General features: G+C 35.1%; 1 protein-coding gene and 1 long non-coding RNA gene across 10 annotated transcripts; one reads left to right on the top strand and one right to left on the bottom strand.

Moving 5' to 3' along the window:
* Positions 1–55,399: 55,399 nt before the first annotated feature.
* On the top strand, positions 55,400–57,512 carry LOC107869744. Its single transcript, XR_001673933.2, has 3 exons — positions 55,400–55,529; positions 55,624–55,713; positions 57,211–57,512. It is a non-coding gene; the product is annotated as an uncharacterized LOC107869744 (long non-coding RNA).
* A 4,038-nt stretch (positions 57,513–61,550) lies between these two features.
* LOC107868094 (protease Do-like 7) lies at positions 61,551–115,500 on the bottom strand. 9 transcript variants are annotated; one of them, XM_047411823.1, is made up of 26 exons: positions 115,065–115,216; positions 113,832–113,902; positions 110,557–110,758; positions 99,825–99,959; positions 97,512–97,605; positions 91,991–92,053; positions 91,770–91,806; positions 90,791–90,916; positions 85,884–85,973; positions 84,001–84,066; positions 83,864–83,920; positions 83,713–83,778; positions 83,173–83,280; positions 71,667–71,747; positions 70,046–70,095; positions 69,729–69,894; positions 66,966–67,466; positions 65,600–65,782; positions 65,415–65,520; positions 64,389–64,559; positions 64,193–64,272; positions 63,890–64,117; positions 62,868–63,083; positions 62,556–62,713; positions 62,123–62,234; positions 61,551–61,901 (listed from the first exon to the last, which is right to left on the bottom strand). In XM_047411823.1, the coding sequence occupies exons 5-26, from the start codon at positions 97,523–97,525 to the stop codon at positions 61,725–61,727; spliced, it is 2,856 nt and encodes a 951-aa protein (XP_047267779.1). In that variant the 5' UTR covers positions 97,526–97,605; positions 99,825–99,959; positions 110,557–110,758; positions 113,832–113,902; positions 115,065–115,216; the 3' UTR covers positions 61,551–61,724. The 9 variants fall into 9 exon arrangements, 8 of the variants coding, with proteins under 8 accessions (XP_047267779.1, XP_047267775.1, XP_047267776.1 ...); XM_047411819.1 differs by lacking the exon at positions 110,557–110,758 and having other exon boundaries at positions 97,547–97,605; positions 115,065–115,500; XM_047411820.1 differs by lacking the exons at positions 110,557–110,758; positions 115,065–115,216 and adding an exon at positions 115,026–115,044 and having other exon boundaries at positions 97,547–97,605.
* Between the last annotated feature and the right edge of the window lie 28,679 nt (positions 115,501–144,179).

Raw genomic sequence — 144,179 nt, 5'->3', positions numbered from 1 at the left:
TTCTGGAAGTATAGATGAAAAGAAAAAGGTCTCATCTATTTGAACAGAATATAGATGAAAAAATATTATAATAAGTGACAACAACAGAGGCAATGTCACCAGAGTCGACAATGCCCCCTTCAGAGTCAACTCTTCAAATAGATATAAAGAAAGAGGGTGCTGACTTCCATAAAATCTTTGACAAGGTTAGAATTAAATACGAATTTTCCCTATCTGATGACACTCAAAATATTTTCGTGAAACAATCTCCAAAATTTCAAAATCAATTTTAAAACTTCTTAAAAGGGAGGCAAATTTTTATTTTAAAAAATATTGTTCTATTGTCTTTGCTACATGTTTTTACACTATTCTTGATAGTTCTAACATTTTTTGTGAGAATTTTTGCTATTCTGATGAATGATTCATCTCATGATTAATTCATAACTCATGACTTAGCAAGGAACAAACCTTAGTTGAATCTTCAACAACCGAAGAAGTGTGCACAACTCTTGGAAGCTATTGTACTTAAATTCTTTGAATTCTATGTCAACTATCTGATGTTAATCTATCTCTTAATTTTGTTCCCTGAGCGTGTAATACTACTTTGCTGATAATCTATTTAATTATTCTATGTTAGTATCAAGTGATCTATGTCCATGATCTTTAAGAAAAATTGGATCTTATCAAAATTTTGATTTCTAAGAAAATGATTTAGTGTCAATTATTTATGAGTCATATTTTTCTACGCAAATCATTTTACTTAGTCCAATTTTATTTTATTAGAAGAAAGATCATCAAAAAGATTTTGTATTTAAGACTCATAAGTTATTTTTTACGACAATATTCCCTTTAGTTAATCAAATTTTTACCTTTTTTCAAAAAAAAGGACTCTTCTTAAATGGGCTGCCATCATTGCATCACTATGAAAAAAGGACTCTTCTTAAATGGGCTGCCATCATTGCATCACTGTTTCCCTCGCCACCTCTGCCTCCCTTCACCCTTCCTCTGATTACGTCTTTTCATCTCCATCATTCCTCATTCACCTCACATCTTTTCACTTCTTCATTCCTATCCAGTCCAAACAGTCGCCTCCTCAGTTTCTTTTAATCGTCCTTTATTCTCCCACTCTCTCTCCTCTTTTAAAACTCTTCCTTTCTCTCTATCATGCCAAGAATTTAATAAATAGCCAACATTTCTAAAATTTCCTCTAAAATTTTTATTCCTTTTTAAGAATCCTATGATGAGTCCTTATCTTAGTCCGTTCTTCTTAAGAGATAATGACCCTCTCCCAACCATGTCTATTCAGCAAAAAAAACCCGTCTGAATCCGTCTATCTCTCTTCCTCCAGAAGATATGCACCAATTTTGGACAAACTCTCACAAAGTAAAATTTCTCCCATTCAAAAATTGCTCTATCGTACCCGGTCACGTTATTAATCTTAATTTCCTAAGAGATGCCTTTTGCAAAATCAATCACTTTCTCAAATTTCAAAATCTATCCTTACTGTTTTGCTTTTGTGGACTTCTGGTTTACGAAGACCCTGTGGCATATTTTATGCTAATCTCTGACTTTCCCCAGACAGTGGGGAATTTGAGACTCTTGTACTAGGCACAAGAATTGTCTTGAATAACTTTCTGTTTGAAAATATTTTTGGCACCAAGTTCTTCGATATAGTATCCTTCATGAACAATTACTGGCCTGAGGACTTTGAAGTGGGCTTTGAGGAAAACAAGAAGTTCCTATTTGATTCTGACTCTACGTCAACCAACTTTGATTCCTTGTCTCTCTATTTCAAATATCGCATTATGTCCCATATTGTTGACACCACTCTGATTACTAGAAAAGGATTTTTAAGCAACATCACTCGTCGTAATGTATTTGTTCTATACTATCTGGTCAAGAACATCAAAATAAATTGGGCAACTTGGATTTGGTAATAAATGCTTGAGTGCGCAAGTGAAGCCAATTCTTTGGCCAGTTTACCACATAGATTTCTTATCACCTGGATCCTCTTGCTCTACTGCATCGATCTCTCTACCTACCCCCTATAGAAGTGGCTGCAACATATGATTCTAGAAATTTTAGTAGCCTGGGAAATGTCTTGGTGGAAAATGAGTGGTACAGGAAGAAATTTGCCCGTGCAAAGGCCAATTCTCCAAAGGTAAGTAAGTCTATTTCTAATTCCTCTATTTCTTCAATGAAGGAACTTAAATAATTTAAGCAGCGACTCAAAACTATCGAGAAAGGTATCATACAACTCCAAGAGTCTACTGTCAAGCTCTTAGACCTTGGGAAAACTAAAAGCTCCAACATAGGTGTGGTCCGGCTGGTGCTTGATGGGCTTAAACAAAAAGGAGTCAAGTTGTTCTCTCAAGTGCTCTCTCTCATCGACTCTTGGAAATCCTAAGTCTCTTCCTCGAATAGTGATCTGGCCATCTGTGTTTAAAATTCCTACTCTGCTTTCATAAAAAATCTTGAAAAATCTTATGGAAAGTTCTATCAAAACATATATAACACTTTCACCTACTTTCTAGAGAAATGGTGAATTATGAACTTCTCTTTCAAAAGGGGGTCGTGCCTCTATCTATATAGATTGTGTTATGCATGTATATGATTAGTTATATGCTTTGTCTGTATGTGATGTTTTTGTTGCTTGTTATTCTTTTTTATTATGCCAAAAGGAGGAGAAAGACAGAAAGGAAAGCACTTATCAGTCAGGTGAAAGTCGATTGTCAATTTTCAAAGTCAACTATCATTTCAACAATCTTAATCAACAAAGATGCTCAAAAGTTAGGGGGAGAAAAAGCCGAATGATGCTCATAAAGTTAAGGGGAGCAAGATGACTCACAGGGAAGTCAACTGATGTTTACTTATATTTGACATTATCAAAAAAGGGGAGAGTGTTAGCCTCCAAAATTTATATTTTAGTAATGATAAACTAACAAGTGCAACCCTGTAGGATATTAAAGACCACTGATAAAGGAAGCTGGCTCTAGAAAAGGAAGAACATTCAATCGCAATGAGATTATGGCATTCTAACAAGCATGGTCGATAAATTAAATATGCAGAAAAGGAATAAGAATCATCATCCCAGAATCACAGAAGAATGGGAATCACGATAGAACAAAATCAATGAAAGAATCAATTAACATCTAACCAAAAGAAAGAAGAATGGTATCATCACATATGACATGCAGACTAAAAGGAAAGAAAGATCACAGATATATCTGATATAGACGTGATCCAAAGCCATATTGGACATATCTAATGTGGACATATCAAATGGCTATATTCCTAAATAAAGGAATCAATCTAAGTCCTTGATTGAGAAGAAATCTCTTGGGTTTCCTTATGAATAATAGCAGCTGGAGACTATAAAAGAAGAAGATCGAAGACAGACACTACTTATGCAACTTCAAGGAGAAAATTCAAAGTGTCTCATTCTTAGTCTTACAAATCTCTGTAATGTTAGTTTACAGTTGTTATATAAAGAGTAGGATAGAGTCAGATTTTTATCATCAACTTAAGTTGTGTCACAAGATCTGAAGTGCAAAATAAGTCTTTAGAACTTATTTCCTATCATTATAATCGAACCAAACCTTCAACGATCTAAAGGAAACTTAAAACCCAATGGGACTGGACATAGGCACTGGATAAGTGTACTGAACCAAGATAAATCTTCATGTTGTTTACTTTACAATTTATTATTTATGTGCTTAACTGTTTAAGTTTAATCTATTTGTGAAGTCTTTGATCTGCAGGCGAGTTGACTGTGAGGAGTCAGTAGTCGAATCATAGAAGAAAATTTTAATTCACCCCCCTCCCCCCTCTTTAATTTCACATTAAACCATTACCATACAATATGATTGTCCAAAACCACCATTGATGCATATAAAAGCATAATTAAAACTATAGAAAACCATAACCAAGCATTCAATATCAAAATACCCAATAATAGTTGAAATCCATAATCATGAAATAGTAAAACCATGAAATGAATCATATAAACCATGCCTTTAGTTGAAATTATAATGAGGGAAGAGAATCATGCCTTATACCAAAAAATTAATGGAAGGTAATCACCAAGACAAGACCCAAAGCAATCTATAAGATGAAACCCTAGCCTTCTTTTCCCAAAAGCTCCTGAGAGAATTATGAGATGTTTTGAAATAGTTTCTAAGTGTTAATGAATATAATTATAAAGTAAATAACCTCCTATATGTATTAGAAGTCATAAGTCCTAATTAGGGTAAGTAGGGAAATGTCCCAAATACCCCCACTTAAATCTCTTAAAATCCCATCACAGGGATACGACTAACCCATACAACTCGTACCCTCCTATACGATCGATATTAACCATTCATATCCAAGCCTTAACCATTGTCTCAAATCACTATCCAGTATATGACTTATCCAACCAAGTCGTAACCACAGCATACGATCCGTACCCATAACCCATATCCGGGGTAGAATAAAATACCAAGAGAATCAAGCAGTGCAAACCATACGAGTCCTTGATACGACTCATACCAAACCCTTATGACTCACACCTCAAAGTCGTACCCATTCCAATAACCAAAACCATCCCGCCAAATAACACTAGTCAGCATACAATAAGACCATACCACTCATACCCCAGTATACGACTCGTACTCATGAGTCGTATTGGGTCTAGAGAAAGAATTTCTAGGAAATTCTCTAAGGTTCAAAACCCATGATATTTCACTTAAGGGAAAGGAATATGAAGGATTGAAAGGTGATCTTTGTGTACCCATTACCTACGATTCTTTGTGAGTTCCAATTCTTTAACATACCCTTGATAATGTTCTTAGGCATCATAGTGAGCATGCTCTTGTCGACACCTAAGATGAAATCAATTTACATGATACCTTTCTTTACTCTTAATTTCCTTTTAAAATAATTATGTTAGTATAGAGAGTATGTCCTTTTGTTTTGGTAATACATTTGGTGGGGGGGGAAGAGTAGTCTATACCCCTGTCTATGGCCACTCTATCCATTTAACCCCGGTGAAAAATTTAGATGAGGTGATCATTATTGTCATGACCTGGGGCTACCCCATAGTTATAATATGATGCTTAAGGCCATAAGTAACCCCAAGCTAACCCATGATTTGATACCTACTATGATTACTAAATAAAATAATAATGGGCAAAAATTAATTTGATAAAATATTGGTATGAAGTAATACTGAAATATAATTCAACATGTCTGAAACAACTGAATAGACTAAATAACTAACTGTCTATCTGTATGAAAGCCTCTAAATATCATATGGAGTTGATGGGACAAACCCCCAGCTAATTCCAACTGACTGAACGTAAAGAAATGCTAAAATTATGGTAATAATATGCCATGTCCTCGATGGACTCACCACTACTCCTGCTGGGTAATGTAGAACTGTCTAAGGATGGTCAAGGAACTAGGCATTCGAATATATGTTATAAGACAACATAGTGCAAGAGGAAAGTATGTGATCAGTACTTTAAATATACTAGTACGTGAGGTGAGGACTAACTAAAATACATATGGAAACTGAACATGGATGCACGAATATTTAAAACTAAGAATTCAAGACCAAGTAAGGCTTGAAATAAATTTAATCTATAAAACTAACTGACTGAATAACATAAAAATTTGACTACTTAGTCAAGCAAACCTGAACTGGTGTAGACTTAGTACTAAATGAAACTGTGGGAGCTATCATGTAACCGACATGCCCCAATTTTAACTAATTGGGGTCCAACCTGTAACCCCAGTTGGAAGGGTCAGTACCTTGCCACAGGAAGTAACACTAGTTGTGTGGATCTACTAAACTAGTGCCCCAAAGAACTAGGGAATCACCCTCTACTGGTAGGTGCCCCTAAGAGAATGTCAACCCTTTAATGGAAGGAAGACCTCTCAAAACCTACGCAAGATATATAGTTCTAAAACTCAGGGATTGCTACAAAAGTCACACCCTCTATTAGCAGGTAAGCTCCCATCCCTAGGTTCACTCGGTGCTAAATGCTACTCCCAACTAAACTGATAGTGTTTATGACTAAGTTCAACTAAACATCTCAATTTATAGTTCTCAACATGATAATAACAAATTGAATATGATAATAAAATCATGAATGGATTGACTCATTACTTGTAAAGTCTGAAACATGAATAATCATATAGGTATCAGGTGTTCATAACCCACCAATACTGAATGGTTACTAAAATATGATAACAACTCTTAAAATAGTGATATGAAGTCATAGTTTAGAGACCCAAAAAATAGGACATTTCAATACCAGAATAAGATACATGAATTTAAGCACAGGGATGTGTTCAACTTAGGAGAATAACAATTTCTCATAGTTTGGTTCATAACTTGGTGATTTGACATGGGATCAATTGAATACGTTGTAAGTAATTGAAATTCAAAGCATGAAGTCATCTAATTTACATAAAACACATGGTTACATGACTTGAATTCAAATTACTAAGAAAAACAAGCATTAAGTTCATATTTAACCTGTATAATTTCGTAAAAAGGGAAAACTTCATGCTTTAATCAAAAGGGAATTTTGGGGCTCAATGGGTGGAAGGAAACCATTGATGAATACCCCACATATCTGAATGTTGAATCCATGGATAAATTTCTTGGTATTGAACTTGAACTTGATGAACCCTAGTTAGTTTTGGGGAGAAAGAAATTGACTCTTTTGCTCTGTGATGGATGATTTCTGAGTCATGATATGTTAGGGTAGTATTTACGCTTGATAACAATTTTTATAGGGTGAAACAAAAAAGAGTGGAAAAAAAAACCAAAAAAACCTAATAATCATCTGGAAAACGTCTGGAAGTCGTTTCGACGAGTTTGGCCACAACTCGTAAGTTTTGGATATAAGTTATAGCTTGAGTCATTATCAGGAACCCAGATTTGGACCCCTACTTCTGTGACGATGACTCCTCTTGACAATTCTTAAGGTCTTCTTACGAGTCGTCATCAAGATTCGTAACCACTGGCAGTTTTGAAAATGCTTTAGTAATTTGGCCATAAATTTTCACCCCGATATCGGATTAAGGAAAAATTGGTATCACTGGAAAGCTAATTAAATTATATATCTGTTGGTGGGTCTTGATATCAGAAATTCCTATTATACCCAAAGTTATGATCATTCGAATCTGGCCTTAGTTATATTCTTCACAAAAATTTAATCGCTATGGGATGTTTCGAATTGTCTATAAGTTAAGAGATATTTAGGGTCTTTATATTTGTCCAAGTCACTTGTAAAACTACCAAAACATGAGGATTGCTGCTTGAATCCTTTACTGGTCAGGTCGTGAGTCTTCATAATGACTCGTAATGCCTAGATACGAGTCGTATGGTGGACTCATAACCACTGGGTTGAATTGTTTTTGGATTACATACTGCTGTGACTACGAGTCTTTCCATACGAATTTAACCACTAATTATAGGTCTTTGTAAGGAGTCATAGTTACTTTTCAGTAGAAGAGGGATCCACTAGAGTGATTACGACTCACTCGTCTTAACTCATTGCGAGTGTTTACAGCTCGCCACCTTGATTCGTAGTCATAATAGTGAATCAATCCATTAAGAAATATCTTCCATAACTTCTTACCACTACATTAGATTTAGAAGAGGCTTGAAGCATTGGAAATCTAACTTCATGGACTATCTTGTAAGGGGTCTAAATGATGAAAATTTTAGGGTATTACAATATCTCTCTCTTAGGATCATTCATCCTCGAATGAAACTATTTGAGTTGAGGTACTCAGAAAGTTTAATCGTGATAAAATAGCTAAATCTGAAATATGATGCATGGACTAAACTAAATTCATGAATGCATGTTATTACATGAGGATAGTTATATTGCTGAGACAGAAAACATGAAAATCGATTAAAGGAAACCATTACCTAAAGCCGAATTAGAATTTACAGGAAAAATATAGGGATACTTGGCTTGCATATTTCCTTCTGCTTCCCAAGTAGCTCCCTCAACGGACTGATTTCTCCATAGAACCTTAACTAAGGGAACTTCTTTATTCCTCAACCTACAAATTTGTTGGTTAAGGATATCAACTTGGATTTTTTCGTAGGAGAGACTATCTTTCATATTCATACTCTCTATGGGTCACCAATATAATTCTTTAAAAAAGAGACATAAACCACTAAACGCACTAATGCTAAATCTGCAGGCAACTCTAACTCATAAGCCACCTTCCCAAGATTGCTCAAAATTCTATATGGGCTAACATAGCAAGGACTAAGTTTCCCCATCTTGCCAAATCTTTTCACTCCTTTCATACAAAAAATTTTCAAATAAACTAAGTCACCAATGCCAAACTCAAGATCTCTTCTCCTCACATTTGTATAAGATTTCTGACGACTTTGGGTTGACTTTAGCCTCTCTTGAATTAATGGAAATTTCTCTATTTCCTCAAACACTGAATCTGGCCCTATCAAAGCAGCCTCACCAACTTTAAATTAAATAATAGGAGACAATTTGGAGAAAAGTGGATGGTTGTAGCATTTCCTAGTAAGAACTCATCAAAAAATTCTCTCTCACCCTTTTCTCTTTCAAATCCTCTCACTCTCTCTTGTTTTTCTCTACTGACTTTTTTTGTCTCTCTATCTCTCTTCCTCCCTCGTGATATCTAAGAATTTCTCTCTATTTCTACTATTTTCTCTACTCTGTATGTGTGAGTGTGTTACTCTCAATATATGGGTGTTTTCTATGAAGTGTCTATTATTTTTGGGTATCCATGGAAACAAAAATGAAGGAGGTATATGTGTGTAGTGCGTGTATAGTTGTTAATCCCTGGAAATTCTATAATGTGTGAGGATCAATTGCTATGTGTCGGTGTGTGAATTCCAGTGAGGGTCTCCGTCTATATATGTAGGGGTGTGTAGTATGTATGAGTGTACAGTAAGGAATAATGTAAAGGGGATGGGATAGGAGTACATGGGTATGGGTTCGGGTAGGGGCAGGTTGTTATTTTTGTTATGGAATTGTTGAGAGTTGGTGATTATTTTTTGTTATTTTATGGAATAATTATCAATTAAAATAGGGTGTATGGTAAGGTGGGGTAATGGGTATATTAAGCTTTCAGGAGGGACAAAATTGTCTAAAACATGCCCCTCTTTGGATGTAAACACAAAGTGTTTGCAAATAAAGAAGTAGAAAATGAGACAAGATTTTGACCCGTCCATTATTCAAAAGGTATACAAAAAAAGACAGAGTACCACAGAGTCTTGTTTTAGGACATCCTAACTACCAAAGTTATGAGGGAATCAAGTTATGGGTATCTCAAAGGGTTTGAAGAAGGGGGACTATACCGAGTTGGAGAGTCAAGTGAGGTCTTGTCAAGATTCTGCTCCGCGACTCTGTCATTACATCAAAAATAAAAATTATAAGCTAAAAAGATAAATGAAATTACAAAAGTCCTATCTATGCAGCATCTCTAAAATCTTGTCTTGGGTCTTCAATGCTCTCAAAAGTGACAAATGATTTGATCTTCTTTGGGTTGAACTTGAGAATATATTATTTCTCCATACAAAATTTGGTGTTGGAGATGAACTCAAAAATTGACCATATTTTTTCATGTGGGACTTCTAAACTTTCCACTTGAATTTGAAAATCCTCACCCTTTTCTCCAGACGGGCTCCTGACTTACAATTTTTTCACCTTGTTGCTTAGCTTTCAATTTTTTCACTTTATTGCTTGACTTTTAAATTGCTTCACCCTCTTTTTCAAGCAGGATCCTGACTTTCAATTTCATCACCCAATTCTTCAGGTGGGCTCTTGACTTCCAATTTCATTACCCTATTCTCCAGGCGGCTCCTAACTTGATATTTTATCACCCTGTTCTTCAAGCGGGATCCTAACTTACAATTTCATCACACTATTCTCCAGGCAGTGCCCTGACTTTCTATTTCATCACTCTGTTCTTCAGGAGAGCTCCTGACTTTCAATTTCATCATCCTATTTTCCAAGCAAGCTCCTAACTTGTAATTTTATCACCCTTTTCTTCAGGTAGGCACCTGACTTTTAATTTCATCATCCTGTTCTCCAGGCGAGCTCCTGACTTGCTATTTTATCACCCTGTTTTTTACGCGGGCTCCTAACTAACAATTTCATCGCCCTATTCTTCAGGAGGGCTCCTGACTTTCAATTTCATCACCGTATTCTCCAAGCGGGCTCCTGACTTGTTATTTCATCACTTTTTCTTCAGGTGGGCTCTTGACTTATAATTTCATCACCCTATTCTTTAGGCAAGCTCATGGCTTTTAATTTCATCACCCTATTTTTCAGGCTATCTCCAGACTTATAATTTCATCACCCTGTTCTTCATGCGGGCTCCAGACTTTTAATTTCATCACTCTGTTCTCTAAGCGGGCACCTGACTTGTTATTTTATCACCCTTTTCTTCAAGCGGGCTCTTGACTTACAATTTCATCAACCTATTCTTTAGGCGGACTCCTGAAATTTAATTTTATCACCTTGTTCTCCAGGAGGGATCCTGACTTGCTATTTTATCACTCTATTCTTTAGATAGGCTCCTGACTTATAATTTTATCACCCTATTCTGCAGGCGGGCTTCTAACATTCAATTTTATCACCCTGTTCTATAGGCGGTCTCTTGACTTGCAATTTTATCACCCTGTTATCTAGGTAGGGATCCTGACTTTCAATTTCATCGCCCTATTCTCCAGGAAGACTCCTGACTTGCAATTTCATTACCCTGTTCTTTAGGTGGGCTCCTGACTTTCAATTTCAAAACTAGAACAAAAATTATCCCACACAAAGATTATGATACAGAAAGATTCTATTTTCCAGAAAAATAAAGTCTCATTTTCTAAGAGGGTCCTAAAGTGAAGTTCCAATAATAGGAATTAATTTTTCTTTTTGCCCTAGTTTATCATCAATAGCTTTTGCGGGTGTCAAACTCAATTATAACTACTAGCAACAGTGCATAATGCAAAGATAAATCAAGATTCTGATCAATAAATGCACCTTTTGAGGGTAAAATTGAATGACTGAGACCAACAAGTCCCTTTTCTTAAGAGTGAAAGTGAAAGGTTCTTACTAAAAGTTCATCTTTTAGAATTAACGATTCAAATTAGAAAGTGCACCTCCTAGCTATGAGACATGAAAGACCCAAATTAGAGAATGTGTCTCTTAGGGGTACAAGATGATGATTTTTACCATAATTGTGATTACCAAACCTATACAGCAACACTAATCTTGCTTTTGTAGAAACGAGAAATTGCACCTCTAGATATTTACGCTTTGAAGATTTTGATTTAAAGGTAGCAACTTTTCCTATTTCATACAAAGAAAACTTGTGAGTTTAAAATAGGGTGGTTGGCTTTTGGATTTGGCTTTTTATACAATTTCTCTTGCACTTGTCCCATTAATTTTGTTTTCAACTAATGGCATATGTCATTGACTTGTTGCACCATTGATCCAAACTCAAATTATTAAAAGTGATTTAGAAAAAAACACAGTATCTCCATTTTGCTATGTCTCTCAGATGAATCTTTCAAACCTTGGTATTTCCTTGATTCCTTAAACTTGTTCTCTGACAAAACTTCGTGTTTGTCTTATTTCAACTTACAGTCATGCTTCCTTCATGTACTAGCCTTTTGTCTTGCTTTGTGCAATTGAAAAAGTTGGTAGCAAATTTTGAAATCCTTTCTCACTTGTTTTGACACGAACTTGACTCAAAGACATGAAAAAAATAATTTTTGTTCGAATGACAGACTCAAAAAGACAAAAATAGAAATATAGAGCAGAAAGAAAAACAATGTTTGTCCCATTTTTGAAAATAAAGAAAAGAAAATTTTTTCTGAAAATAACAATCAATTCTAATGATTATGTTATGTATTTTTTGATTAAGCTGTTTGATATTTTCATTCAAACATTCCACCAATTGTTGTTGAGTTAACGACCCTGAAAATGAGTTGCTTCCTTAAGTCAATTTCACTCACATACCTCATGCAGCTAACGACACCTTGAAGGGTTTTTGCCGAGAAACCTCTTTCATTTTCTTTCTCTCATCTCACAATTACCTTAAATAATAAGACTCTCTTATTTTCATTTCTCTCAATCTGAGTGCCTATGAGGATTTACACCCATAAGACTCTCTTATTTTCAATTCTCTCAGCTCACAATCACCTTATGGGGCCTGTGAGGGTTTTAACCAATAAGACTCTCATTTTTATTTCTTTCAATGTACCATCACCTTACGGTGCTTGTGAGAGTTTTCACCACTAATACTCTCTCTTTTTTATTTCTCTCCTTGTACTTATGCTGAGAAAGACAAGTAGTACTCAAATGCATCATCACATCCATTGCATGCTTAGCCCTAACATTCTCAAAGATTGATCTGAAGGTCTTTCTTTAGTTGTAACTTGGCTTTTGGATATAGCTAGAAAGAAAGAATGACATGAGGCTCAAATGGCACTTTCAGTGGGGTGGGACTTACTACTTTTAGAATCGATTCAAATTATGAAAATTAACTCATGTCCCAGTTTTTGTTGGCTGGAGAATTCTAAATTATTTATTTGATTGGACCGAGCCCAGAGTAGGGCAGCCTACGTATCTCACCCTCGAGAGGGGAGAATTAGGTCACACGTAGTTCCTACAACTTGTTCTTTTCTTGATTCTAATTTCTTTTCTCTTTTTTTCTTTTATTGACTCTTTTCTCTATGGAACTTTTCTTGACTCAATTTTTCTTGAGACTTCTTTTTTTCTTCCTTTTTGACACATTTTTCTCTTTTTTTTTACTCTACTCTTTTGCTTGACACTTTTATTTTGAGCTTTGCTAACCGTATCTTGATTCCAAAATAGGGGAATGAAAGGAAATAAAACTAAAGCTCAAATAGGGTAAACAAAGTATGATACAGTGTTTGAATAGCAGAATAAAATGTCTTCATCATATCAATCCTTAAAAATGTAAGTACACATCATGTAATATGCAAGATGAAGATCATTTGTGACACTTTAGCAACACTAACTTTAACTAAGCATGTGTGTCACTTCTTCTTCTATACTTGTCAAATATACAACTCCACCTTTGCTATACATCCCCTACATCGAATGACCCATGCTTTTGTGGAGCTGATTATCTTTCCATTTCTCTTGAGGGATCACACATCTACTATTTGACCTAATTGAGATATGCTTTTCAACTAATGACTAAGTTAATATTGTGATTCTCAAAATAATTATCTTAATTTTGAAAGAATACTTCAACGTGGTCACCAAATATCTCAACACTCTACCAATTTCTTAGATATTTTCTAACTTTAGCCATCTAATTCAATGTTTCATGATTAAACTAGATTTTTTGACCTGGCTAAAAATTCTGCAGGAATTCATAACACTATAATCAACATAAAATATATTGGGTAAAGAAGACAAACAAATAACTTAAAATAAGACAAAACAATAAGGGACACCATGTTTCAATGAAAGAAAAAATAGAAGGGTTTAAACAAAGATGATAGAGAAACAAAACAAGATAAATTTCAAACTACAACCCTTAGTTAATTCAGAAAATAGAAAGAAAAATAAAACAAACTACCAATAACCCTTCCTGGTAAGGATAGGAGTGACCTCCCAGTTTTTGAGCTTGACATCATAGCCACTTTATTTGAATATCACCATGACTAGAGATTTCAATTATATTTTCTATTTCTTTTTCCAAATCATGACATTCTTCAATACTGTGACCCTGAAGGATAGATAGTGAGACCAAGATTATTAAAAGATTAAGAACCAAGTATATTTCAACATTAACCCCTAATGAATGTAATAATCAAAACTACACTCTTACGGTGACCGCCAAGGTAATTGAATCACCTCAAGATCCACCGTTTCCAAGCAAAAAACAATATTGGCTTTTCCAAGCCCTATACTAAGATGACTTTTCCAAGCCCTAACTAAGACTATACTAAGGTGGTATACTCTCAAGACAGAGGATTTCAAGTGTTTCAATCTTTCAACTTTCATAAACTAACTAGCAAATGAACTAATAGAACCTATTTATAGTCTAACTTATTACATAATAAAATGACCATAATACCCTTACTGAAAAGGGGTGATCATGGAGTGTTACTTGGATAAGGCTAAGTAACCAAAATGTCCTTAATGAAGGCCCAAAACCGTGAGTCCTCAATCTTCAATTCTCCAAGAAATCTTTCACACGTGGGATTGCTCTTTGGTGTACTCAAATCGGCCCCTCCATGTAGGATCCCATTTCCTTAATGTGACCAAAGCTTGATGCCCCACGTACTGACTTCGAATGATGTCATTGAAATCTAAGGTGACCATTTGAATCATATCATCCTCCCCTTCTTGAAAAGGATTCGTCCTCGAATCCAAACCTTGCAAAATCAAAGAAAGGACACATAAATAAAAACTCCTCATGGCATGAGGGTTAGGGTAAGCACGACAAATCACCTCAACATGCCAAGGTTGAACATATTTAGAATATAACCAAGGATCCTTTGAACTAAATATTACATAATTAATGAAAAATGCACAAAGGTTTTGGTTATAGAACTCACCAAAAATGATACTTTGCTTGTCATGTAAACCAAGCAACAAGTTGGGTGCACCATCATCACCAATTCTATATTTGGCACTGGGGTCAAACGGGAAGAGTGGCCATAGACACGGGTCTAGACAACACTCCCCTTCCAGTGGTCTTCACCCAAAATAAACGGCATACTCTCTACAATAGCATACATATTATCCAGAACAAATAGAAAGTAGAGAAAGGTATTACTCAAGTCAACTTATACTAATGTGCCCTCATGTGTGTACTCACTACTAGTTTCACAATAATCACCATGAGTACTCTCAACAATAAAGTCATAAAAAGTAGAAGGAGAAGTAGTTTCCAAAACCACACATCCCTTACCCTTAAGAGTACTCTCATCTTCCAAGAAGAGATTTTCATCTTTAGGATAAATGTTGTCATACAATAGTGGGTTAGCATATCGACTATAGCTTTTAAGGCAAGATATACCATCATTTCCACCACTAGGTTCATTAGGAGTGGTTATATCATCTTCAAATAAGACATTATACCTTAAGAGAGCATGATCTATTTCACGGGAAGATTCAGAACAAATACATTCATCACTCTCTAAAAGATCAATATCAAGTTTCAAAGAGATTTCAAGTGCAAGATTATCCCAAGAATAGCTCTCGGGTTTACTCCTATTCCTTTGATCAATATTTTCAACATCATCACACACATCCTCAAGTGGCGGGCAATTTTCACACAAAAATCTATCAACATAAATTTCACAAGACGATGTACTTTCATTCTACACAATGGTTTCAACACTAGGTGAACATAAATTGATCTTACAAGAAGAGTCTATTCGGTTATCAATAGGATCAACTAGTATATATACACTCACAACAAGTACATCATTATCAAGTGGCAATGAAATAATAGACTCACATATAGGCAAGCAATAACTCACACTCAATGGGCTACTAGCCACACAATTATCATTCATATACACAAAAGTGTAAGGGTTAGGTATTTTACCTTGACGTTCATGAGTCTATTTGTCTTTACCTCAGTATAAAAGTCCATCACAAGATTGGTCAGCAACTTCCTTTAGAAAGCTCTTATCGCAAGTTGTTTGGATAATTGGATTTTGAGGGAAGAGTTCGGGTAACAATTGACGTATAATTTCAATGTGTTGCTGCATATCTTCAAGATCGTCATAGATGCGATCACACGTGACCTTGAAATTATATGCAACCATGGTACCTAACAAAAAAAATCAACAAACAAAAGAAAACAAAAAGCTCCTTACGAACACTCGATACACTCACCTTTGTGATTCTCACAATTGGAGCGACGAATATTGAAAGTTGCTTCTACTCCGGTAGTCAATAAGATATCAATCCTACTTGGCGGCCGGAAGGGATTCTTGTTTGGATTGACTCAAGATACAAAATAAAATTCACTTATGAACTTGAAATAAAGAAGTTACTACTAGTTACAAATGAGAAAAGCATACAAATAACGAAGACACAAAAGAAATGTATTCAAAAACTAATTTACAACTTAATAGGTATTTACTAGTTCCTAATTAGTATAAGAATAAAAAAAATGAAACCAAGAATCAATAATAAGAAACTAAGAATCTAAAATTTTTTAGCTTAACCACTTTCGGTGATGACGTGGCAGCCTCTCATTGGTTGTTGAAAATTGTTGAAAGTTTTGAGAAATTTTTTTATTGTTTTGAATTTGTATTGATCAATGTTCAATTGGAAGAGTGTATTTTCGGTCTTGGGAGGGAGAAAACAATACATAGAGGCTTTCAATGTTCAAAAAAAAGGGCTTAACTTTTCTTTCACCCTTTTGGCAAAACACCTTTTGAAGCCTTTGTCCCCCTTTCCTCTTTTGTAGGTCTTAGGAAAACCCTTTTCTCTCTTTTGGTAATAAGACCTTTTGAAAGTCTTTTGGCCCCCTGTCTTATTTTATAATAGTATTGGAATGTGTTTGAAGACTAACAAGATCACACCTTCTTTCTTCTTTGATTTTAGATCAAATAAACCATTTTCTCTTCAACAAGATATGAAGATGTTGAAGAACACCAAGAACACAACTTTGAATCTTGGAGTTCTAAGGTTAACGTTGGACCTCCCAAACATCAACAACACATATTCAAGATCCAATATTCAACAACAAAATCAATAAAACATTTTTCCAGCCACCAATCTTCAACAACAACATCAACAAAATATTTTTTCCAGCCACCAATCTTCAACAACAATATCAACAACTTTCCAACATTCAAGAACCACTTGGATTTTGCTTAAAATTTAGATATAGACTCTATTAGTGTTAGTGAAGAAGGTACTAAAACTAGAAACAATAAAACACACTAAAAATTCAATAAAATCAAGCCTCAAATCTCATCCCAAACACAAAAATGGAACAAATTACTTTTATTTTTGCGTTTTTCAGTTTTCCAACACTATTTTTGTGATTTTTCAAGACAGCAAGCCCAAGATTGATCTCGTGGGAAAGAAATCAATGATGGATTTGATACCAAATGATACAAACCAGTCCACCAAGATGCCAAAACAGTCCACACAATGTGAGAAGAACAAGCAACACAAAGGAATACAAGATGACAAACACAAAAACACACGGATTTGCAAAATAATAAAAGGATAGATAGTGAGACCAAGATTATTACAAGACTAAGAACCAAGTATATTTTAACATTAATCCCTAATAAATGTAATAATCAAAACCACACTCTTACGGTGACCGCTAAGGTAATCGACTCGCCTCAAGATCCACCGTTTCCAACCAAAGAACAATATTGGCTTTTCCAAGCCCTATACTAAGGATGACTTTTCCAAGTCCTAAGACTATACTAAGGTGGTATACTCTCAAGACAGAGGATTTCAAGTATTTTAATCTTTCATCTTTCATAAACTAACTAGCAAATGAACTAATATAACCTATTTATAGTCTAACTTATTACATAACAAAATGACCACAATACCCTTAATGAAAAGGGGTGGTCATAGAGTGTTACTTGGAAAAGGCTAAGTAACCAAAATGTCCTTAATGAAGGACCAAAACCATGAGTCCTCAATCTTCAATTATCCAAAAAATCTTTCACACGTGGGATTGCTCTTTGGTGTACTCAAATCGACCCCTCCATGTAGGATCCCATTTTCTTAATGTGACCAAAGCTTGATGCCCCACGTACTGACTTCGAATGATGTCATTGAAAGCTAAGGTGGCCATTTGAATCATATCAAAAATCCTCAGTAAAGGATTGAGCAATAAAATCAAAGATAATATGTGGTGTTGTGAATGTAGTAGGCTTATGCTGACGAGCTAGAGAAAGAGTGGTGGAACTCTTAGGATACAGTTGACGTGGAATAAATTTTGAGGCATGTTGTGGTGCATCAACAATAGTAGGAAACTGACTTTGCAATTTTGGTGGAAAACCTAAGGCATATGTAGGATCAATAGCAGGAAATGGAGGAGGAGGCAACCCACTGACCCAAGCTTGGTGCATTTCCGTTAGTTGTTGACTTAGTCTCAAAATATCTTGATTTAAACTCTTATTTTCTTAACTCTTTGTTTGATCCATGATGTCACTCTCGATATCCTTGTTGGACATAACCAACCCTTCCTTGAATTTAGTGTGATGTAGAGGACCAGCCAGCATGCCACAAACCAACCATCTTAAACTAACTGAACAACAGATAATAAATGTATTAGAGTTCAACACTTTCTCAAAATCTTTTTCTATTTTCTTTTGAAAAGATCACCGAATCCAAGAAGGGTGCCTACATATCTCACTCCCAAGAGAGAAGAATCAGGTGTGCATAGTTCGTGAAGTTTTGGCACAACATGGCCAATCAAACTCTGATTTTTTTTCTTTTTCTTTTTATTTTTCTTGAAACTTTAAGAAGAAAAGAAAATAAAAAAATATCAAAAGAATTGACAAAAATCTTTTTTGAACTTTTCAGCTTTAAAATCCCTATATAAAACGAAACCTATGACTACCAAAGAAAATTTTTTTTGAGTTTTCGATTTTGAATTTCATACGAAAATGACACTTGAAACTATTAAAGGAAAATCTTTTTTGTAATTTTCTATTAAAGATTTATATGAAACACCTACTCTAAATGAAGAGTGAAGAAAATCTTTTGAATTTTTGAAATAAGATCACCAAACCCTAGAAGGGCTGCCTACGTATTTCACTCCCGAGAGAGGAGAATCAGGTGTGCGTAGTTCATCTAGATCGGACAATTAAAGATTAAAGAACCAACTGAACTCTGACTTAAGAGACACGACAAAAGACAGACAATAAAAAATGCCAATAACATCTATTGGGGGTTTTTAATTTGACACATCACATAAAACTGACACCAACAACTATAAAAGAAAAATCTTTTTGGTATTTTCGTTATATGAAATGTACAAAACTTCTACCATTTTTTTTTAATTTTTATTTATAAAAAGCTTCTAATGAAAAAAATTCTTTTTGAAATTTTTGAATTATGGATGCTTGCTAAAGGAAACAAAGGGAAATCTTTTTTATGTTATTATTTTTTTGTGAAAATGAGTGCAAAAGGTAAAAAAAATCTTTTTGAATTTTTTGGATTGTGAAAAACAAAACCATAGAGATCTCTAAAAACTAAAAAACTCTTTTTTTGACTCGCTTTTCTTTTTCTTTTTTTTTTAATTTTTCCTTGCCTACACACTTTTCTTTAATTCTTGCACATGCTTTTCCTCAAATTAGTTCGTCAAATGACCCTGTTACCCTAAAAAATACAACAACTAGCATGTTAGAATGCTTAGGGGTGAGTTTCCTACAAAGGACAAAGTAGGTCCCGCTAGGTCTCAATATGATGCAGATAAGAATGACCTAAAGGATGACCTTGGTTGGTGTCCACTAACAAGGTTGTTCGGGGGAGCGGATGGTTAATAGTGACTGCAACAGCTTTTTACCTACTCCAAACACCAAATGGCTCCCCCCTCCTAATATAAGGGTGACTCAACCAGAGGCCATGCACACACGTGTACAACGGGACTTGTTCTGAAAGAATGACTCGGGGTAATACACATGATACCAGATATAAAGCGGTAACAAATAAGAGAAAAACTATAAACACGTAGTACGTAGGCACTTAACAACATTTAAACAATAGCACAAGATAACACAAACAAGGCGTCTATACACCTATAGTGTCACACTAAGCCAATACAACCCAAAATATAATCTAAAATTTTGAAAAGTCCCCAGAAGAGTCGCTAAAGCTATCACATCCCTTTTTTACCAAAAAGATATGATTTTAAGTTTGAAAAGGGCTTTATTATTAAGTGAAAAAAGAAAATAATTTATTTCGAAAAGGACTTTTAACAATCAAAACTTAGAGTCGCCACTTGGCATAAATATGGTGTGACAAGTCACATATGAAAATCTTTTTTCAAAATAATTTTTGACTCTTTCAAAAACTGATCCACGAACAGAAATTCTGCTTAAGGAATTCTGTTAACTAAGGGAAAGGTGTTAGGAATCCCTCGATCCCATGGTTTGACCAAGGTCACTCTGTGAACTATATCGGCTAGTATGACACTATAAAATGTATAAATCAACAAAAAAAACAAAAAAAGAAAACAAACAACCAAATAATTCAAACCTCAAAAAATAGTGTCCAGTCCAATTTATTACAGACCTAAAATAAAAAGGTACTAAAATGTAAACCTACGCTAATCCTAAACTACGCTCCACCTGGTGCCTCGGGCCTTGATCATAAACATCCTCTGCGTACATAATACTTTGGGGCAGACATGACCCAAACCCAGGCCTAGTCGTAATGGGCATCCCAAGTCCAACCAGGATCGGGGACCACCTCCTGTTACCCAACCCAACCACCTATATCCAGCCTTAGATGGGCTGAATTTCGAACATATAACAAGATAGTGTTATTGTTTGCATTAAGATCTTGGATAAGGTCACAACCGTGATCCCAATCGAGTCCAACCGTACCGCACCAACCACCCAACCATAATAAACCAAACAATAGACCATAAACCAAAAAGACTACCAAAACATAATACGAAAATCAATCCCAGAATGTAGTAAGATGAAACAGTGAGAACTCATGTTTGATGATGCCAGCCTCAATATCAATACTAATGTTAAGGCTGACACCTCCAGCGATCCCGCCCATACCAACCCCTCGAAGTACCACAAAGCCTCTATCCAAAAGAGTAAACAAATTCAGTTGGGACATACCCCCAACTATAGCCAAAACCAATATATGAAGTAAAAGAAAAGTGTCTAAATATATCCATAACATGAAATGTTGCCTTCCAAAAGGATGGAAGCTCACCACTTCATTCCAAATGCTGATACTAAATCTACGTGCTAAAAAGGATGAGTAGAATGGTCAGTTCCTGCATAGCATGGGTGTAGACACATGATTTTGACCCTCCTCGAGAGTAATATATATTTTTTGATATTAAATATTTATATTTAGTCTGATATTATTTTAACAGTTATTTCATTTTTGATAAATTTTTAGCTGAAAATAAATAAATGAATAAATAAATAAATAAAGTTACATTTTGGAATATTTTATTTTTATTTTTATTTTTATTTTAAAAATAATAATAATTAAAAAATATTTTCTTTTATAAATTTTAAATAAATAAGCTAGTAGTTTTAGTATTATCTTAATTATATTTATTTTTGGCTATTTATAAATTTTTATTATATTTTTTTAAATATAAAATTAATTAATTATTATTATATTTATCATTATTATTATTTTATTTACTTATTTATTATTTTTTATTATTATTACTATCTTTTATATGTCAAAAAAAAAGATTCAAAACTTAAAATTCTTATCCTATCTGCCTATAATCGTTTCCCCCAAAGTCTCAGTTTTTAAGGACTTCCCCACCCCAGAAGAGACATACGTACATTCTATCTACACCTACACTGTACAAAAAAACATCATCAAATAACCATACATTAAATAGAGAGAAAAGATTAGAAGAGAAAAACAACCGAGAAAAGGGTACTTGGAGAAACAAAAATCGAAGAGAAAATCAGATAGAGGAGAACTGAGTTCAGGTTACAATTAGTGTTTTTGCGGTGACTTTCTGACTTCATTACACAGTTCAAGTATTTACAGTTTATTATTTGATCCTATATTTTATGTTATAATTTTGTTGTAAATTAAATCGTAATTAAAGTTGTTTCAATGATATCATAGATTATTTAATGTATGTGGTTGTTGTGATGTTATGTCCATTCGTATAATTATTCGATTCAATGTATGTCATTCTACAAAAGAAAAAAAAACAAATATATGCATCACAGATACAACCAAACAGAGTTGGCTTCTTTTTTACTTTTTAATTTATTAATTTACGCACACTACACACACAGTAAAATCCGCGAGTGTACAAAAATTGAGAGAAAGATTAGAAAAGGAAAAAATCGGTTGAAAAATGGGATGGTCGTCCTTCTTTCTCTGTTTCCCTCATCGGAGCACCGACAACCACCAGTTCTACCCCTTCCTCCGTTATCCGATCTAGAAAAAACAAAACTGGCCACCCATCATCGGAAAACCCATCAAAACCAACCACTATGGTCGATTCCGATGAAAACGGATGGCCACCACCATCAACTGACTCGGATCCGACCCTTTTAGGTCGATTCCGGCAGCAACTCGTAGGCAAAATGCCGCCATAAGTGTCGTCCCTTTTTTTCCTCGAAAAACCTATCGGAAATTCCCCCAAAATTAACAAAACTCGCCGTAACTACCCAAAATTCGTCAATCCCATCCCGTCACCCAGATTTGTCGACGAACTCCATCCCAACGCCATCATTTTTTTAAAGCATACTACAACTCCACTTTTGATGATTTTGCAGTTCTTTTGGATTAAAATATTTTTCAGATCTGGTTTTATTTGAAATTGAATTTTAATTTATGTGTTTTGTTCAAAATTATGTTTTAATTTCTGGATTTTGTTTAAAGTTGAGTTTCAAACTTTGTGTTTTGTTTAGAAAAAAAAAATATAACATCTAGGTTTTGTTCAAAAAATTAAATTGTGAGAAACGGGTTATAGATTTACTTGCATAAATAAGAAGGAAAAGGGCACATGGAGATTTTTTTTTGGTACAAATAAATGGTGGATATTTCAAAGAACCATAAAGTCGCATATGTCTTTTTATCAATTTATTTTTGTGTCCTAAGTTTGCTTTGAGTTCATTTAAAGTATGTTGAGACTTGTGTGTAATGAAATTTGTGTTGCCTGTTCCATATGATATTTAAAAAATGAAATTTTGTATAATCTACTACTATTTTGTACTTTGATTCGAAACAAAATTTGTGACGCGGGATAAATGAAATTTAAAGAGAATAAAATTTGGGAATTATAAAAAAATTAGAAATAATATGGTTAGCTTTGTGTATTTATATTATTATTATTATTATTTATTATTATTATTGTTGATTATTTATTTTATTCTTTTATTATTAACAAAGCTTAATAATTATTTGTTAAATTAATTGACCGTTTTGAATGAATTTTGGTCAAAGGTTATTGTTAAAGTTAAGTAGTATTTTGAATAAGGAAAAACTGTTACAAGTTTATAAAAGAAAAATCAATACCTTTAACGCTAGATAAATTTTAAGCACGTTTAAAATATTCTTCTCAATTAAGAGTTCGCGTACGCATCTTTTTGAGATAGTTAAAAATTTAAAAATGCAATAATGCACCTTGATACACATTTTTCTAAATTTAACTTTCACTGATTTATAGACAGATTTTTTGGCATAGTAAAAATGAGCGAATCTAGGCCTTAACATAATTTATCAAAAAAGTTTAAGTCAAGATAAGCCAATAAAAGTGATCGTGCTAGAACCACGGGATTCGAGGGGTGACTCATAACTTCCCCTCGGTCAACAGAATTCCTTTTTCGATCTTCTGTAACAAACCAACAAAGAATCATTTCTTTTTGCTTAGGGATTCGATGAGGAGACTTGGAACACCATAACTTAATTCCAAGTGCCGACTCTATAAAAATGAATAATCTCTATTCAATATCTTCACTTTAATTAGAAAAACCCTTCGACTTCGATCCATTGGGCTAAAACGAGGTGTGACATCTCCGGCAACTCTGCTGGGGATATATAAGAATTCAATCTTTTGATATTGACTTTTACTTGCTTTAAATATTTTTAGATTATGTTTGTTGGCCTTATGTGCTACTTGTCGCTCATTTACTGTTTTGATATTGTAGAACTATTTTGTAAATTGTCTTCTCTTGTGAACCCCCTCTGAGTCTATGAAATAGGATAGAAGGAATGTAGTGTATGCATCATACTTTGTTTTTGAGATAGTCAGAGTGTCAAGATACCTGGTGAAGGATTATAGTCACACATGTTAGGCGGGGTTCGGATTGGCAACGAAGGTGGAGTAGCACTGCTATCGAACAAGTTGTCCCTCCCCAACTCGAGTGTCCACTCGGGTAAGCCAATCTAGACACCTATCCCTATTAGGCTAAACTTAGAAGAACTGAAAGTCAGAATCTGGTTATCCCTACTAGGTTCTGCTTTATTTACATCATGTGCATTTGACTTAGCGGGATTCAGCGCAGAGGCCGAGTCCGTCTAGGATAGGTGACCAACTATATAATGACCAATATGTGCATCCTACGTGCTCTTTGATATTTGTTTGGAAGGCTACTTGATTGTTGACCGGCTTTTAGGCAACTTTGAAATGCAAGAGACTATATTATTCTCAAATTTAGTGAATCAGTTTTCTAAGAAAAAACTTATTTTTAAAAGTAAGAAAAATTTTTAAATATATAGTAACACAATTTGATGATCTTCATGAACTATGAGGGTCTGATTCTCACATCTTAGTGGGATACATAGGAAGTCCTTCTCAGGATACGACCCTATTTTTTGAAAAATTATTCATAGATTTATTGGAAAATATGATTACTTTCATAATCATTTTTCTAATTCTCAAGTCCAATTTTTTTATATATATCTTAATAGGACTGAATCTTTAGAGATCATGAGGCTATGTTTTTACAAAATAAAAAATATATATAAATCTTAACAACCCTAAAACTTTAGGGGTCTTGAGGCTTAGTTTTGTACGACATATATTTCACGAACTACGCACACCTGATTCTCATCTTAGTTAGATACGTAGGCAATCCTCAATGGATTCGGTGATCTTAAAAAAAATTATTTGTCTTTCCTTCTAAAAAAAGGAAAAAAAATTATTTCAAAAATAAAAAATATTATTTAATAAATTCAATAACAAAAAAAATTGTTTCTCATATTTCAAATAATAAAAAAAAATTATGTTTCTTTGTATCTCTAATTTTCACGTACTACGCACACCTAATTTTCATCTTAATGAGATAGGTAGGCGCCCTTCTATAGTTCGATGATCTTTTCAAAAACAAGATAAAAGAAAAGAGTTTCCAAAAGGTGTTGCATTCTAACGCCTTTGTTATTTATTACAGTTAGTTTAAGGTGGTTGGTTTGTGATATTTTGGCTGGTCCTCCATATTACATCAAGTTCAGTGAAGAGAGTCATGTCCAGCAAGAATATAGAGGGTGACATTATGGATCAGACTAAAAGTTAGGAAAATGAGATTTTTAAGCAAGAGATTGTGAGCTTAAGGCAACAAATGATGGAAACGTATTGAGTTTGGTCCACTGGGTTGCCTCCTCCTCTATTTTCCACTATTGACCCTACAAATAACTTAAATTTTTCACCAAAATTGCAAGGTCAGTTTTCTAGTGTTGGTTAAGCGCCATAACATGCCTCGAAATCTACTCCAAGCCAAAAGTATCCCAATGTTTCCATCACTCATTCTCTTGCTCTTAAGTATAAATCTACCGCATCGATAGCACCACCTATAGTCTTTGTTTCTATTGCTCCACACTCTACTGAGGTTTTCACCTTAGCTTTTGTTCCAGCGATTGTGCTTCCACAATCTTCTAGAGAATCAATGTTCAACACTCTTGATGATCACTATTATACTCCTAAGCCAACATCTATGTTAATTGGACCACCAAATTTCTTACTAAGAAGTCTGACATGGCAGAAGAGCAAGAGAAAATGGTTAGGAAAATAAAGATCACTTAAAAGGCTATGAAAAATTCTCAGGGAATTGTGAATTATGAAGATGTTGTATATAAAGACTGGGGCATGTCTTTGAGTGTTAACCTTCACCCAAGACTTAAGATATCAAAATTTTAGAAACATTATGAGTACGAGGATTCTATAAAACACTTGGGATGATATTGCCTTCAATTGAGAGGGGTTGAAGGGAAGAGAAAGGAAAACATATCTATTGCCGTTACAGGGGCAAAGCAGAGCTCAAGAGGTACAACTCAACAATATTGTCAATTTTAATCTCGAACTTGCACATCAAATCCACATGCTCACCTGCAACAAGGTTCCTCTTTGCAAAATCCAAGATATTTTATTCCACTTTCTTAGTATCCTTTAAACAATGCACAGTTGTATACTCATCCATTTTTTTATCCACAATGGCATGCACCGGTCCCTCAACATCATCCTCGGCCCCAACATATTTATCAAGGAACTTCTAAGTCCAAGTTTCAATTGAGGCTGGAGTTTGCAAAAAGGAGAAAATCAAAGGATAATTTTACACCAATTGAGGAGTCGTATGCCAGTTTATTCCAGAGATCGAGAGATTCGAGCATAATCACTCCTCTCTTTGAGTGTACTCCTAATCTACATTTAAGAAATTTTGATCCTCATGTAAGATGTGCATATTATTCTAATATTCAGGGTCACAGTATTGAGAATTGTCGTGCTTTGACGAGATAAATAGAAAGGATAATTCAAGAAAAATTGAATGCAGTGCAAAATATTGACACTATGAGCGTCACACGAAATCCTTTATCAACACATGGTAATGCAAAATATATGGGAAACAATGAGTTAAACATGGGGATCCAGAATTTATTTGTTAAAGGAAATATGTTGGACAATAGTGGAAGCTCTAGTCATGTTGATATGCAAACCAGTGGCTAAAAGGTCAAGCTCAACAGTTAGGAAGTCATTCATCTCCTTACTTAGAAGGATTGTTAGTAGTTTGTATTGTTTCTTTTTCTATTTTTTGAATTATTTCTGGACTGTAGTTCGAAATCTATCTTGGTTTGTCTATCTGTCATTTTAGTTTAAACCATTCTATCTTTTCTTTTAATGAAATATGGTGTCCTTTTTGTTTTGCGTTGTTTTTAAGTTATTTGTTTGTCTTCTTTATACAATACATTTTATGTTGATTCTAGTGTTATGACATGCCTCTAAAATTTTTAGCCGAATCTTAAAATTCAGTTTAATCATGAAAAATTAAATCAGAGAGCTAACGTTATAAAAAGAGAGAATTTGTGAAAATAGGTAGAGTGTTGAGGAAATTTGTGATCAAGTTGAATCCTACTTTAAAAATCAAGGAATTTATGTTGAGAATCACAAGAATAACTTGGTCATCAATTGAAAGACATATCTCAATTAAGTCAGACAGTGGATGCACAATCCTATATCAAGAGAAACAGAAAGAAAATCATCTCCACGGAAGCATGAATCATTCGATGTGAGAATGTACAACAAAGGTAGAGTTGTATGTTTGACAAGTGTGGAAAAAGAAATAAAACACAGGCTCAGTTCAAGTTAGTGTTGCAAAAAATGTCATGAATGATCTTCATCTTTTACTTTCATATTGCATGATATGTACTTGCATTTTCAAGGATTGATATGAAGAAGGCATTTCATTCTGCTATCCAAACATTGCGATATCCTTTGTTTACCCTGTTTGAGTTTTAGTTCTATTTTCTTTCATACCCCTCTTTTGGAATCAAAGTTCAAGAAAAGGGTTTGACTAAAGAATAAAGTAAAAACAAGTGTCAAAAAAAAAGAAAAGTGATGAGTGCCAAGAAAAATAGAGTCTGCAAAAAAATTCAAAGAGAAAAAGAGTCAATATAAAAAAAGAAAATCAAAATCAAGCAGAAGAACAAGTTGTCTGAACTACGTTTAACCTGATTCTTGCTATGATAAGATATGTAGGTAACCCTACTCTGAGTTTTGGTCCAACCAAAAGAAAATTTAAATTACCCAGAATGAAATGAAACTAGGGCAAAAAGTTTATTTCCTTAAAAGAGTCGATTCCAAAAGTTGTATGCTTCACTCAATGTTATGTAAACGTTTTAGCCTCATGTCGCCCTTTCTTTCTAACTCTTTCCAAAAGCCAAGTTACAACCAAATAAAGACCTTCAGATCAATCTTTGAGAATGTCAAGGTTAAACATGTTATGGGTGCATGATATTTCATATTTTGGGTGTTATTATATATATATAAGAGAATGAAAATGAGAGATTCTAATCGGTGAAAACCCTCACGGGCACCGTAAGATGATGATGAGTTGAGAAAAATAAAATGGGAGAGTCATATTGGTGAAAACCCTCACAGGCATCGGAAGACGATTATGAGTTAAAAAAATGAGAATAAGAGAGTCTCATTAGTGAAAATCCTCACAAACAACATAGGGCAATGGTGAGCTGAGAGAAAGAAAATGAGAAAGGTTTATTGGCAAAAATTCTTCAAGATATCACTAGCTGAATGGGATCTATAAGTGCAACTTACCTAAGGAATAACTTAGTTTTAGGGTCATTAACTCAACAACAATTGGTGGAAAGTTTGGATGAAAAGATCAGACAGCTTAATCCAAAAATGCATGGCATAATTATTAAAGTTGACTGTAATTTTTAAATGAATTTTTTGTTTCTATGTTTCAAATAGGGACATTCATTTTTCTTTATTTATATCTTTGATTTCTCATGATATGGAGCAGTTGCAGCTTACTGAGGACATGACCCTAGATAGGAAGGCGTGGAGGTTGCGGATAAGAGTAGAAGGCTAAGATAAGTGCGTTAGTTGTATCAAGTAGGTAGGAGCCACTAGTCAGGAAGGCCCAGGTGTCCCTGGTCTGTGAATATTTGTTACTACTAGGGGGTGTCGTATTCTAGATGCCCTATCGTTTATCTCTTATTTATTGTGCCTATTTATCTTATTTAGTATTGTTCAGATTTATACTTTATTTTATTTTTATTTTAGTATGTCTTATTCCTTTTTATGTTATGTCATCCATCATGCTTCACTACACTTTGGTCACTATTCAGTACCTGGAGCCAGGAGTCTATCGAAAATAGCCTCTCTACTTCTTTGGAGGTAGCGGTATGGACTGCGTATATTTTACCCTCCCTAGACCCCACTTTGTGGGAATACATTGGGTTTGTTGTTGTTGTTGTTGTTGTTGTTGTTATATCTTTGATTTCATTGGTCAATTATTAAAAAATTCATCATTGTTATTTTTCTCAGGTTTTTGAGTCGAGTCCGTGTCATAACAAGTGAGAAAAGATTTCAAAACTAGCTACCATCTTCTTCAATTGCACAAAACAAGACAAAAAGTCAAACATGAAAGTGACATAATTATGAGCTGAAATAAGGCATGTCGAAATTTTTGTCAACGGATGAGTTTGGGAACTCATGAAAATATCAAGGTTCAAAGGGTTTATTTGAGAAGCATGGAAAAGAAGAGATATTGTGTTTTTTTAGGGAAAGAGTGATTGCCACAGAAGCTAAAGCCACAAACCCGCCACCATGTTTTTGAACTCATAAGTTTTCTTTGATGAAATAGGAAACAGAGCATAAATATCAAGGGTTGCAATGCCTCATTTCTACAAATACAGGAAGCAATGTTGCTGCACAGGTTTGATAGTCAAATTATGGTAAGAATTCATCATCCTATATCCCTCGGAGGTATACTTCTTTGTCCAGGTATTTCAGTTTTCAATTGCTAGGTGATATACTTCTTAAATTGAACCTTGATTCCTAGAAGATGTACCTTTTAGTCGAGTCATGCCCTTTGATTCCTATAAGACGTACCTTTTATTCGATTCATTCCCCTTGATTCCTATAAGAAGTACTTTTTAGTTGAGTCATTGTCCATGATTCCTATAAGACATACCTTTTAGTCGAGTCATTCCCCTTGATTCCTGGAAGATGTACCTTTTAGCCGAGTCATTCCCCTTGATTCCTGTAAGATGTACCTTTTAGTCAAGTCAGTCTCCTTGATTCCTGTAAGATGTACCTTTTAGTCGAGTCAGTCCCCTTGATTCCTATAAGACGTATCTTTTAGTCGAGTCATGCCCTTTGATTCCTATAAGACGTACCATTTATTCGATTCATTCCCCTTGATTCCTATAAGATGTACCTTTTACCAAGTCAGTCCTCTTGATTCCTATAAGACATACCTTTTAGCCGAGTCATTCCCCTTGATTCCTATAAGACAGACCTTTTAGCTGAGTCATTCCCCTTGATTCCTATAAGACGTACCTTTTAGTTGAGTCATTCCCCTTGATTCCTATAAGACGTACCTTTTAGTCTAGTCATTCCCCTTGATTCCTATAAGACGTACCTTTTAGTTGAGTCATTCCCCTTGATTCCTATAAGACGTACCCTTTAGTCGAGTCATTCCCCTTGATTCATATAAGACGTACCTTTTCGTCGAGTCGTCCCCCTTGGTTCCTATAAGATGTACTTTTTAGTCGAGTCATTCCCCTTGATTCCTATAAGACGTACCTTTTAGTCGAGTCATCCCCCTTGATTCTTATAAGATGTACCTTTAGTCGAGTCATTCTCCTTGATTCCTATGACACGTACCCTTTAGTCGAGTCATTTCCCTTGATTTCTAGAAAATGTAGATGTACTTTCTAGTTGAATCATTTCATTTAACCCGTAGGAGATGCACTTTCTAATTTTGGTCATTATTTTACTCTAAAGAGACATATTTCTTTAACAGGGCCTTGATTTACCCTCTTTAGTGTAATCTTCAAAAGTTGTGATCTAATGACACTCACAAAATTTTCTAGTACAAACTAGGGAAAAAATTTTGTTTGTGTTTATTGAATTTTACTTTCTACTCAGGACCTCCTGGATAATGGGACTTTGCTTTTGTCGATCACTTTTTATTTTGAGTTCAGGAGCCCGCTTTAAGAATAGGGTGAAGAAATAACAAGTCAGGAGCCCACCTGAAAAATGGGGTAAAGAAATAATAAGTCAGGAGCCCACTTGAAGAACAGGGTGAAGAAATAACAAGTCAGGAGCACGCCTGAAGAACAGGGCAAAGAAAAAACATGTCAGGATCCTACCTGAAGAATAGGGTGAATATTATCAATAGCAAGTTAGGAGCCCGTCTGAAGAACGGGGTGAAGAAATAACAAGTTAGGAGCTCTCCTGAAGAACAGGGTGAAGAAATAAAAAGTCAGGAGACCGCCTGAAGAATAGGGTAAAGAAATAACAAGGAGCCTGCCTAAAGAACAGGGTGAAGAAATAACAAGTCAGAACCTGTCTGAAGAATAGGGTGAAAAAATAACAAGTCAGGAGTCCACCTGAAGAACAGGGTAAAAAGAAAACAAGTCAGGAGTCCGCCTAAAGAATAGGGTGAACATTATCAGCAGCAAGTCAGGAACCCGCCTGAAGAATAGGGTGAATTTTCAAGCCCAATTAATGAAGATTCAAGTCAAGATTTCAGAAAAGCTGAATAGATAGGATTTTTCATGTGTATCTTCATTTTTATTTTTGTTATTCATGTGGATATGAAAAGAAGAAATAGTGAATTAGAAATTCGATGGAACCTGACTCGATTTCTAACTCACTGTCACACCATTTTAGCCCATTTGAACTACATGTGACCTGATTTCCTTATAACCCGGGATATGTAGGCGGTCCAAAACCAGGGCTCGATCACATCTTTTATTTTATTTTATCTTCATGTTTTGAATAATTGGAGGGTCAAAAGTCATCTCTTTGTCTACTTCTTTGTACGAAAACTTTTTGAGATTTCGAACAAAGAGGGGGAAAATGTAGACACGTGATTTTGACCTTCCCCGAGTTTAATGTATATATTTTTTTATATTGAATATTTATATTTGATCCGATATTATCTTAACTGTTATTTCATTTTTAATAAATTCTTAGTTGAAAATAAATAAATAAAGTTACATTTTGAAATATTTTATTTTTATTTTATAAATAATAATAATTTAAAAATATTTTATTTTTTTAATTTTAAATAAATAAGCTAGTAGTTTTAGTATTATCTTAATTATATTTATTTTCAGCTATTTATAAACTTTTATTGTATTTTCTTAAATATAAAATTATTTAATTATTATTATATTTATTATTATTATTATTATTATTAAAATTTTATTTATTTATTATTTTTATTTGTTATTATTATTATCTTCTATATGTAAAAAAAAAAGATTCAAAATTTAAAATTCTTATCCTATCTACCTATAACTGTTCCCCCCAAAAGTCCAAGTTTTTAAGGACTTCCCCACCCCAGAAGAGACATACGTACATTCTATCTACACCTGCACTGTACAAAAAAACATCATCAGATAACCAGACATTGAACAGAGAGAAAAGATTAGAAGAGAAAAACAACCGAGAAAAGGGTACTTGGGGAAAGAAAACCAGAGAGAAAATCAGAAAGAGGAGAACTGAGTTCAGGTTTCAATTAGTGTTTCCGCGACAACTTTCTCACTTCATTACACAGTTCAAGTATATACAGGTTCTTATTTGATCCGATATTTTATGTTATAATTTTGTTGTAAATTAAATTGTAATTAAAGTTGTTTCAGTGACTTCATAGATTATTTAATGTCTTTGGTTGTTGTAATATTATGTTCATTCGTATAATTATTCGATTAAATGTTTGTCGTTCGTTGAACTTGATTTTAGATATTAAGATATTTTTCTAGAGTATATCTGATGTTTTAGTTTTCATAAAAAAAATTGAAAAAGAAAAATAAACGAACATACGCATCACAGATATAACAAAATAGAGTTGGCTTCTTTGTTTCTTTTTAATTTACTGATTTATGCACACTACATGTAGTAAAATGCGCGAGTGTACAAAAACTAAGAGAGAGATCGAAAAAGGAAAAAATCGGCCAAAAAATGGGACTGTCGTTCTTCTTTTTCTATTTCCCTCATCAGAGCACCGACAATTACCAGTTTCGCCCCTCCCTCCATTCTCCGATCCGAAAAAAAAACAAAATCGGCCACCCATCATTGAAAAACCCATCAAAATCGACCACTGTGGTGAATTTTGGTGAAAATGGCCGGCCAACACCATCAACTGACTCAGATCCGACCCTTTTAGGTCGAATTCGGCAGCAACTCACCGACAAAACACCACCAGAAGCGCCTCCCCTTATTTTCTTCGAAAAACCCATCAAAAATTCCCCCAAAATCGATGAAACTCACCGGTAACAACCCAAAAACCGTCAATCCCGACCCATCGCCCGGATCTGCTGGCGAACTCCATGCCAACGCCATTATTTTTTTCTAAAGCATACTACAACTCCACTTTTGATGATTTTGCAGTTCTTTTGGATTGAAATATTTTCCAGATCTAATCTTATTCGAAATTAAATTTTAATGTATGTGTTTTGTTAAAAATTGTGTTTTAATTTTTGGATTTCATTTAAAGTTGAGTTTCAAACTTTGTGTTTTGTTCAAAATAAAGAAAAAAAAAAGAATTTTAACATCTGGGTTTTGTTCAAAAAATTGAATTGTGAGAAACGGGTTATAGATTTACTTGCATAAATAAGAAGGAAAAGGGTCACACATGGAGGTTTTTTTTTTGTACAAATAAACAATGGACATTTCAAAGAACCATAAAGTTGCATATGTCTTTTTATCAATTTGTTTTTGTGTCCTGAGATTGCTTTGAGTTCATTTAAAGTATGTTGAGATTTATGTGTAATGAAATTTGTGTTGGTTGTTCATTATGATATTTAAAAAATGAAATTTTGTATAATCTACTACTGTTTTGTACTTCGATTCGAAACAAAATTTGTGATGTGTGATAAATGAAATTTAAAGAGAATAAAATTTGGGGATTATAATAAAATTAGAAATAATATGGTTAGCTTTGTGTATTTATATTATTATTATTATTTATTATTATTATTGAATATTTATTTTATTTTATTATCATTAACAAAGCTTAATAATTATTTGTTAAATTAATTGACCGTTTTGAGTGAATTTTGCTCAAAGGTTATTGTTAAAGTTATGTAGTATTTCAAATAAGGAAAATTTGTTTACAAGTTTATAAAAGACAAATCGATGCCTTTAACTCTAGACAAATTTTAAGCACGTTTAAAATATTTGTCTCAATTAAGAATGTGGAGTACGCATCTTTTTGAGACATTTAAAAATTCAATGATGCAATAATGCACCTTGATAAATATTTTTTAAAATTAAATTTCACTGATTTATAGACAGATGTTTCTAGTATAATAAAAATGAGTGAATCTAGGCCTTAACATAATTTATCAAAATAGTTTAAGTCAAGATAAGTCAATAAAAGCGACCGTGCTAGAACCACGGGATTCGAGGGGTGTCTCATACCTTCCCCTCACTCAACAGAATTTCTTACCCGATCTTTTATTTTCACAGACCAACAAAGAGTCATTTTTTTATGATTAGGGATTCAATATGGTGACATGGAACACCATAACTTAATTCCAAGTGCTGATTCTGTCAATAAAAATAATCCTTATTCAATGTCGTCACTTTAATTAGAAAAACCCTTCGACTTCGATCCCATCAGGTGAAAAAAGAAGAGTGACAGTGGGTATACAGTTGCCAGTAGTCAGGGTTAGAGAGTGACCGCTAGCATGAATCTTGGGATAAGGATAAAATAATGTCAGTCATAAAACCAAGTAAAACCATCCATAATGCATACAACCATACATATATTAGTGTCGGGAAAGGAGACTTTGTTTAGAATGTACTTAAAACCTATACCTGGTTTGTCCAACTTTGTCGTCCTAACCAACCACGAGCCATATGGTTTCAGCTCCCCTTGTTGAAAGGTCCCCAGTTCGTGTAGCCGCACGACCAGGGAATATCCCATAGGATGACTAGTACATCTCCCCAGTATAAAATGTGACACACGCACATGGTCATCAAGTTCCCCCATATCGGCAAATATAATTTTTCAATTTTGGTGCCCCTCTGACCGCCACCTTCCATAGCTTAGCTATACACCCCTCCATTAAAGCCCAATTAAAACTATGTCCAGACAATTCATTTACCATTTATTAACCAAGGCTAATATTGGTAGTATCGCTATACCACTCCTTACTTGCAAGTAATATCCATAGCCAAACAATTTAGGTTAAGGGCACCTTAGGTACCCTTCCATATACCATATAAATCCACTCGGGAGACTTTCATGTTCTCCACAAGCATAACCATTTAGCCTTTAGACTTTTCAAACCATTTAAACCATGCATAAATCCTTTATCTAGTTTAAAACATGCAAGAGTTCCATTAAAAGAAGTCAATGCAATGAACATATCTGTATATGCATTTTATCAAACACCTTGGGGGCATAATATAACCAAAACCAATTCCAAAGACCATTAAACCATTACCATGCAATCCAATTGTCCAAAACCACCATTAATGCATACTAGTTTAGATGTACACGCCTTGTGCGTGTACCTCACTTTATTGAGTTCAGGCGTTACACTAAGTAGGATATTTAAATAACAAAGATGATTACAATAATTAAATTCAACATCTTTTGGAGAATTTATTTAGTTAAACCTAACCTTTACTAAAAAGAATTCTCAAAGTCGATCAACATTCATATACCACCTATAAATTGCAACAAAATAATACGATGATAGAGACATCAAAACAATATAATTAAATCTAACCTTTACACAAAAATTTTCTCAAAGTCGTCTGACACTCATCTACTACCTGTAAACTATAACAAAATAATACGACAATAGAAATATCAAACTAATACAACTAAACTTTACCTTTACACAAAAAAAAATTCTCAAAATAGAGACATAAAAAACAACACAATTAAACCTAACCCTTTACCTAAAAAAATTCTTCAAAACCGACCGACATTCATCTACCACCTGTAAATTCATCTACGACTTGTAAACTACATTCAAATAATACAGTAGTAATCACAAAACTTTAGTTTTGATGAAAATAATTTTTCTCTGAGCAAAAATTTTGACACTAAAAGATGACTTGAATGAAAACAAAGGAAAAAAAAAATATATATATATATATATAGACACACACACACACACGTTCAATTCTATTATGTTGACAAAAATAGCGAAGAACTGGAGGTTTAGAAAATTAAGCATCCACCAATGTAGACATGCAACCGAATCAAGTTAGATGAGCATCAACCATATTTTCTCAATAAGTAAATCAGTTTCTTCTCTAGTTTAACGTGCATCTCAATATTTATAGAGATATTTTCTTAATAGAATCCTATTTTAGGAGTATTTTTCTATCCTATTTTAGGAATATTTTCTAATTGATCAATACAAACAAAAATATTAATTGATTCTCCTTCCATATATTTTAGAAATCCCATATATTTTAGAAGTCTAGTTAATATAATAAAATAATTAAATAATAAACTAAAAAATAGTAAAAAGATAATTTTGTCTAAAGGAGAGTCTTTTAATGAAGGACAAAAGTTCAAATCACTCTTCTAGAGGTCTTCACACTTTTAATATATTATAAAAAGCATAATTAAAACCATAGGAAACCATAACCAAGTATTCAATATCAAAACTGCCAATAATAGTTGAAAACCATAATCATGAAATAGTAAAACCATAAAATCAATCATTTAAACCATGCCTTTAGTTTAAATTACAATGAAGGAATAGAATCATGCCTTATACCAAAGAATTGATGGAAAGAAATCACCAAGACAAGACCCAAAGTAATCCGTAATATGAAACCCTAGCCTTCTTGCCCCAAAATCTCTTGAGAGAATTATGGAGTGTTTTGGAATAGTTTCAAAGTGTTAATGAATAGAATAATAGGGTAAATAACCTCCTAAGTGTATTAGAAGTCATGGATCCTAATTAAGGTAAGTAGGAAAATGTCTAGATTACCCTCATTTAAATCCCTTAAAAACCCATCACAAGGATACGACTGACCCATACGAGTCGAACCCTCCTATGCTATCGGTATCCACCACTCATATCCGAACCTCAACCTTTGGATCAAATATTATCTAGTATACAACTCATCTAGCCAAGTCGTAACCACAGCATACGATTCGTACCCATAACTTGTATCCCTAGTAGAATAAAATACCAGAACAATCAAACACTGTCTACCATACGAGTCCCTGCTACGACTCATACCAATCCTTTACGACTCACACCTCCAAAGTCGTACCCATTCTAGTGACCAAAACCATCTCACCAACTAACACTGATCATCATATGACAGGACCATACCATTCATGGCCCAACATATGGCTCGTACCCATGAGTCGTATTGGGCTCGGAGAATGGAATTCTAGGAAAATTTTCTGAGGGTGAAAACCCAGGATTATTCAGTCTCCCCCACCAGGAACATTCTTCCTCGAATGACGAACAAGGTAGGGGTAAGCACAAACTGAGTCATTTACATCATCAAACATCCCTTTAATAAAGTTTAAAAACAAAGAGGCAAAGATGTTAATCTATCCTTTAACAAACTCAAAAAATATAGATGTGTTCAAGACACATGCCTTCCGCACGAATCCCAGAAGAAGAAAACAAATGCAGATACTTGGACTTCATGTTCTCTTCAGCTTCCTAAGTAGCTTCTTCTACCTTATAGTTCCGCCATAGAACCTTAATCGAAGCCACATCCTTGGTCCGCAAGCGACGAACTTGTCTATCTAATATCTCAACCAGGACCTCTTCATAAGACAGAGAATCCAAAATACCCAATCCTTCCAAAGAAACAATCGAAGAAGGATCACCAAGACACTTCCCCAATATGGAAACATGAAAGAATGGATGAACCAAACTTAAGTTAGATGGCAAATCCAACTCATAAACAATATTATCAACTCTCCATAAAATCATATAAGGACCAACATACCGAGGATAGAGTTTTACCTTTTTTCCAAATCTCACCACTCATGACACCTTGAGGAACACCCTACCCTTGACCTCAAAATCCAAATCTCTACACCTAATATCTGCATAGGACTTTTGGCAATTTTGGGCATTTAAGCCTATCCCAAATCATCTTAACCTTATCTGTCACCTGATAAATCAAATCTAGACCAAACATGTTAGCTTCTCTAAGCTCAAACCACCCAATCTTAGATCTACACCTCCTACCATATAATCTCTCGAAAGGAGCCATACCAATACTCGAATGATAGCTATTGTTGTAAGAAAACTCTACCAAAGGTAGATGCTTAACCCAATTGCCACCATAGTCAATCACACAGGCCCGAAGCATATCTTCCAATGTCTGAAAAGTTTTCTCTGCTTGCTCATCTGACTGTGGATGAAAAGCAGTACTCAAACTAACCTTAGTCCCCAACCTTTTCTGAAAAGACCGCCAAAAATGAAATGTAAACTACGTACCATGATCAGAGATAATCAAAACAGGTATCCTATGCCTCTTCACAATCTCCTGAAGATACAACCGCGCATAATCCTCCATAATAAAGGTAGTCTGTACTGGCAAGAAATGTGCAGATTTGGTCATCCTATCCACGATGACCCAAATTGAATCATACCGATTTCGAGACCGACGAAGATCGGTAATGAAGTCCATATTTACTACATCCACTTACATTTGAACAAATCAATTTCTTAATACAACCCTCATGGCCTTATGTGCTCAACCTTAACCTATTTACACACCCTACATTTGGCCACAAAATCAGCCACATCCCTCTTCATGCCATTTCACCAGTAGATCTACTTGAGATCATGATACATCTTAGTTGAGCCGAGATGAACAACATAGATCTACTCATGTGCCTCAGGCAAAACCTTTTGTCGTAGCCCATCGGCATTAGAAACACACAGCCTCCCTTGGTACCGTAACATACCATCACCACTGATCTCACACACTACTACCTTTTGCTCACCAACGTCACTCGTGATTTTCATCAAGATAGGATCCAGCATTTATTTCTCTTTAATCTCTACACCAAGAGATGACCGAACCACTTCTTGCACCATCACACCACTATCCTTAGAGTCCAAGAGATAAACTCCAAGATTAGCCAAGCAGTGAATATCCTTTACTAATTTCTACTTGCCTTCCTCCACGTGAGCCAAACTCCCAACGGATAACCTGCTAAGAGCATTACCAACCATATTAGCCTTACCGGGGTGATAGTGATGACTCATATCATAATTCTTAAGAAGCTAAAGCCACCTCCTCTACCTGAGATTAAGTTCTTTCTGAGTGAACACATACTGAAGACTCTTCTAATTAGAAAAGATATCCACGTGAATACCATACAAATAATGCCGCCATATTTTCAAAGCAAACACAACCGCTAACAACTCCAAATCATGAGTATGATAATTCCGCTCATGTACCTTCAACTGCCTGGAAGCATAGGCAATCACCTTCCCATGTTGTATCAAAACACAACCAAGCCCAACTCGAGATGCATCACAATAAACCATAAACCCATCATTGCCTTCCGTTAAGGTCAAGACTGGAACCAAAGTCAACTTATCCCTCAACTTCTTAAAACTCCCATTACAAGCATCCGACCAATAAAACTTAACCTTCTTTTGAGTCAACTTAGTCAAAGGAGCAGCTATCGAAGAAAAGCTATCCACAAACCGCCTATAATACCCAGCTAAACCCAAGAAGCTCCGAATATCGAATGGATTTGTGGGACTAGGCCACTTCTTCACTACAACAACCTTTTGTGAATCCACCCTGATCCCTTTACTAGAAATAATATAGCCCAAGAAAGTCACAGCATTCACTTAGAGAACTTGGCATATAACTGTTGTTCCTTTAAGTTCTGAAACACCACATGGAGGTAATAAGCATGATCCACCTCACTCTTTGAATAAACCAGAATGTTATCAATAAACACAATGACAAAGAGATCCAAATAATGCCTGAACACCCTATTTATCAAGTTCATAAATGATGCAAGGGCATTAGTCAATCCAAATAACATTACCGAGAACTCAAATTAACTATACCGAGTACAAATAGCCATCTTAGAGACATCCACCACCCTAATATTAAGCTGCTGGTACCCATACCGAAGATTTATCTTAAAGAAGAACTTGGCACCCTGTAACTGGTCAAACAAATCATCTATTCGGGGAAGAGGATACTTGTTCTTGACTATCACCTTGTTCAACTACCTGTAATCAATGCATATCCAAAGGAAACCATCCTTCTTGTGCACAAACAACACTAGAGCACCCCACAGAGAAATACTAGGACGAATAAACCCCTTATCCAGAGGATCCTTAAGTTGATCTTTGAGTTTCCTCAACTCAGTCGGAGCTATTCTATTCGGAGGAATAGAAATTGGACGAGTGTCCAAAAGCAAATCAATACCAAACTCTATTTCCCTATCTGGAGGAACACCAGGAAGATCATCCAAAAAGACCTCTTGGAAATCATTAACCGCAGGGACCGAAGACAAAGAAGGACCTTCCATATTAGAATCTTTAACTCAGACCAAGTGATAAAGACAACCCTTAGCTATTAACCTCTGATATTTAAGATAAGAAATAAACCTCCCCCTAGGAACTAAGGAACTACCTTCCCATTCTATAATCGTTTCACTGGAAAACTTAAAGATAACCCTATGGGTCTGACAATCTACAGACGCATAATAAGAATACAACCAATCCATACACAAAATTACATCAAAATCTACCATATCCAACTCAAATAGATCTGCCAAGGTTTACTTGCTACCAACAGATACCACACACACCCTATAGACTTTGCTTGCTACCAACAGATACCACACACACCCTATAGACTTTCTTAGCAATAATCGAGTCACCCACTAGTGTAGAAATAGAAAAAAGATCTGAGATAACTTCCGAATCAAAACCAAAAGACATAGTTACATATGGAGTCACATAAAAACGAGCAGACCCTGGATCAAGCAAATAATATATGTTATGATAGAAAAGCTGAGACGTAGCAATAATGACATCAGGTGATACCACGAATTCTTGTTGGAACACCAAATCATATAATATATTTTGACAAATACTAGAACTAGGAGTAGTGATAGAAGCAGATGCCACCCCACTAGGTGTAGGAGCAGAAGATGAAGAAATAGAGATCTTATTCATCCTCGTAGCAACCTTATTGATTGGATAATCCCTGAGTTGATGGCCTACCTGGCCATACTTAAAGCACTTGTCCCTTCCTTCCTTACAATAACCCTGATGAAGACGACCAGAGAATTGACAAGGAAGAGATAAAGAAACTGATTCACCTCCGCTTGCCTGAGATTAGGCAAACTATGCCAAAGAATTGTCACCACCTCGATGACACATGTCTCTCGACTGATAAGGAACACTAGCAGAAAAGAATCTAAAACTCTCTACTTCTTTTTCTTTCGCTTGCCACCATCTCTACCACCTTGCGACTGAGCACCTCCCTGATTAAAAAACCAGTTCCTCTTTTCCTACTTATCCCTAAACTCTGCCTGTTTTCTCTTCTCATCCTCAACCTGCTGTATATGAACGATCAACCATGAGATGCCCATATATTTAATCATCAAGGTGGTCTTTCTCTCTAGAATCAAATCTCTATTCATCCTAGAAGTGAACTTCTTCATTCTCAACCTCATATCAGCCACCAAATCAGGAGCATACCTTGATAGCTGATGGAACTTAAAAGCATATTTCTTTAAAGACATACTCCCTTACCTGAGATTTATAAACTCCTCCATCTTTACTTCCCTCAACTCTTGAGAAAAGAACCGATCTAAGAAGGCATTAGACTAAGCCTCCCACAACCCTTCCTCTTCAATATCACCTTTATCCCTATCCCACTTCTCATACCACTGATAAGAAACATTCTTGAGTTGATAAGCTGCAAAGTTAACCCCCTCTACATTAGTCGTCTGCATCACCCGAAAGATCTTTTCCATATTATTTAAGAAGCCATGTGGATCCTCCTCCACCTTTAACCCGATAAAAGTTAGAGAACCCATCTTTATAAATTTACCAACCCTTGTTGCCTCAACAGACAAAGCACCAGTCGAACCCTGCTCAGCCTAAGCAGCAACCAATTGGGCAATGACATGGATAGACTGATGAAATTCTGCATTCATCACATTGCCCTGAGGGACCTAAGGAGAAATATCCAAAATAAGAGTAACTCCAGCACCATGAGGAATAGGACCATCGGATCAAAGATATATTCTAGACGCAGGACGTACCTCTTCAGCATTTTCCCCAGATGGGATGAAAGAGTTTTCTTGTGTTTCAAATCTAGGAGGCATGATCTACAAAATGAATAAACAAGGATTAGAAGAGGTTCCAGGATTGAGAACTCAAGCTTGAAGATAGAATACCAAGAAAGTGAAACATTCCTAAATGTCTTGCAGCCTCTCTCTTATGAGTATGGCGCACTTCACACCTCTAAAGGAGACTCTACTTGACACAGCTTTGTGGACTTTCCACTTGACCATGAACTTGACTCTGATACCAAATTGACACGACCCGACCCCGGCCCTTATCATAATGGGTATCCAAAGTCCAACTAGGACCGGGGATCATCTCCTATTACCCAACCCAACCACCTATATCCAACCTTAGATGGGTTAAATTTTGAACATATAACAAGATAGATTTTGTTCAAATTAAGACTCTTGGATAGGGTCACAACCGCGATAGATCGAGTCCAACTGTACCATACCAACTGCCCAACCATACCAAACCAAACCATAGACCATAAACCAAAGGAAATACCAAAACATAATATGAAAATCAATCCTAAAATATAGTAGGATGGAATAGTAAAAAATTATGTCTGATGATGCCATCCTCAATATCAATACCAATGCTAAAGTTGACACCTCCAGCGATCCAGTCCATACCAACCCCAGAAGTACCTTAAAGTCTCTATTCAAAAGAGTAAACACATTTGATTAGGACATGCCTCTAACCATGGCCAAAACCAGTATCCAAAGTAAAAGAAAAATGTCTAAATAAATCCATATCATGAAATAATATCTTCCAAAAGGATGAAAGCTCACCACTTTAGTCCAAATACTGATACCGAATTCGCATGCTAAACAGAAAGAGTAGAATGGCCGGTTCCTGCATAGCATGGGTATATAGCCGCTAGTACATGGGGTTAGCGAGTGACTGCTAGTAGGAATCTCAGGCTAAAGATAAAATAATGTCAGTCATAAAACCATCCACAATGCATACAACCATATATATATAAGTGTTGGGTAAGGGGATTGAGTTTAGCATGTACTTAAAACCTTTACCTGGGATATATAGCTTTATCGCCCTAACCACTCATGGGCTATATAGGTTCAAATCCCCCTATTAAAAGGGCCCTAGCGCATGTAATGATAATGCTCAACTTAAACATCAATCTAAGTGCAAGAAGGTCATCATCAATATATTTACTCAACTAGGAGTCGGGGTCAAATCTACGAGGAACAATATGGGTGGCGATTGAGTAGGTTTGGAATATGAGTTACTAACTAAGTTCAAACCTATGATACAAGATAGTTTGAGGGTTTTCAATCGTTTTGAATATGAATGCAACTCTTAGGCTTCTAGGGGACTAATTCGAGACGAAGAATAATTAGAGTGTAATCAATTAAAATAGATCTTGGAACTATGCCTTCCTAGGGATAAGATGTGCATAGAAACATGATAATTCGATACAAATTCTAATCATTGATGATGTGGTAGACTAGTTCTAAAGTCCTTGAGGCTAGTTTTTTAACAAAACCACAAAGGTTCCACCCATTGACTCTTTCGAGCACCTACAAATTGTGTCAATCAAAAGCACCCACTACCACAATTAGGCACCGTTATTTATAGGATGATACTCAAGGGATAGTCAACCCCATATTCACTCTTATTTTTAAGATAGTGAAAATTAGTAAACTAAGCAAAAAAATTATCTACTATTGTCTTGGTTCTTATATCCCTCTTTCAAGGATGATGTGGATTCCTAAAGTTCACCTAAAACACTTCTTTCAAAAATGGCTTAGAGATTTCTAGAGTTTGGAGTTTTTACACATGTGTATTAGGGGATTTAACCCACAAATCCAAACCAATTTAATCAAGCAATAGAAGAACCAATCATTAACAAACTAGAATCTACACAAATACATCACAACCCCCACACATTTGCACCCTAATTATGCATAACCCCAAGAGGTAGATCTAGCAAATCTTAATGATAATAAACACAAATAAACCAATATTGCTATCAAAATTATCCATAAGAAAATAAAGAGATGGAAAATCACACTTTAGAATCCAATGAATCTTTAATGGGTGATGTCAAATCTACACTTCAAAGTTACTCTAATGTCTTCTTAGCTCAAGATTAGTAAAAGCTTAGCTCCAAGCTCCAAGAAATTGCAAAAAACCTAAACTAAAAATGGGAAGTAGGGTTGTGGATTGATAGATTTGTTTTAAGGTTTGAGTCTTCTATTTTTGGGTAAACTTAGGACAGCTTCGTTCATTTACAGTTTTGTCCTTGGGCAGAAATCCTGCTAAGCGGTGATTGTAGTGTCTTTAATGCGACTGTGGTACAGCGACTGTGGCAATTCCATACGAACGCGGCACTTTGACCTACTTGACTCGGCGTGATCGTAGGCTGACGCCTGCGATCGTGATAAATGAGGTCATGTTCTGCTCCAGGTCTTCAACTGCACTTCTTTGCTTTCTTTTGTTCCTTTTTGTAGCTCCAATCCACATATTTTAATCTTATCACCTTTGTGCCTGCAAAATATTGATATTAGTTATTCAATCACAATTATGTCTCACTTATTCATTTAAAACAAGGTAAGGTGCATAAATGATGAGTGCGAATGAGTGGTAAAATCACCACTCAGCGTGTAGCCGCACGACCAGGAAATATCCCATAGGATGACTAGTACATCCCCCAATATAAAATATGACACACGCATATGGCCATCAAGACCCCTCATATCGGCAAATATGAGTTTTTGATTTTGGTCCTCCTGGGACCGCCACCTTCCATAACTTAGCTACACATCCTGCCATTAAAGCCCAGTTAAAACCATGTCCAAACAATCCATTTACCATTTATTAACCAAGGCCAATATTGGTAGTATCATCATACCACCTCTTACTTGCAAGTGATATCCATAGCAACACTATTTAGGTTAAGAGGACCTTAGGTGTCCTTCCATATACCATATTAAATCTACTTAGGAGATTTCCATGTTCTCCACAGGCATAACCATTTAGACTTTAGCCTTTTTAAACTATTTAAACCACGTATAAATTCTTTGTCAAGTTTAAAATATGTAAGAGTTCCATTAAAAGAAGTCAATTCAATGAACATATCTTTATAAACATTTTATCAAATACCTTGGGGGCATAACATAACCAAAACCAAATTCAAAGACCATTAAACCATTACCATGCAATCAAATTGTCCAAAACCACCATTAATGCATATAAAAGCATAATTAAAACCATAGAAAATCAAAACCAAGCATTCAATATCAAAACCCCTAATAATAGTTGAAAACCATAATCAGGAAATAGTAAAACCATCAAATCAATCATATAAACCATGCCTTTAGTTGAAATTACAATGAGGGAAGAGAATCATGCCTTATACCGAAGAATTGATGGAAAAAATCACCAAGACAAGCCCCAAAGCAATTGGTAATATGAAATACTATCCTTCTTGCCCCAAAAGTTGTTGAGATAATTATAGAGTGTTTTGGAATAGTTTCTAAGTGTTAATGAATAGAATAATAGGGTAAATAACCTCCTAAGTGTATTAGAAGTGGTGGGTCCTAATTAGGGTAAGTAGAAAATGTCCAGAATACCCCCACTTAAATTCTTTAAAAACCTGTCACAGAGATACAACTGACCCATACGAGTTGTACCCTTCTTTACGATCAATATCCGCCACTCGTATCCAAACCTCAACCTTTGGATCAAATATTGTCTAGTATACGAATCATCTAACCAAGTCATAACCACAACATACGATTCGTACTCATAACCTGTATCCCTAGTAGAATAAAATGCCAGAACAATCAAACACTATCCATCATACGAGTCCCTACTATGACTCATACCAAACCTTCATGACTCACACCTCCAAGTCGTTCCCATTTCAGTGACCAAAACCATCTCACTAACTAACACTGGTCAGCATATGACAAGACCATACCACTCGTACCCCAGCATACGACTCATACCCATAAGTCATATTAGGTCCAAAGAATGGATTTCCTAAAAATTTTCTAAGGGTCAAAACCCAGGATGTTTCAGGGGCATTCCCTAGCAAATGAATACAACCTTCCTCGGGGCATTCCCCGGTCAAATGAGTACAAGAGATTCAGACAGGATGAAATAAAAGTCATTCAACACATTCAAATATTCAACAATCCACAATCCCTAAGTTTTGCCTGCCCAAGTCTAAGATTTGCCTATCAATTCTTGGCCTAACATATGATACTATCGAGTTTGATAAAATTAATATCTATTTCAAATCTAACAACAATCGATGAATCAAATAAATTAATATTTACTCCATTATCCCAATTGAGTTTAAATCATTCAATTATCCCAATTAAGTGATCAAACCATCAATATTAACAATCACTTACGATGATCCAAACACATCAAAATCAATGAAAACAAAATCCACACACCAATAAATTTACCACACAAAGTGTCAAACAATTTAGATGAATTGAGAATGATATGAAGAATGGACCTTAATGCAGCTTTTCTACTCAATTAAATGAGATGGAGTCCGCGCCGAAAACCTTAAATCAGAGTCCACAAATAACCTAACTAAACTCGCAAACCTCGACCTGTAATACTCCAAAATTAGGTCCCGAGACATCACACGGTGCTTAGGGTCACAAGTGACCCCAAGCTAACCCTTCTAATGGCATAACTCATAAGCAACTGAATAAAAATACAAATCCATACAAATTAGTAGAAATTAACTCTTTTCTGAATCTGATCGATACAAAAATGGAATTTTACAGGATTATAATTTTGCCTTTACAACCAAAATTGAAATGAAATACATCAACTTCTACTGACTGTCTATGAAGCCTCTACTAGTACTAACTGTAGGTAGCCGGGTCATGACTCCCGACTACCCCAACTCAATACGATTGAATAAAGAAAATACAACACTATAAACTCTACATAACTAACCCAAGCCCTTGAATCAAAAGGACTCATCACCTGTGGACTGGATACCACGAACTGACTGGATCTGAAGGTTCAACTATACCTTGTACCTACATTCCAAAAAAATGTAGCCCACATACGAATATGTGGGTCAGTACCATGGAAAAGTACCGAGCATATGGGGGTGCAATGCATATATAAAATAATATCTTAATATCATCACAGTTTATAAAATTATGCATGCTGATATAGATGACTCACTTAAAATATATCAGGTGAAACATGTGACTCATCATAATAAATATCAATTCACTTCCATCTCGATTCCAAATCATCAAAGCAATCAAATCTCATAACAATTCTCTTTGGAATATATGTTCATTAAATTTTTTGAAAACAATGACTTTCTTAAACTCAGTCTTTTAAACAAATATGTCTTCATCTCAGATAGAAGAATAAGACCTTTCATATTAGATAGGAGAATACACACGCACACATTGGGAGTCTCTTACAACCGACATAAACCATGTGAGATACATGGAGTCCAACGTCAAACCCACATTGGGGAGAGCTGACCTATTCTTACCATCGGAGTAGGACCTTAATCTTTTATTCACTAGTGATCACTATATAAATCAGCCTCAGGCTCACAACCTACGGGGGCACGTAGTTCTAGGGAAGTACCAATCCTGCTATACCTCCCGCTCGATGATAAAGACTACTCTCAGACTTAGCTCAGATCTTTTCAAAATAAAATCCACAAATAAACAATTCAACAATTCAAAACGGGAGCCATCATGCTACCCCTTTTATAATAATCAATAAAAAGGAATTTCTTTTCTCATCTCGGGTTCAAATCAACCCATTTTTATGACCAAAAGGTCAAAGCTTCATTATCATCTCAATTCATTCAAACACAAAGTGTTTATAAAACATGATTTTCTCAAAACAATAATCTCAAATAGGGTTTCAAAAACTCATACATCAATATCACCATAAAACCTTCCAAAGTTTCATACTTTATGACATAAGCACAAAAATAATCACTTAAAACTTAAAATTTCAGCTTTATAATCATATATCTTGGTAAAGAAAATTAGCTTTGGGATTCAAATCTCATTGTGCTTATAGCACATAATTTCTCAAAGTACAATCCCAATTAGGACTCAAGGTCTCATACATCAAAATCATGTTAAAGTTTCTCAAGATTCATGCTTTTCATCATAAATATATATAACTTACTTTAAAATCTGGAAAATTCAGCTTTATGTACAAAAATGTCATCATTCTCATTCAATTCAACTTCCAAAACATAGAGAGTATCATAATCTCATGTAAAACCATATAGGTTATAAATTCATGCTTCAAATTCATATCAAAACATATAAAATCATGTATATTCATAAAAGAAAAATCAATTTGGGCACAAGAACGAAAGGGTGTTCTTGTTGAAAAACCCCACATACCTTAAACTTGAAGCTTTGAATGAACTCTCGACCTTGGGACTCTATTCGTGAAAATAATGAGTATTTCTTATAGCCCTCAAAATGGGGATTCCAAATCTCGAAGAATTATTGAAAACTCATGGTTGAATCTTGAGATATTTGAATTTTTAGGTTAAAACCCTAATGAATCTTCTTGGTGATTTTGAGAGAAAGTAAACTTATTTTGGTGTTATGGAAGTTTAATCCCGTGTTATAGACATATATAGGGGTGTTTTTGGCACTTGGAAGTGAGGTATGTGGCGCACAACCCATGACAGACCTTAAGGTGTGTGTCGCACACCTTATGGTAGACATTTAAGTATGCCTCACACTCCCAATCGCATACATTTGATTGGACGGCGCATTGCCAATCGCACACCCTTACTGCCTCTCACAAAAATGGGCATAACTCTTCGCTCGGGTATCAAATTTTTGTGAAATTGGTATCGTTGGAAAGATAATTCAATTATCTACAATTTGATAGGTCTTGGGATGAAAAATTCGATGTATATTAAGAGATAATACACGTTTGAAGTTGACCCTTGTAGAATCGAATGTCAAACTTTGGATGAATCAATTGGTCTTAGCTCAACTTTGTTCTAGGTCATTGCTATGAACATGTTTCACCTCTAAAATACTCCATAGACTTGAAACTTGTATTCACATGAGAATCACTTGTATTAGAGCTTAGACGCACAGGAACGACGGTTAGAATTCTAGCATGAAAATACGGGGTATGACATTATCTCCCCTTAGGAACATTCGTCCTCGAATATGAATAATTATCCTGAAACACAGAGGAATATTAGTCTTCAAGCTATCATGTGTAACTGATAGAACTGAATCACTGGATCTCAAGAATAATGAGCTACTGAACTAGTCTGCAAGTGCATGAATCCTCAAGAAAAATAACTATATGGCTAAGATAGAAACGAGAGTGTCAACTTATAAGTAACCATTACTTTGCACTGGATCTGATCTCATGAGAAAGGATGAGAGGTTTATGACATGAAAACTTGGGGTAATACAGACCTAAACTCTATTTTCCCCAAACTCGACACCCAAGTCTCGCACAACTTAACTGAGATGACTCATTGGTTGCCGATGATTAATAATTTTTTATTGTTTATTAACTATTCAACAATAGAAATCATAGAATCGGGACTTTAAGATTTGTTTCGACAATAAAAAGGGGATAGCGATCCACCGAATTTGCAAAAATTGATGCGACGGTGGTGGGTTGATTCACCGGAATAGTAACGATGATGGAGGACTGTTTGGTCGCTGATTTTGTTAATTTCGATGAGATTCAAATTAAAAATGGGGTTGGGAGTGACTGTTTGATGCTGGTTTGGTCAAAATGGAGTTGGACTTCCTATTTTTGCTATATCATAGCTCCGGCGAGCTCGGTAATAATGATAATTTGGAGAAAAGTGGATGGCTATAGCATTTTCCGGTGAGAACTCGGTGGAAAAGTCTCTCACTTTTTTCTCTCTTTTAAATCCTCTCTCTCTTCCTTGTTCTCCTTTACTGACTTTCTTTTATCTCTCTTCCTCTCTCTCGATCTATATGAATTGCTCTCTATTTCTGCTGTTTTCTCTAGTCTCTGTGTGCGAGTGTGTGCTGTGAGGTATCTATTATTTTTGGGTATCCATGGAAACAAAAATGGAGGAGATATATGTGTGTGAGTGCGTGTATAGTTGTTAATCCCTGGAAATTCTGTAATCTGTGAGGATCAATTGTTATGTGTAGGTATGTGAATTCCAGTGAGGGTCTCTGTCTATATCTATGGGGATGTGTAGTATATGTGCGAGTGTACAGTGAGGAAAAACGTGAAGGGGATGGGGTAGAGGGTACGTGGGTATGGGATGGGGTAGGGGTAGGTTATGTTTGTTATGGAATTGTTGAGAATTGGTTATTATTTTATGTCATTTTGTGGAAAAATTATGAATTAAAAGGGGGTGTATGGAAAGGTGGGGTAAATTCGACTTTCGAGAGGGACAAAGTTAAGTGTCTACGGTTACCGTCTTCATCTTCTTGCTCCATTAAAGCTAAGTTCTTAACCTCTCTTTTCCTTAATATTTAGTTAGTGGATTGAGTTAGAAACTAATATCACCACCTTACTATCGATTAGTTTAAAGAGAATTGAGATCTATTGCTCAGTGCTATTGATTATTACGATATATATATATATATATATATATATATATATATTTAGGGATTGCATGTTTGGATTTGATTTCCTACTGTTTGAATATACTTACCTTCAACACTCCTGAATCTCACTGAATATAGGTTATATATTCAAGAGAATTCACTTCTAATAAGTGGTTTGTCATCTAATTACTATCGATTAGTCCAACACTTGTTTCTCAAACTATTAATCGCACTCAGTAGTGAAAAATAATAGGTGGCTATTTTTAAAGTAACCTATCAATATAAAGAATATATTATACAATTAGAATACTATTACACTTATTTCAGGTTTTAATTTGAAACATTAATTACTCAGGTTATGATATTACCCTTACCTCCTCTAATATTTAGTAACAATCATTTTAACATATTTACCATTAATGTAGAAAAAAATCAAATTTAACTAATTTACCCTAATTTGAAGTACCTTAACATGAGGAAAAATATCAATAAAGTGATTAAAAGTGTTCGATTTATATCTTATGGATCTAGATTTGAGGTGTGAATTTCTTTTTTTAGAGAAAAATATTAAACATCCACATTCAGGGAAGAAGAATTAAGGTAATTTCTTTTACACTTTTCCCCGTCGAATTTATATAACTGCTAATTTGTTCAATAACAAATTACGCCAAATACCTATATGAGCAACTTTTCTTATTTACCACAATGTGGTATTATGAATTAACACCCAACAAGGGTGAGTTTGCCATGAAGCAAAAGGAAAGGGGAAAAAAACTCCTTTTCCTAGATTATTCCCAAAAATAAAAAATAAAAAAAATAAAAACTCTAAATTAAAATTCTTATTTTATCGTATGATGTATGTTTACAGTTATAAACATGTCATAGAATGCTTCATACCAAAAATTCAAGTGTTTTGATGCGCATTAAAAGTCTCTTTTTTTCAAATCAAACTCAAGATCAATCAATTGAATATTCTTTGCCTTAAAAATTACAAGTGCTTATAGTTTAAATGTTATTTCTAGGCTCAAGAGTAGTCAATTAGTTGAATAACTCTCGCCTGCAAATCATAGGTTTTTTATTGGTCAAATACTGTCCTGTTTTTAAAAGCAAGATCAATGGATCCCCAATCCCCCGGACTATTTTATGTATATCTTTAGGTGTCGTTTGTTGTGAGGTGCTAAAGTAAATAATTTTGGGATAAAAAATTTTAATGCATGTTTGGTTGGTAATATTTGGGATAACTTATCCCAAGACTAATAAATAGTACCGGAATAAGTTATCCACACAATTGATCGGATAACAATTCCACCATAATTTATCCTTGTGATAAATTTATAAAAGGATAAAATTATTACTGCGTATATTCATGCACGGGCCACTTTATATACATATGTATGTGCATAATTAATTAATGAGTAAATACATAATTACCCTCCTAATGTTGATCGAGATTTACAAAAAGACACCTAAACTTTGAATTCGACCTATTACCTCACGATTCTTCTTTATTCCGTTGCAAATACACCATTTTGGACCTCTGCATGTATACACGCGCCACAGAGGCGTGAAAGGGTTCAAATTTGACTTTTTGACCAATTAAAAGTTGTCACGTGTAAATAATTGATATATAATTTATATTCTTTTTTTACGGAAAAAAATTAAGATTTATTTATTTATTAAAATTATTTCATAAACTCATCCATCCATCATTGTCTTCATCCTTAACTTTTTCTTCATCACTATAACTCAACAACAACATCAATTACAACAACAACAACAACATCAATTACAGCAGCACCAACATCAATTAAAGCAACAAAAATAACATCATCATCACCATAATTTTAAAAAGGAAAGCTAATCTACAATCTCCATTTTAATGGAGCTTTAAGCTCCATTTTAATGGAGGAAACTGGACGGGAGATGGGGGAGGGAAATGTTGGACAGAGTAGGGGTAAAAGTACGGAGTGGGGTGGGGTCATAAATAAAAAAAGAATGGAGATTACACAGCAACTTTAAGCTCCATTTTAATGGAGGGAACTAGAGGGGAATGCAGAGGGGGGAGATATTGAATGGGGTGGGGGTGAGGGGTGAGGTGGGGTTATAAATAAAATAAAAATGGAGCTTAAACCTCCATTAAAATAGAGATTGTATAGGAGCTTTAAGCTTCATTTTAATGAAGGGAATTAGACTCGCGGAGGGTGGGGAGGAGGAAGGTTGCTGGATGGGGTGGGGTAGGGTGATAAATTAAATAAAAAAATTATTAAAAAAATAAATAAAATTTGAAATTAAATATATTTAACATGTGGCAGCACCTGATTGGTGCGTGTGTTCACTCTCTTTGTTGTGACTGAGATTCAGCAAAAAATGGTGTATTTGCAACGGATTAAGTAAGAATCGTGGGGTAATAGGTCAAATTCAAAGTTTAGGTGTCTTTTTGAAAATCTCAGCCAACATCAGGGGGATAATTATGTATTTACTCTTAATAAATCAATCTAACTCAACCACTTTAGGTGATCCATATATTATACTAACATAACCATATACGTAAACCAAATAGTAAGGTAAATTTATATTTATACAAATGATAAACATTATAATTTGATCGTCTGGATGGCTAACAAACCATATAACATAGGTAGACATGTTAAATAAATATAAGAATATTTTATGAATATTAATATTTTTCACATTTTATGTTAAACATTTGATGAATAATAAACTAAAAACTTTTCATAATTGCATAAAATGTAGATGAATATTAAATTTTGTTTGTTTTAAGATGAAATTTGTAATGAATTAATCCTCAATATTTTTATAAATATTAAATTATTAGATTTTTAATTAACATATCTTCAATTGAGTAATATTTACCGACAACCTAAATTACCCCAAACCCACAAATTCATATTAGCCTCTTATAACTAATTTTTAAGCCAAAGACCAATTTAATTAGGGTAACTTACATAAATCCCTGAATCTTTAAGTGATATTACATAAAATCTCAACTATTTTGTTAATTACATTTTATCCCGATTTTTAAAATGGTGATACATATGTTATATGGTGATACATATAAAAAAGTGATACATTTGAAACTAACAAGATATTTATTTAAGGAAATAATAGATTTTCTTTTATTCATTGTATTCTTTTATTTAAGCAAAGATATCTAATTTTTCTCCCTTCTTAGATTTAATTTAGGTGTTTTAATTATGTTTCTCTTTTTCATCTTTAATTATGAAAGATATATTTTTTTTGGTCTTTTTTCGTCTTTAATTTTAGTCTGCTTTTTTTAGATTAAATTTTAATTATGTTTCAATTCTACTTTTAGTCTTTCTTAAAAAAAAATGTTATTACTTTGTTTCCTACACTAATTATACCATTAACTTTCATTAATAACATATGAATCACCCAATAATTGAAATAAATAATTGTATCTACCATATGAATCACCATAATACCATATATATCACACATTAACATCATATGAATCACCCAATAATTGACATAAATAATTGTACCTGCCATATGAATCACCATAATACCATATATATGAATCACCCAATAATTAAAATAAATAATTGTATCTACCATATGAATCACCATAATAGCATATATATATCACCCATTAATTTCATATGAATCACCCAATAATTGTATCTACCATATGAATCACCATAATGCAATATGTATCACACATTAATATCATATGTATCACCCGTTAAAATCATACAAAATGTATTTATTGTATGCCTATACTACCCATATAATGATATCATATTTATTATTCATATGAATTACCATTAAAAAATAAATATGTATGAATAACTAAATAAATTTATATATGTATCAATAGATTTTTAAAAAAAAATGAGAGAGATTTTAGGAGGGGGAAAAAAAAGTAGCATGCATTAATGGGGAAAAAAAATCAGGAAGAAAGATGATTTAAGCATTAAGGGAAGAGAAAAAATCAGGAAGGAAGATGATTTAATTGTTGATAATTAGGGAGATATTTTAAGGAAGAAAATCTTGAATGAGTTAGTGGTGGAGTAAAAATAGGATGTGGGGTTTTCTTGATATGTATCAAGAGTAAAGTTGAAAAATGAATTTTATGTAAATTTTAAAAAAAGTAAGAAATATCAGATAATATAGTATGGGGTTTGTGTAATTTATCCATTTAATTAACTAGCACGGGCCTTGTTGGAGTTATAAGCCATTGTTAAGCATTTGAATTGAAATGTTGATCACTATATTATATGAGTGATCCGTGTTCACAATCCACTCCATTATTCAATTACATATTTTAAATTAAATAGTTTTTTAATCACTTGAAAAATAATATTATATATATCAATTAAAATAAATTTTAATATTCTATATTATATGAGTGATATGTGTTTAAATGAAGTGACATAAACAACAAATCTTCTTTTACTTTAACAAACTTAAGTTGGAAGTTTTTATTTCAAACTAAATAAGATGTAAGATTTTTTTTTAAACACACACGACATGGAAAAGCACATGCAAAAAAATTAAAGTTAAATAAGATGAAAATTTTATTTTTAAAATACACACGATATAATCATGAAAAAGCACACACAAAATAAAACTAAGCTAAATAAGATAAAAGTTTTATTTTTAAGAATAAATATTTAAAGCTTAAAAAGAAATATATAAAAAAAAGTTAAATAAGATGGAGGGTATTTTGATAATCAATTAATTTATTCTTAAAAATTATACCATGCATATTACTCTGAATCAAATACTCAATAAAAAATAATTTCATCATAACAAATTTCAATATAATTTATCACAACATACTAATTTCAGGATAACTACATTTTCAATCAAACGACCCTTAAAGTCTTGCCACATAAAGCAGATAAAGCCAAAAGATAAAAAAGACAAAAATTGTCAGCTTTTCTCCTTGATCTCAGGTTACAGTTTCAATGCAATTGTTGTCTCTCTTGCAAGCTGAGGCGTTGTTCTCTGTTCTCTTCCTTCTATCTTGCATGTGACATCTTTAATTTTGAGTTTTTTGATTTCTTTTGCCATTCTTTTTCTTTTTGTCGATCTTCTTCCTCACTTCGTCTATTTATTATTTCAAGATTTCAGGTGATTTCTCTAGTTGAATGAGGTTAAAGTTCCTAATGTGCTGGTGTTGGTTGTTGGATATCTAGCTTGCTTTTGTCCCTCGGGTAATTTGTTTGCCTTTCTGATTTGTCCCTTTTGATGTTGAGCTGCTGCAATTTTCATTTATGTTCCTTCTTTTTCAATGTTTATACTTTCAATCCTTGTCTTGCGGGAATTTCTTTAGTATTCTCTCTTGGGTTAGGATTTCTATTATGGGTAAATTATATAAAATCACAAACCTAATATCTTATTAACCAAAATTTGTTACATTTTAAACAATTACTTAAAATCTCATATTTTATATTTTACTCTTAATACATATAAATAAAACTCCACTCTACTTTTACTCCACAATTAATATATGTAATCTATTTTTTTTGAATTTTTTTTTTAAATATTTCATCACCTAAAATCTCTCCCAAATTATCTTCAATTGATTTAATTTTCATCTCCTTTAGAACAACTTCTTCATCAATTTCATTATCTTTTTAATCTTTTCATCAATTTTGAATTCATTTTCAACTTTTAAGTCAGTACCCATTAAGGAAAAGATGAGAAATTAAACAATGTGATAGTGATATATATTTTGTGATAGTGATTCATATTTTTAATTTATTTATAAATGTTTGATACATTTAACATATATTTGACAAATATAAATTATATATTTTGGTGTGAGATTAAATTTTCAATGGTCAGTGAGTTTTACGAAATGTATCATTGCGATACATCTGGAACCAAACGTATCATTGTGATACATCTAGAACCAGATGTATCATTTCCACCATTTGTATATAATTTTACTCCCCATAATAATTGACAATTAGTTACTTATTTAACTAAATACTAAATTACAAATATATCACAATGCATATGACATATACTGGTGATACATATGACATATTAAGTCAATATTGGTGATACATATAATATATACTTTGTAATAGTGATTCGTATTTTTAATTTATTTATAAATGATTGATACATTTAACATATGTTTGACAAATGTAAATTATTTATTTTGGTGTGAGATTGAACTTTTAATGGTTAGTGAGTAATTTTACGAAATGTATCATGTGATACATATGAAATCTGATGTATCATTTTCGTGATTATTGTCAAAAATTTCTCTCCGTAATAATTGAAAATTAGTTACTTTCTTATTTAACTAACTACTAAATTACAAATGTATCACAATGTATATGTATCAAGACTAAAAATAGGTATTACAAATTTAAAAATTTAGAATATAATATGATTGAACAAATTGTTGAGATAAAGTGTTATAATCCTTAAACATTCTGCGATTTATATAAGTTACTATTCTATTAATTTCTATCAATTGTTTACCAATGGATTGAGCATCAGATATCTTTTACTTGAAAATCATAAGGTATATAGAGGTCAAATATTATTGTTGGGCTTAAAAGTGATTGATCAGTTAAATTATTATAGAAAGTGTATATATAAGTTTAAATATTATTTTTTTCTCATATATATGATGTGTTTTTTCTCTAGTCGGTTATATAACAAGCAAAAGGATACTTGTCTTTTTCCGTTAGATTGATCAGTTAACTCAATGGCTTCTACAATTACCAAAATCGTTAAAGAAGCCGAGGCCACAATTGCAAAACACAAGTAGTATCAAAGACAAAGAAGTACTGGAGAAGGGGATAGAAGTATCAATTAGTAGAAATGCAAGCATCATGAGTATGGATATTCACGGTTTGGGTAAAACTCGATCCAAATCAAATAATTGAATCAAAATGATTAAACAAATTGATTTTTATTTGGTTTGATTTTATATTTTTTTTTAAAATGATAATATTTGATTTTGTTCAAAAATATTGAAGAAATAACTTAACTGAAACGACAATTATATATATTTTGTGATTATATATGCACAATATATTATTTTTTATGTATAATTTTAAATATCTTATACATGTTTTCATCAAAATTTATTTATAATTTAAATATTTTGTATTAGATGCACGTCATGTTATTGTTTGTTTATAATTTTAAATATCTTATATATGTTTTCATCAAAAAATATTTATAATTTAAATATCTTGTGTTAGATGCATATCATGTTATTATTTTATGTGGTAATCTCAAGATTTTTTTTCCTTTTTGAATGAATTGTTGCCTTTTTTTTTTTCCTTTTAAATGTATTGTTTTTAAATTTTCGTGTATGGTTTACAATCGAATAACTTAACCAAACTGAACTCAAACCAATAACACAACCAAACCGACAAATATATATTATATTTGATTTTGTTTGATTTTAATAATTTGAAAAATTGATAATATTAATTGGATTTTGATTTTGGTTTTAATCAATAAACGACTCAAATCTACCTACGAGGATAAATGAAGCTACTATAACATCAGCAGCAAAATGTCCAGCTTTGTAACATGCCATTGAAATTATAAGATCATCTGAAACTCAAGGTCGTCTATTGCATGTTTCTTTATAGATAAAGCCCAATTTACCCTTTAATATCTTGAGTTCGGAAAATAATACCCTTTTTCTATTTTGAATGAGATTGTAAATTCATCTTTATATTAATCTAATGGCTAAAAATAAATTGAATTATTGCATGTAATTTTAAAATGGTAAAAATCACCCTCAAATAGTACAAACCTTTTTTGGGTTTTCTAAACCGGGACATTAGACTTTACTCGTGTACTTGCCTTCGTGCGGACACGAAAAAAATCCTCTTACAAATTAAATGCAAAATCATAGATTTGATGAAAAAATACAAAAAGAAAATTGGTATAAATAGATAGGACATAGGTATAATTAGTCTAAAATAACTATTTCTTCCAAGGAAATGAAGTTTTACGACTATAAATTAGAGTCGTCGGGTAGGGCCAGGCCCGGCTCAGCCTATAAATTGATAAAGTTGGATTACGAATTTTACAGCCCGTTTAAGAACAGAAAATTTTAGTCCGATCTGTATAATCTAAGTATTTACATATAATTCTTCTAGGCTTTCTCTTCCTATTTTGTAAAATATACTTGTACATTTGGTAGTTTCTTATACATTGTAGGGATGTATGATAGAATAGATTTACCTACATTCATGGAAACAGTAATCAGATAAAATCTTTCATTCATTTAAATAACGCCATTAATTACCTATAATTATGTAGTGTATGATTAAATATAGTAATTGAAATTTAAATTCAAAAAAACTCTTAAACATCACTGTTAGTTTTTCTCATTGTTGAATTACGCTTTTGAAAAAAAAAAAAAAGTCGTCTTCTTCTTTCTTCAATTCTCGGAAAAAAAAAATATGAATATCCCCATATTGTTGCGTCATTCCAGTATTTGGGAGTCGAAAATTATTTATCAATCCTATAAAAGTGATGTAAATTAGGGGATTTCATTAATTAATTTAGAATTTATGTAATTACTTTATCAATCTGAGATTTATTGTAATAAAATAAAGTTATCTTAGGTGTATATATAAATTTTAGTTGAAATTTTTACACTTGCACGTATTACAGTAACTACTCTTTTTGGTTGTAAATGCATATGTAGTAGACTAGTAGTTGGCTTATCATTCCAAATAAATTGTTCCAGTTGGTATGACTTTTATAGCTTGACATGTAATTATTTATTTATCCATTTTATTGTAATTTATCTTTATTCAAATGGAATATAATGAAAACTTATATAAAAATATGAATTTCTAACAGTATAATACCACATAAAATATAAAATGCCTCTTATATGTAATAAAAACTTTTAATGCATAACATATTGAAATATATATCAGAAGCTTTATATTATATATTAAAATAAATATGAGGGTAACTTATACATTAAAAAAATAAACTGCAGTAATATATAATGTCATACTATACATCTAAATTTTTCACCTTAAACATGCATGACCTATAAGCTTGACAGAAAGTATAATGAAAACTTATACAAAAATAAGATTTTTTAACTGTATAATACAACATAAAATATAAAACATAAAAATGGCTCTTATATGTAATAAGAACTTCTAATGTATAACATTTTGAAAATGTATATCATAAGACTTATATTATACATTAATCTTCCAAAATAACTAAATATCTTATACTTTCAAATAAAAACTCAAGAGCGTATAATGTTACACCATACATATAAATATTAACATTATACATTATTTATCAATAAACTTGTCAGAATGTATATTGTAATCTTATACAAAATTCATAAATTTTAATTGTATAATTCAACTAAATACAAAAACAGATTCTTCTATGTATATAAAAACTTATATTATACATAAGTGTGTTAAATAAAGTAATGTATAATGTATAAAATCTATACCTTTGAAAGTCGTAATCAAGCTTCTTCTTACTTGTCGATTTTGAAGCTGACTTCTTCGAACTAGAACTGACGACTTCTTTCAATTTCTTCATGGTTACCGGGTCATTTCGGTGCTTTGAACGATTCTCTGCGAAATTGAGTTCTTCAAAATCAAACTAAGTCCTAAACTAAAACTAGGACGTGAATCCATTACCAAATTTATACTATCTTGCTTGAGAACTAACAACTATAAAACAAAAAATACAATGATCTAATTTTTAATATATGAAAAACATGAAATAATATAACAATCAAACGAGAATGTAATTGCAAAAGCAATTAATTTCATAAAAACAAACATGCAACCAAAAAAGCATCGAAAAATTTTCTGATTTGGTAAAGTTAAAATTTTTTTTCAAAAATTAATGAATAAAATCAGTAAGTTCAATTAATGTTTGAATACTTACAATATGGTAACCTCTAAGTACACGATTGCTTGATTTTAGGCGTGAAAAAAGGAATTCAATAATGGAGGATAAATTGATTGGTAATGGGAGACAAATGGAGGAAAAGACGGTCTTTGTGGATGTATAATATTAAGGAGAGAGAAAATAAGAAATTAAGAAATTTCAGTAATTAATTTGAAATTTATGTAATTACTTTACCAATATGAGATTTATTGTAATAAGGTAAAGTTATCTTGAATATATATAAATTTTAGTAAAAAAAAATAAATCCAAACTCAGTCTATTTTGACCATCATAGATATTCAACTATTAAATATGTTTATAAAATATATAAATAATTAAAATATAAAATACTAAATTTCTTAAGAAATTAAATATGTTTAATAAAGATGATATAGCTATGTTGAACATAGCCATAAGTGTCATGCGAATTTTTTTTGAGTAGTTCATTCTGGACTAAATATTTGACATTTCTTTGTGTTTTATTGTAATCAATTAACACAAAATTAGGTTAATATTACTATTTAGCTAGTTATATTATTACTCACTAACAGTTTTATTTGTTTTTCAACATCTTTATTTGATTTGAATTTGGTGTCAAAAGTTATTTAATTTATAATAGATTATTAGAAATTATTTTGTAAATTTGAGACTTGATTAACAAGTTGTAACTTCATGTAATATATTGTAAATATTCATATAACTAACAATTTAAAATTTAAATTTAAATTATAAAAATAATATATTTTAAAAAATGAATTGGCAGCCCGCAGCCTGTGTGTGATGGGCTAGGCTGGGCTTGCTATTTTCTAGCCTGTCATGTTGATGGGCCAGCCCACTCTGGCCCGTCAAACTCCGAAGCCCGTGTGAGCTAGCTTGGATGAGCTGGACCGACCCTGACAACTCTACTATAAACGCACAGAATGTAAAACTAATATGCTGATAAGCATACCATAAGTTCCAAGTGTTTTGATACGTATCAAAATGACTTCATTTCAAGAGAAATATCCTCCTTCAAGGTGGCAACCACGGGGCATGAGGAGGAACCAGCAGATGTATGGCTTCTGCTGCTTCTTTCTAGGTAATGAGACATGCAATGATATTGTTCAAAAAGAAAAAGTACGCATACAAAAGTTTTTTTATTCTATAAATGGATCAAATATTTTGTTATTTAACAACATATAGTCCTCACAATAATATACCTTCAGTTCATTAAGATTCTCGTACGACACATAACTTCATATACCAACTACCGAGTAGGGTAAATGCTTTATAAACAATCAGGTGAGACAATTCACAGAACACTAGAATCCAATGATTTGATTACTTTGCGTCTCCACATTGCAGTTTCAGGATCAAACCTGAGTTCCCATGTTGGCCAGTAGTGTAAATCTTGCTTCAATGTGAGCACTCGAGGCTTTCCATTCAGGTGGACAGATCGTACGCGAACAAACTCTCCATGCTCTATTGCCTGTAAGGCTCAATCAAGTAGGTGTTGAAGCCAGGATGTCGAAGCAAAGTTCGACATAGAAATAATTTGTTAACTGAGAACCATTAACAAAGCTTTGCTAGAACCACGTTAGAAAAGAGATGTACCTCTAGTTCAATTCTTAAAATTATTCTTAAGTACCAATGATTCATCTTCACACATAATAAGATCTTGCCAAGTTCCTCGATAAAGAAAAGGCATACCTTAGTCACATCAACAAAAGCATCCAAGTTAGGTGTTGGTTTCCCGTTGACTTCAACTATCCATTGAAGAGCAAAGAGACCATGACGATGTGCAGGACTCCCGTGACACCACCTGAGAAATAGGCATTAGCCTTTGTGACAAAATAGTTGGCAAAGAAAACTAACAATTGTGCAATCAGGTCAGCCAAATCAAACAAAGCTACTTACTACTTGCTGACTCGAGATTACACACGCTAAAATATAGCAGATTTTAGAAAATGTGTAATGTCACTATTACGTGGCAAAAATAATGGAAATTTAAGGAGCTATTGAGAAGCAAATGTCACTATTACGTGGCAAAAATAATGGAAACTTAAGGAGCTATTGAGAAGCAAATGGATCAGAAGCCCTCCTATCATCTTTCATTTGTTAAAACATTCTAGCATCTCCTCACCTTGCCACATATACTCCATGACCTTCTTCAGGCAGAAACCCAAGTGCACGTACGGCTGGATAAGGTTCTTGGAGAATACCGCCACACCAATTTATTGCTCGTTTGGCTCCATTTCCATCCCTCACATCCGTTCCCACAAGTAGTTCAATTTCATTTCCCTGAGAAACCATGAGCAACAAATGAAAAATCTAAGGGATGTCTGAACTCTTGTACTTGCATGACGTAAACAGATAGTGAAAATAATGAATTCTTATTGATTAAATAAGTGAAATTGAAAGAAGTAAAGCTAATGTCAAATAAATTCTTGCTAACCCGACGGACAATTGTCAAGTCTAGTTTTCCATCATCGTTCCTGGAATGGTCTAACAATTGGCATGCATCTTCAATGTCACGAAAGCATGTTACTAGCTTTTTATTAATTGCTAAGATCATATCCCCTTGTTCCAACAAGTTTTCAGCTTTTGAGCCAGCGAAGCAACCTTTGACTTGCAAAACTTGGCGTCTCAGAGGATCCTTCTTCACGAGGGCCTAAATGAGATATGTCAACTATTAAAAAAGGCCCATTCCCAATAAACATTTATACAATTGATGCTATTATTTACCAGTTTCAAGCCTCAGCTCAATTCTACTCGTGAGTAGGACTTAATCCCTTGGGTGATCACGATTCTATCAAGTAACTATTGCCTGGATGATTAACCAGGTGGCAACGAGATGTCATGATCATATCCAGATCCATAAACACCACATCCAGCTAATTCCAAACAAACTTTACTCATACACTTGTAACATGATACATAGTCACATACACAGATAGACACGTTCCCAATGAAGACCAGGTATGCAGAGTAACCATAGAATTGTTGATCAACTTACAAGTTTGGGTTGTATTCTACTTGAGAATTGCAATTAACCTTTAAGGAGTGAGAACACATCTAACAAGCACATAAAGATTCGAGTTCCTTTTGGATTTCCTTATTGATCAATAACAACTGAAACATATTATCACCCCGTTGTCACGTTCAGTGAGGACACATCTAACAAGCACATTGAAAGCCCTTATCACTCCGCTTAGCCTTATCCCCCCTTTAGGGTTATTTTAGTGATAGGTTCTATAGGAACTGGACGATACTATTTGATCAAATACCTAGCAACCATCTCTTGTGGACCCAGATGTTAAAAAAGAGCTTTAAAGGAAGTAGATTGAATTTCTCTGTCTGAGTTGAAGTAGATTCTTTTATTAGGAAAAAACACATTAAACTCGAGAAAAAGGATAAGAAGAAAACACAAGCACATAAAATGACAGAAAACGAAAACCTCCAGAAGTAGCAGATTACCTGGATCCATGCATCACTTAGTCCAAAACTCCGAGCTTTAGAAAGCAAAGTAGGGTAAAGTTCAACTTCTAATATTCTTATGCACGGCATAGGTCTTCGTAAACCATTTATAAGACGAGGTGGTCCCTCAGTGCCAGAAGTGATCCTGTTAACGAGTTGGCTTATTTTATATATTGGGATACCTCGGACAAATTGGTGCTCTTCTGATGAACTCGAGCCATACTTGAGCTGAAAAGAGTGTACGAAATACTTAAAAAAAGTTTCAATGGTCAATAACTCAGAGAAGCAGTTCAAATTACATACCTGCGTTGAAAAGCTTCCCCATAAAGCTAGAACTCTTCCACGCTCATCAGTCAGCACACCCGAAAAGGTGCTTCCAAAATCTGAAATGTCGCACACAATGGCACCATGAGGAGGTCACAAAATGAGTGCTAACATACAAGAACTATAAGAATCAATACCAAAAAGTATCAGCAAGACCCTTTAGGTTACAACATACCAGTGTCAAGCTCAATGACTTCCATGTTTGTTGCTCTGTATCGCGGAACATCAGAGGATCCAATATTCACAGCAGCAGAAGGGTTAGTCACGATTGATTTCCTGGAGGTTGCCTGCAGGCTTCTACTCAATCCCACTAGAAACACAGAATCTCCACGAAGAAGAGCAGGTTCTGTTGGCAACCAAATATTAATAGTCAAAAACAAGGTGTTCTGCATAGGACATCATTTTTGGGGAACTATAATAACAAGGTAAGCAAGTTAAAGAGGATTTCAAGAAGTCACAACCTTATGTTGAAACTTTTCCAAGGACGGCATCATACTTGTCCAAAGATATTCTTACTTTGGGACGGGGGAAGAAGAAAATGCTGTCTTAAAAATATTTAAATCCATAAAAATGGAATGTGAAACATTCGCATTTTTCTGCAAGAACACATCGGTGTAGTCGGAGACTACATAATTTACGTTCACTTTGGGTAACAAACCATTGATCAAGCAAAGGAAGGGGAAAAAAAATTATAAATAGATATGGTGATCACATCCTGATCAGTAGCTGGATGAAAACTCCCCTCTAGAACGAGGATTCTTCTTCTCTGATTTTTCAAAGAGTAAAATGGCATTTCATTGGTTAAAACAGCACTTGGTAAGTTCTGGGATATTTACAACACCTACAATAGAGAAGGTTAAGAGAAAGAGAGCCAAAGAATAGAAGCAAAATTAGATTTGGTTGACTATTAAATCCTCATTATACGTGTCGAATTTCTAAAGCCTCCAGTATGGTATCAGTGACATTTATATAATCGATTTTACGTCACGAAGAAAATAAAAGCAGACAGTTGAACTTGATCTTCAAACCTCTATTTTTTTTGTGATCCACGTCTTTCCACTAGGTAGTGTATTATGCATGCATAACACATGATAAAGCAACTGAAATACAGAAAAATCACTTTGCTCATACCCTAGCAATAAAATGAATGGGAAGCAGATTTTTTTGAAATAATTTTTTAAAGAAAAGTTTCAACTGTTACCAGGAAGAAGTTCAGCAGCACGAACCACAGAGGCAGCAGCAGCTCCCAAAGCAGTGGGGTCGTATGCAACCAGAGCAAAATTATGGAAAGGGTGGAGGAAGACTACCTGAAAAGGTTACTGAGAGTCTTAACAATATTGGAGGAGAAGTGCCAGGAGATAAATTTGTGTCCCCCTAAAACCTCACCTCGGCAGGGATTTCAATAGGAAAAGCAGCAAATGATAGCATCACATCAGAAACTGGTACTGCACCTGTGTTTTTGTCAACAGCAACCAAGCCCATGGTTTGGGAATGATATACAATTACCCCAGTTCCAAAAAAATGTTGTGAGTGAACACCGTCAAGCATACATGATGAAGGGACATGAACCTGCAATGTTAACATCACAAAAGGCTAAGTTGCTCGGACTCTTCAAAAATGTCTACAGGTGCGTGTCGGATCCTCCAAAAATAGTGTATTGTTGAAGGATCCAACACGGGTGCAGCAACATTTCTGGAGAGTCCGAGCAACTTAGACAATAGGTACTTATCTGAGCAGATGGAAACAGGAATTACCAGGATATTAAATATATCTAGAGAGATACCTCCTACTTGCAGTTGTCATTTTGATATTGATGATTTGTATTACAGATATAACATGAGATCAACACTGGTTACAGCTAACAGATATATCAAGTTTAGACCAACAGTGAGCAAAAGAAATCAGGAGTTTATGATTTTATTTCAGCATGGTCTATGCTCTACAATATTAGATTGAATGCTGAATTAAGTCAAAACTAGTAGTTGCAATAACATAATTTTGCTTTAATATAATTCCCTAAGCATTACAATAGAAGTCCATATAACCATCATTATCACATTCATAACACCTTATGGTTCATAATAAAATTGGAATGTCGGATGTGTCAAGAGAATACTTTCTTTTTTTTTTTTTTGAAGTTAGTGTCAAGAGAATACTTTTTTTTTTTAAACTGGAAATTGTTGTCAAGAGAATACTTTCAACATTTTTTTATTGCAATGGACATGCAGCTATTACAAAGTTTAACATTCAAAGGAGAAGTCCACCACAAGAATCCCCAACTGAAAACAGAATTGGGTTTAACATATATCTTAGTCTGATTAATCTGATTACACATCAAAAACCACCTCAGAGGCATCAAGCAGCAAAGGAGAAAGAAATGGGTAATGAAACCCACCTCCCATGGACCCGAAAGAGATACGGCCAAAACAAAAACAATCCCCTCCATCACTGGGTTTAACTCATGTCATTTTCTTTTTCTTTTCCTTTTTGGGGAAAATTGGGGTGTAACACATTTCTTAGTTAGATTATACAGAAGGACAACCTTTCAGGAACCAAGAAGCTAAGGAGAAAGAAAAACCTAAAAGATCACACATCACTTATTAAATACTGCTTTATTTAATGAAACCCCCACATCCCAGGGACCAAAAAGAGTGACAACGACAGAGAAACTTGAACAATCAAACATTCATGATTTAAAAATATAAAAGTAATTCAATAAAAGTATACAAGTTATTTGAGACCTTAATGTTACCTCAAACATCACAAGACTAGGCTCGATCACACGCTCAGGGACTGATGTAGCTTCTACAGGTACTGCACCTTGATAATCTCTCAGAACTGCATCTTCCACGGATCCAGACTCATCCAATCTTTCTTCTCTCCGCTCATTTAAAGAGCAATCAGTTATTACATTGCCATCTTCAGATGAGTCCTCTTTCAACCTCCTTTTCTTTGTTCCGTTATCAGAATCATCCCGAGTATTTGGTCTCTCAGCAACATGTTCACCACTAATTTCCATACTAGTAACTCCATCGGTGGATTCTTGGATGACTTTTTCAGGTATATAGTCCTTAGGACTGACCTCGCTAGTACAAGATCCGGCGTGATTTTCGATTGGACAAATGCCAGATACCAAAAGTGGGGACTCCTGCTGCAAAGCCAGTTTTGCTGTCCATAAGCCAGAGCTGTCCTCGCGCTTATATATCTGTGGGGGTGCATACCACTCATGGCGATCAATTGTGACCAAGACAGACTGCAGTAAAAATAAGGTTTATTAGGAGGTCATATACTTCCATGCAAGAAGTTATGGGGAAACCAAAAAGACTTTCTGACAAGCTCTATTGAATCATAAAGCACTAAAGCTTGAGCAATGTACATCAAGGTTCAATAACTCCAGTCCCTTCACTCAAGGAGACTGAGGATCCTCACTATGCTTTCCACATTATTTTGACATTTCCCATTTACACCAAAATGCCAAGAATATATATATCTGCATTGCAGTCCAAAAATATTCACTTTTCATTCAAAAACTCTCTGATTTCTTTCCTTCCACATCACCCACTGATACAAGCCAAATGGCCATCTATGCTTTTGAAGACATCATTGGAGGCCAACGCATAAACACTCAAGACTTGGTCACCTCGAGGACACAAAAACATGCATGGAGGACCCATTTTGAGCATGACATAAAGCAAACATGTGTGGAAGATTGCGTGGGGGCTTACCTTTGATGCCAACCCGAGACCACAAGTGTAGTGTTGAAGCATGACCCCACGGTTTTGGAGCATTGAAGAAGCACCCTTCATTAAGGGTATTTTGGGGATTACACATGTTGGAAAGACACTCCATGGCTGCCCCTTTCATTAAGGATATTTTGGCCATTTTTCTATGTAATAAGCTAGCCTATAAATAGTCTTCTATTAGGTCATTTGCTCCTTAGTTTTCGATGATGAATATTTGAGACATTGAAAGTTCTCTCAAAAGAGAGTGTAGTTCTTAGTTTAGGGCTTGGAAAAGCCATCTTTAGTGTAGGGCTTGGAAAAGCCGATATTGTACGTTGCTTAGAAACAGTGGTTGTGAGGTGAAGTTGATTCCCTTAGCGGTCACTGCAAGAAGATTGGTGTTTGTACTTGCGGATTTTTGGGTTCTTGTTCTTCGTAAGTCCTTATGTCATCTTGCCTATCCTTTACTTTTCTTGCGATATTTGTGTTTGTTTCTTGTTCTTGTTCACGGTTTTGTGTGTTGCTGCCGAGGGTGAATTTCCATCTTGTTCTCGGTTGTCTTTGTGTTGTTGGCTGTTTTTGTGTTTCGTGGTCTTTCCGTTATCACCCACCAATACATGCAGATATTGTGTCCCAACTCTTCCTTTTCTACCCACACAGTTCCCTGTTAGACCAGCACAACATTAACTCCTTTACTGTTCTTGGCGTAGACCACTTGACACTGTATAAAACTGAGAAAAAATTGCCACACGTGTTCCCAATGGGCATTGTACAAATATGTAATTGACATCGTCAGCTCCACTCCAGACATTTGACACCTATTGCATAATAATGTCCTTTCTCCTGAAGATTATCTAGAGAGAGAGCAGCTGTGAGTCCAAGTTCAGAAGAAAACATGCTACTTCAATTTGAACTGTGCTTCTCCTAATCTTCTTAAGGACAAAGTGACAGTTCACCATCATAGGAGATCAAGCCCTTATAGCAGGAGTTGACTGTAAAACCTCACTTTTCCATGGCTTCCAAGCTAATAAACCTGGAATATCCACGAATGTACTACTACCATCATCTGTAGCAATAGTGCTATACCACCTAATCCACAATCATTAGAGTTTCTCCTAGAGTTGATTTCCCACCCCTGCTCTGTTTTGTACAGGCCACGGTAGCCTCCGTGTCCTGCACAATTCACCTATTCCCACTTATTACATTTTCTGCAACTACATCTTCAGCGCTCAAGTAATTTATCCCTTCTCCAGATTCAATGATCAAATTCAATTTAAAAAGGGAAGAAAAACCACGGGAACGGAAAAGTGGCCAACCATTATATTTATATGCAATAAAAGAAAATGATTAATAATATCATTGTTGACAAACAGGTGGATATATTATACCTCAGGCCTTATTTCAGAAAATCTGAAACCATTTAGGCAGATAATTGTAAGTTCTACACCAATGCAGTTACAGAGATTTCCTGCCAATACCCCTGACACTGTTGATGAAAACAGTGTTAGACCCACCATTAAGTTTCTTTTTCTTCCCTTTACCCTTTCTGATCAAGAAGAATGTGCCCTTCTATACTGTCAACATCACCCAGATATACCCAATTACAGAACCACACCGAGGCATAGTTTTGCTAACCATACTTCAAACAAATCACCAAGATCAAATTGAAAAAGCAAACAAGCACCAGCATTTGTTCTTATCCGCAAACAGAAGAGACCGATAAGAGAACGCGGAACTATAAATGACGGAAACAAGTTTTTTTACAGATAGCTTGATAGTAGTGCTGCTAATACCTTTTTCTGATGACGTTCCTTGTAGTTTATATACTCCAATGGTACTCTTGCACCCCTAGACAACTTAGATAAAACAGAAATTAAGTCTTCAAGCCTTGATATTCCTTCTCCTGCAAATTTTTTAATGATGGAGTGGCGAGGAACTCCTGCTCTATATAGCATGTATCTACAATTGCAAATAGTAGTCACAGTCAATACAATTTGTTTTACAATCCGGTATCTACAGATTGCACGCACAGGTTTATACTTAAAAATCATGCATTATGAGAATTGAGCCAAACTACATCTAAACATATGGAAAAAGAAAATGCACGAACCCGGGTTCAGCGATATAGACAAGACCACAGTTAAAACGAAAATTTCTAGCCTGCAAAGAAGGAAGACAAAGCCAATGAGCAAAATGGGGCCTTCAAATGCAGATGGAAGATGAGAAAACTACTTAAATATGAACACCAAAAGCAACCAAATGTGCCAAAGAAACAGTGGATCAAATTTAAAGAACTACACTATGCTTCAAATAGAATGTCAACATGATTAATTGCTACAAGGGATGATTTTATTTATTTCTTCAAAATAGAAGCCAGAAATCCAGTCTAGACAAGCCTCATCACTTTCAATGAGAGATACAAAAGCAATCCTTGACTAAAATATCTTAGTTCGCTGTACATTGACAGCCTACTGAAACCATTCAGTGAGAAAAGATGGTTCAAGATGGACCAAAATAACTGAACAAGAGTTCCAATAGGCGTGTAATTTTGGTATCAACTCACAGAAAGCTCCTGAAGTGTTGCAAGGGTAGGAAAGTCATATACAGGAAGAACCTAAGGATTAGCGGCTCCTTTCCTACTTCACCCATCACCACGTGATGTTTGGACCTCATCCTATTATTCATATATCATGTCGACAAAAGTTGCATGTTTGTTCCACTTCTTCACCACAGGTGACCGAGCACCTAGTTGGGTTAGTTATCTCAGGAGGATTTGCTGAAGCTGCTCCACTAAAAAAATACTCAATGAAATGTACTTTATAAATCCTGAACTCCATCTTGAAAAATATACTAAGTTACATTAGTAGCAGGGAGAAAGATTTAAATTCCAATGGGCCCCAGATTGCGGACTAGGATGAACGTATGGAGAACTCCCAAGCTTCACAGTAAAGGTATGAAAAGAAGAATGACTGCACAACTTCTTAAAAATCAGATCATGGACTCAGAGGGCATGGAGTTCCCCAAGCTCCATACTAAAATTATGGACGAAGTATGACACCAAGAAATTCTGGGCTTCTTCTGTTTCTCAATGTGTTGCTCCTCATTTTGCACTCATTTGATTAAGACCTAAATGTGAAACCCACAAATCTAGAACTTTGCTTTGCTTCTAGTGGGCCTACATCACTCCTTACCCTAGTTGATTGGTTCCAAGTAGCACCAGAACTAAAACTTTTACAGTTGACTGGATGCAACAGCTAAATTCCACTTTCAGGCTATGTTGCTCCGTGCTCGAACTCTTCAAAATTATGGACGGTTGAACATTGGATCCTCCAAAATTGGTGCTTTTTTAAGGATCCAAAACGGGTGCGGCAACATTCTTAGAGAGTCCGTGCAACATAACTTTCATGTGCTGCACATAAGTTCTCATTGTCATTCAAAATTAATATGTATGAATTTATTTCACCAAGAAAAAACAACTTAGTTGAAGCTAACATTAAATTAGGATTAAAGGAAATCTTGCATTAACCAGAACAGACTGCTGACTTCTTCCAGAGAAGAAGCCTGTGAGCAAGTCAAGAACAATTTCCCGACTCACATTTGATATAATCCGTCCTACAGAATGACTAATAGGTAGAATGCAGGTAAACTCATGTAAGGGGAGTCTACTGGTAAGGAATGTTTCTTGTTGCATGCACAAGACTGAGGAGGCAATAGTGCAGAATATCACAAACCTGTTGATAAGAAAGGGGATGTATCACAGCACCACTAACTTCCAAGAAGTGGTCAGGAGTAATTGAGTGCAAATCCTGAACCTGAAGTTGCAGCAAGAAAAGAAGTCACATTTGCAGAAGATAAAAAACAAGAAAAAGGACAACCTTATAAGCCAGTCAGTGTAGTTTCATAGCCCTTTCTTAAACCAATTCCTTTCGTATCTATTTTAAGGAATTGAAGTTAGAAAATCTTTTTTATCATTTGGATTAATAGGTTGAGTTAGAAATCAAGCTTAGTGTCATTACAATCATCTATCAGGTAAAATACCCCACCCCACCCGCACCCCCAAAAAACAAAAAATTACATGGAATAAAGAAGCTGCATCTAATCCATGAAATCCTGCAACTTTAAGATGTTGAAAAGGTAATATTTGTTGAAAAGAATCAAAGATAAAGATTTCCATCCTTAAAAGTGATGGAACAGTAGCCCATAAGAAATGTATAACCTTAATTGATAGTTTAGGAAATAAGATACCTACCTATATGACATGCCATCTCAATAGATTCATACGGATACATTCCTACCACTATAAAGGTTATTGTGATATCCATTTGATAGGCAAAAAACTTATAAATTGAGGCAAGTCAATCAAAACACAAATAGAAAAATTTTCGTCACCGGTGCAATTGTTTCAAACTAATCTATATTTTATTTTTGAGAAAAATCATTTTGCTACCAATCGAGCTTTATATTAATCTAGGGATCCATCAAGATTAAATTATATTTTAACATTCAGCTACTCTATTAGACACAGGTGAATAAAGGGAGTTACTTCATGAGTAATTTTCTTTTTCACACAAATCATTCAAAACTAAGTAGTCTCACCTCTATCACATCTAATTCAATTTATTTTTCTACTAAGTTGATTTTTACCTCAATTTATAAGAAATAAAGCCATTAAAGGTATCATCTTTATTTCTAAATAACTACATGTAATGAACTAGCTAAGTAAAGAATTAAATTGGAAGGAGCTGGGAAATTAAAACACATGGACGATCAGGATTAATTGTGAATAAATGAGATCCCATGGTTCAGATGAAGTTAGAGGAAGTTATAACAAACTCAAAGGAGAACTACAGGGTAACTAACTACCGGTAATTTTCTCACCTTCCTCTCTTCTTCTCTCTCCTCTCTCATCACTCTCTCTCTTCTGTTCTTTCTTCCTTCTTCTCACCTCTATTCTAAATCTCAATTGCAGGTCATGTCAATGGAGTCTACAATGTCGTGAACTCGTCTTTTTAATTCCTATTTCATTTAAGTATTTCTCTTGTAATTTCCTTTAAATCAATATAACAGAAAATTGTCCCAAAAAATCTCTTCTTATTTGCTAAGAGTGTTACAAGTGGTATCAAAGACAGCAATCCTACGACCTACTTCCACTATGACTGTCAATGAAGGCACTCGTTTAACAATACTTAATGATAGGGTCACAAAGAATGAGGAAGCCATGGTTAAGCACGGGGAATTGCTCGAACAGTTAGCGGGTAAGATAGGGGAAATGACATCTGCACATGTAACTCTGGCTCGTGATCATACGAAGGTTGCCCAGTCATTAGATCTCATCACGGAGAGACTTACCACCATTGAGATGCACCAGTAACGTGAAACCAGAGAAGGAGGTCAGGGTAATGGACTACTTCCGGTTCTCGACCTTGGGATGCCAGGACTTCGACCACATGGACGAGATCCAGAGCTTGGGAAACAAGCCAATCTAGCTAACAACCAGGTTGGCAATTTCCTATTCCTAAATTAGAATTTTCTTTGTTCGATGGTACTGATCCCAAACTACGGGTCTGAAGGTGAAAAATTCTTTCGAGTTTTTTCATATAAATAAGGAGCAGAAGGTCGAAATTGCAGTAGTGCATCTTATTGGTACAACTGAATCTTCGTACCAATCATATTTTTTTTTGGATGGAGGACTGAATAATTGGGAGGGATTTAGTAGAGAGATATGTGATAGATTTTGGCTTTACCGTTCACCTACGCACTCTCTCTCCAACGCTTCACCTTTAACGTTCCAATCTTAATGTTCACTTCGTCGGACCGGCAGATTCCGGCACCGGCAACAGGTAAGGGGTACTATCTCACTCCCTCATTCTCTCCCCCCAGTTTCTCTCCCCCCCCCCTCTTCAATTCTCCCTATCTTCCCCCCTCTCCCTCCCCTTTTGTCAGTCCCGTCACTACTATCGCTGGCGGGGTTAGGGTTCCACCGACTCGACTTCAGCGCCGGTGTAGGTGTGCATCAGCGGTCAAGCAGGTTGGTACGACGACAACCATCTCCTAAATTCCGCCAAGACACAGTCGACGATCCGACGACACTCCAGCAGCGAACCAGCGGCTTTCTTAGGCGACCTTAATCTGGCAAGCAGCTATCGACATCAAAATTGACGGAACCAGCAGCCCGCAGGCGTACCGGTGACATCTAAACTTTGATTTTAGTCACTTTATACAGCTTAGTTTATTTATATTATTCTGGTTCTCGCTTCTTGTTACTGGTTTCCTTTTCTGTTTCTTGTTTCCTGTTCGTGTGATTAAAGTGGTGATTGGATACTTAGCCTATTGGTGGTTTTCTTTTGTATTATTGTTGTTATTGTTATTGTTGTGTTGTTATAGCTGCTAGGACGATTAGTGTACTTTGTGAGCGCCTTCGCCTACTGTTTTCGTACCGTGGCTTTGTCCGTTTGTTTGTTGGTGAGGGGCTTTGTTTTGGTTTTTGAGTAGTGGCTGGAGGGGTTGATGGTGGACTAGGGTCTGTCCGAGGGGGTTGGGGGTGAGGGCTGTTTTGGGAGGGGGTGAGGAGGGGAGGGCAGGGGTGGGTGTGGGGTATAGGTCGGGTGTTAGGGCAGGTTTGGTGAGGGGTTTTAGAGGTAGGCGAGAGACGAGAGTTGATAGGTTGAGGGTAGGGTCTCGGAACATTGGGACCCTCCAGGGTAAGTCCGTAGAGCTGGTGAAGATTCTTAAGAAGAGGAGGATTAATATTGCGTGTGTTCAGGAGACTACGAGACTAGGTGGGTAGGATCTAAGGCTAAGGATGTGGATGGGTACAAGTTGTGGTACTCAGTGAGTGATGGGCATCGGAATGGAGTGGGCATCTTAGTAGATGAGGAGCTGAGAGGTCAGGTGGTGGAGGTTAAGAGGCAGCGATAGGCTGATGAAGATTAAGTTGGTCATAGGGAGTTTTATGCTGCATGTGTGTAGTGTGCATGCGCCGCAGATAGGCTTGGAAGAGGAGGTGAAAGCGAGATTTTGCGAGGATTTGGACGAGGTGGTGAGAAACGTGCCTAGCTCAGAGAAGATTGTCATAGCAGGGGACTTCAAAGGCCACATTGGGGTATTACTGGGAGGCTACGACAATGTGCATGGAGGTTTTGGTTCCGGTGATAGGAATGGTGAGGGAGCTGCTCTGTTGGATTTTGCGAGGGTTTTGGGCTGGTGGTAGTGAATTCGAGTTTTCCGAAGAAGGAGGATCACCTGATTATCTTCCAAAGCGCGATAGCTAAGACTCAAATTGACTTTCTACTGCTTAAGAAGGGGGACAGGGCATTATGTAAGGACTGTAAAGTCATTCCGAGTGAGCATCTTTCGACCCAGCACAGGCTTCTAGTGATGAACTTGTCTATCAAGAAGTGCAAGAAGAGAAGATCCGGGGAGGGTCGTCCTAAAATTAAGTGGGGTAGCTTGACGCCCGTTAGTGCACTGGAGATAGGGAAAAAGGTGGGGGTTTGGGGGTGTGGAAGTGCAGGGGGAACGTGGATGTTATGTGGGAGAGGGCAGCCAGTTGTATCACAGAGACTGCTAGAGAAGTGTTGGGGGTCTCGAGGGGTTGGGCAGGACGTCATAAGGGGGACTAGTGGTGGAATGAAGATGTGAAGAAGAAAGTGGAGATTAAGAAGGAGACGTATGTTAAGTTGATTGAGAGTAAAGATGAAGAGGAGAAGCGGGTGAATAGGGAGGTTTACAAAGTAGCAAGGAAGGAGGCTAAGTTAGCAGTTACAGCTGCTAAGTCGGCAGCGTTCGAGATCTTGTATGCGGGGTTAGAGGACAAAGGCGGGAAAAAGAGGTTGTATAGACTTGCTAAGACTAGGGAGCGAAAGGATCGTAACCTCGATCAAGTGAAGTGCATTAAGGGGGAAGATGGTAGATGGAAAGAGTACTTCCATAGCCTTTTGAACGAGGAGGCGGACAGAGGCATTGAGTTAGGGGAGCTGGAGCACTCGGAGAAGAGCCATGATTTCAGTTACTGTAGGCGTTTTAAGGTTGAGGAGGTTAGAGAGGCTATTCATATGATGCGGAGAGGTAGGGCGACGGGGCCAGACGAGATTCCGGTGAATTTTTGGAAGTATGCTGGTAGGGCAAGTTTGAGGTGGTTGACTGATTTGTTTAACGGCATTTTCAAGACTGCGAGAATGTCTGAGGCTTGGAGATCGAGTATGATGATTCCGTTATATAAAAACAAGGGTGACATCCAGAGTTGCAATAACTATAGGGGTATTAAGTTGTTGAGTCACACTATAAAGATTTGGGAGAGAGTGGTTAAGCGGAGGCTGAGGAGGGTCGTGTCCGTTTTAGAGAATCAGTTTGGTTTTATGCCTGGTCGCTCGACGATAGAGGCAATCCACCTGGTGAGGAGATTGGTGGAGCAGTATAGAGAAAGAAAGAGGGATTTACACATGGTGTTTATCGACCTAGAAAGGCGTATGATAGTCCCAAAAGAGGTTCTTAGGGATGCTTAGAGGTGAGAGGGGTTCTGGTGGCATACATCAGAGCTATTAAGGACATGTACGATGGAGAAAAGACCCGGGTGAGGACGGCGAGAGGAGACTCAGAGCAGTTTCCGATCAAGATAAGGTTGCATCAGGGATCGACTCTTAGTCCATTCCTTTTTGCGCTGGTGATGGACGTGTTGACGCAAAGTTTTCATGGCGAGGTACCTCGGTGTATGTTATTTGCGGATGATGTAGTGCTGATTGATGAGACACGAGGGGGTGTGAATGACAAATTAGAGGTCTGGAGGCAAACCCCTTAGTCTAAGGGGTTCAAGTTGAGTAGGTCAAAGACGGAATATTTGGAATGCAAGTTTAGTGACTTGAGGCAGAAGGACGAAGTGGTGGTGAGGTTGGACTCCCAGGACGTTTGTAAGAGGGACAGTTTTAAGTATCTTGGGTGTACGATTCAGGGGAATGGTGAGATTGACAAGGATGTCTCTAAGCTTATTAGAGCAGGATGGATGAAGTGGAGGCTCACCTCAGGGGTGTTGTGTGATAAGAAGGTGCCCCTTAAGCTTAAAGGCAAATGGTAGCCCGTCCGGCCATGTTGTATGGAGCGGAGTGTTGGCCAGTCAAGTGCCCCCACATCCAAAAATTAAAGGTGGCGGAAATGAGAATGTTGTGTTGGATGTGTGGGCTTACTATAGGGGTCAGAGTAAGGAATGAGATTATACGGGAGAAGAAGGGAGTGGCTTCGGTAAAGGACAAAATGCGGGAAGGAAGGCTGAGATGGTTCGGGTATATGATGAGGAGAGGTGAGAATGGCCCAGTTCATAGGTGTGAGAGGTTAGCTTTGGATGGCCTCAGGAGGGGTAGAGTTAGGCCGAAGAAATACTGAAGGGAGGTGATTAGACATGACATGGAGCAGCTTCAACAGACTAAGGACATGACCCTAGATAGGAAAGTGTGGAGGGCGCGGATAAAGATAGAAGGCTAGTGTGAGTGTGTGGGTTGTAGCATGCAGTTAGGAGAGATCTTGTATAGCCGGGGAAGTAACCCTAGGACAGTGTACATAGGTGGGTGCCCTTTTTCTTATGTCTTAGTTCCTATTTGTCTTATTTCGTGTCGCCAGTATTTTCTCATGTTTAGTATTTCTACGATTACTATTTTTATCATTTCTTATTCCTAATTTTCTTTTATGTCACCCATCCCCCCTATTTACTATTTTTTATCTTGAGCCGCGGGTCTATCGAAAACCTCTCTACTTTTTCGAAGGTAGCGGTATGGACTGCATACATCTTACCCTCCCCAGACCCCACTTTGTGGGAATACACTGGGTTTGTTATTGTTGTTGTTGTATATGTGATAGATTTAATACTGAGCCAACTGAAGATGTAGTAAAGTGTTATAATGGCCTTCGGCAGACTAGATCTGTGGATGAATTTCTAGAACAATTTGAAATTATGAAAGCTCAAATGTTGATCAGGAACCCTGGGCTTAACGAGTCACATTTTCCCTCTAGTTTTATTGGTTTCCTTAAGGATGAAATTAAGATGACTGTGAAGTTGTTTAAGCCACAAACCTTGAAGGCAGTTATTGAGCAAGCTAGGATGCAAGAGAAGGCCTTGGAAGCTGTAGCGAAAAAGGGAAAATGGAGTAACAGACCAGTCATGACTCCAGGGGTTCAGGTAGTTAACGCACACAATCCACCAGTACCTGCTGCCAGAGTTGGAGCTGGTAAACCTCCACCTACTTACAGAGTGAGCAGAGAAGTGTATGAATACAGGAAAGCCAACCGTCTTTGTTACAAGTATGGGGAAAAGTACAGCCCAGGTCATCAGTGCAAGTATCAACAACTAAACTGCATCATAGGAGACACAGGTGAAGTAATTACTGAGCCTGCGAATGGTCTAGATGAGATTGAAATCGAAGCAAATAGTGATGATTCAGCTCAAAAGGTGGCAGAAGCAGTATGCCTGAATGCCTTATCTGGTGGTACACAAGGGGTGAATACTATTATGGTGAAGGGTTCTCTGAAGAATAAATTCCTGATAGTTATGGTAGACTATGGGAGTACTCATAGTTTTATTGATGCACAAACTGTCAAGGAAACTGGGTTCAAGCCTACTTTCACTCCACCTATCAGGGTAGCTAGTAACAGTAGCTGATGAAAATTATATGTACTGCACATCTCATTGTTTGGGCATAACTTGGACTATGCAAGGTACGACCTTTAAGGAAGATTTAGGAATAATCAACTTGGGTGGGTGTGATATAGTTTTGGGAAATGACTGGATGAAGAAATACAACCCAGTCAAGTTTGACCATGAGAAGAATTGTGTCACTATAGGTAAGAAGGGAGCTAAGGTAGTGCTGAAAGGAATCTCCAAGGATGGGAAGTTAAATGTGATCAGTTGCAACTCTATGGAAAATTTTTTGAAGAAAGGACATAGTAGCATGGCTCATCTTTTCTTGGTCTCTACCAATATGTCTACAGGTTCACAAGATATGGACCCTTCCCTCCTCAAGTTGCTGCAAAAGTACAAGACAGTGTTTGAAGAGCCTAGAACTTTACCACCAATTAGGCCAAGGGATCATGCCATTCCTTTGAAACCAGGAGCATTACCAGTAAGTTTAAGACCTTATAGGCAACCATTTTCAGAAAGAAGAATTGGAGAAGCAAGTCAAGGAAATGTTACACTCTGGGATCATCCAACATAGTCAATCTCCTTTTTTTTCTCCTGCGCTGTTGGTGAAAAAGAAGGATGGGACTTGGAGATTTTGTGTAGACTACAGGGAGTTAAATGAAATCACAGTGAAGGACAAGTATCCTATTCCAATTGTTGATGATTTGTTAGATGAACTTCATGGCATCACTATGGAAAGGGTGTCCACAGACCCTGATAAGGTACAAGCTATGCTCGACTGGCCTATACCTAAGACATTGAAGGCCCTACGAGGTTTTCTAGGTCTCACAGGGTATTACAGAAAGTATGTTGCAAACTATGGCTTGATCTGCAGACCATTAACCAGCTTGCTCAAGAAGGATGCTTTCCAATGGGATCATGCAGCTCATGAAGCTTTCAAGAAGCTCAAATTAGCTATGTCCAGCACACCAGTGCTAGCACTACCAGATTACTCTCAAGAGTTTATTGTTGAAACCGATGCTTGCAACACAGGAATTGGGGCAGTGCTCACGTAACGACGCAGACCTATTGCTTACTTTAGCAAGGTTTTAGCTCCTAAGCATTGGGGCAAACCTATTTATGAAAAAGAATTTTTGGCTCTACTGAATGTTGTAGGTAAATGGAGACACTACCTTCACTATAAGCATTTCATTATTAGGACAGATCATCATAGTCTTAAGTACTTGCTAGATCAAAGGGAGGGTAACCACAGCCATTCAACAGAGGGGTCTCACAAAATTGTTGGGGTTGGATTACGAAGTTCAGTTCAAGAAAGGAACTGAGAATAGGGTTGCTGATGCCCTATTTAGAAGAGATGAAAATATTGAGATGAATGTCAGGCCTACTGCTACACTCTTAGCCATCAGCACCAACTTGTCGGTTTGGATGCAAGAAATTCATAATAGTTATGAAGGAGCACAAGAGTTTTATGATCTCATTGCTCAACATGTTGGGAGCACTGTGGGACCTAGTTTATACAGCTACACTTCTGGGTTTTTAAGGAGGAAAGGAAAAATTATGATAGGCCCTGCTGGGAATCTCAGGAAACAATTGATCAACACCTTTCATGACTCAGCTATTGGAGGCCATTTTGGTCAGCAAGGTACATTGAGAAGGCTGTCTCAAGTATTCTTTTGGCCGGGAATGAAGGATATGGTGGTTTCTTATGTGTCCCATTGTGAGATATGCCAAAGAAATAAAACTGAAAATGTACATTATCCGAGCCTATTGCAACCCTTGCCGATACCAGACCAAGTTTGGAGGCACATCAGTTTAGAATTTATAGAGGGACTTCTAAAATCTAGAGGGAAGGATGTTATTTTTGTTGTGGTGGACAGAATGACAAAGTTTGCCCATTTCATGACACTCTCACACCCTTTTACTGCATTACAGGTGGCTCAGAAATTTCTTAAGAGAGTTCATACACTACATGGGTTTCCTGAATCAATTGTATCAGATAGAGATAAGATCTTTCTCAGCAATTTTTGGCAAAAGTTTTTCAAATTGGTAGGAACTCAGTTGAAGTTCAGTACTGCCTATTACCCCAGACTGATAGACAGACTGAAAGAGTTAATAGATGTATTGAAACTTATCTAAGATATATGACATCTAGCAGGCCGGTTCAATGGAAACAATGGTTGCCCTTAGCAGAATTTTGGTACTACACTAACTATCACTGCAGCCTGCAGTGTTCTCCTTTTGAGGCCCTCTATGGGTATTCACCGCCTCATATATCTCTTGGACCCATGCTTGGTTCTATAGTACCAGCAGCTGCAGATGACATGATTATGCAGAGGCAACAATTTCAACAATTGTTGAAAGACCATCTCTTGCAAGCTCAAAGTAGGATGAAGGTTTACGCTGATCAGAACAGAACTAAGAGAGAATTTGTGGTGGGAGATCAAGTGTTCCTCAAACTTCAACCGTATAGGCATACTTCCATAGCTTTGAGAAGAAACCTCAAGCTCAGCTCCAAATATTATGGTCCTTTCACAGTGTTAGCTAAAGTTGGTCCTGTGGCTTATAAATTGGATCTACCTGCCCCTTCTCGTGTACATCCTGTGTTCCATGTTTCTTTACTCAAGAAGAAAGTGGGGTCTCGTGTTATGGTGCAAACTAATCTACCATCCACCAGCACAGATGGCAAGTTCTTAGTTCTTGGTGAAACCACCGGCTATATTACAACGCCAACTGGTGAAAAAAGGAAATGGCACAGCTGTCAAGGTGCTGGTTCAACGGACCAATCTACCCCCTGAAGACTCAACCTCAACCTGAGAAGACTATGATGAATTGCTAGCTAGGTTCCTGGATTTTGTTGATCAACCTTGAGGACAAGGTTTGTTTGTAGGTGGTGGGAATGTAATGAACTAGCTAAATAAAGAATTAAATTGGAAGGAGCTGGGAAATTAAAACACGTGGACGATCAGGATTAATTGTGAATAAATGAGATCTTATGGTTCAGATGAAGTTAGAGAAAGTTATAACAAACTCAAGGGAGAGCTACAGGGTAACTAACTACCGGTAATTTTCTCACCTTGCTCTCTTCTTCTCTCTCCTCTCTCATCACCTTCTTTCTTCTGTTCTTTCTTCCTCCTCCTTCTCACCTCTATTCTAAATCTCAATTGCAGGTCATGTCAATAGAGTCTACAATGTCGTGAACTCGTCTTTTTAATTCTTGTTTCATTTAAGTATTTCTCTTGTAATTTCCTTTAAATCAATATAATAGAAAATTTTCCCAAAAAATCTCTTCTTATTTGCTAAGAGCGGTACACTACAACTTAGTAAATCTCAAAAAATCATCATAAAAGTTGCATAATATCTTTTACCACCTCTAGTCATGGTCTGTTTCAAATTGTCTAAGTCAATGTGAATATGGATGACAATCCAGTTTCTCTATTTACAGAGAAACAAGTTCTTTAGTAATTTCAGCTTCAACATATACTTTACACTAGTCATTATTATTTGATTCTAAACCCAATATTAAATCTAGTGAAATTTTCTTTATATACAACAACATACCCAGTATATTCCCACAAAGTGAAGTCTAGGGAGGGTAGAGTCTACGCAGTCCATACCACTACCTCGAGTGAAGTAAAAAGGCTGTTTCTGATAAACCCCGGCTCGGGACAGATAACAAATATAACAATAACATAAAAGCAAACAACAAACAAGCAAAACACCCACAAAGTAATATTTATAAACTGGTTATACTAAATCATACACATCACCAAAACACCATGAACAGAGGCTACAAGACACTATAGACACCAAAACAAACAGAGCCTCAATCCTACTATTCCGAATGTACTCCTACCCACTAGCCTTCTACTCTAATCCGCGTCCTCCACACCTTCTATCAAGGGTCATATTTTCCGCAATCTGTAACTGCCCCATGTCCTTCCTAATCACCTCCCTCCAATATTTCTTCGGCCTACTTCTAGCCCGCCTAAAACTATCCATAGCCAGCCTCTCACACCTCCGAACTGGAGCATCCGTGTTTCTTTTCATCACATGTACGAACCAACACAACCTCACTTCTCCCGTCTTGTCCTCTACCGAAGCCACTCTCACTTTCTCCCGAATAATCTCATTTCTAATCTCATCTCTCCTAGTAAGTCCACACATCCACCGCAACATCCTCATCTCCACTCCATACAACATAGTCGATCGGACTGCCACACTATAGAACTTACCTTTAAGCTTTGGAGGCACTTCTTATCACACAAGACTCCCGAGCCGAGCGGCCAATTCAACCACGCTGCACCAATACGCACCAATACGATCTGAGACATCCTCGTCAATCTCACCCTTCCCCTAATCTAGCAAGTCCTAAAAAAAATAGACTCGGTGGGTTGAAAAATCAAGCTAGGGTACAAAACCGCCATGTCTTAAAACCGGAATTGCCAAAAAATGTTGGTAACTTTAGTGGGTTGAAAAATCAAGCCAGGGTACAAAATGGAAGGGTTAACCTGATGAACAAAAGTGACAATTTTTCCTCCATCTCCAAGTGAAAGAAGACTTGGAAAAGAAATAAATAGTAGAGAAATTTCAATGTGTGCGAGTACAATATTTACCAACAAGTTCACTGTCAAAGGAGTGCCACCCCTTTCAATTTGAAGCTCAATTTTCTGCTCAACACTGTCATCAAGTAAAGTCTCCATCTTCAGGAACTGGGTAACAACCTGCATGAGACTTGCAGGATTCAATTTGAAGCATGGACAGTGAAATGATTAACTGACAAATGCAATTTCCGAAAATGTACTCTTCTATATTCATGTAGGATCTGGGCAATCAAATAGGATAATAGAAGTATCGCTCACAACACACCACACAACAGAGGAGACAGATAGAGCTAGTGTATGACTCAGTCAAATAAGTCTCTAATTCGACCTAGTTCAATGGTTGGCTTGGGAGAATTCATGTGGGTGTCGAATTTCATAGGATGCAGCCATATGGGAAAATGAGAGGGAATACAGTTCCAAGGTAGAAGAAGACAAATCTCTAATTAGGTTGCTGAAAATAGTATAGGTATAAATGATATAGAAAGCATGTTTGAATGAAGCATAGCAGACCATCAAATTTTAAATGTTCAACGAGATAAAAGAAAGACTAACCTCCCCATTCATGCGAATAAGTACATCGCCAGGCTCTAAATGATTATGAGCAGGGCCGCCAGGAACCTTCCATAAACCCAGTGAAAGAATGAATCTTGATAAGCATAGGCATATACTTTTTTAGCATTATCACTTGGGATGGTGTACATACCACAGAATCGACAACCAGCATTCCAGTTTCGGTGGGTGGAGTTGAATTGCGCACCAACTATTCCAGTCAAGTTTCAACAGATTAACGAATCATTATTTTAGTAATCTACCGCCTGGAACAAAAGCTTAAATCCCTACCTGTTCCGTCTGACGTTGAACACCAAGCCTACGTGTCTCATCAAATCCTTTATGGAGAAATGTCATCTACAAAAACACCCAAGTAAAATCAAAGTTTGCCAGGAGAAAACCCCTGTGTCCATTTGCACAATAGCAGATTAACAGATAAAAAATGCTAACTACCAAAAGTTGTTAACCCCTCAAAGAAGAACACAGCAGCAAGGCTGCTGTAACCTAAGTTGTGAACTCCTCATTTTCGATGCCACACCCGTGTCGGATTCTCAAAATATACACTACTTTTGGAGAATCCAACACGCTCCCGCTAACATTTTTGAAGAGTTCGAGCAACATAGGCTGTAACAATAAAGTCATTCAGATAATCTTCTATCATACAAAAACATAAGTTTCTATCCATATGCGGCGATCATCCCAAAGGTGTCACTTCATGTTTGAGAGGAACATGTTAAAGAAATTTGAAGCATTACCATATGCTCCGAACATACAAATAGAGATCCAATATTTTAGAAGGCAGGGTTTAAGGAGGTTATATTACCAATCATGGTGGCGTTATTTCAAAGGCACAGGTTCAATTTTAATAATCTTAACACAAATAAAATTAAAAACTAGATTAACATGAGAAAATTATAGAAAATTAAATTAGAAATTGTATAAAGTTCAATATAAAAGATGTGAAGGGAGATAATTTCACTGTTGAACACGAATAATGCATCTAATTAAGAACATTTTATGTGACAAAATTCTTAACTGTAAAACAACACATTATATAGTTACAGTAAAATACTTAAAAGAAAAATGCTATTGGGGCATATGGAGCAGACAACCCAAAGGATTAAGTTTGTTGGTGTGTTTGCACATAAAAATGCTTATGAACAATATTTGATGTCTTGCCAAAATTGTTGACATTTTTAGAACTTTGTGAATTATGAAATGATGATTTCACAAAGGTTGCATACCTTGAGGCATACAGAGCAGACAAGCCTTGGGTGCTTGAATCACTTTTTTGTATGACTAAAATCATTGTTTCCTCTTCAAAACTTGGGGAAACTAGGTCTGCTCCTCTGTCCATCTCTCCACTTAGATAGTGGACTTGGTTCAACAGCTAGGTTTTGACTAGTAACATACACCTATCACACATCCCGTGTTATATTACCTTTATCGTTATACCAGAATACCAAGACCACGAATAAAAGAACTACGTACTGCTACATTATCTGGTAGTAAACGGATTTTGGTGAATTGTGTTAATTTTTTTTTATTTTTTTTGGAGTAAGAGTGGTCAATAACGATTACAGGTAAGGATGCGAGGCAGATAGTTTAGGAGGAGAAGATGCAGGGAATGGGACCATAGCTTTTTCCCTTTATGTGGGTAATTTGGAGAGAGGAATAAAAGAACAATTGAAAGGACGGAAACTCGATGTGTATGACAGATGCTTGTCTTTTGCTTTTGCTAAATTTTTGATACAACTAAAAGGTCCCTACTAGAGTCGATGATTTGGTGCCATTCATAGAGAACCAAATCTAATCTTTTTCTCTATATCTTTCCTTTGATAGGTAGTCTTTCCTCTCTATCTTCCCGTAACATAACAATTGAAAGGACAGAAACTCGACGTGTATGACAGATGCTTGTCTTTTGCTTTTGCTAAATTTTTGATACAACTAAAAGGTCCCTACTAGAGTCGATGATTTGGTGCCATTCATAGAGAACCAAATCTAATCTTTTTCTCTATATCTTTCCGTTGATAGGTAGTCTTTCCTCTCTATCTTCCCGTAACATAAATAAAATAATTACTTTATCCAACAAAAGATCCCCTAAAAGATATACAAGTCCTTTTGATGCATTCATAGGAGGGAAATAGTTCCAGCAAGGATAAGAACTAACCAACCTGTAGTGTACCACGAGGAATAGTGACCGCTGCCCATGTATGTGTAGAAAAATATCCTCCTTCCTGTAAGAACTTGAGTGACCTGACAACCTAGTATCCAAAAGAAGAGGGATGAAAATGTTTTTTAATTTACAAAACAACAGAAAAGATGGGCTTAACACAAAAGTGGTAAAAAAAAGTTGGAAAGAAGCAAGAATCAGATTGATGTAATCCTACTAAACTGGCACCAACATGACTCATAATTACAGCTTGAGATTTGAGAAAACAACATATAAGTTCAGTGTAAACTCCTAACCAGTCTATAGTCCCGTTTTTCTAATAAAAAAATAATCCTTGATTCTCGGCAAAAGCAATTACTCAAAGATAACCAAAACAATATTATCTGAATAGCAGTTGGAATATGGGATACACTTAAAACAATAAAAGGTGAAGCGAAACAGGAAACAGCATGAAGAAACTTCAAACATTCCTCATCTACCAAACTATTTTTAAGGATAATGCATGTATAAGGGACAGCAAGGTACAAGAAATGTTCTGTCTATAGAGGTACTTAAGGAGTAAAAGAATTTGGATCCTTCATATCATACAGAATAAGAAACCACGAGTCAAGTGATGGAGATACCGAGTCATGACCAATCTGAAAGGAGTCCGTCAAAATCAGAAATGAAATAAAGACACAGATCACTTCCCAGTTGCCTCAATGATGATAAAAATAAGTAGAACAAGAGAACTCCGAACAGCAAGCAGCATAAAAAAGCAACATGCAAGCAGCCAATTGCAGAGAAGAATTATTTCTTGTTCTTTTTCTTTGCCCATTTCAAGGATACAATATCAAAAATTGTAAAGCCCCGTGAAAAATTTCGTAAGATTTAAGACTTAAAAGTGCGCCAACAATGATTAGAAATAATGTTTTGTGTGCCAAAGGAGGCTACATACTAGTACCATAATAAGCATAGGAAGTGTATTGGAAGTGATTTGAGATCTAAGGAGAACCCTAGAACAAAGCCAAGTTAAATAATATGCAACAGACTAAAGCTCCAAATGAGCTTTAATTAATCATATTCTTGAATGGTTCTTAAGAACTCCCTGCCATAAATAATAAATAGGTTGAGACAGAAAAAGATGAGGCTTGGGTAAGTAATATCTATCACCTATTGTATTGTGTAGATTAAGGTCTGTGATATTGATCTAGAGTCCAAGAAGCTATGCTAGCTTTGGGTACTCAAGGTAAGTTAAGTTGAACCCTCCCCAATAAAATTGTGTTCTTTTAGTTTACAGGTAATGATGCCTAAAGGTGTCTGTGATTGGTGTACTTTCCAAATCTTAAATGCATGATTGAGAGTGACAAGTAATGATAGAACTACCCATATTTCCTTAAATGTTAGAATTACATGCTATGCTACACATGACATGAATGAGAGAAACAATTCAAGCTTTAAAATTGAAAATGGACAAGGTGTAAAGAATTCCATGATTACAATAATGACCACGACTGTGATTTATGGGCCTTAGGTGCCAAATTAACATATTAAACATGTTCAGATAATTCTCATGGTATGTTTTGATCTCAAAGTTACGGTATGGAACTGTCTGGCAGTGGGGGAGACTACCGCTATGTTACGACCAATGGTGTATTATTATTGCATGGTAGTGGGGAAGTCTACCCGCCATATGACGACCCACGGTGCATGATTATTGCCTTGTAGTGGGGGAGACTACCTGTCATGAGATTTTTTTTTTTTTTTCCAATAAAGGTAAAGTTGTATTCTCCAGCATTAAAGATATACTGGCCACCTCCAAAAAGTTAAAAGCAGTTTCCATAGATCCTAGGAAGTCTACTAGTTGTTCTATTTCTTCAATACCTTCTTCTTTACACCAAAAATACAAATTGTTAATGCAATTTTCTTCAACCTTCTGAATAGAGCTAATAATATTCTCAAAACACCTAAGGTTTCTTTCTCTCCAAATAGCCCACCAAACATAGGTAGGAACTATTGACCACAATCTTTTTTTTGCCCCCCTCCTTCCTCATTCAGCAGCATAAGAGATCAGCAGTGTGTTCAGGCATCATCCAGGGCTCTTGGGTCTTGAGAAATGCTGAGAACCATGTACTACACCTAAGCAGTAATCCTGCAGTGAAGCATTTCACCTTGGTTGGAATGTTGCACTTCCATATTTGCTTCCATGGACCTGCAATTCCCCCTGAGTAAGACATAAGCTCTCTCTTATAAAGTCTACCCACAGTGAACTTACCACCGGAGTCATGTTTCCATCTTATACCATCTGCTTCTGTAACAAGGCCCGCGAACTCACCCAGTCTAAGTAGAAGTTCAGCAAGTCTATCTACTTCCCAATCATTTAGATATCTCCTAAATGTGAGATTCCATCCCTGAGGGGACCAAACCTCAGCAATTTTAGCATCAGCTTTAGCACAGAAGGGAAAGAAATCTGGGAAGGCTGACTTTAGCCACTCCTGGCCAATCCACTGATCCTTCCAAAACAAGATTTTGGTGCCCTCACCCACTTTAAACTCAAAATTCTCCTATAGACTAGGCCAAAGATTTCTGATTGATCTCCTTATTGACACCCCATAAGTGCTGACCACTGCATTAGACACCCATTGCTCATTCTGTCCATACTAGTAGAGAATTACTCTTCTCCATAGGACCAGTTCTTCATGCACAAATCTCCAAAGCCATTTAGAAAGTAAACTTTCATTCTGGACACTCAGTTTCTTTATGCCAAGACCTCCTTCCTTCTTGCTAAGTAACGTTGTCTGCCATTTGACTGAGTGTATTCCTGTTCCTTCTTTATTGCCCAACCATAGGAAATCTCTTCTCAATTTATCTAACCTCTCTTCTACCTTGGAAGGTAAAGGGAAAAGTGACATCGCATACTTAAACAAAGCATCCGGAACCGAATTGATCAAAGTGACTTTACCTCCCCAAGATAAACGTTGTGCTTTCCAATTTGCCACTCTTTTCTGTCTTCTCAATGATTCCATCCAAAATCTCAAGCTCCTTGCGATTATTCCCCAGAGCATTCCCAGATAGTAGTTGGGAAGTGCTCTATCTTGCATTGCAAGACGCTTTCCAAATTCTGTATATTTGCAACTTCCTTGACGTGGAAGATGCTGCTTCTCCTCCAATTCACAGCAAGCCCAAAAACAGCCTCAAAAATCACCAAAATAACTCTGATATAACTAGTGCCTTCGCACCACAGAATATTACGGTATCATCAGCATATAGAAGTTGACATATCTGCAAATCAACCCCTGCCTGGTTGCCAATTTTGAATCCTTTTATCTAACTCTCATCATCCTATTAAGACCCTCCATAGCTAAAATAAATAGGAAAAGAGAGAGAGGATCACCTTGTCTAAGTCCCCTCTCTGAAGGGAAAAAACCAGTAGGTTTGCATTAACAAGTATGGAGAACCTGACAGCTTTGACACAAAAACCAATCCATTTTAGCCACTATTAATATGTTAATGTTATGTTAGAAGTTCCTCCGAGGACATATACATGAGTTTTTGGTTAAAAGTTCACATGCGAATTAAATGCTTATGTGAAAATAACTCTACCTTAATGCTTGTGTTATCTTTCATTCTCACTTACACTGCTTTGCCCTTATTCATGCTCAGATATTATTTTACATGGGAGTACTATTTCATCTGTACTCACGTAGCTTTTGTCAAGGGCATTGCAGCTCTTTTATAGATGCACGTACAAATATTCATGACGGCATGGATCCTCGCTAGGCACTCAAAACGTCTTTATTTAGGTGAGACACATTTACTGCCAGCACACTTTAGTTTATGCCAGGGACTTCCATATTATTTTGGGTATACTCGGATGCTTGTCCTGATATTTCTTTTAGCTCCATAGAAATTATTGCCATCATATCTCATTTTGTTAACCCCAAACGTTACCACGTATACTTTTTTTATTTACGTAATTTTGGATTAGTCATTTCACACTTATTGAAAGTTCAAATGCTTTTATGAAATGTTTTCTCTTCCCCATTTAGGTATAAGTTATGTTAAAATCGGTCCTCTCGGTCAAGTCAAGGCACCGGATGCCAGTCCGTCCCACCAAGGATTTGAGGTGTGACAAATATCTCTCAGAATAATAGTTTTGTTAGGAAGCATCATTTGGGTTGACACTTCATCACTCAGTTAACAAAAACTTTCTTGGAGGTCAACTTTATGCTTCAGTAAAATTAAGATCCTTAGAGCTTCAAATGAAAGGCATCAACATGAAATTTCATCTGGAAAGTTAAGATACCATACAAGGTGGCTTGCTTTTCATGGCTGGTGGCGAGAGGCATGCTAACTCAGGAAAGATAGAAAACACGGGGACTCCAAGTGTGTTCCAGATGTTTTTTATGTGGAGCTGAATCTGAGAGTATCATCCACCTTCTTTTGCATTTTCATGTGACAGATCAGTCGCGACAGCTGTTTCTTAGCATAGTTGGGATCAAGCGGGTCATGCCAGAGTCTACATGTGACTCAAAGTTATTGGAACAACAAAAGTGGTAGTGCGAGACAGAAGAAGTGATGGAACATGGTTCCGGCACTTATTTGGTGGACTATATGCGGAAGGAGAAAAATACAAGATGCTTTGAAGAATGCTATAGCTCAATTCAGAAAATTAACAAGAATTGTATTTTTCTGTTCATTTTTGGTGTAAAAAAAAGCTTAGTAGAAGATGAAGAATCTTTCCTAGACATTATGGAGCCCCTGAAAGTTGGAGCAGGGACACACTTCTATCTTTTGAGTTGTAAATATGACTTAAGCACATCCTTTGCGCTGACATTAATATACTGTTTCTTTTCTCAATAAAAAACATTTGTGAAATAGAATAACCCAACCAAGTAATATATAGGAGAACACAGTGTGGGTACTAACTCGTTCTAAAGGCAAGAAAAAAGCAGATGCACTTGATAATTTGCTCCCAGCATTCAAGGCAACAGCTCTTCCTTGCCAATCAATTACAGGCGAGCCACTTGAACCACCTTTAGTCCCGGAAGCAGCCTGGGGGAGAAGAACACAGCAATTGAACAATAAAGGTAGTCATTGGAAATGGAGGAGAAAAACACACCAAGCTACTACTATAAGAAGAATGAGAAAGTACAAAAACTAGAAACTGGAGAACATAAAAGAGCATCAGGTTGAAACAAAACAATCGCTTCGAGTCATTATGACATTAGCACTTATGGCAAAACGAAATTGATAAAAGTTTCTCCCCAAATAGTATCAATAAACTAAGAGCATAGACACACACTTGGAAGTGATATGCTAATTGAGGAAGCAGCAGAAACTGTAATATCTCTCATTTGCATATATTTATCTTCTCTTTTTTTTAAACAACAAATGCATAGCAGAAGTGATCAAAGAGTTCAAATTTTCTCAGGTAGTGTTCTTTTTTGGAAAATTGAAAAATGTGAGCATCTTCCTTTTTGCTTCTAAACATGTACTCCTTCCAATCTATTATGAATGGCGTTTAATGTCTTGGTTCACGCATTAAGAAAGCTATTTAATAACATCGAAAACAATTGTATTATCATTCTATCAATGGTGAATATCACTACAAGCATAAACCTTAAACATCCTCACCAAGTTGGTGGGCGAAGATACTAAAGGCTGACAAAATTAACCATTTCACTAAATCCATAACATTGACAACGATTGTATTATCATTTATCATTCTATCAATGGTGAATATCACTACAAGCATAAACCTTAAACATCCTCAACAAATTGGTAAGCGAAGATACTGAAGGCAGACAACATTAACCATTTCACTAAATCCATATCTAGTCAAGTCAGAAAGGCAAAATTTCCAGTCTACTGCCTAATAACGAGAGAGTAAAATCACTATGCTTACTTGCATGTAGAATGTGTTGAAGTCATTGTAGCCGTTTCTGCACCGAAAATTGGAATTGTTATCAAATGCATACATAATGGGAACCATGACTTGCAAAACTGTTCACCGATAGAAAAGAACTGCAGAACTTCATTTAGGAAAAAACAGGTTCTTCACAATTACAGGGAAGCCAGGTAGATCTAGCATATGCAAAGGACAAGGTGGTAGTTCAGTTGATTAACTTAAACGGGACACATCTCTCCAAATGCCTCAGCCTACTCATTGCACTGGAAAACTTTGAAGTCCTTGATATGCAATAACACAAACAAAAATCTTTAATAATTAATTCTTTTGACAAGTAAAATGACATTATTAATTAGAAAAGCACCAAGTAGATGCATATATGAACAACTAACTCAGTCCCTCAATAAGGAGCTAAGAAAATCTAAAAGACTCTGTCATAAAGCTAGCAATTTAAGTGAAAAAGGCAAACCAAAAAAAAAATGCAAATGTTTATACTTAAGCTTATGACAGACTGCTTTCTGTTTGAAATATCTTTGGTTCCTCTGCAATGGAATCACCCAAAAATACACCGAGTGGAAAGGACAGACCATAATTTCCTGATATCTTCATACAATTTCCATCCATTCCAACACTACAACAGCTCCTTCATTGATCTTGGCATCACCAAGATCTATCTGACTGTGTTCAAGAACATCACTCAGATCTAACTATTCACCAGGTAGTGTAGCAAAAGATGATTCGCTTCCTCTGCTCCTCTCTTGCACATAAAGCATCTGCTACATTTTCTTGAAGCCCATTTTTTGTAAATTTGACTGGGTAAGACACCCACCATGAGATACAATCCTACGAAAACAAGCTACTTATAGGAGTTTTACTCTACGGAGTAGACTTCAATGACTGAGGATCTGGCTGGGTAGTACCAGAAAAGTGAGAAGTAGGCACACTTGACAGAAAATACTCCATTAGCTTACACTGCTGATTCGAACAACAACATGCCCAGTAAAATCCACAAGTGAGGTCTAGGGAGGGTAAATTGTATGCACCTTACCACTATCTCGGGGAGGTAGAGGGTAAAGTGTACAAAGACCTTACACTGCTGATTCTACTTTAAGGAATTTACTAAATTGATATGAGGCAGCATTAATGTTACACTGCTGCCGCCCCTTAACGTTACACCCTCAACGTTCACCTTTAACGTTTCACCCGTAACGTCAATTTCATCTGACCGGCAGACTCCGACGCGGGCGACGGCGTAGTCGCGCCGGCAACAGGTAAGGTTTAATCTCTCTCCCTCGTTTTCTCTCTCCCCCCAGTTCTCTCTATCTTCTTCCCTCTCCCTCCCCCTTTGTTCTGCCTCGTCAACTGCTATCGCCGGCGGGATTAGGGTTACCGTCGGCTCGACTCCGGCAACGGTGCAAGTGTGCAGCAGCGGTCGACGTCCAGATCCCGGCATTAACCAGAAGACGCTCCGGCGACGCACCAGCGGCCTTTTTTCCGGCGACTTTATTTCGGCAACCAATTTCGACATCAAAATTGCCGGAACCAGCAGCACGCAGGCGTACCGATGACATCTAAACTTTGATATTTTAGTCACTTCCCACAGTTTGGTTTCTTTGTATTATTTTGTTTATTGATTCTTTTCTGTTCCTTGCTTCCTGTTTCTTGCGATTTGTAGTGGTGATCTGGCTGCTTTTGTTATTGGTGGATTGTGTTGTGTTGTGCTAGCTGCTAGACCGAATAGTGTACTTTGTGCATGCCTTCTCTTACTGTTTTCGTACGATTGCTTTGTTCGTCTATTTGTCGGTTTGGGGCTTTGTTTTGGTTTTTGAGTAGTGGCTGGAGGGGTTGATGGTGGATTAGGGTCATGTCCGAGGGGGTTGGGGGTGAGGGCTGTTTTGGGAGGGGGTGAGGAGGGGAGGGCAGGGATGGGTGGGCGTATAGGTCGAGCGTTAAGGCTAGGTAGGTGAGGGGTGTTAGAGGTAGGTGAGAGGCGAGAGAAGATAGGTTGACGGTAGGGTGTTGGAACATTGGGACCCTTCAGGGTAAGTCCGTAGAGTTGGTGAAGATTCTTAAGAAGAGGAGGATTAATATTGCGTGTGTTCAGGAGACTAGGTGGGTAGGATCTAAAGCTAGGGATGTGGATGGGTACAAGCTATAGTACTCAGAGAGTGGCATCGGAATGGAGCCGTTATCTTAGTGGATGAGGAGCTTAGAGGACAGGTGGTGCAGGTTAAGAGGGTCAGTGATAGGCTGATGAAGATTAAGTTGGTCATTGGGGGTTTTACGATGCATGTGTGTAGTGTTTATGTGCCGCAGGTGAGCTTGGAAGAGGAGGTGAAGGTGAGATTTTGGGAGAATTTGGATGAGGTGGTGAGAAGCGTGCCTAGCTCGGAGAAGATTGTCATAGCAGAGGACTTCAATGGGTACATTGGGGTCTTACCGGAAGGCTATGACGATGTGCATGGTGGTTTTGGTTTCGGTGTTAGAAATGGTGAGGGAGCTGCTCCATTGGATTTTGCGAGGGCCTTTGGGCTGGCAGTAGTGAATTCGTGCTTTCCGAAGAAGGAGGATCACCTGATTACCTTCTGAAGCGCGATAGCCAAGACTTAGATTGACTTTCTACTACTTAGGAAGGGAGATAGGGTGTTATGTAAGGACTGTAAAGTCATTCCAAGTGAGCACCTTTCGACCCAGCACAGGCTTCTAGTGATGGACTTGTCTATCAAGAAGAACAAAAAGAGAAGGGCCGGGGAGGGTCGACCTAGAATTAAGTGGGGTGGCTTGACACCAGTTAGTGCACTGGAGATAGGGGAAAAGGTGGCGGGTTTGGGGGTGTGGGAGTGCAGGGGATACATGGATGTTATGTGAGATAGGGCTATCAGCTGCATCACGGAGACTGCTAGAGATGTGTTGGGTGTTTCGAGGAGTCGAGCAGGACATCATAAGGGGGACTGGTGGTGGAATGAAGAAGTGAAGAAGAAAGTAGAGATTAAGAAGGGGGCGTATGTTAAGTTGATTGAGAGTAAAGATGAAGAGGAAAAGCGGGTGAATAGGGAGATCTACAAAGTAGCAAAGAAGGAGGCTAAGTTAGCAGTTACGGCTGCTAAGTCAGCAGCGTTCGAGAGCTTGTATGCAGGGTTAGAGGAGAAAGACGGAGAAAAGAGGTTGTATAGGCTTGCTAAGGCGAGGGAGCAGAAGGTTCGTGACCTCGATCAAGTGAAGTGCATTAAGGGAGAGGATGGTAGTGTTTTAGTGGAGGATGCTCACATTAAGAAGAGATCGCACGAGTACTTTCATAGACTTTTGAACGAGGAAGGGGACAGAGGCATTGAGTTAGGGGAGCTGGAGCATTCGGAGGAGAGCCGTGATTTCAGTTACTGTAGGCGTTTAAGGTTGAGGAGGTCAGAGAGGCTATTCGTAGGATGCGGAGGGGTAAGGCGATGAGGCTTGACGAGATTCCGGTGGATTTTTAGAAGTATACTGGTGGAGCAGGTTTAAGATGGTTGACTGATTTGTTTAACGACATTTTCAAGACTGCGAGAATGCCTGAGGCTTGGAGATCGAGTACGATGATTCCGTTATATAAAAACAAGGGTGATATTCAGAGTAGCAACAATTATAGGGGTATTAAGCTGTTGAGTTGAGTCACACTATGAAGATTTGGGAGAGAATGGTTTAGCAGAGATTGAGGGTCGTGTCCGTTTCGAAGAATCAATTTGGATTTATACTTGGTCGCTCGACGACAGAGGCAATCCACTTGGTGAGGAGATTGGTGGGGCAGTATAGAGAAAGGAAGAGGGACTTACACTTGGTGTTTATCAACCTAGAAAAGGTGTATGATAAAGTCCCGAGGAAGGTTCTTTGGAGATGCTTGGAGGTGAGAGGGGTCCCGGTGGTGTACATTAGAACTATTAAGGACATGTACGATGAAGGAAAGACCAGGGTGAGAACGGCAGGAGGAGACTCAGAGCATTTTTGGATCAATACAAGGTTGCATCAGGGATCGACTCTTAGACCGTTCCTATTTGCGGTGGTGATGAACGTGTTGATGCGGAGTATTCAAGGCTAGGTGCCTTGGTGTATGTTATTTGCGGATGATGTAGTGCTGATTGATGAGACACGAGGGGGTGTGAATGACAAATTGGAGGTCTGGAGGCAAACCCTTGAGTCTAAGGGGTTCAGGTTGAGTAGGTCCAAGACGGAGTATTTGGAATGCAAATTTAGTGACTTGAGGCAGGAGGACGAAGTGGTGGTGAGGTTGGACTCCCAGGATGTTTGTAAGAGGGATAGTTTTAAGTATCTTGGGTCTATAATTCAGGGGAATGGTGAGATTGATAAGAATGTCGCCAAACGTATTGGAGCAGGTTGGATGAAATGGAGGCTCGCCTCGGGAGTGTTATGCGATAAGAAGGTTCCCCTTAAGCTTAAAGGCAAATTCTATAGAGTGACAGTCCGTCCGGCCATGTTGTATGGAGCGGAGTGTTGGCCAGTCAAGCACTCCCACATCCAAAAATTGAAGGTGGAGGAAATGAGGATGTTGCGTTAGATGTGTGGGCTTACTAGAGAGGACAGAGTTAAGAATGAGATTATCCGGGAGAAGGTGGGAGTGGCTTCGGTGGAGGACAAGATGCGGGAAGGAAGGCTGAGATGGTTTGGGCATGTGATGAGGAGGGGTGCGGATACCCTAGTTCGTACGTGTAGAGGCTAGCGTTAGATGGCTTCAGGAGAAGTAGAGGTAGGCCGAAGAAATACTGGAGGAAGGTGATTAGACATGACATGGAGCAGTTGCAACTTACTGAGGACATGACCCTAGATAGGAAGGTGTGGAGGTCGCGGATAAGGGTAGAAGGCTAATGTGAGTATGTGGGCTGTAGCTAGCAGTCAGGAGAGACCTTGTGTAGCCGGGTTAGTAATCCTAGGACTGTGTACTTAGGTGTCTTTGGTTTGTGAGTGTATGTTACTACTAGGTGGGTGTCCTATTCCTTATTTCTTAGTTCCTATTTTCTTATTTTGTGTTGCCCTTATTTCTCGTATTTCGTATTGCTTTGATTTCTATTTTATCATTTCTTACTCCTTATTTCTGTTATGTCATCCATCCCCTTGTTTAGTATTTTTTATCTTAAGCCGAGGGTCTATCAGAAACAGCCTCACTACTTCTTCGTAGGTAGCGGTATGGACTGCGTACATCTTACCCTTCCCAGACCTCACTTTGTGGGAATACACTAGGTTTGTTGTTGTTGTTGTTGATATGAGGCAGCATTAAATCCATGTGACAGACTTAGAACCCAAAATCATTCAGGATGGAAAGACTAAATTTAGCATGAGTCTACAGCTGGTGCTTAATTCTTTAAACATATAAGATTTGAGATCCATAATCAGTGTCACTTCATATTAAACTAAACTGTTTGATATCCAAAAATTCAGCCACGAGACAATTTTCAAGATCACATGACAGAGTGCACTTGGATGAAGGAGATCCTATACTGCAATTGAGACACACCACAAAGCACATAAAAGCAGATTTCAAAAAAGATTGTTTTTTTTGGTTCCAAGATCACAAAACAAATGGTATTTCAAAATAATGTTAAACACTGCTAATATTCATCCAGGCTCTACTAAACTCTAGTATCATTTCGTCAAGTACAGTCAACAACTAAGATCAATGCAACAGTAATTCAACACAATCTGTTTATCCCAAAAAACAAACAAAATTCATCACATTCTAGCATCAGGACTTACTCAGGAAAGAACATTCTGGGTGGCAAGTTACATACTTTTTATATTGCGGAGCATCTCTATCTAATCGAGCAAGGGTACCCGCCAAAATAGATACCTGAATAATTCAGAACAATAAAATCCAAAAGAATAAGAATCTAGAAATTCTAAAGCATAATACCACAAGAAACTTTGACTATACAAGGGAAGGGTCAATAGAACATAAAAACAAAAGCCCATGTATAACAACTAATTTGAGATATCAACCACACAAGACAAGTTCCAGGACCTGGTTTCCAATGCATGACTATATCAGCAATAGGATTAAAAGTACCAGTAACTCAGTAAGTGACATCACAATAGAAAAAGATACCTCAATGATATTCAATAGGCAATTCAAACAACAACAATAGTAGAGGATAATAAGGTTTATGTCCCCCATGCCAGGACTGAGAAGCTACTATGTTGGGAAGAAATTGCAGCAGTTAGAGAACTTTGAGAGGGACTTTGCGTCACTTCTCGGACTTTTATACAGACTTATGGAAGGAAGAAGAGGTTGTTACAGAATTCCAAACATGATGGCTGATTTTTCAAGATGGATAGAGGATATGGAATGACATGATTCTCACTTGATTGGAGGGAAGTTTACCTGGTTTAGAGATATCAAAATTTTGATATGGGGGCCAGTATAATTCAAAGTCTTCTGTTTGACTAGGGTCCAACGCACACGCGCACGTGCACACCCACACACACACATCTATATATGTTGTGTGGGATTCGAATATATTTAGCATAGCCCTTAGCATAATTCTACTATATAAGAAGTCACAATAAGCAGCTGAAGCAGCTCATGTTTACATGCTTGCATCAGCTTTTTCAATCGTGATTTTACTATATTACCCCTAAGTAATTATTATAAATCATTTAAATATTAAAAAATTAATAATTAATAATTAATAATATTTAATAAAAAATATAATAATAGACATAAAATGATAAATTAATTTTTGATGTTTAAAATTAACTTGACGTTTTATATGGGACCACTTCAAAAAAAACCTCACAAGTATTTTTTATAATAATTTTACTATGTCACTTCTAATTAGTAGAATAAAAGAAAAAACATTATAAATGACAATAATTAAAAACTTAAATTATTTAAAAAACATAATTGACTATCAATGTCACAAAAGTTTGAACAACTTAAAATATTGTTATACAAATTTCATCAATTTAAATATAATAATATATATCTAACTTAGAATTTATCAACCAAACAAATGAAGATTTTAATTAAATGATAAAATTATACATAACGTAGAATTTTTAAGGATCAACATTGGGCCGTGCGTAGCACGACGTAGTCGACTAGTCATAATATAGGTCTTATTTAGTTACTAGATATTGGAATCCGAGTCAGCACTGATCCAATATATGTCACTTTTTTATTTTAATTTATGTGGTACAAATGAAATTTGAAAAGTTAATAAATTTTTTTATATATTTTAAAATATTTTAGGTTATTATTTATTGATTTATAGTATTTTTACACAATTTTCAGATACTATATGTTATTTTTTTATCCTAATTTATGTGACATTGATGAAATATTTGAGAAAGTCAATCAAATTTGTTATGTAGTTTTAGATATTTTAAGTTGTTAATTATATTATAATTTATATGATTTTCTACGTAATTTTCTAGTATATATACGTGATTCTAAATATGTATACTTCAAGTTATTATTTCAAGTTAGTAGCACAACACTTTAGCATAATATAAACGTGATTCTAAAGCATAATACCGCACATTTATATACAAAATCACAAACATGATTCTCACCTGTGTCTACATTTACCAAAATTACTACTCCCGTGGTCTCAATTTATGTGTCATAATTTGACTAAGCACGGAGTTTAAAAAAGTAAAGGAGGTTCTTGAATCTTATAGTCTTAAACTATGCGAGTAATGTATCAAAATGCCGTTTGAATATAAAGTAGCATTGTTTTTTTTTAACAACTGAAAAGGACAGTGAGACATAAATTAAAACATTGCAATAGGAACAAATATATAAGCACCCAACACGATGAAACTCATCTACAACAACAATACACCCAGTATATTCCCGTAAAGTGGAGTCTCGGGAGGATAAGTGTACCTTGTCCATACCACTACCACAGAGGTGAGATAGAGGTTGTTTCCGAACGATGAAACTCATCTATTGACTCTTACATATAAAAAAAAATCATTTGCTTCCCTTTTGAATTAAAGGAAATGATTAACATAATTGACAGAAATTGACCAAAAAAAAGGATAATCGAACAAAATGTCAAGTACCTTCTCTCCACTGTCATTACCAACAACCCTTATTTCTACACCTACTGAAGCAGCATCAGGAGCAAGAGGAATCTCTTCATAGCTCAAAAATTGTATTGCACCAGGGTCATAGCGAAAGAAGCCGAAATCATGAACCTGAAAAATGCGCATCAATGGTTATTGATGATCAAAACAGTTAAATGAAGAATATGAAGTTCATGCATTAATAGGAAACTATCGTCATCCTTATGTAAATCTGCACAGAGCAACATACTAAAGTACAAAGAAAAATCTCATTTCAAGCAAACATGGATTTCTTGGCCATATGCATCATAGGAAGTCATCACACTGTACTTTTTCATTTTCAATATGGTTGGAAACTTTCATCACTAGCAAGCTAATCATTGTTATCATTACAAGCCAAGGCAAAACCTTGCGATACATGGACTCTCACCATACCTAGTTGACACATAACAAGGCGTATTATCGTACATAATCTATGTATTCGTCTAGAAGGAGCGGACAACATAAAGGATAAAAAAGTCATTATTCACTGTACATTTACCAGTTCCTTAAAAGTTAAACTTAACCTTAATAAAAAAAAAAAAACATTATAAAAGAGAGCGAGAGAGAGACTTGAACAAATCAATTCAGTCTTTCTAATAAGACCCATGTATCCCCGTATTAGTACTATATAGAAGCGTGGTAAAGCAAGCATCTCTTCGTCGACGTGCCTGCTTTCTTTGTGGTTTTACTACATCACTCCTAATTAATTATTATATTTCATTTACGTATCAAAAATTAATAATATTTAATAAAAATTAGTACTATATATGTGTGGTGGGAAGCAGCTCTTCGTCGACATGCTTGACGACGATCTGCTCCGTGATTTTGCTATATCATTCCTAATTAATTATTATATGTCATTTATTTATTAGAAAATTACTAATATTTAATAAAAAAAAGTAAAATAGAAACTTATGACATGTTTCCTTCAACTGCTTCAACAGTAATTTTACTATATCAACCCTAATTTTAATTATTATAAGTCATCTAAATATTACAAAATTAATAATATTTAATAAAAAACGTAACACAGACATAAAATGATAAATTAACTCTTGATGTTTTAAATTAACTTGACATCTTATATGAGCCCCACTTAAATTTTTTTCACAAGTATTTTTATAGCAACTTTGTTATATTACTTCTAATTAGTTATTATGAGTCATTTAAGGCATGTCTGCTTCGCTACTTCAATCGTGATATTTGGTTGACTCTCGAAATTATATCAGTGTCATCTAAATTGAAATAGAAGAAAAAAATTATAAATTATAAATCATAATAATTAAAAACTTAAATTATTTTTAAAACATAATTGACTATCAATGCCACAAAAGTTTGGACAAGGAGAGTATTATAAATTACAATAACTAACAGCTTAAAGCTTAAAATATCTAAAAGTATATTAAAACTATAATTGATTATGTAAATTTTATTTGTGTCACATAAATTGAGATAAAAAAATAACATATATTGGGTCCGTGCTAGCACGGCCCCCTCAATATCTAGTACTATATAGAAGCATGGTAAAGCAGGCACCTCTTTATCGACGAACCTGCTTGCTTTGTGATTTTACTATATCACCCCTAATTAATAATTATATGTCATTTACGTATTAGAAAATTAATAATATTTAATTAAAAAAAATAAAATAGACATTTATGACATGTCTGCTTTAGTTGTTTCAACCGTACGTATTCGTCGACATGTCTGCTTGCTCTGTGATTTTACCCCTAATTAATTATTATATGTCATTTATGAATTAGAAAATTAACAATATTTAATAAAAAAGTAAAATAGACATTTATGACATGTTTGCTTCAGTTGTTTCAACCGTAATTTTACTATATCACTCCTAATTAATTAGTATAAGTCATCTAAGCATTAAAAAATTAATACTACCTCCATCCCATTTTTTGTGTCGTCATTTGATCGAGCACGAAGTTTAAGAAATAAGTGATGACTTTGTAAAGTTTACAAAATTGTCATTCTTAAAGTTATTTATGACATTTTATCCTTAGTAGGATCCACTAAAGATAAAATGAAAATGATGTCATTAAATAGTTACCAAATAAGGAAAGGTGACCTTCTTTTTGAGACGGACCAAAAAGAAAATGACGACACATAAAATGAGACGTAGGGAGTAATATTTAATAAAAAAGTAAAATAGGCATAAAATGATAAATTAACTCTTAATATTTTAATTAACTTGACATCTTATACGAGGTCCACTTAAATTTTTTTCACAAATATTTTTATAGCAATTTGTTTTATTACTTCTAATTTATTATTATGAGTCATTTAAGAAAAATATTATAAATCACAATAATTAAAAACTTAAATTATTTTTAAAATATAATTGACAATCAATGTCACAAAAGTTTTGACAAGTAGAGTATTATAAATTACAATAGCTAACAGCTTAAAATAGTAAAATCTAATGTCAAAAAAGTAGTATAAATTACAATAGCTAACAACTTAAAATATCTAAAAACATATTAAAAATATAATTGATTAGCTAAATTTTATTTATGTCACATAAATTGAGACAAAAAAATAACATATACTGGGCCCGTGCCTGGATATCTAGTTATCATATAAGTCTGTAATCATACTCCTTACAAAGACCTCTTTTTTACCCTTTTTTAGGTATAAAGTCATACTCCTGTCAAACACTCGGATCTAATACAAATGTAACAAATAAGCTTTACACATAACTGGTTGATATTACCTATAGATAAATTATTGTGATAAATGATGAATCCCGCAATTCACACAAAACAGAAAACGATGAACTGACAATCCCGATTCAAGGCAATCATTTATTCACACACGCTACCTACAATCAGCTTGAAAGGAAACTGCTCTAAGTAAAATGATAAATTTATCATACAACTAGTATTTGTTACATGGATAGCTACATTAAGAAAGATTTCTTAAGCGACACTACAACACTACAGAGGTCATTCATCTTGTTAGGAGACTAATAGAGCAGTACAAAGAGAAGAAAAGCACTTACACATGGTGTTCATCGATCTAGAGAAGGCGAATAACAAAGTCCCAAGGAGGTTCTATGGAGGTGCTTGGAGGCCAGAGTTGTTCCTATGACGTATACTAGATCAATTAAGGACATGTATGACGAAGTTAAGACTCATGTAAGAACTGCGGGAGCAGACTCGCAGTACTTTTTCATACTGACGGGATGCATTGGGATCGGCCCTTAGCCCATTTTATGGGTGTTGGTGATGGATATTTTGATACGGCAAATTCAAGGTGCGGTGTCATGGTGTATGTTATTTGTGGATGATGTGGTTTTGATTGACGAGACCCTCGGAGGAGTTAATGCTAAGTTGAAAGTTTAGACGCATCACTCTAGAGTGTGAAGGGTTTAGGTTGAGCAAGACTAAGACAGAATATTTGGAGTGCAAGTTCAGTAAGGTCATGCATGAGCCTAGCGTGGTAGGGAAGCTTGAGACTCAAGACATCCAGAATCGAGATAGTTTCAAGTATCTTGGGTCTATGATCTAGGGAAATGAAGATATTGACAAAGATTTCACCCACCATATTAGTACAGGGTGGATGAAATGGAGGTTTATACTTGGAGTCTTGTGCGATAAGAAGGTGTCTTCTTTACTTAAAGGCAAGTTCTACAGAGTGGCGGTTAGACCAGCTATGTTGAATAGAGCGGAGTGTTGGTCAGTCAAGAACTCTCACATCTAAAAGATGAAGGTGGCAGAGATGAGGATGTTGTGATGGGTGTGTGGGTTTACCAAGAGGAATAGGATAAGAAATGAGGTTATTCGAGACGAGGTGGGAGTGATTTTGGTGGAAGATAAGATGCGGAAAGCGAGGTTGAGATGATTCGGGCATGTGATGAGGAGGTGCACGAATGCTCGTGTGCGAAGGTATGAGAAGTTGGCTATGGATAGATTCGGACAGGATAGAGGTAGACCGAAGAAATATTGGAGGAAGGTAATTAGCCATGACATTTAGTAGTTACGGCTTACCAAGGACATGACCCTAGATGGGAGAAGATGCGAATTAGGGTAGAATGTTAGTAGAAAAGGGTGCATCCCGGTTAGTAAATAGTAGATAGGAGTGTTTTGTTTTATTATCCATGCTAGTAAGCATAGTGCTACGTTTGTAGAAAGTTAATAGGAAAGGGTAGAAGCTTAGTAGGAAAGGGTGCATTAATATGAATCAAATGGCCACCTTAGCTTTTGATGACATCTTTGAAGGCCAACACGTAAAGGCTCAAGACTTGATCACCTCGAGAGCATAAGGATACGCAAGGAAGGATCATTTTGAGCATGACTTAAAGCAATCTCGTGTGTAGAAGGTTGCTTGGTTGCTTACATTGATGCTAACCCGAGAACCACAAGCCTTGAAGTATGAACCATACTCGGTTTTTGAGAGCATTGAAAAGGCACCATTCATTCAAGTTATAAGATACCTTGGTTGCCCCGCTTGGATAAGCCATCTTTAGTGTAGGGCTTGGAAAAGCCGATATTGTACGATGCTTAGAAACGGTGGATCTTGAGGTGAGTCGATTACCTTGGTGGTCACCGTAAGAGTGTGGTTTTGATTGTTACATTCATTAGGGGTTAGTGTTGAAATACACTTGGTTCTTAATCTTGAAATAATCTTGGTCTCACTATCTATATTTATTTTCTATGCAATTTCCCTTGTGTTTGTGTTGAATCCGTGTCTTGTTTCATCTTGTGTCATTGTTATCATCTTCATCTCCTCTCTTTAGTTATAATTTCAGTTTCTAGCTTTCTTTTCCATATCAGGCATCCATGTTAGTAGATAGAAGTGTTTTGTTTTGTTATCCATGCTAGTACGCATAGCGTTGAGCTTGTAATGTCTTGTTCAGGGAGTTTTGGTAATGTTTGTTGTTTGACTGTTGGTAGTATTATTTTGTGATAATCTTGTTTTGTTATTATTTGTTGTTTGTTACTAACTATTGTTTCTTGTTCTTATATTATGTTTTTTTCTATGAAGTTTTTTTTGGCTTGAGTTGGGGGTTTATTCGAAACAGACTCCCTACCTCCCCACTGAGGTAGTGGTACTAACCCCGTAGACTCTGCCATCCCTAGACTCCACTTCCTCCACTTGCTGGGAATATAATGGTGTTGTTATCCTTAAGCGACATTACAAGTCAAAATCAAAGGCAAAAAGCACAAAAACTTGAGGTTTGTTGGGCCTGAAGCACAAAGTCGCAAGTACAACAACAACAAACCCGGTGTATTCCCACATAGTGGGGTCTGGGGAGGGTAAGATGTACGCAGTCCATACCACTACCTTCCGAGAAGTAGCAAAGCTGTTTCCGATAGACCCCCGGCTCAAGACAAAGAATATTAATCAAATCCGCAAAAAAACACGTAACAAGATGACAAGACATAAATACACCACCCACAAGGAATAGCAACCAAAGAATAGTACACCATCACAATACAGCATGCAACAACGTAGCATACCAAGAATAATACACCCACCAAGCTACGCCCTACCCTACCGACCCAAACTAACACTAGCCTTTTATCCTAATACGCAACCTCCATAACTTCCTATCTACGGTACGTCCTCAGTGAGCTGTAACTGCTCCATGTCCCGTCTAATCACCTCTCTCCAATATTTCTTTGGCCTACCCCTGCCCCGTCTGAAGCCATCCAAAGCTAGCCGCTCACACCTACGAACCGGTGCATCCGTGCCCCTTCTCATCACGTGTCCAAACCATCTCAATCGGACTTCCCGCATCTTATCCTCCACTGAAGCCACTCCAACCTTCTCCCGAATAGTCTCATTCCGAACTTTATCACCCCTAGTAAGCCCACACATCCAACGCAACATCCGCATTTCTGCCACCTTCAAATTTTGAATGTGAAAATTCTTGACTGGCCAACACTCCGCTCCATACAACATGGCCGGGCGGACTGCCACCTTGTAGATTTTGCCTTTAAGCTTGAGTGGCACCTTCTTATCACACAACACCCCCGAGGCGAGCTTCCACTTCATCCATCCCGCCCCAATACGATGAGAGACATTCTCGTCGATCTCACCATCCCCTGAATCATGGACCCGAGATACTTGAAAATATCTCTCTTACACACCACCTGGGAATTCAACTTAACTACCACTCCTACCTCAAGCCCTCAAACTTGCATTCCAAATACTCGGTCTTGCTCCTACTCAACCTGAACCCTTTAGACTCAAGGGTCTATCTCCACACCTCTAATTTGTCATTTACACCTCCCCGTGTCTCATCAATCAAAACAACATCATCTGCAAAAAGCATACACCAAAGCACCTCTCCTTGAATACGCCGCGTTAACACATCCAACACCAAGGCAAACAAAAACGGGCTAAGAGTAGATCCCTGATGCAACCCTGTCAAGACATGAAAATGCTCTAAATCGCCTCCTGTCGTCCTCACATGGGTCTTAGCTCCATCATACATATCCTTGATTGCTCTGATATATGCCATCGGGGCCCCACTAACCTCCAAGCATCTTCAAAGAACCTCCCTAAGGACTTTGTCGTATGCCTTCTCCAAGTCGATAAACACCATGTGCAGGTCCTTCTTCCTTTCCCTATATTGTTCCACTAGTCTCCGCACTAGGTGAATTGCCTCCGTCGTCAAGCGCCCGGGCATAAATCCAAATTGGTTCTCCGAAATAGACACTATCCTCCTCAACCTCAACTCGACCATTAGCTCCCAAATCTTCATAGTGTGACTCAATAACTTAATACCCCTATAATTGTTGCAACTCTGAATGTCACCCTTATTCTTATATAGAGGGATCATAGTACTCCATCTCCAAGCCTCGGATATTTTCACTGACTTGAAAATGTCGTTAAACAAATCAATCAACCACCTTAAACCCGCCTCGCCAGAAAGCTTTCAAAAATCCACGAGAATCTCATCAGGCCCCGTGGCCCTACTCCTTCGCATCCTGCCAACAGCCTCTCTGACCTCCTCCACCTTAAAACGTCTACAGTAACTAAAATCACAACACTCCTCAAGTGCTCCAGCTCCCCTAACGCAATAGCTTTATCCCCTTCATCATTCAAGAGCCTATGAAAATAAGACTGTCATCTTTTCTTAATGTGACCGTCCTCCACCAATACTTTACCATCCTCCCCTTTAATGCACTTCACCTGGTCGAGATCACGACCCTTCCTCTCTCTAGCCTTAGCAAGTCTAAACAACCTTTTTTCCCCTTCTTTCTCCTCTAACCCCGCATACAAGCTCTCAAACGTTGTCGTTTTAGCAGCCATAACTGCTAACTTAGCCTCTTTCCTAGCTAACTTTTACTCCTCCCTATCTACCCACTTCTTTTCTTCCTCTTTACTATCAACCAACTTAGCATGCGCCCCATTCTTAGTCTCCACTTTCTTCTTAACAGCTTCATTCCACCACCAATCCCCCCGAAAGTAACCAGCCCGGCCCCTGGAAACACCCAACCTTTCACTACCAGTCGCCTTGATGCACTTATCCACTATATTCCACATACCGTCCACGTCTCCCCTATACTCCCACACCTTCATTCCCGCCATCTTCTCCCCTATCTCCCACGCATTCACCGACGTCAAGCCGCCCCACTTAATTCTCTGTCGACCCTCCCCACCCCTTTTCTTCTTATCCTTTTTTATACCCAAGTCCATCACCAAGAGCCTATGCTAGGTCGACAGGTTCTCACTCAAAATGACCGTACAATCCTAATACAACACCCTATCCCCTTTCCTAAGGGGCAGATAGTCAATCTGGGTCTTGGCTATCGCGTTTCGAAAGGTGATCAAGTGATTGTCCTTCTTAGGAAAGCTCGAATTCACCACCACCAGCCCATAGGACCTCGCAAAGTCCAACAGAGCAGCTCCCTCATCATTTCTCACCTCAAAGCCAAAACCACCATGCACATCACCAAAGCCTCTCGGGAATGCCCCGATGTGCCCGTTGAAATCCCCTGCCACAACGATTTTCTCAGAGCTAGGCACACCTCTCACCACCTCATCCAAATCCTCCCAAAACCGCCTCTTCTCCTCACCGTCCAAGCCCACCTGTGGCGCATACACACTACACACGTTTAGGGTAAACCTCTTAAAGACCAACTTAATAGTCAGCAGTCTATCACTGATCCTCTTAACCTCAACTACCTGCCCTCTAAGCTCTTCATCTACTAGGACACCAACTTCATTCCTACGCCTCTCGTTTCCAGAGTACCAAAGCTTGTAACCATCCACATCCCTAGCCTTAGACCCTACCCACTTAGTCTCCTGGACACAAGCAATATTGATCCTCCTCTTCCTAAGAATCTTCACTAGCTCTATAGATTTTCCCTGGAGCGTCCCTATATTCCAAGACCCTATCCTGAGCCTACCAACTCTAGCAACACGTTTACCTCTTCCGCAAGTAAAGCATGGGAATTAACAAAGAAAGGTTGAAATAAAGAAAGATTCTTGTATATATATAATTAACAATTCATATATACCTAAATAACAATTATAGGGACAAAGGAATTGCAAATGTACAATTACAACAACATGCCTAGTGTAATCCACAAGTAGGGTCTGGGGAAGGTGGTATGTATACAACCCTACCCCTACCTTATGAAGGTGAATAGGCTGTTTCTGATAGACCCTAAACTAAAATGTGTAATTATGTGCAATATTTAATATTTAGTGTGGCCTCTTTATGACAATGACCATGGGTGATGAGATATATGCCTTGGGTGACTGCACTGAACTGAAGTGTTGGTTAACAACGACATAGCCCTCCGCCAGTTTTGAATTTAGCTTTAGGGCTTAAGTGCGCTCATGAGTGAGCATTTGACAACAATCTTCTCGGAGAATCCATGAAATGCCAAAAAATATAATTTGTTTACCGAGAAAACAATTCTATCTACCTGAGTAAAAGAAAAGGCATGTTAGTGATCATCTTCTTGGTATCTAACTATAATGAATCACATGAATATGGCCTGCTGAAACAAGATGCAATGGTGTCACAATGCCCTTTTTCTTATTCACTATAATCAAAATATTCAAATCACATAATCTGATACAATAAAAACCACGGGAACACTAAACACACCCCAAACAATCCACTAATCAAAAGGATTCTTGGATCGATTGGAAACCTCACTCGGATTTGACAATGACAACAACAATAATGAAATGAAGAAGGTGTTTATCACACCAAAACAGCAACAACAACAATAATATGAAGACAAGATGAACAACAACAAAGTGGTAACAATAACAACACCTCACGGGTTACATTAACAAAAACAAGAAACAACGATTACAACAAACAAGAAGATAGATAGTTAGACAAAATGAAGGCATAATCTTAAAAACCCAAGAGCCTATTCCACTCTTGGACCTTTAACAATACACACAACGAATACCTAACTCCTAAATTGGCACAAGAGTGACCTTGATCTCCCAAGCATCCAACGTTTCCAAGCTTGAATCCAACACGAGTGATTCCACACTCAAGTTGATGTCCCTAGTTACAATTTTGGCCAAGAAGGGCCATTCTCTCAAGACAGATGTTTCTAAGTGTTACACTTTCATATTCAACAAAAACTAAGACTAAAAACCCTAAGAGGTTCTATATATAGTGTAATACAAAATGGAATACAAAATGACCACAATACCCCTCAAGGGTAAGGTGCCCATAAACTGTAACTTAGGGGCTGTTTTAGTGCATTTAGGCCCTCTTTTATACTTCACTTGTGCACTTCCTTGGACGGATTCAATACGCACTCGTTCTCATCCATCCTCGTGGTCGTACTCATATCATCCTCCCATTCTTGAAAAGGATTCGACCTCGAATCCGTACCTTGCAAATCAAGAGAAGATAAACAAGTATACATCCTCATGACATGAAGGGTTAGGGTTAGCAAAAATAACACATCAACATGCCATGCTAAGGTGGGAAAAATTTGAAGTATAGCCACGAGTCCTTTGTTTTAATCATAAAAAAGATTAGTACAATTGTTACAAAGAAAGTGGCTCGGAGAAGCATCAAGACAAAAGGAAAATAGGCTGAGAGTCGTCCTTTCCCACCCTAAGATGGTACCAGGATCAAATGGAAAATTTAGCCAAGGGCCAAAGCCGAGGCTAGCCCTTTCTTCCCCTAGAATGTCACTCCCACATTCACGCACAAAAACATTTTCACACATATGATCTCTATGAACAAAACTAATTGCAATGCTTTTACCACACAAAACGTTCAAAGAGTCATGCGCATTATCAAGATCAATTCTATAGACACCATCACTAACTTGAGAATTGTTAAGCACTCCATTTACATGCTCAAGTAGTGAACTACATTTAATAGTAAATTGATCATCATGCACACTAAGAGTACTACCAAGAGTACTCATTTCCGAGACTACACATTCCTTGCCCATAAGAGTACTCTCATCTTCCAAGAAGAGATTTCCATCTTTAGGAGTAATGTTGTCACACCATAGTGCGTTAGTATATCGGCTAAAGCCTTTAAGGCAAGCTATACCATCATTTTCACCACTAGGTTCATTAGGAGTGTTTATATCATCTTCAAACAAAACATTAAACCTAAAGAAAGCATGATCTATCTCACGGACAGATTTGGAACTAGCAAGTGCTTCGCTCTCTATAAGTTCACTATCAAGTACCAAAGATGTTTCAATCTCCTTTTTACCTTTTTACCTTGGTGGGGTCAAGGTATCCCACCTCTTCCTTCGGGAAGCTCTTGGCACAAGGTGTTTGGACAAGGGAAGTTGGATTTTGTGGGATAAGTTTAGGTAAAAATTGGCATAGCCTTTCCACGTGCCATTTCATTTCTTCAATATCGTCATTAATGCGATCAAACGTGGCATCAAGATTAGTGACAGCCATGGTACCTACAACAAAGGACAACAACAAACAATAAAACATACTTGTTAGTTAAAATGCCTCACCACACTCTCACTCTCGGTTTTACCTCACACTTGATTTCACAAGTGTTGAAAGTCGGCTTGTACTTCGTGAGTGATTGAGGATCGAGTCTACTCTTGTCCGGAATGAATTTTCGTTTGAGTTGACTCAAAGAAAATTTGTTTACGAACTTGAACCAATAAGATACAACGAATTCACAAAAGAGAAAAGCACACAACAAACGTTTAACACGAATGAACGAACACAAAGACTAACTAACAATCTAGTAGATGAGTACTAGTTTGCCAATTATTATTGGAACCAACGAAATTGAAACTAAGAAACAACAAATGAAAACTATGAAATCTGAAATTTGAGCCAAAATTTGATGCATGAACAGTAACTTGCCGTGGCAGCCACGTATTGGTTGCAGTCTTTCTAACGAATTGTTATTCTCACGTGTTCATGTCTTGGTCAAAAATTTAATTTGGATTGGTGAAATTTTGTTTTAGGAGGAAAAAAAATAAGTCTTGGAGCCTTTTTCAATTTTCAAGACTTTGACTTTACTTGTACTTCTCCTTAAAACATGGGTCCTTGAATCATGGAAAGTTGTTGGAAAGTGGTTGAGATGTGATTGACTAGTTGATGAGTGATGGTATGTCTTTCAAGACTAACAAAGCTTCACCTATTTCCATTCACCTTTATAGATCTAAGGTTCACTTTATTTTAACAAACTATGAAGGTTGTGAAGAACCTCAAGATCAAAATCAACAATCACCAAGAACAACCAACAATAATCTCCAAGAACACCAACAATTTCACACGGCTAACTTCCAATTTTCACAATACAATATCATATCTTCAACACTTGGCCAAGACAACTACAACTTCAACAAAATGGTTCTTAGGCCACCAATGAACAACAATATCACGTGGCCAAGCTTATAACAACAACAAGATGAAGGCCACAAGGCCAAAACAGTCCACCACAACAATGCTCAACAACAAATCGGCCAAGTCCAAGTTCACGACTACAACTTCAACAAATACAAGCTCAAACTTAGATTTAGACTCAAAGTGTTAGCGGAGAACAAAACTAACACTAGAAACACTCAAGACAAGTAAAAATCTGGCCAAGACACAACAAGAACACAATTTTTGGCCAAGAACACAAAATGGACAGATTGTTCTTTTTTTGCAATTTTCAGATTTCAATTTTTTTTTTCAAGTGAGCTAGTCCAAGATTTGATCTTGTAGGAACAAGATCAAGCAATGCTTTGATACCAAATGATACAATAAAAACCACGGGAACACTAAACACACCCCAAACAGTCCACTAATCAAAAGGATTCTTGGACCGATTGGAAACCTCACTCGAATTCGACAATGACAACAACAATAATGAAATGAAGAAGGTGTTTATCACACCAAAACAGCAACAACAACAATAATATGAAGACAAGATGAACAACAACAAAGTGGTAACAATAACAACACCTCACGGGTTACATTAACAAAAACAAGAAACAACGATTACAACAAACAAGAGGATAGATAGATAGACAAAATGAAGATGTAATCTTAAAAACCCAAGAGCCTATTCCACTCTTGGACCTTTAACAATACACACAACGAATACCTAACTCCTAAATTGGCACAAGAGTGACCTTGATCTCCCAAGCATCCAACGTTTCCAAGCTTGAATCCAACACGAGTGATTCCACACTCAAGTTGATGTCCCTAGTTACAATTTTGGCCAAGAAGGGCCATTCTCTCAAGACAGATGTTTCTAAGTGTTACACTTTCATATTCAACAAAAACTAAGACTAAAAACCCTAAGAGGTTCTATATACAGTGTATTACAAAACGGAATACAAAATGACCACAATACCCCTCAAGGGTAAGGTGCCCATAAACTGTAACTTAGGGGTTGTTTTTAGTGCATTTAGGCCCTCTTTTATACTTCACTAGTGCACTTCCTTGGACGGATTCAATATGCACTCATTCTCGTCCATCCTCGTGGTCGTACTCGTATCATAATCTCATAATCAACAATTGCCAATTTCAGGCCCTCAACTAGGCTAAACTCTCAAATGGAATTGTAGTGTATTACATTGATCTTTCTCTATGTCCACCTTGTGAACCTTCGGAGCTTACATCCCTAAGGAATATACATAACCACTCCCAAGTGGAATCCTATACACTAGATACACATCATCATCGATAACTTTGCTAACACATTAAAAAAGGCATAACCACCAGCTTCAACCAATTGAATTTCTAAGCATGTCACTAGTTTCTTTACCGTTATACCTCTTCTATCAAGCTAAAAAGTTCAAACTTGTAATTCAACTTGTTCGAACATTTATTTATTTATTTATAATTGCGGTGTCTGGGCCAACTTTCGTGCAACTCAACTAAATCCACGAAATACCTGCCACCTTCCACCAATAATAGATATCAAGTAACTATGCCCACCAAGGCTAGAACAGATGGGAAGAATCACCTAGTATTTTTTGTCTCTGGGGGATTTGAACCTGAGACATTAGGTTCTCAACTCACTTCATTGACCACGAGGACACACCCTTTGTTAACAATATTAAGCCATTGCTCCCAATATTAACAAAGATGTCTAACATTGATACTAATTCAAGTTTGAAGATTAGCCATTCCATTTGGCAAATTCACACAGCTATGAGGGACATCCACAACCCGCATAAGCAAAATGTTCATAATCGATAACTATGAAATGCCATATTATATCCTAATAGTCTTAGTTCAATTAAGGTTCACTTTGGGTACAACGCACTGAAGATGTGTCTAAGATTTCTCAATAATTGTACCCACGGCTCAAATCTTTTTTTTTTAGTAACTGGTGCCCACGGCTCAGATATCCGAGAATTTTTCCACTTACCCCCATCATTAAGTAATTCTTCCTAGGCGTATCCCGTGATTCAAATCTAATGTGTAGATAATAACTGCTCAGCTAAAGTAACCAAAAATAAATGCATATAAACAGGATGTAACAATCACAGCAAAGAATATCTCAAGTGAACTCACAGGGTCCCTGTATATAGGGCAAACTGGTATTTCTTCACGGTTCACAAACATAGCTTCAGCCATCACAGGTCCTACAAGCAAATGAACAACACATCCATCAATATACAAAGTATGAACTCCAAATTTCTCTCTTGGTTATCTAAACTCGACCATTATGATAAATGGAATGGTGATTTCTGGTAATCTATACTCATTACCCTACTTTCTTAGGGTCCATTTAGCCATGACAGTATCTGTAAATACTGAAATTATTATTTGCAAGTACTTATTTCGACAAGAATTTTCGGGCTTCAAGTGAAATGTTATTTGAACTTCAAGTGGAATATTGAAATAGTTATTTGAAGTGAATTTTGCGTAAATTTTATAAAATCTTCAAGTTCCACTCACCACTCACCAAGTTTCAAGTTTCATGAATTTTTTGTCCAAGTCAAATTCATGTCCAAACATAAGTCCAAATTACTCCCTCTGTTCCAAAATAGTGATCACATTTCACTTCTCGAAAATCAATTTAACTAAATTTGAAAACTAAAGTAGATTAGATTAATTCGATAATTCAAAATTAAAATTTAATTCAAATATTATACAAAAAGTATTATAAATTACAATTTTTCTCATATTCATATGATTAAAAAAAAACATCTTAAAATGTTGATCAAAGTTCATATCATTTGACTCTCAAAAGGAAATGGAAATTGTGACAAGTATTTCGGGATGGAGGGAGTACTTCCATAAACGTTTTCCCACATCAACTCAAATTTTGTCCAAACACTTAATTAGTACTCCCTCTAATTCAATTTATTCATCCAACTTTCCTTTTTGGTATATGTTTCAAAACAAATATCTCTTTCCTTTTTTTTAACAACTCTTTTTCCATGACCATGGTGTTCGTCAGTTTTTGTGCACCTTGACTAATTCCATGAGATCCCTGGCACCACACATCAATAATAGATATCAAGTAACTCTGTCCAACAAGGCTAGGACATATGGGAAGAAATCACATTCACCTAGTGTTTTTTTAGCAACTCTTTAATTCAACTTTCCATGTGGCATATTTAAGACCACGAGATTAAAGGACACTTTAATAAATTTGATATCTTTTAATTTAATCCCACAAGATTAAGTCTTCTATGTGTTCTTAAATTCCATGATGAGTCAAAATAGGACAAATTGAAACGGAGGGAGCAACAGACTAACAGATAATTTGAGACTACATGAAGGATTTTAACTAATCACCAGGTTTAACAACATGACGATTGGTGAGTATAATTCCGCGACGCTTATCAACAACGAAGCCCGTAGCGGAACTAACACCAGCAGATTCAGTGTCGAAAGCTCGGCAAGCGGTGGTTCGTAGAACGACGACAGCAGGAACTACTTTGCTAAGAGTTTTTCGCCAATCTTCGGCAGTAGCGAGGTTTTCATTGAACAGAGGAGGATCAATGTCCATACACAAATTCTCTTTCATTGTTCTGCAATTCTGTTGTGATTGAAATTGACGGTTAGGGATGACCGAGAGGGAATATCCCGGCGATGATGGAGTATTCGGCTTACTTGTAAGCTGATTTGGAGAGAGAAAGGAGAAGAAATCGGTGGAAATTTGAGTTGGTGTTGACACTTTTGAGGTCCCCGCCCCTCTTTTATGGTGGTTTGTCATGATGATTTAATAAAGTTCGTACCGGATGATACGGGCCCAAAGTGCTAGTTTTCGATCAGGAAATTGTATTTTTTTTCTAGAATAGATATACTATAAGTATTATTTTGCTCGTCTATATCTCAAATATATTTTTAAATTTTTCATATTTATTTATCTTTTAAATATTATACTTTAGACAAAATAAATTTCTGGACCTCTGTACTATATCGATTTTATAAGTTGGATATTTCTACTTATATATTTGTCATTTGAACCCCTGAACCCACTAAAAAATAATATTTTAACCCCTTTTTTGATGAGTTTAACACACTCTCTTCCACGTCAACTATCATATCAGCTGCCACATCTGACACGTCTGCCACATCATCTGCCACGTCATTTAAAAAATATTACATTAAATTCCAAGTCACTTTAAAAATGCTACATAACAAATTAAATATTAAAATTAATTTAATTAAATAAGAAAAATTTATAAATTGTAGAAAAATTTGAATAATCATGTTTTTATTTTTTCTCACAAATTAAACATCAAATTCATTCCAAATAATTAAAATTCTTCTCCAACTAATTTAAATTTTTAACTACAAATTCATATATACAAACATTATAAATTTGTTATTTTTAAATTTGAATATTTTTAACAAATTCACAAAAATTTTAATTTTTTTCAAGCGAAATTCACTAATTTTTTTTCAATATTCACTATCACTCACTTTTAATTTAAATTTAAATTTTAATCCCCAAAAAAATAAAAAGATTTCAAATTTAAATTTTAATTAAAAAAATAAAAAAATTGAATTAAGAGGGAAAATTAAAATAAAAAATAAAAGGTGAACGTGTGGGGGGGGCTGGAAGAGTGTTGGGGTGGGGTGGAGGGGGCTGGAAGGGACTAGGGTGGGGTGGGGATGGGGTTGGGAGGGTTATGGGGATTGAGGGTAGGGTTGGAAAGGCCTGGATGGGGCTGGTGAGGTGTGAGGGAGTGGGGACGGGGCTGGGTGGGATGGAGAGGCGGGGTGGGGTGGGATGGGGTTGGGTAGCGTGGGGGGTGAGGACGGGCTGGGGTGGGGGTGGGGAAGGGCTGAACGGGTGTTGAGGTGGCGTAGGGAGGTAGGGAGTGGGGTGGGATGGGGCTGGGTGGGGTGTGGGGGTTGGGACGGGCTGGGGTGAGGAGGGAAAATATATTTTTATTTTTTAATATTTTTAAAATTAGTTTTAAATTTCTAAAAATATTTTTAAATTAAAAAAGATGGAAGGAAAAAAGGACCCTTTTTTATTTTTTTAAAATATTAAAAATATTTTTAAATTATTTTAAAATTTTAAAAATATTTTTAAATTTAAAAAGATGGAAGAGAAAAAGGACCCTTTTTTATTTATTTTTTAAATTTTAATATTCTTTTAATTATTTTAATGTAAAATTGGCCAAAAATTGACCCCCAATCGCACCCCCAGGCGAGTGGCTACACTCTCTTTATCTTAGTCAACATGACCTTGCCACATAGGCATGATTAACGGTCAAAGGGTGCAAAATGTTGTTTTTTGATAGGTTCAAGGGTTCTGATGACAAATATGTAAGTAGAAGTATCCAACTTACAAAACTGACATAGTACAGGAGTTTTTGCCTATTTTTTATTATTTTCACTTTTTTAATTTTCCTTTACTTTTATTATTCTACCTTTTTTCGCTTTTTTATTTTTTCCTTTAAATTTATTATTCTGTTTTTTATTATTTTCAGTTTTTATTTTTTCTTTAACTTTATTTTCATGTTTTAATTTATTTGTTTCAATCTTTTTATTTTTTCTCAACCATTATCTATTTCTTCATTTTTTTAATTTGTTTATCTTTAACCTTTATTTAGAGTTTTTCTTATTTCTCTTTTTTTTCTAGATTTTGTCAGATATTCATTCTCATTGTTCATCTTTTTTTGTCATTTCCCAAATACTTTTTCTCTTGCTCCTCTTTGTCTTCATCTGATTTTAATCAAATAGACTCATGATATTGATCATCAACCATTGAATCACGACTTAGTTCACCTTGGAGATTATCCTCATTTTCCCTGTTTCTCTTGATCTTCTTTTACATCATGGTATAAGAGCTATTGACTATTGATATGGTCTAAGTTAAGATAATCGAGGAGAAAAATTAAGAAAGCTAGAAGAGTAACAATGGTAGTGGTGATAGATAATGAATTACCTAAGAAAATGAGTCATAATCATCAATTGTATCTAAATGCATTAGATATCTCTGGAGTTATGTTGATTTTTATTCAATTAGCGAGATCTAAAAACTATTGTGTAGATTGAATCGATGAGAATTGCCATACTTGGAAGAAACAAGTTAGGATTCATCAATTGCACATGTAGGAAAGAAAGCTTCGACCCACAGATCTCTCATTTCTCAAAGATGTGTTGCCCGAATGTTTAATGTTTGGCTCATATGGATTCGAAGGAGATATGGATTCGAAGGAGTGGTTTTATTCACTTGCAACTTGTGGTCGACCTTTGAATGACACGGTATTATCACTTGCTAATCCTAATTTATATTTGTAATGTGCTTTTGACTTGTCCTTTGTTTTGTTCCTTACTTTCTTCTAGTAGGTCAAACATGCTGACAATATTTTTTGTTTGGCTGTTTGTAATGGTTATATTTATTCTGTTTCTTGGGATACAAGCTTCCAAAAATTATTTTTATGTGTATGTTGTAGACGATGAACGTCTTGGTGAAAATCCAACTTCTGCTAATGGTGATCAGTAGTTTTGTTTGGGTTTATTAGGAAGTGCTAAAGTTTGCTGGTTTGGGTTTTTATTGTTTGTTTGGTTGTTTTGCATGAAAGTTTAATGTCTTATCCTTTATTCTTGTCATTTACTTCATTAGTAGAGCTAGGGGTAGAGTTAAGTAGAGGTTGTGCATTGGCACAAATTCATATGTCATATTATAAGGTCAAAAACTATTTTATGTGTATATTGTAGATGATGAACACCCTTGATGAAAATCCAACTTCCACTAATACTGGTCAGTAGTTTGGATTGGCTAATATCTACCTGCTACCTTTGTAACTTTGGTGTAAAGTTGTAATTTTTCTATTCACTAGTAGAGCGAAGTGTATAGTTAAAGGGGTGAAAAGGGGTCATTCGGACCAACAACAACATACCAAGTGTAATTGCACAAGCCACAAGTGGGGTCTGGGGAGGGTTGAGTGTATATACCCTTACCTTGTGCAGGTAGAAGAGGTCAGCTGGACCCCCTTTGTCAAAAATTCATATTGTATATGTTATACAAGGTCAAAAATTCTCTTTGTTATGTATATACTGAAGATGATGAAAATCCGGCCTCCACCCCTTTGAAGGATGTTTCAGTAATTGATTGGCTAAATATCTAGCTGCTACTTTGTAACTTTGGTGTAAAGCTGTAAACTTTTCTATATGTTCAATTCTTGGAGTTCTATTTCCACTTGCTTATTCTATGCTCTAGTCAGACTTTTTCTTTTAAATCGTTTAGCTGGGTAAATATATGTATAGAATTGGCTACCCCAAAATATCAAAGGAATTTTGGAAAATGTTGAATATTGACTTAGGCAAGGTGTCTATAAATCACGAGTAAGTAAAAGAGAGTGAATTTTTCCTTTGAAACTGAATAAACTATCTAGAAAAACTTTGATGTGGTTTATTGCAAAGTAAATAGTGGAATTAAACTTACAGTAAGGAAATGATGCATCGATTATGTACCCAAGCAAAGTTATTTGAATAGTTGAAAGAGTAAGAGAAAAAGGTACATAATTCTTGTCATACCTGGAATGCACAATTAGAAAAGTTAAGCCACTTTACGTATCATGAGTCTACAATTGTGTCAATAACCACCTATATTAGAATAGGGCTTATAGTGGGATAAGTTAAAAGAGAAGCAGTGTTGTGGCACAGTTTGAGTTGTACCTATGTCTACTTTGATCGGTCTTTTAAAGTATTCTTCCTTTCTTTTGCAGCTAAAATACTTCCGGTGGTAAAAAACCAACATCTTTTGCTTTGCACACTCTTGATCGGCAACTCCTTAGCAATAGAGGTTTGTCTACTAATACTTATTTGGCAATAGTTATCCTTCTATTACCCCTGCCGACTTATTTATTACTTTTCTCCTTTTTCATTGTAGTCTCTTCCTATATTCTTGGACAAACTTGTACCATCGTGGTCAGCAATACTAGTATCTGTTACACTGATTCTCATGTTCGGAGAGGTGGTCTATTCTATTCATCAACTTAACCTTTCAGCTTATTAGCTATGGAATTTGCTCGGCTCTAGTCCTCTAAATAGGTTCATCGCTTTTACATTTGCAGATAATTCCTCAAGTAATCTGTACTCATTATGGATTGACAATTGGAGCCACTGTAGCACCCCTTGTTCAGCTTCTTCTCTGGTTATTCTTCCTCATTGCTTATCCAATTAGTAAGGTATAAAGCACAACAATCACATTCTATAATTTACTCATATGGAGTTGTTAAGTTTTTGTGTTTTGTTACCAGAGAGAGAGAGAGAAAGAGAGAGATGTTTCACCAACTGTGTGTTCAATTGCCACCTTGTACTCGCAATCCGAGTTAGATGACAGAGTTTAAGAAATAAAACTACATGAACCCATCAACAACTCATAAATAGATTTGTACTCATATACGCTACGGTGGTTAATTTGTATGCTTTGTTCCTATTTTGTAGCTTGGAAAGAAATGGAAAGAATGCAACATAAAGTTGAATGGAGAAGTTCCTTGGTTATGTTCTCCCTCCGTTTGGATTTACTTGTCACATTTTGATGTGACACACCTATTAAGAAAATAATGATTGGTATAGTAACTTTACAATATTACCGCTATTAATTGATGTTTAGTAATAGGTATTGGAAATGATTTGGAGAATAAGTAATTAATGCTAAGGGTAAAACATGGAATTTTCTATTTTATTTTTTCTTGATTTATCAAAATGATGAGTAAAAATGAAAATCAAATTAGGAAAATAGTGACAAGTAAATCCGAACGGAAGGAGAAAATTAGTAATAATATCATAGTTACTCCATTTTCCTATCTCTATTTATTTTTTGTTACTACTATAAATGAGAAACTTCTCATGCTAATAATTTGATATGTAAAATATCCATCAGTTTCTTTATTAAGATACACAGATATTCATCTTTAGAATTGGGAAAAAGGGCCAAAACCTCATGCAGCAATTTGAGAGAATTTCTCAATGCTACTTTCTGTTGTTAAGGATCTTATAGTTGGCTTGATAAAGAAAAGGGATCTTAACTTCATCCTTAGTTTTTCTTCTAGGCCTTGGATTGGATGTTAGGTAAGGGATACACTGCCCTTCTGCAGAGAGCTGAGCTAAAAACGTTTGTGGATTTCCATGGTAATGAGTTAATCTATTTAGTATTTCCCAATTTTAATGCTAATCTAAGCAACTGTAAATATATCTCTGGACATGCAATATTTTTGTATATATGCATGAACACAATCCGCTTACACGACCAAGTTCATCTTACTAAGATTAGGTGCTATAGCTAGTTGAACCTCGTTTTCAATTCATTATATTCCTTTTACTATATGCCTCAGCTTGTTTGCTTCTTATTGCTATGACAGGCTGAAAAGGGAGGGGATTTGACACATGATGAAACAACAATAATTACTGGAGCACTTGAGTCGATGGAAAAAACTGCAAAAGATGCAATGACTCCAATATCAAAGGCTTTTTCTCTTGATCTGGACGGAACACTTAACTTGTGGGTTTATAAGCTGATGTTCAATTTTATTCAAGCTTTCACAAACTTTTTATTTCTAGTTTATGTTCCACGAGAAAAATTTGAACTTGGACACTGGATTTTGGGAGTTTTTGACTTTATTGATTGGTGCATATATGTATACGACTCCAACTGTACCAGGCGCAGTGATAAAGTTGTTCAAAAAGTGATGTTACCTTACCAAAACATTGATACCGTATTTTTTTGAAAAAGATCAATTTATATCTTGAGAAGGGCATTGACAAATCTGAAAGTAACACTTTGCCGATAAAAATGGTTGATGAACTGCCATAACAAACTCAATGGTATCTTATTGCATTCATTTTTTAAATGTTCATTTCACTTCTTTTTTGTTGTTTTCCATATATTCACATAATATATTTCTTTTGTATCACAGTGATTATGGAGCATTTATTTGTGTGTTTGCTGAATATGTCTTCACAGTAGAGATATTCCTAAATAGATTGAAATTGGTTATGTTCGCATGAGGTATGGAGCTTTGTTGTGGGATTATGGAAAGAGAAAACTAGAAGTTGGTATAAAAGACAACACTACAGAAAAAGTTGGTAGATTATTTAGAAAGGAAAAGAGGAAGAGAAAGCACCAGGAGTAGTAGTTTAGTTTTGTAGTTATTGAAAATCACTGCACATGAAGGAGTTTTAGCTATTTTTATGCAATTATGTAAAGTTTAAAAAATCTTTTCAAATTGAATCAGCTATTTTTTATGCGATAACGTAAAGTATACAATGTAGAATCGCTACTGATTCATTTGTTTGTATCTTTGTATATTTATGATTTATTATCGAAGAATATTTTTTGCCTTTCCTTGTGGCAACTCTTGCCCCCGAGGCAAGAGTTATTGAGTATTTTCTAAATTAGTAAATAATGTGGCAGGGCCAATTCATGCCCATGAGGTATAACTTGTTCCTATGGGGGCTGTCTTATTATTAATTATGTGCGACTGCTACATGAGTATTTTGATCATGGTGAACTTTTCAATCATATTTGTCCTCGATTAAATGGCATAAAATAAGAAACAGTTTAGACCTTGTAATCTACGGGTCATCTACTCCTCCTCAGTAGTTGGTTCTCCACTTTTATTTATGTAGTTAGATGCTTGGATTTTTTGATTGGTATCATCTTTTTTTTACTCGCAATTGAATACTCCCTCGTATTTTTCTTTTTGTAAGTTTTAATATTTATTACTTTTGTTCTTGGATTATAGTATTTTAGTGTTTGATCTAGAAGATTGATTCTCATATGGTTGTAAGATTGTAATATTCCTATAAACATATTTTGTATGGTAAAGGAAGAATGTTCTTTGAAAAGTTGTGAGTTGAACCACCTTTGATGTCTAAGTCTTGCCTCTAGGGCAATAGTTATAGATCATCTGCCAAATCATTATAGACTATGCTAGTGTTAACTCTTGCCCATGGGGCATAACTTGTTCCTTTGGGGTCTAAAAATCTTGCCTCTTGGGCAAGACTTATAAATTTTTTACCAAATCTTTACACACTAATCTAGTATCAACATTTGGCCATGGGGCATAACTTGTTCGTTTGTTGTATTAATTTTTGCCTCTAGGGCATGAGCTGTAGACCATCTGCCAAGTTATTACACACTAAGCTAGTGTCAACTCTTGCCCATAGGGCATAACTTGTTTCTTTGGGGCTTAAGTCTTGCCTCTAGGGGGAGTGTTGTAGATTATCTGCCGAATCATTATAGAATAAGCTAGTGTCAACTCTTGCCCATGGGGCACAACTTGTTTTGTATCCTGCATTCAAGGCAAATTTTAAAGTGTATCCCGGGGAATTATTTACATCACATCTCTTGGGGGTGTAGTCCTTCCCCGAATCCTATTAATATGATATATTTTTACACATCAATATATAGAAAAATTTAACATGCTAAGTAATTTTTATAAACAATCAATAAGAAGGTATTGAGTTAAATACTTCACCACAAGTTAAAACTTCATATAAATAAGAAGACATTCGTGATTGAAAGTCAAAAGTACTTGTTACTAACTAAAATAGGGGATAACAAAATCCTGTTATAACTGCTATTTTGATCCAACTTCTAGGATAAAAAGTAAAATTAATCATGTTTTCTTATTTTTCTTTCTGTATCTTCTTGCATATGGATGAAGGATAGGAGTGTAGTGACAATTTGATCTGTTATGCCCGATATTTTTGCATATCGAACATCTGTAATTATTTCTTGAAGATTCTGTTTTGCAAGGATATCTGGATGTTTATCTTCTCCCAAGCAGAATCTCCTTATCTGGTTTTGTGATCAGATCCTTTATGCTATCTGGGACAATCCATGATCTTGTGCTTCTAACTGGTAGGATTTCTCCTTGGTATATTTGTAGCCAAGACTGTCTTGAGATCCAATGAGAACAATAGCTAGACTTGTTCATATGCCTACTATTTATCGCTGCAATTGCATGGGTGCATGGTATTTCATCTATTTGAAATACCAAGCATTGACAAGTACTACTTTTCAAGTCTACAATATATTCAACTCCTTCTTCTCTTACAACAAATCTTGTTGCATCAATGGGGGTCTACCTGTAAATAAAATGATAAATAAATGACAACTTATAGTGAAACATCTAGTATATAAGTAGAATCAGTCATACAGAGTAATCAACCATAGGGGGCGAATCTTGAGGCGACCAAAAAATAACTACAATCAAGCATATAACATCAAATCACAATCTAATATTGAACTAATCGAAAATCTAATAATAAGTGACCAATAATAAGGAGTCATAATTAAGGTTCTATTTCAAAATGAAAGAGAAGGGTCAATGTAGGGGATAGTTAGAGTTTTGATGCTTGGCTTGGTCAGGGATAGCGCAGGAGAAAGATCTGTCATCCAAGGAATGAGCTTTTAAAGTCAAATTTTCTGTATTATATGGAAAAGACAGAACTTGCTCAGGAACAATAGCTAATTCAATAGTAATGCTTCTAACATATGAGTAGGAGAATCAACTATAAATAAACTGAGATAAAATAGATATTGCATCTAACCTGGGAGTAGAATCAACTATAATAGTGAAACATCTAGTATATGAGCAAAATCAGCTATACAGAGCAATCAAACATACATAGGGAACGAATCTTGAGGCAACCAAAAAATAGCTACAATCAAGCATACAACATCAAATCATAAACGATCATACAACTATGACCAGAAACAATGGAACAGAAGCAACAAAACACATATTTCGCGCATGAATCTCAAGGAAATTAAAAAACTAGCAATAAATCACAAATAACAGTAAACCAGCTATATAGAATCTGTAATTAAAAAATAGTAACAGTATATTTCTGTATCATCAAAATACAATTTCAATTACTTACTTTCAATTTCAAGGCAACTTGAATCTTGTCAGTCACATCCATTTCCGCCCAACGTGTGATGTCATGAAAGTTGCCTTGTGCTTTTATTTTTCTTTCATAAAACCAAATTTGTAACTTGTTTTGAATGTAATCGATCAGTCCTAGTATTGGCAGTTGCCTTGCTTTTCTCAGTACCACATTCATGGACTCCACGTTGTTTGTTGTAAGTATATTATACCTTCTATTGGTATGAAACGAATGAGTCCATCTTTTTGGTTCTTATTCTTTCAAGTACTTCACAGCAACTTTGTCGACTTTTTCTATCTCATTCATGAAAGTATAAAATTTAATTTATTTGTATGTTGTTGCTGCGTTGTAAAAGAGTGATAGAATCACATATGAGAAATATCTTTTTCTTAAATTCTTCTCCATGTGATAGATGCATATCCTGTGCTGACACTCTGGATAGACATTTGTAATTGCATTTGCAATGGCTGGGTGAAGATTTGATAGAATAGACAATTGTTCACATACCCCAATTGCATTTGTTAACTGATTGAAGAACCAGTTATAAGACTCATTATTTTCTAAGTCTGCAATTCCAAAAGACAAGGAAAATATGTCATCATTTTCGTCCTTTGACACTACTATCATGGGGACACCACAATATTTTGAGTTCAACAATATTACATCTACCATTATTATCGGTCTACAGTTGGTCCATCCAATGATTGAAGTGCCATAAGCAAAAAATACATATTGAAACCTGTGTTGAGCAAAAGAATATTAGTAATAATTTGCATTTGATATTTATAATTAGAGTACAACAAGTTTCTAAACTAAGTCTTGCCCATGAGGCAAGAGTTGTATATATGTTAATAATCTAATCAGTGCAATTAAAGAATAAACTTTTGCCTCTTGGGTAAAAGTTTTCAATTTCAACAATTTTCTAAACTAAATCTTGCCCATGAGGCAAGAGTTGTATATGTGTTAATAATCTAATCACTGCAATTAAAGAATAAACATTTGCCCTTTAGGTAAAAGTTTTCAATTTCAATAATTTTCTAAACTGTCTTGCCCATGAGGCAAGAGTTGCATATATGTTAATAATCTAATAAGTGAAATTAAAGAATAAACTTTTGCCTCTTGGGCAAAGTTTTCAATTTCAACAAATTTCTAAATTAAGTCTTGCCCATGAGGCAAGAGTTGTATATGTGTTAATAATCTAATCACTGCAATTAAAGAATAAACATTTGCCCTTTAGGTAAAAGTTTTTAATTTCAACAATATAACATTTGTACAATAATTTTCTAAACTGTTTTACCCATGAGGCAAGAGTTGTATATATGTTAATAATTTAATCCGTGCAATTAAAGAATAAAATTTTGCCTCTTGAGAAAAAGTTTTAAATTTCAACAGTATAGCATTTGTACCTGTTCTCATCGTCCCTCTTTATGTTTGTGTATGTGCCTGGGTTATTTTCTTTCATCATATGAAGATACGATGGCAACCTTTTGTAGTTCTCTTCCGCGGTTTCTCTTATCACGTATAGGTATGTTGTATCGCTCACCATCCTTTGTTGTAGGATATGATTATTCCGTATTTACTTCTCATTTCATCTACCACAAAGATTGGTGTGATTACATTACTAGAGTCACACACAAGCTCTAGTATGTAGTCACATATAACCTTTGATATTGTATTCCTGTGGCTGGACGTTATAAAATCAACCGACCAACTGTGAGCCTTTTCATATATAGTAACCTGAAAGAGCAAAGAATCGAGAATCTTTGAGGCATAAAACTGCCACACACAGTTGTCGTCTAAGCATCGCAGTAGATATCTTATTGTACTTGATTTGATAACCTTAAATTGGATGTTGTGTGTAATTGCAATGTTTGACATGGACGTCATTATATTTTGTTTGTCAATAAAGATCAACTTGATATTTACCTCATTCAAAGAGGCATTGTGTCTCAAGAGAGTAGTCTCGACATCAAGAATCCTCTTCTTTTTTGTCATACCCTCTTAATCTTCGATGGCTGCCCCATTTCTTCATCTATTGCAGTCTCTAATATTGGTTCGATAACCTGTAACTCGTTATTTATATCAATAATTTCAATTGATTATCCCATATTTTATTGCTCAATACTCATTTCTTTACCATCCATTCCAAGCATAACTCTTGTAAAAAATGAAACAACAAAAGATTAGTAACAATTTAATTTAGAATATATATCTTCAACAAGTAAAATCATTAAAGAGTAAGCCATAGTCAACTATTGCCCATGGGGCATAACTGTCTCAGTCTTGCCTCTAGGACGAGAGTTATAGGTCATTTTTTAAATTATTACAGACTAAGGAAGTGTCAACTCTTGCCCATGGGCATAACTTGAAATGTGTGGAAGAATCTGAAGATGCTAAAATCACACTTCAATCTACTGAATAACACATACTATAGGGGTGATTCTGAGAGGGTTGTTTACTTCAGAGATAAGTTGTAAGTGATACAACATAGTTTATCAACTCAATACTCTGATAGTATGGCCTTGAAAGAGAATGATATACTAATTATTATTGAGAAGTGGAGCAATATTGAAGAGACCATGTTACAATAAAAAATTCAGGGCTTTGTGTATAAGGTAGGTGATTCAAACCCCATGTATTTTAGTGCAGTTATGAAAGAAAAAGAGTAATAAGAATTTTATTTAGTTTTTAAACTAAGAATCTTATTATTTTAGTATTTGCTTTGCCTTTCAGGTGCTTGGTTAATACTTTGTTGAATATATTTTTTGCCTCATTGGATACAGCCAAAAAATTTTCTTTTGGCTTGTAAAATCTTCTAGATAACCATGGCTACCCCAAACGATATCATTTATTATTCTGCCAAATCACCTCAATACCCAATGGTTCATGCCCTCAGTCAAGAGAGTGAATATAGCAAACATAATGGATATTCTAATATGCCAAGACTAAAGTTTTCTAATAAGGGATTCTGGGGGGTGTGTGGAAAACTAAGCAGCCGTGTCATCTTCAGGGGATCTCCTGTGTTGTGTCACTCAACAAAAACACGCGATACTGAGACAAAAAAAGTTGCCAAAAACATTGATGATTATTCCAACATATCTAGGTAAGTATGGTTCAACAACAAATGGTCAATGAATATAAATATGATGCGTGTTCAATAATGAAGAATTTTTCTTAGCACTGAAAAATTGTATAATAGTAACCTTGTTACCTAAAGTGTCAAATCCTACTACCATTAGAGAGTTTAAACCTGTTGCATGTTGCTCTATGTTATACAAGCTAATAGCTAAGGTGCTCTCTTTTACAATCAACAAGTTAGTGCTTCTTTAATCTTTAAAACATAGGCTGGATTCGTCCTAGATAGAAACACAGCCTTTTACTCCAAGGCCAAACCCTCGCAACTACTCAAACACAATTATAATCGCAATAACAAACTCCCCACAACATGTTCGACACGATTCATCATCATCTTTTATTGCTAATTATACCACTAGTTCGAAATACTTGGAACTAATTTCGTGTACCACCTTGACCTTATACATTTGGTCTTTCCAAAATATGTTGCAATCAACGTTATCTCCCATATTAACGATCTTTCCCTCCAAGACCAACCCTCCACAACTACGCAAACACAATTATAACCACAATAATAAACTTCCCACAACCTGTTCGATGGAATTCCTCAATGATAAATATATTACTACAACAACAACATATGCCAAGTTCAACTTATGTTCACCTCCCTAAAAATCAAATCAATATGCTAACTATATAACGAGCTAAAATTACCACAATGCATCAATAAACTAAAATTACCACAATGAATTTTGATGGTGAAATTCATACCTAAAGAAACCTTATGGCTAAAGTCGATTCTGCGAATGTGTGAAAGTCGATTCTCAAATTTGGAAGAAAGCAATTTAACAGCAATATTTTGGAGGTTGATTCTGGAATTTGAAAGAAAGAGATTTAAATCGAGAATATTTTGCAGGAGGGTATTTTTATCCAAAAGAATATGACTTAACAAGTAAAGGCTATTTTAACAAAGCCTTATTATTTGAGGCTAAAATTTGAAAGTCACCCTATTTGGGTCTATATTTGAGAATTACCCTTTTCGGATATTATATGTTATTTTTTGTCTCAATTTATATATCGCTAATGAAATATTTTAGAAAGTCAATCAGATTTGTTATATATAGTTTTAGATATTTTAAGTTGTTAATTATATTATGATTTATACGACTTTCAACATTTTTTTTGAAGCAATATCCTTTTATCGTAATTAGTATGACATCGGTAATTATAGTAATCTATAATACTTTTTCGATGTTGTAATTTACCATTTTAATCTGTTTGCTATTGTAATTTGTAATACCTTTCTTGTTCAAACTTTTGTGGTATTGATAGTGAATTTAGACTTTAAAAGTAACTTAAATTTTTAATTATTGTAATTTATAATATTTTTTTATTTTAATTTAAGCGACACTGATATAATTTCAAGAGTAACCAAATATCACGATTGAAATAGCGAAGCTGACACGTCTTGATGACTCATAATAACTATTAAAGAGATATATAACAAAATTGCGATAAAAATACTTGTGAATTTTTTTTTAAAAGGGTTTCATATAAGATGTCAAATTAATTTGAAATATCAAGATTATTAATTTTTAAATACTTAAATAACTCATAATAATTAATTATAGGTGATTATGTAAAATTACAGTTGAAGCAGCTGAAATAGACATGTCGTAAATGTCTATTTTAATTATTAAATATTTATTATATTTTTTATTAAATATTATTAATTTTTTAATAAGTAAATTTCATATAATAATTAATTAGGGATGATATAATAAAATCACGGAGCAAGCAGACAACTGGAGCAGGCATGTCGAACGCCAAATGTCTGCTTCCAGCCGCCCACTCACTCTTATATATAGTAAGAATACATTACAGTATACAGTAGATTACAATATAATGTTTGAATGGAATGTGTCTTCATCGTTGTTTCTTGGTTTGATAGTATAGTGTTGTATTGTAACTTATGAGTTTACTAAAATGCTCTTACTTATTATAAATGTTAAATTTACTAATAATTGTTAATAAAATAATTTTTTTCTATTAATTTATCATAAATTATGTCATGTAAATATATTAAGTTGTTAAATTCATGTAACTTCTAATAAAGTCAATAAAATAGTAGATCAAATAAATATAACTAAATTATATTTATTTTTTTCAATTTCAAAAAAAGAAAAACGAATTTATTCTTTATAGTAACAAATTTTATTTTTTTTAGTGTTTTGAGACGTGACACCAATGACAAGTATAAAGTTTGAATGAATTTTTGTGTGTGCTACAGGTGTGTTCAGTATGGAGTCCCAAAATAAATATTTTATAGGAAAATAAATTGTTTCTTATTTATTTTCTTGTATTTGTAACACAAGTAGAAAAATATTTTCTAAAAGCATTTGTATATATTTAACACAAAATAATGAAAACGAATTGGGGCAAGGTAAGAATTGGGGGGTGGGGTAGTAGAGCAGGGGGTTGGGATAGGGGTGGGGGTAGAAAAAAAGTTCTAATTTTTTTTTAAAATAATTAAAAAGATTATTTCTTTTTTTTAGTATGGGGGGTGGGGGGAAGGAAGGGAGGGTTGGTAGGGGTGGGGCGGTGTAAGAAAATTTTCTTGGAAGTTTAAAAAATAAATTTTAAAAATAAAAAAGAAATTGGTGAGCGGAGGGTATGAACAAGTTTTTTGTTATAAATATATTATCATATATAGTGAATGCCTACTTTACCATATATAGTGAATATCTACTTTACCATATATAGCGTATGTCTATTTATGGAAAAGTTAGAAACCTCAAGGTTAGTTTTCCCCTATAAATAAAGGGATTTACTTCAGTGTAATTAACCTCTCAAGAATCCTTATGAGGATCTCTTATCCCTCAAGAGAAATAAAGAAGCATCTCTCTTCTCTCTCTATTTATTTTTGTTTTTGCTTTATATTTCATAACACGTTATCAGAACGAGACTCTACCATCTCAAGAAAATATTTTTGTACATAGAAAAGGTGAGATTATTAGCCTCAAACCAATTTCCAATTTTATACGATGCTACCCTGAGTTCATAGAAACCAAGAGGAAAAGTAATTTTTTTTATATAGCTCATGCACGGTTAACTAGCTTAAGCTTTGTTTTCTTACTATTGAATTAATATTTTAATCATTGTTTTTTCTTGGTAACATGTTTTAATATATATCAATTATTATAATTCTTGTTTCCACGACAATAATTCTGTGAAGAATACAAATTCCCTCATTCATCCACCTTGTCTTTTGCTTAATAAATTATGTTTAAAAGCCAATTTAAATTATATTCACAGCATTAGACAGTTGGTCTTTGGATGCATATTTGGCCCTTAATATTGATTGAGGGTAAGATGATGAATTTAAGTTTCATCTCATCATTAAAAAGGGTAAGACAACAGGATAGAGTTTCGATGCACCATAATAAAGATGTTGGATTTAAGTTCCATCAATTTATGCCTAAGACGTCTTTATATGGATAAAAAATTGAGTATTTGAGTTTGAATCTCAATGTACCATATTGATGATATTATGATGGCTAAGGCAAAAATAATGTGTTTTTGGTGAAAAGTCATGTGACATGTCCCATTGAAGATGCTCCATTCTCTGAATTGAATGTGGTAGCAGTGCATAATATTGAATGCACTAATATATGCGTGGAGGGACAGTACGATAATGATCATCAAAAGTGATGATATTTTCACACGCATATTATGATCATAAGATAGAAAATTCTCTACATCATATGTATGTCTCAATCTTGAAAAAGGCTATAAGTTATCATAATTTGATAAGGTTAAGGCACAATTATATTCCATTCCTGGGAAATAAGAACCTTATTAATGCAAACTTGCACTTGATTATGATGGTATCACAACTCACCTTCGAATGAGGCAGAATAACCGAGAAGAGTTGTTTTGAAATCTACTTTTAAAGTAGTAAATTCAAAAATTTATTCATGTAATAGTAATCTGAAATTTACTAAAGCAAAAAGACACATATTATGGTAAACTTGGAGTTTACTAGTATAAAAGTTCATAAATTGAAATGAACGACTACGACATCTCAAAGATGTGCATACTGAGTATTAAACATATATTGAAGAATTAAAATATTCTTCATTACTTTTAATGTTGCTTGTTCTCATGATAAGTTGGTTGGACCAACTAATTTTGGGATTTGATCTCTTAAAATCTGAAAAGTATAAAAGGTGAATAACGACCCGTTCACCTATCATGTGATATGTTGAAAAGATGCATCAATAAGATGATCACATATACATTCATTGTCAACCTGCGTTTGACATTCATAAAGTTGCTTGCTCAATAAAATTGAGTTAAGAGCATAACTTTCAGATTGTGTAATCAAGACAATCTTAATAATGATGGTTTGGCATTGAATGCCTTTGATAAATAGCTAAATCATTGTAAGGAGAACAAAGCTTCATGTGTTGGTCTGATATATGATATGTTGCATACAATAGCACTTGTATGCATTAGATCAATAAATTATGATTATTTCTTCCCTCTCAATTAGTTCAAGGTCAGGAACCAACTATTCCATCTAATAGTTTTAATGTGCGGCATACGATTAATGAATATACCAAGATGCACAAAGATAGAATCCTCAAATAAAATGAAGGATGTATGTTAGTTTTCCTAACATAATGGGGAGATTATAAGAAGCTATGAAATATGTTAGGAATTATCATCAGATCCTCATTCAAAAGATAATTCAAGTTAAATGCTGAAAGCATCTCATATTTAAGCTGCAAGTGCTCCTATTTTGTGTCCCCGAAGGATAAGGTTTATGCATGCGTGAAGCATGGTAGACCAATCGGTTCCAAATAAAATAATCCTTGAAAAGGATAAGGAGCAAATAATCATAATAAGAAGGCAATGCGCTCTTGAAGAGCCTACGACATAACACTTCATGAAACCTTATGAGTGGTTCAGGTACCTAAAAATAATGAAGTGATGAGATCTCAAAATGTTATGTCACACTGTGAACCGATACAAAATGATATATCATTGATAATTTCTTTAATACAATATTGGCGCAATATTGTAAAAGATTACGAGGATCTAAATTCTATATTTATTTAAGCATGCTGACATAGAAATATTTATCAAGTGATGTGAAAGGATGCTTCTTGATAAGCATAAAACTTACCTGATTTACAGTCCAGACACTTGAAGATGTCGCATATGAAATGCTGAATATTGTCAGTTGACAAAAATCTATATGAAAATCCCTAAAGGATTCAAAATACTTGAAGTATATAAAGTTTATGAGAAACTTGTTTATTATCCTTATAAGGGATAAATTGGTAGTTTGAATATTATTGGAACTCTTAAAGAGTTTTCAAAAACAATAAATTATTTGCTGAATTGAGGAATATACTGAATTAGACTGGTTATGAAGTACCATATCTTAGTGCAAGTGGTGCACTAGTGTATCTTGTAAATACTATAAGGCCTGATATAGATTTTTCATTCTATTTGTTAGCAAGGTATTTTTCTTCTTCTATTAGGACACATCAAAATGGGATAGATAAAATACATGAGTTTATTTTATTCTAAAGTTTGCAGTCCTAATCTTGTCGGCTATGCTGATGCTGAGTACTTAATTAACTCGCATAAATCTCGATCTCAAACATGCTATGTGTTCACTTATGGGGATATTGTCATATCTTGAAGATATACAAAGTAGTCTAGCTAACATTTCGTCAAACCATGTTGAGATAATAGCTATTCATGAAGCGAGCTGGGAATGTGTGTGGTTGAGGTCCATGATATATCTCATTTGAGAAAATATGGTTTGAAATGTGACAAAGTACCGATGATTTTATATGAAGATAATGCATTATTGATAGCACAACTTAAGGGAGGATTCATAAAAGGAGATAGAACGAAGCACACTTCATCAAAACCTTTCCACTTACATAAGCTACAAACGAATGGTGATATTAATGTGCAACAGATTCGTTCAAGTGACAATGTGGCTGATTTATTCACCAAGTCTCCTCCAATTGCAACGTTCAAAAAATGGTGCACAAGATCGGGATGCAAAGGTTCAAAGATGTTCTCATTAGGGGGAGTTAATTCGCGCTGTACTCTTTTTCCCTTACGAGGTTTTGACCCACTGGGTTTTTCTTGTAAGGTTTTTAATGAGGCAGCTGATATGCGTATTGTTAGAGATGTGTACTCTTTCCTTCATTAGGTTTTTTTTTCACTAATTTTTTCTAGTAAGGTTTTAACGAGGCACAATATCTATTAATTAGACATTCAAGGGGGAGTGCTATAAATATATTTTCATATATAATGAATGTCTACTTTACCATATATAGTGAATCTACTTTACCATATATAGTGAATGTCTATTTATGAAAAAGTTAGAAACCCCAAAGTTAGTTTTTCCCTATAAATAAAGGAGTTTTTCTTTATTGTAATAGACTCCAAAAGAATCCCTCATGAGAAATAAATAAGTTTCATCTTGTAAATACTATAAGGCCTGATATAGCCTTTTCATTCAATTTGTTGGCAAGGTATTTTTCTGCTCGTACTAGGAGACATTAAAATAGGATAGATAAAATACATGAGTTTATTTTATTCTAAAGTTTGCAGTCCCAATCTTTTGGCTATGCTAATGCTGGGTACTTAATTAACCCACATAAATCTCGATATCAAACACGCTATATATTCATATGTGGGGATACTACTATATCTTGGAGATATACAAAGCAGTTTATCTAGCATTTCATCGAACTATGCTGAGATAATAGCTATTAATAAAGCGAGCCGAGAATGTGTATGGTTGAGGTTCATGATACATCTCATTTGAGAAAAATATGGTTGAAATATGACAAAGTACCCATGATTTTATATGAAGCTAATGCATAATTGAGAACACAACTTAAGAGAGGATTCATAAAAGGAGATAGAACGAAGCACACTTCATCAAAACTTTTCTACATACATGAGCTACACAAGAATGGTGATATTAACGTGCAATAGATTTATTCAAGTGACAATGTGACTGATATTCACCAAGTCTCCTTCAATTGCAACTTTCAAGAAGATAGTGCACAAGATCGGTATGCAAAGGTTTTAGGATGTTCTCATTTAGGGGAGTTAATACGCGTTGTATTTTTTTCCCTTATGAGGTTTTGTCCCACTGGATTTTCCTTGTAAGGTTTTTAATGAGGCTACACAAGAATGGTGACATTAACGTGCAATAGATTTTTTCTAGTAAGGTTTTAACGAGGCACATTATCTATCAATTAGACATTCAACGGGGAGTGTTATAAATATATTACCATATATAGTGAATATATAGTGTATGCCTATTTATGAAAATGTTAGAAACCTTATGGTTAGTTTTCCCCTATAAATAAAGGGGATTTCCTTCATTGTAATTAGAATCTCAAGAATCCTTATGAGGATCTCTCATCCCTCAATAGAAATAAAAAAACATCTCTTTTCTCTTCATATTTATTCTTGTTCTTGTTTTATATTTCATAACATTTTAATTTTTTTTTTTAAAATAAATTTTAAAAAGTTAGGGTAGGGGTTTGGTGAGGGAGGGGGAGAGCGGGGGCAGGGATGGTGGGGTAGGGCGCGGGGTAGGGTGGAGTTAAATAATATAGGGTGAAGGATATTATATAATATTATGTAAGGGCATAATTGAAAAAAATAAGCAAACCATGGGATACCACCGAATTGATGGTTACATAAAATTGGTTTTATTGTTTGATTTGATGGTATGGTATTGTATCGTAATTGGTAAATTTACTAAAATGTCCGTAATTATTATAAAGGTTAAATTTATCAATAATTATTAATAAAATATTTTTCTTATTGCTAATTTGTCACAAATTATGCCATGTAAATATATAAAGTTGTTAAAATTCATGGAAACTCTAACAAAATTAATAAAAGAGAGATTAAACTTAGACGTGACCATCAATGACAAGTACAAAATTTGAATGCATATTTTGTGTATTCTACGAATGAGCTCGCTATGAAATCCCAAAAAAAAAAATTACGAAACAAATTATTTCTTACTTATTTTCTTGTGTTCGTTACATAAATAGAAAAATATTTTTTAAGAACATTTGTATATATTTAACGCAAAACAATGAGAACAACTAGGATAATGGAGTGGAGTAAGAAAAAAATTATTAATTTTAATAAAAAATATTTTGGGGGTAGGGGTAGTGGAAGTGGGAGAGGGGGGCGGGGTATGGAGTGGGTAAGAAAAAAAGTTTTGATTTTTTTAAAAAACAGATTAAAAAAATTAGGGGGATGGGGGACTGATAAGGAGTGTGGGTGGAGCAAATTTTTTTTTTGAAAATTTTTTACAAAATAAAAAATTGGTACTGCTAGGTGGTGGGGGAGGAGAAAGGTGGGTGAGGTTGGAGTAAGAAATAATTTTGAAAATTTTTTAAACAATAAATTCTGAAAAAGAGGGTTGGGGTAGTGGGGTCAGGTTAGGGGGTGGGATAGGATAAATTTTAAAATTTTCTAAAAAAGAAATTAAAAAAAAATTGAGTGGTGAGGGTCAGGTGGGGTGAGATGGGAGTCGGGGTAAGAGGTGAAATTAAATAATATAGGATAAAAAGTAAAATAATATTATATAATATTAAGTAAGGGCATAATTGAAAAAAAAGTAAGGAAATGGGATACCGTCAAGTCAGTTGTTACATAAAGTGAGGGTTTTTATGATTACTAAACCATGAAATTAAACCATACCATACCATATGTTTTAAGAAACAATCAAAACAAACATGATTCTGCTAGTAACAATATCACGCCATACCATGAAAAGCCACTATCCAAACAGTGTGTAAAATGAAATTCGGCGTGGGTACCATTATCTCTTAAAAATAGATAGATGATTTTAGAAGCACCCTCAATTCAAGTAAAGATAATTAAAATATTAATTGAAAGAAATATTGATAATGAAGAAAAATATAATAACTAATAGTAAAATAATGCAAAAATTATAGAGAAAGAGTCATATCATCAACACAAGGTGTGATCACCCTAATATAATAAATAATAAAGATATTAGATATAACAAATCAAAGACTAAATGAATAGGCTATTACTATGACAAATATGATGCTTTGAACTATCCCCAGAATAAAGACTACATGTATAACTTAATATTAGAAAAATGTGCAATTACTTACAAACCTTCTACTTCACGACCTTCACGCCCTCCTATCTAATAAGTCCATTTCCTTGATAAGATGAAAACGTGTCATATTATGTCTAATCATCTCTTTTTAATATTTCCTCGGTCCACATTTGTCTCTCCTTATTCCCACTATATCCTAACTCTCACCTCCTTATTGGGCCATCCACACGTATCTTCATCTGTTCAAACCATTTAAGTCTTTCTTTCCTCAACTTGTCCATCGAAGTGATTGAATATATTTAGTTGGTGTAATCTATAATATATTAAAAATGTGAATACCCTTAGAAAAGTGAATTTAATTTTTTGCCCTTCATTAAAATACTCCACTTTAGACAAAATCATCTTTTCACTATTTTTTCTAATATTTAAAAATTATAAATTAATCAAATATATTTATGATAAAACCTTTATTTATTATAACTCCAAATTCCTAATATTAAGGAAACAATAAAAATAGTGATTCATACTAATGTTATAAATGGACAAAATAGTGGGAAGAGTCCAAAACTTAGTAGGAGACCTTTATTTTGGGTTTAAAAATCACGTATTTTTTTCAAAAATCCAAAACAATTGAATTTTTTTATCTTCATTAAAAAAATTATTTTAGACAAAATTATATTTTCACCTATTTTTTCTTAAATTATTATATCATTATATTTATAATATTTACAATTAAAAAGCCCTAAAATATATGTTAAGCAAAAAAGGGTAATAAATTTTTTAAAATTAATAATTAAGGAGTTTCTTTTGATATGAATGTTTATCGACTTTAAACTCTATTTGTATTTACGGAAATTTTATAATTTTGTAGCATAACTTATGAAGAAACTAACAACTCTTAAACTAAATATTTTACATTAGAAATATTAGAACATTTAAAATTTACCATATATGCATCAAAAATTATAAATTATCAAACTCCTGAATCTATAATATATAATATATTAAAAGTTAGAAAACCCTTAAAAAGGTGATTTGAACTTTTTATCATTCATTAAAAGATTTTCACTGTCTTTTCACTATTTTTATTTAATTTATTATTTAATTACTTTTATTATATCAACTAGACTCCTAAAATATATGAGACTCCTAAAATTATAGAAGGAGAATCAATTAATATTTTTGTTTGTACTGATCAACTAAAAAATACTCCTAAATAAGATAAAAAAATATTCCTAAAATAGGACTCTATTAAGGAAATACTTTTATAAATATTTAGATGCATTTTAAACTAGAGAAGAAATTGGCTTACTTATTGTGAAAATATGATTGATGCTCATCTATCAGTTGCATGTCTAGATTGATGGATGCTTAATTTTCTAATCCTCAACTTCTTCACTATTTTTGTCAACATGATAGAATTCAACGTGTGTGAATAGATATATCTTCTTTGTTTTCATTCAAGTCATTCTTTAGTGTCAAAAGATTCCTTCAGAGAATAATTATTTTCATCAAAACTGAAACTTTGTGATTACTATTATATTATTTTGTTGTAGTTTATAGGTCGTAGATGAATTTATAGGTGGTAGATGAAGGTCGGTCGGCTTCGAGAATTTGTTTTAGGTAAATGTTATGTTTAATTGTATTGTTTTTATATATTTGTTTTGAGAATTTTTTTGTATAAAGATAAAGTTTAGTTGTATTATTTTGATATCTCTATTGGCATATTATTTTGTTATAGTCTACAGGTGGTAGATGAGTGTCGGAGGACTTTGAGGAGATTTTTGTGTAAAGGTTAGATTTAATTATATTGTTTTGATGTCTCTATCATCGTATTATTGTGTTGCAGCTTACATGTGGTAGATGAATGTCGACTGACTTTGAGAATTTTTTTTGGTAAATGTTAGACTTAATTAAATAAATTCTCCAAAAGATTTTGAACTTAATTATTGTATTCATCTTTATTATTCAAACAAAAATCCTATATAGTATAACGTTTGAACTCGATAAAGTGAGTTGCACACGCGAGGCGCGTACGCCTAAACTAGTAAGTATTATAAATTTGAGATGGTTCATGAAATCATTTTATTTTGTATTTGACAGTAAATGTTATTTAGCCTTTTGGACATTTTATTTCATTTTGCTAGTATAAATGATGAAATAAGTCATCTCGATAGAATGTAGGATAAATAATGTTATGAGAGTTTTTTTGTTATTTCATCCTATCCTTAATTATTGTTTCCTCTTTGCTTTAGATTGACATAATTACCATGAAAATTTGGAATATGTTGAGAGCAGTTTTTTTAAAGGGGAAGAAAGAATTAAATTTTTTTTTTGTGAAACATTAATTACACTAGACAAATTTTTAGGTGGTGAATAAGGATAATAAGGTCTAAATAAAGTTGAATTATGTCATCTATGTTATAAATATATTACCATATGTAGTGAATGTCTACTTTACTATATATAGTGAATGTTTACTTTACCATGTATAGTGAATGTCTATTTATGAAAAAGTTACAAACCCTAAGGTTAGTTTTTCATTATAAATAAAAGGTTTTCCTTCATTGTAATTCATCCCTCAAGAGAAATAAAAATTGATCTCTATTCTTCTTCTTTATTCTTTATTAGTTTAAAACACGTTATTAGCACGAGACTCTGTTAAACAAAGTGAGATTATAAATTAAAGGTAATTTCAAGGTTAGTAATTCTTTATGTTATTTGACTTTTGCTACTAATAATATAATTATTATTGGATTTGAGGAAAAATAATTGGTTAGAAACCATTTATGTTTTAGATTTATTTCTCAAGAACAATATTATCAAAAGGGATGATAATATGTTGGGTTCAAGTCCTATCGATTTATGTCTAAGATGCCTTTATATGGATAAGACGTTGAGTTTGAATCTCAATGCACCATATTGATGATATTATGATGGCTAAGGTAAAATAATGTGTTTTTAATGAAATGTCATGAAATATGTCTCGTTGAACATGCTCCATTCTCTGAAGTGAATGTGGTAGTAGTGCATAATATATTTGAAAGAAGACAAGTGATTGAATGCACAAATATACGCATGGAGGGACAATATGATAATGATTATCAAAATTGATGATATTTTTACACGCAAAAGATATATTAGAAAAAAATTCTACATTATGCACACCTCGATTTGATCCTGAAGTAGCAATATCATAAAAGAGGTTATAAGGTATCAAATTGATAGGCTTAAGGCATATTATATTTCATTAATGGGAATGGGAATTTTAATTGTTATAAGCATAGATCTATTTCCTAGGGTGAATGTGATGATATTTAGTAAAGTTTATCAATACAAACGTCTACTTGATTGTGATGGTACCATAACTCACTTCCGAAGGAGGTAGAATAATTGAAGATAATGTATCATTGACAACACATCTTATTGGAGGATTCATAAAAGGATATAGAACGAAGCACACTTCATTAAAGCCTTTCTACATACATTAGCTACAAAAGAATGGTGATATTAATGTGCAATAAATTCGTTCAAGTGATAATGTAGCTGATTTATTCATCAAGTCTCCTCCAATTGCAACTTTCAAGAAGATGGTGCACAAGATTGGGATACAAATACTCAAGGATGTTCTCATTAGGAGGAGTTAATACGAGCTATACTCTTTTTCCTTACGAGGTTTTGTCCCACTGGGTTTATCTTGCAAGGTTCTTAATGAGGCAACCTATATGCATATTGTTAGAGGTGTGTACTCTTTTTCCTTCTCTTTATTTTTTTTCCATTGATTTTTTTTTAGTAAGGTTTTAATGAGGCACATGAGTGTTATAAATATATTATCATATATAGTGAATGTTACTTTACCATGTATAGTGAATGTCTATTTATGAAAAAGTTACAAACACTAAGGTTAGTTTTCCCCTATAAATAAAGAAGTTTTCTTTCATTGTAATTCATCCCCCAAGAGAAATAAGAATTACTCTCTATTCTCTCTATTCTTCTTCTTCTTTATTCTTTATTAGTTTATGACAATCTAACATGTGATTATAAATGTTAATTAGTTTCAAAATTATTCATCTCACTATTCGTACTAAAAGTGAAATTAATTGTCCCATTTAATTATTTTGGATCTACTTTTAGAGATCATTTGATTGGTGGATAAGAATTTTTTTTGAAATAAATCAAAATTATTTTATTTGACATTTGATTATGGATATTAATTTATTTTAATTTTTTTAATCTCATTATTTGTACTAAATAGTGAAATTAATTATCTCGTATAAAAATAGGATAACTAATTTCATGGGATATTTTTATCTATATTATCTCACACGCCAAACAATATCTTAAGTGGCAAAAATTACTACTTTTTTGGACGACAAAATTTGGCTAGTAAGCCTTTCAAATTTTCTCATTTTAAAATAAAATTAAAAATAACTTTAAGGAAGAATTAGACTACAATGACATATTAAAAACTATGTGTTATAAATGTACCATATATAGTGAATGTCTACTTTACCATATATAGTGAATATCTACTTTACCATATATTGTGTATGTCTATTTATGAAAAAGTTACAAACCCCAAGGTTAGTTTTTCCCTATAAATAAAGGGGTTTTCGCTCATTGTAATTCATCCCTCAAAAAGAATAATAATCATTCTCTCTTCTCTCTCTATTCATGTTGTTCTTTACTTTATGTTTCAAAACACGTTATTAGCACGAGATTCTACCAAACAAGATGAGATTATAAATCTAAAGGTAATTTCAAGGTTAGTAATTCCTTATGTTATATGTCTTTTGTTACTAATAATATAATTATTGTTGGATTTGAGAAAAAAGAATTGGTTTGGAACCATTTATGTTTTAAATATATTTCTCAAGAACAGTATTATTAAAAGGAATGATAATATGTTGGGTTTAAATCCCATCGATTTATGCCTAAGACGCCTTTATATGAGTAAGACGTTGAGTTTGAATCTTAATGCACCATATTGATGATATTAAGATGGCTACGACAAAATAATGTGTTTTTAATGAAAAGTCATAAAATATGTCCCATTGAATATGCTCCATTCCATGAAGTGAATGTGGTAGCAATATGTGATAAGTATGAAATATGATAACTTACTTCATTCTTGAAGTGTATATGATAGCAGTGCATAAAATGTCTGAAAGAAGACAAGTGATTGAATGCACGAATATACGCGTGGAGAGACAATATAATAATGACCATCAAAAGTGGTGATATTTTCACATGCGTATTATGATCATAAGATATGTTAGAGAAAGATTCTCTAGATCATATGTATGCCTCGATTTGATCCTGAAGTAGCAATATCATAATAAAAGTTATAACGTATCAATTTGATAGGCTTAAGACACGATTATATTTCATTCATGGGAATGAAAATTTTAATTGTTATAAGCATAGATTCATTCCCTAGGTGATTTTAATGATATTTAGTGAAGCTTATCAACAAACGTGAATTTGATTGTGATAGCTTCACAACTCACCTCAGAATGAGGTAGAATAACCGAGAAGAGTTATTTTGAAATCTACTTCTAAAGTAGTAAATTTGAAATTTATTCATGTAATAGTAAATCTGAAATTTACTAAAGTAAAAAGGTACATGTCATGATAAACTTGGTGTTTGCTAGAATAAAAGTTCATAAGTTGATATGAACAATTATGATATCCCAAAGATGTGCATATTGAGTATTAGACATGTAATGAAGAATTAGAAAATTCTTCAAGAATTATTCATGTTGTTTGTTCTCATGATAAGTTGGCTGGATCAACTAATTATTGGATTGGATCCCTCAAAATTTGAAAAATATAAAAGATGAATAAGACCTCGTTCATCTTTCATGTGATATGTTGAAAAGATGCATCAATAAGATGATCACATGTACATTCATTGTCAACCTGAAGTTTGACATTTATAAAGTTGCTTGTTGAATAAAACTGAGTTAAGAGCATAACTTTTAGTTTGTGCAATCAAGACAATTCATCTTGATGAAAATGGTTTGACATTAAATGCCTTCAATAAATAGCTAAACCATTGCTGATGAGAACAAAATTTTATGTGTTGGTCTGAGATATAATATGTTGCATACAATAAGAATTGTATGTATTAGACCAATAAATTATAATTATTTCTTCCCTCTCAATTGGTTCAAGGTTAGGAACCAACTATTTCATCTAATAGTTTTAATGTGTGATATATAATTAATAAATATACCATGATGCACAATGATGTATTCCTCAAATAAGATGGAGGATGTATGTTAGTTTTCCTAACATGAGGGAGAGATTATAAGTAACTATGAAATATGTTAGGAATTATCATTAATTCTCATTCAAAAGATAATTCAAGTCAAAATACCGAAAGCATTTCATATTAAGCTGCAAGTGCTTCTATTTTGTGTCCCTAAAGGATAAAGTCTATGCATGTGTGAAGAGTGGTAGACAATCGGTTCCAAATGAAATAATCCTTGAAAATATAAGAGAAAATAATCATAATAAGAAGGTAGTAGAGTTTGTGTGTGGTGGGTGTCCTTGGTCTGTGGGTGTATGTTACTACAAGATGGGTGTCCTATCTCTTATTTCTTATTTTGAATTACTCATATTTCTCTTATTTCGTATTTCTATGATATCTATTTTATTATTGCTTATTCCTTATTTATGTTATGTCATCCATCCTACTTTATGTTTCACTACGACCTTATTTACTATTCTCTAGCCTGAGCTGAGTGTCTATCGGAAACAACCTCTCTACTTCTTCGGAGGTAGTGGAATGGACTGCGTATATCTTACCCTCCCCAGAACTCACTTTGTAGGAATACACTGGGTCTGTTGTTGTTGTTGTTGATTTGCAGTCCAAACACTTGAAGATGTCACACTTGACATGTTGGATATTGTCACTTGACAAAAATCCATATGAAAATCCCTAAAGGATTCAAAATGCTTGAAGCATATCAAGTTTCTGGGAAACTTTTTATCATCCTCATAAGAGATAATTTGATGATTTGAGTATCATTTGAACTCTTGGAGAGTTTTCAAAAGTATTGGAATTTTTGCTTAAATAAGAAACATGCAAAATTAAATAAAGATCCATTCTGTAATACCCTGTACTTTTTTCTAGCTTGAAATTGTCCCAAAAATGTTAGAAACTTTCTTTGAAAGATGAATACACTTTTGCCCATGTGGTATTTTTAAGATTTTCACTTTTATTCATGTGGAAAATTGAATTAGCTTTCCAACAATACTAATTTCGTCCAAATCTGGTATTGGAGTAAAAAGTTATGGAC

Source organism: Capsicum annuum, chromosome 4, assembly GCF_002878395.1.
Source record: "Capsicum annuum cultivar UCD-10X-F1 chromosome 4, UCD10Xv1.1, whole genome shotgun sequence".
Lineage (NCBI taxonomy): Eukaryota > Viridiplantae > Streptophyta > Magnoliopsida > Solanales > Solanaceae > Capsicum > Capsicum annuum.
Note: the sequence above shows the minus strand (reverse complement) of the source record. Positions and strands in the feature narration are given on the sequence as shown.

What these genes read in the sequence shown, in the direction of transcription:
- LOC107868094 (XM_047411819.1), bottom strand. Translation starts at nt 115,485, where the DNA reads ATGACAAACCACCATAAAAGAGGGGCGGGGACCTCAAAAGTGTCAACA. An exon ending in GTAATGACAGTGGAGAGAAG is followed by an intron (nt 97,606 to 99,824) that starts GTACTTGACATT and finishes TGAATTATTCAG; the next exon opens with GTATCTATTTTGGCGGGTAC. An exon ending in TGCTGCTGAACTTCTTCCTG is followed by an intron (nt 64,560 to 65,414) that starts GTAACAGTTGAA and finishes GGTTGCCAACAG; the next exon opens with AACCTGCTCTTCTTCGTGGA.